General features: G+C 35.3%; 1 pseudogene; it reads left to right on the forward strand.

Moving 5' to 3' along the window:
* The first annotated feature begins 4,510 nt into the window (after positions 1–4,510).
* LOC141507254 (glycylpeptide N-tetradecanoyltransferase 2-like) lies at positions 4,511–113,720 on the forward strand (annotated as a pseudogene).
* The last annotated feature ends 30,459 nt before the right edge of the window (positions 113,721–144,179 follow it).

The raw sequence follows: 144,179 nt of genomic DNA on the forward strand, positions 1-144,179 counted from the left end.
TCATTAAATCAGCTATGTCTGCATCGCTGCACAGAAGAATGCCTAATTTGAGAATCTTATCATCATTGGTTTCACTAATTCACAGGACAATTACTAAATTGTTGTTGGCTCAGCAGGAAATTGATGGATGATTTTAAATTCTTGTGTGAGATGTTGGGGGTGGGAGATGGGAGGATGGGAGAAGACAGAGAGGAGAAGTGGAGGAAAAAGAGAGACAGACAGACAGACAGACAGAGGAGACAGTGACAGACAGAAACAAAGGGATAGAGAGAGACAGAGAGAGAGAGAGAGAGAGAGAGAGAGAGAGAGAGAGAGAGAGAGAGAGAGAGAGAGAGATTAAAACAGGCATGTAATAGGATCTGAGTTCTATACTGTTTTGCTTATTACTATCTAAAGATAATGGATTCCCTATTAAGAACATGAGTGGAAAATGGACATTTTTTTTCCTAGTTGTATTTGTAATCCCCGAATTCAGTACAATGCTCAGCATTGTAATCTCTTAATAAATACTAGTCAAAAGACATTTACCAAATATTTCTCATTAGGGCTATTCTTGATACTTTTCTGGCTTTGTTAAACCTTTAAGACTATTACACTCTTGTGGTATAGCTTTTGTGGACCCAAGGTGACCCTGTAGGCTTAACATTGCAGACCGAAGTACTTAAAAGTGTCTACTTATGATTAACCAGTTTTCTCCTAAAAGGAGAAAGTAACTTTTGAATCAGATTAAAGAAAAAAGAAACAAAAATAAGCAACAACAACTTCACAGTGGACACAGACTTGCCAATTAATTGCAATTTAGACTTTAAAGATTTCGGCACTCAAGGTAAGTGTCCAATACTGCTTCAAGGAAAATAATCCTCCTTAATTAGTTTTCAAGTAACCAAGAAGAAAAAAGCCTCACAGCACATAATACTCACTAATTACTTTGTTTTCCATTTGTTTGAATCTGTTTCCCAAAGACTGAAAATGTGGGTGTTAAAAACATGACCTTCCCTTTTTCTTCAGGTTTTAGAACTGCCTTGAGACCTGGAAATCAGTGATAAGCAGATTAAGTAATACTACCCAGGATGAATTTCAGGTATCTCTGAGATTGGGAAATATATAATCTTAGCATTATAGTTATTGAAATTTAGAGTTTGAAGAACCAATATAGATGATCTAGCCAAGATGCTTCATTTAATAGATAAGGAAGTCAAGGGCCAGAGAGATGGCTGACTTGCACATTGTTACAAATCTAGTCCATGATATTTATATATCTCTTTGCAAAGTATTTTACATACATTATTTCATTTGATCTTCCCAATGACTCTATAACATGAGCACCATTTTATCTCTATTTAATATACGTTAATGGATTGTGAACATGTTCTTACAACTAATAAATTTCTGAGGCACATTTTGAAGCCAAGTTTTCCTGACTCCAAGTTTACCATTCTATCACTGTCAAATACAAAATATTTCATTCGTATCATGATGTGCTAGGGACATGATAGAATCATATCCAACAGGAATTTCAAGAACCCCAAGCTACCTGTCTCATTAATGATTTGAATGGCCTTATCACCCATGATACTCTCATAACAGACAGAATAATAAACTTGGGGTCAGGAAATACTGAATTAAAATCCAGTCTCACATACTTACTAGTTGCATAATCCTGAATGTCTGGATCAATTTCTGCATGTGTAAAATTAGCATAGTAATATCGCCTACCTCTGAAGATTGTTGTGAGGATAAAATTAGATAATATTTGTAAAGCTTGTTATCATCATCAATATCATTATAATTATTATTTGCTGTAGATTCTGTTAAGGAAGAAGAGGAGATAGTAAGATTTTTCTAGAGATGAAGTCTATTTTCATACACCAATGGATGGTATCCCTGCCCTGCTGTCTTGAAATAATTATTATAAACTTATCCCAAGGAAGGAAAAGTATATAGCAATGCTAGTATATACCAGTACCTAATATTAGATCCTTCTCTGTATTAAAAGAAGAGGAGTACTTTCTGTTTATACTAAAGAAGGAGCACAAATAGGAGTTGAGGCATGTGGAAACTTCCCAGGGCTCTGGTGATGTTCAGTTGAGCATCCTCTGAATCCTTTACCAGTCTTTCTGTTTAGTGACTGAAGTATGCATGTAGTGTGATATACGTCATCTTTGCTTGAAGGTACTATGTCAATCATGTAAATTAGTCTCAGATCACATAACCAAAACTTAAAATAAATCAAGTAAAGAACTTATTACTTTCATTCTTTCCACTTTGTCTGGGTTGAGTTTTTAAGATTTCTGATCATAAGGAAGGCAGGTATTTTGGCTCCTTAGTGATATCTATGTCATCTCTATCTAATGGGTTTCTTTGGGGATTCAGTAGTAGTCTAAACTTTCTAGAGTCATTTCTTGTGGAAGAATGAAAAAAATATGTTCTGTTTGGTCTCAAAAGGCAGAATAAGAAACAATGGGTTACACGTTAAAGGGAAGTAGATTTTTAATCAATATAAAGAAGATGTTAACAATGAAAGCTGGACAAAACTGGGATGTCTTACTTTGAGACATAATTGATTCCCTGTCTTGAGGAAAATTGAAATTCATAATTTCATGGTTGGGATCTATTTAATCAATCTCATCTTATCCCTCTTAGAGTACACTGATCTTTATCAGGTGAAAACATCTGAATTCAATCAATCAGAAGTGTGAACAAGGTGTGAACAAACTTTGGACATCTCCCTAGAATCTATCACTCAATCAATGAAAGGCATTTCAACTAGGTGTGACCAGAAGTCTGGACTGATTGAGGAAATTGTTCTCAATCTATGAGGAAGGAAATTAGTTTGGGACTGGACATTTGAGTGGTTTGAAGATTAATAGTTCAAATCTCCGGTCCAGTCCCAGAGAAAGAATCATTTTGGGGATGGGGAAAGGAAAACATCCCTAGTCCCAGCCTTGACCCTTGGCACCATTAGACCTTGTGGCTCAGGTTAGAGCAAAGACTCAGGTTTGAAGATTTACAGAAGATTGATTCTTGGGGAATCTAGTGCAAACATGAGCTTCATCATTATATTAATACAGCAAGCAAAAAATGTATGCATATATACATATTCATAAATAATATATGGAAGCAGAAAATGGATCAACCATAGCCAGATGTGAACAAGACATGTAGAGATCTCATATAATATAATGGTGAGAGTACATGTTCAGAGTAGGATCAGTGTAAGAAAGTTTTATAACTTAAATATAGTCTTGGTTGAGATCAAGTCATTGATGCCTGATATGAGAGGGTATATTCCTAATCAGATTCAGATGTGGTGGGAAAATTCCCTGAGTCACTTATTGATACCAGATTTGTATGAAGGAGCTTCCTAATTGGGACCAGAAATGGATGAGGATCTGAATACATAGTCAGGGATCCCAGAAATGGATATTAGCATGCAGTCACTGGAGTCAGCCAGGAATCTGTTTAGGAGATGCAATTGGTTACATGTTGGCCATAAGATCAAAATGAGTCGGGAGAGTTGAATAGTATAGGCTATCTGTCATTCCTTTTGTGTTTATGGTGATTAGGACCACTTAGCCTAAGTGACATCATATTGGAGTCCTATCACTTACATTAAAACTTCAAATAATATATTTCAAAATTCACAATTATCCCACTCTATCTTAGACCTCAGTTCTTGTCTCTTCTCCTTCTTCTTGACCAGAGGAAGACCATGGGAATTTAGAGGTTTGATATTTTGGGACTTCTCATTGGCTGTTTTTTTCCTAGCAGTATCCCTAAAACAGCTGGTTCACTGTCATATTTTAGAGACTGGTAAATGAGGCACACAATTGAAATTTTATTTTATTTCTCCAATTATGTGGAATGATAGTTTTTTAGCATTCATCCATTTGTAAATTCATGAGTTCCACATTTTTTGACTACCTTCATTTCCCTCCCCTCTCCCCATGGTGGTGAATAGTCTGATAAATTGTATGTGTAAATTCATATTTCATGTTGTGAAAGAGGAATTAGCACTAAGGGGAATGAAAAAACATGAGAAAGGAAGGGAAAATATGAAGAAGTTTTAAAAAATGAACATAGAATGTATTCTGTAGCTTTTTTCTCTGAATGTGGATGGCATTGTTCATAGCAAGTCTCTGGGGTTTGTCCTTGATCTCTGAACTGCTGAGAGGAGCTACATCCATCATCTCACAATGTTGGTGTGAATATGTACAATGTTCTCTTGTTTCTGATCACTTCACTTAGCATCAGTTCATGTAATTCTTTCCATGCTTCTCCAAAGTCCAACTGCTCATGATTTCTTACAGAACAATAATACTCCATAATATTCATTTACCATACTTTGTTCAGCCATTTCCTAAGTTATAGACATACCCTCAATTTCTAATTCTTTGCCACAAAAGAGTTAGAAATGCAATTTTTGGAATCATATAAAAGAAATCCCAGTGAAGGACTGCACTGACAGTATTTTTTTTTCAATTTGAAAAGTCTACAAGCCAAGACCAAAATGAAGGGAGTGTTGGTACATGATTTTCACTTTGCAGATGACTATGCAGCTCTGAAGGTGAGATCTATTCTCTGCTACTTGTGCTAATTTTGACCTAACAATGAACAAAGCACAGGTGCTCTAGCAGCCAGCATCACACCATCCATTTGTGGAACCATTGTTTCCAGCAAATGGAGAAGTTTAGAATAGAAGTTTAAAAGTTTAGAATACCTTGGCAGTGTACTTTCAAGGGAGGTACACATTGATAATGAGGTTGACACAAGTATTGCCAGTTAGCTCAGTGTATGGCAGACTCCATAAGAAAGTGTGGGAGAAAGAAAGGCAAATTAAAATAACTATGATGTACTACCTCACAACTATCAGATTGGTCAACATGATAAAAAGGGAAAATGATCAATGTTGGAAAGACTGTAGGATGATTGTGACATTGATGCATTGCTGGTGGAGTTCTGAACAGGTCCAATCATTCTAGAGAGCAATATGGAACCATGTCCAAAGAGCAATAAAACTGTTCATACCCTTTGACCCAGCAATTCCAATTCTAGGTCTCTATCCAGGAGAAATCATAAAAAAAGGAAAAGTCCTACATTTTCCAAAATATTTGTAGTAGCTCTTTTTGTGTAGCAAAGAATTGGAAATTGAGGGAATGCCCATCAATTGGGGAATGGCCAAAAAAATTATAGTACATGAATACTGTGAAATATTATTGTTCTATAAGAAACCATAATTGGTCAGACTCTAGAGGAGCATAGAATGACTTACAGTATCTGATGCTGAGTGAAGAGAGCATAACCAAGAGAACAATGTACACATTAACAACATTATGAGATGATCAACCTTAATGGAAGCAGCTCCTCTCAGCAGTTCAGAGAGCTAGAACAACCATATTAGACCAGCTATGGACAATGTTGTCTCCATCCAGAGGAAGAAAAACAAACCAAAAAAAAAGAAAGAAAAACAACCCTTCAGAATCTGAATACATTATAAAAACTATCTCTTATGTATCTCTTTCCCTTAATCCTAACTCCTCATACTGAAAATGACTAATTATCCAAAATATGTGTGTACAATGCTAATCTGACTGTTTGCCACTGAAGGGAGGGGAGGAGGGAAGGGAAGGTGGAAGGAAATTTTGTAACTTAAAAATATACATGTGCATATGGATGAAAATAAATAATTTTTTTAAAAAAGGAAGTATGGGAGAGAAGAGGTATTTGATTACTAAACTGAAATCCTACAGAGCTGTTCTGCTGACCTCATTGTTGTACCTCTGAAATCTGGGCAGTATAGCAATAACATGTCAGGAAACTGAACTGTTTCCATTTAAATTGTCTTTAGAAGATTCTGAAGATCACCTGGAAGGAGAAGATATAAGTCACTGATATCCTTTCTCAAAATAAACTGCCAAGCTTTCAAATTTTTCTAGAGAGAGTACAACTCTGATGGGTTGGCTGGTCACATTGTTTGGAAGTTCAACATATTCTTGCCAAATAATCAGTTTTATGGAAATCTCACATAGAGCAAGTGTTTTACAAGGGGGATCAGAAAAAGTGACACAAGAACACTCTAAAGATCTCTATAAGAACTTTGGAATTGATTATGTATTATGGGAGACAGTGCCATAGAATCACCCTGGTGTGCATAGTGTGCCCTCATGAAAGAAGGTGCTGTGCTCTATGAAAAAAGCAGAACTGAAGTAGTTCAAAGGAAATGTGAAATGTGCAAGTTTAAAAAACCCACTCCAAATGTTCACATGGGCTATTTGTGATCTACCTGTGGTAGAGAGTTTCAAAGTCATATTGGTTTGATCAGCCATACTGAAACACACTATAAGACTCTAATATAGTGATGTTGTTTTGATCCCCTTTGAGATTAAAGGACTACAACCAACCAATCAACCATATGCTTGATCTTCCACAAGATAGTATTCTCACTGGTCTTGGACTTAGCTTTCCTCTCAATACATATTGCTTAAATCCAGGTTGTTTCTAGAAGTTTTGGGAGCTGGACCTCAATTTTCTGGGCCAAGAAGAAAGACAAAGTTAAATTTAATGCTAATTTTGAACTCCAATTTGTTCTGTCCCATCTTCTGTTCCAAGGAAACCAATAGAAATGGAAGGACGATGTTCTTGATGGTCAACTTATGAACCCAAACTCCCTATTGGAAAGAATGAAATTAATGCTTTGTAAGACTCAAATTTTCTGAGTCTTACACTGCTGGAAGGCACACTCACCTATGACAATGAACTGCTTTCTACTTTTTCCCCATCTCATCAGCTGTTCTGGCCCTTTTTGTCATTCATAGCATACTTGCAATCAGACACGCACTCAAGTGCTCAAGTAGCTCTTCATCAGAACTTGGCCAGACACATGAACTCTTAACAATTGCACTTGAGGAGATATGAGCAGGTTGATATTCTCAAGCACATTCATTAGGAGTTCATTCTGATGATATTTGATGCCCTTATTGCCACCAATCAATCTGGCCCATCATCTGTCTGGTCATCTGAGACTCTTCCTTTTGGTCTGATGCTTGCTCTTAATGACCTGTTAAAAGGAAAAGGTTTTTAGATCTCTAGAGTGGGTTGTAGGTAGTTGAAATCTAGGCACTCATCCAGAAGCTCATGGATGAATTCAAAATTGTTTTTGATGTTCTCTTCACTATCTTGCCAAAGTTGGTATGCATAACATCTCATCTCAAAGAGGAGTTTTAAGCCCATGGAAGTATTGACATTTTGCTTGGTGATGGCCGCCAGCCAAATGTTGGAGCATTTGACATTGAAGATGTTGTTGCAGGCAATGTTGGTGGTAGAGGGGAGTACAAGCTGTCCAGCACGGATAACATTGACTCAGGGGATGTTCACAGTATTCTGCTCAATAACATCTTAGTAGACATGATTGATGAGCACTTCACACTTGTGATTGTAAATGAAGAGTCGCTTAGCCTCCTCTGCCCATGTTTCTTTTCTGAGGACAGACCAGACACTGCTATATACCTGGCCCTCCATGTCAGCTGGTCAGTTAGTCTAGGTAAGGATTTGACTTCTCTGCTACCTTCTCCTCTTCTCCTCTACTGCCACTAATCCCAAGATCCCTTAGACACTTTCTATAGATGTGTATCACTTAACTTCTGTGTGCCTTGTTTTCCTCAATTGTAAAATGGGTATAATAATGTTAATGCCCACATCTCAGGATTGTTATGAGAATGAAATCAGATATTAGTTAGATCCTACAATAAAGTAGGCATTAATTCTTGTTAATCTCCTTTCCTGATTAAGGAGTCATTTCTATGTCAGTTTTATATATAGAAGTACCCACTTCTTAGGGCAAGATCAAAGTCAATACAACACTAAAGGAACGGCATAAAGGAGAAGACAGGATGGAGCACAATTGAAATAATTAAAATATTAACCATTCAAATGGATTGACTCTTGTTGTGAGAAATAGATTAAAAAGAGACATTAACACATTTACTATCTCCTAAGGAGGTTTAAACATAGTGCATAAATTGTTACAAGGAGTTCAAAGAAGTCTAGAAGCTACCTCACCCAACAAATACTTGATCTTACCAAACAGAGAGAAGACATTCAATGGCAATACTAGTTGAGAATAGTAACTTGTTCATAACAATCTTATGCAGGATGCTGCTACAAGTTTATGAAAAGTATGTTTTTCAGTTGTTCCAGTTGTGCCTGACTCCCTGACCCTATCTGAGGTTTTCTTGGTACAGATACTGGAGTGGTTTGGCATTTCCTTCTCCAGCTCATTTTATATATGAGGAAACTGAGGGAAACAGCATTAATTGACTTGCCCAGTGTCACACAGCTATCTAAGGGTGAATTTGAATTCATGAAGATGAGTCTCCCTACTTCAGTTCCAGTACTTTATCTATTCTGGTTGCTAGTATAATCTTTTAAAAATGGGAAGCAGTGGAAAGATAGTCAAGCTCATCAGAAAGTTAATAAGAGACTTATCTAATCCAAATCATCCCAGTGACTTTAAGGAATGAAACCAGAAGGAAGACAAGAGATGAAAAGGGGACAGGACCCATACAGACTTTTATAACAGATTTCTTTTTTCACCAATAACAAAACATCTACATTTGACTATCCTGTTGCAATCTCCTATCATTCTGTCTGATGAGAGGACATTAAAGAAAACCAAGACGGGAAGACCATCTATATTAGACTAAGCCTAATAACAATAGGAATCTTGTAGGAGGCAACACAATTTTTAAACAATTATGGAATCAAATCTCAAGTTATCTGGAAGAGGGGGAGGGTACCAGATCTTCAGAAAATAAGGACTGTATATCCAAAAATATTGTCTTCAAGGCACTTTTCCCAGAAGTGATATATACATCATCCATACATATACCAATTCTTTATTATTTTTGACAAGTGAAACAATAAAACTAATGATTAACAGATTATTAATACAAAACAATGGGAAAATAGCAAACAAGTTTGCCAAAGGTTACACAGTCATGAATAATGTTCAGTTCAAAGTAGCATTAATATTCTCAGTATATTATACAGCTAGGAATAATGTAATACAATAGTATAGCAATAATTAAATGTGTTGGTCACCCAAAGGGCAATGGAGAAATGCAATGGAGTAGGTTACATCATGTTACCTTTGTATCTTGTTTGAGAAAAATGGCACAAAACACATGAGGGAGTTATATGACTGGGAAAGGATGGCAAAGATTCTCAGGATCAAGCTACACAGAAATCAGTTAAAAGGAACATGCACATATATCCTGGGGGGAAAAAAAGAAACTTAAGAGAATCTTACTTTACTTCAGGTATTTGAAGGGATGCTATGTGGAAGGGGAATTAGGCTTGTTTGCTTTGGAGCACAAAGGAGACTATAAGGAAACATTTCCCCTAAGGTGGAATTGGTCAAAAGTGACATGGACTGGGACAGCTGTGTGTTACAATAATAGAGCACCAATCCTGGAGTCAGAAGAACCTATTATAAAACCTAACCTCAGATACTTATTAATCATGTGACCTTGGGCAAAGCTTAGGTTTGTCTTTCAACAAAAAAGTAAAATGGACTACCCAGGGAAGTAGTAGGTTCTTGCTCATTTGTAATGTTTAAGCAATGCCAATGACTCCTTGTCAGATATGCTTCAGAAGGTGGTTCCTGTTGCAGGTTGGGCTAAGCAAACTCTGAGGTCTCAATTCTCGAGTTCTATGATTCTGTGAACATCAATGATGAGCTAATGACTAACAGACATTTTTAGTAGCAAGGTCAGAGCAGAAGTATCTTCTTCCATTTCAGATTAATCTTCTTATGGATAGATTTTGGCATGTTACTCTTCTGGCCAGATCTCTTGAGTAGTTCCTTTTTGCTAACTCTATTGAGTCTATAAATATCTTAATCTGGCATTGAAGTCCTTTTAAAAAAGAGACATCTCTGAATTTTTAGTCTTATCTCATACTGCTCCTTGTCATATCCACTATGCTGCTGAATTGATCCCATATTTTCAAGGCTTTGTATTCTGGTTGAAATGCCCTTCTCTTCCCTTGTTGCCTCTACCCATTAATTTTTTTCAAGACAATTAGTATTTATTGAGCACTTACTGTATTTCAGCAATTGTCCTGACTGCTGGGGGTATAAATTCAAACAAAAAACAAGACAGACTCAGACCTCAGTGGGGATACATTTAGTAGGTGAAGATAACACATCAAAAGGAACTTTAAAATGGTGGTAGGGAAGTGAAAGTATCTGTATGGAGAAACAATATTGGAGTTCAGAAAGTCTGGAGCACATCTGGGAGAGAAATGAAGGTTGACCAACTTGGGCCTCTCCTCAATGTGGAGGTCCCAGGAGGAGTGCACCCCTGGGAGAAGGGGACCATACAGACCAGGGATGTTCTGGAGCTTGATTGCAGATATGTATTGGTGTTGAAGTTTAGAAAGTCAGAAGAATAGGTTGACCTTGGACACAGAGAGGTTGATTTCCAAGAGATATACAGCAGTATTTAATGATTACAGGTCTTTTTTTACTTTTTTAAATTATTTTTTTGTTTATTTTATTTTTTGTTTTGTTTTGTTTATTTATTTATTCTTATTTTTGTACAAATGATGCTTTTTTTATGCATTACTAACATATTCTTGTTTAAGAGTAAACATAATCCCCTACCCCCCAAAAATATAGACCTTCATGAGTGCTAAAGTAAAGGAAAGAGAGAAAAAATTACAATTAAAATTAATAATAATAATAATAATAATAATAATAATAACAACAATAATAATAATAAATGCAGCCAGGCGGTGCAGTGGACAGAGTGCTGGCCCTGGAGCCAGGAGTACCCAAGCCCAAATCTGGTCCCAGACACTGGACAATCACCGAGCTGTATGACCCCGGACAAGTCATCCCAACCCCATTGCCCTGCAAAAACCAAAAAAAAAGACCCAAAATAAAATAAAATGATAATATAATAATAATAATAATAATAATAATAATAATAATAATAATAATAATAGCAGCCAGGTGGCACAGAGGACAGAGCACCGGCCCTGGAGCCAGGAGCACCCAGGTCCAAATCTGTCTTCAGACACTCAACAATCACCCAGCTGTGCAGCCCCAGGCAAGCCACCCGGCCCCATTTGCCCTGTATACCCCCTAAATAATAATAATAATAACAATAACAATAACAATAATAATAATAATAATGATATGCTACAGTCTGTATTCCAACACCTCCAGCTCTGTCATGGGTGGATTACATTCTTTATGATAAGTCCATCACAAATGCTACTTCCATATTTTTCCACCATTGCCATTTCTAATCCCAACTCCCTCTGTTCGTACTTCCCCACTACCATATACTATATTTTCTCTCTCCTTTCACTCTGTACCTCTTCTTTAATGTGCTGTAGAGTAGCTGAGTGGCACAGCAGACAGATCCCCAGCCCTGGGGCCAAGAGGCCCCAAGCCCACATACTACCACTTATGCCCAGCATCCACCCGGCCCTATGGTCCTGGACAGGCCATCCAATCCCAGCTCTTTGCAAGAAGTAAAAAAGAAAATCTGTTATATCTGACCACTCTCTCCCCAAGGTTTATACACAGTCATGAATAACGTTCAGCTTAAAGTAGCATTAATATTCTTCTCAATATATTATACAGCTATGAATAATGTAATACAATGGTATAGCAATAATTTAATGTGTTGGTCACCCAAAGGGCAATGGAGAAATGCAATGGAGTAGGTTATATGATCTCTCCTCCAACACTCACATCCCCCCTTCCAACCTTGTCTTCCTTCTCTCCTTCTTACTCTAGATGTCTATACCCCATTGAGTATATATGCTGTTTCCACTCCTAGCCACCTCTGATGAGAGCGAAGATTCCCTCATTTCCCCCTTGCCTTCCCCCCCTTCCGTATCATTGCAACAGCTCATTGTAATAAAAAATCTTATTATATGAAATATCTTAGCCTCCTCTACCTCTCCTTTTTCTTTCTCCCATTACATTTACCTTTTAGCCATTGACTCTATTTTTACACTATATTATATCTTCAAATTCATCTCTCTCCTGTGCATCCTCTAAAACAACTCCTTCTAACTGCTCTATTAAATGAGAAGGTTCATATGGGTATTATCTGTATCATTTTTCTATGTAGGAATACAAATAGTTCATCATCATTAAGTCCCTTATATTTTCCCCTTCTCCTCCACTCTCTATGTTTCACCTGAGTCTTGTATTTGAAGATCAAATCTTCTGTTCAGCTCTGACCATTCCAACAGGAACATTTGAAATTCCCCTGGTTCATTGAAAGTCCATATTTTTCCCTGGAAGCAGACATTCGGTTTTTCTGGGGAGTTGATTCTCAGTTGCATTCTGAGATCTTTCGCCTTCCAAAATATTATATTCCAAGTCCTATGAGCTTTTAATGTAGTTGCTACTAAGTCCTGTGTGAAACTGACTGCTGCCCCACTGTATCCTTCTGGCTACTTGTAATATTTTCTCTTTGACTTGGGAGTTCTGGAACTTGGCTATAATATTCCTGGGTGTTGGGTTTTTGGGGGGGATCTCTTTCTCGGGGAGATTGGTAGATTCTCTTAATTTCTATTTTGCCCTCTGCTTCTAGGATATCAGGGCAATTTTCCTGTAGTAATTCTTTGAAAATGATGCCAAGGCTATTTTCCTGATCATGACTTTCATGTATTTCAATAATTCTTAAATTATATTTACTGAATCTGATATTTCACATTTTCTTCTAATTTTTCATTCTTTTGGTTTTGAAGTATTGTGTCCTGATTTCTCATAAAATCAGCAGCCTCCCTCAGTTCCATTCTACACCCGAAGGATTTGTTTTCCTCAGAGAGCTTTCTTATCTCTTTTCCCATCTGGCCAATTCTGCTTTTTAAAGCATTCTTCTCCTCAATAACTTTTTGAACTGTTTTGTCCATTTGACCTATGATGGTTTTTAATATGTTATTTTCTTCAATATTTTTTTGGATCTCCTTGACTAGGCTGCTGACTTCAATTTCATGTTTTTCCTGCATCTCTCTCATTTTTTTCCCATTTTTTCTTTTATCTCCCTCACTTGATTTTCAAAGTGTTTTTGAGCTCTGTCATAGCCTGAGCCCAATTTCTGCTTTTCATGGAGTCTTTAGATGCAGAAGCTTTTACTTCTTCATCTCCAGATTGAGTGTTTTGATTTCTCAATGGTGTTCCTCTTTTTTCTCTGCTTACTCATTTCCCCAGCCTGTGCCTGATTTTGGGGTGCTTACTGAGCTTTTGAGTATTATTGGGACACCTCCCACAAGGATCTCCATGTGTGAGGCTCTGTCTTCCCTCCTGATCTGTGAATGATCATAAGCACACCCCTCTGTCAGGGGGCTGAGGTGGGGGGATGCCCTGATGTTCTATCGGGAAGCCTAGACTGCTATCAGGATTAGAATGTGGTCAGAGCCCCAGAGTCCTGTTCCAGGGACAGAGGGCAGACCTCAGCAGTCTTTCTCCACTCCCCTCCCTAGGCTCAACACTCAGCCTGGGCTCTTTCTTACTAATTCTGCCTGCTTCCAGTTCTTGGATATGGGCTGCCATGGCCACACTGCTTGCTGAGTGCCCTGAGGGTCTGAGCTTCATGAGCTTGCTCTGGCAGAGGTCCCCCTGCTGATCCCCCAAGTTGTGCCAGCGCTCCCTGGGGTGTAGGTCAGGAAACTGCAGCGGCTCCCAGCACCTTGGGGCTGCCTCCAGGAGGCTGAAGTTCCTTTGTTCTGGCAGGCTGCCCTTCTAACCCCATGGAGCAGAGCCTTTCCACTATTTTCCAGGTTACCTTGGGTTGGAAAACTGCCTCACTGGATCCATCTGTGGATTCTGTCTCTCAAAAAATTTAGTTAGATTCTTTAGTTTATAAATCTGGAAATATTGGAGAGAGAGCACCTAAGAGATGATCCTCTCCTGTCGTCATCTTCTACTCATTACTTTTTTAAAATCCATCTCAATATTATAATTTCACTGATTTTCATCAGCAGGTGATTTCACCCTTGGTCCTCACATAGAACTTTTGTTTTCCACTTTATTAATTCTCTCATCAGAGATTACCTTCAATTTCTTTTTTTTTTTTTGTCAAAGCAATGGATTAAATGACTTGTCCAAAGCCACAGAGTTAGGTAATTATTAAGTGTCTGAGGCTGGATTTAAACTCATTTCCTTCTGTCTCCAGGGCAAGTGCTCTATCCACTACACCACCAAGCTGCCCCTGCTTTCAATTTCAATCAATAAAATTTAAATATATGACAATTATGTGCCAGGGACTAGGTTAAAAACTAGAGATATATAAAGATACAAAAGATAGCTCCTGTCCTCAAGGATCTTACATTTAAATTGGGGAGACTTCATGTAAACAAAAATATGCAAAGCAATCTAGTTGGAGAAGAGTTGGAAGGGCATTTCAGCCATAGGGGACAATCAGAACAAAATGCTTATAGACAAAAGATGAAGTGTCTTATTCCTGGAACAGCCAGGAGGCCATTAACACAATACCAAAAAGCATGTATTGAAGAGGGAAGTATAAAAAGACTAGAAAGATAGGATGAGGCACTATATGGTAGCTTATTGTATTTGATCCTGGAGGCAAAAGAAACCACCAGAGTTAGGGGGAAGCTAGGTAGCACAGTGGATAAAGCAGCAGCCCTGGAGTCAGGAGTACCTGAGTTCAAATCTGACCTCAGACACTTAATAATTACCTAGCTGTGTGGCCTTGGGCTAGTCACTTAACCCCATTTCCTTGTGCCTAAAAACAAAACAAAAAGAAACCACTGGAGTTTCTTGTGTAGGGGTAACAAACTCGGGCATGTGCTTTAGGAAAATCACTTTAATGGCTGATAAGAGGATGGATATGAATGTGAACAGACTTGAAATAAGCAGACCCATCAGAGCATATATATATTATGTATATATATTATGTATATATACATATATACACATATAATATATAACATACATACACATAAATGTTTTATTTATAAATGCATATAACCTAGTTGTGAGTCAGTCTTCCTCAAGTCACTCTATACATACTACATATTCATAAGGGTCCAGGTACATTCATGAATATATATATATATATATATATATATATATATATATATATATATGTGTGTGTGTGTGTGTGTGTGTATGTGTGTGTGTGTGCTTTTGTGTGTATGTATGTATATGTATATATATATATATATGTATATACATACATATATATATACACATATACTTATCTGTATATGTATATTTGTTTCTACTGGACTGTAAACTTGCTGAAAGCATGAACTAAATCTATCTTAGCTTTTTTCCCCTTAAAAATCCCTCCATGAGGTATGCTATTTATCTCCATTTTGAAAAAAAGAGGAAATTGAGATTCAAATTTGACTAGGTTCATTCAGCAAGAACTAGATTTGGGACCAAAACTCAGGTTTTTCTGCCTCCACAATCAGTACTTAGAACCTCCAAATTAGGAAGAACTTCAGGGGTCAACTGGCCCAACACAAATCTGAATAAGAGGAGTCCTTTCCATACAAAATATTTCCTATCATACCATAAGAGTATTGGGTTTTTTAAAAAAATATTATTATTAGAAAATACTTAAGATAATATTTCTATTTCAACTTTGACAAAAGATTGGCATTCACAAGATAATGGTTACTTAGAAACATGGAGTTTCCAGGTATTCAAGATCTATATAACAAAAAGATAACAAAGAGGAGGAAGAAAATCTACTAACTGTCCAATTTCGTGCTAATTTAGAACAAATTGCCTAAGTTTGGGTTTTGGAAAGCAAGCAGCTGCAAGTCTTGTGAGGGTGGTTGCTGAGTCTGAAGACCATAAGACATACTTGTCTATACAAGACAGGAGAAGAACAAAGCACAGATGGTTGGAGGGAGGGAGGGGGGAATAAACCATTTTTAAAATAGCTATTTTCCTTGGATGCAAGCACAGTATGCAAATTGTGAGATGAATAGGGTTGCAGGAAAATGGAATTTGCAAGCCCATGAACCTTTTGTGGGTTTCTGCAGCCAGGTAAGATGATCCCAAGTAATGATTAGAGCTTCACTCTGAAAAATAGCACACTGTTTTGTCCTGTTGTGTTTCTTTTTATTTTCTGAAGGAAAGGGGATATTGAATGCCTTTTAGATTGATGTTTGTTAAGCACCTACTATGGGTAAAACATTGTGCTTCATTCATAGGAACTATTTGCTGAATTACTGTGTGAGTAAAATTGTCCAGTTACTTGGACTAAATTATTGCTTTGGCATGATTATAGATGGAATAATTGGGACCACTGGGGCAAAGTTCCTGGATTAAATGTGACATATGGAGTATTAGATTCCCTCTTTATAGGAAGGGAAATTAGAGGGGAAACATATATAATAAGCTTTGCATGAATAGAGTAATTATATTAAAAATAATAAGAAAATTTATTTGAAAGAAGAAAAGTCAAAAGTATAAAAGGAACTAATGAAAAATGTAAAGAAAGGCAGTTTAGCAGTATCAGATCTCAAGCTATAAGGCAATAATTATTAAAACTATCTGATACTGGATAAGAAATGGGCAGATCAATGCAGATCGCTCACAGCAGCAAAATTAAACAAAACAAATAATAACCTTGTAGTTGACAAGCAAAGAGATAAGATTTTGGGATAAGAATTCATCATTGATATGAAAAAAATGAACTATTGGATAAACTGGAAAGCAGTATAGGTAGACATTGGACATAGACCAACCTCTTACCCTGTTCACCTAGCTAAGGTTAAAATGGATTTATGACCCAGATACAAAGAGAGATTACTACAAAATTTGGAGAACACATTATTTATCAGACTTATGCATATCTGAACAATTTATTAATAAACCAGAGATAGAAAAGCAATGTATTAAATGGGTTATTTTGATTATTTATATAAAAAGGAATTATACAAATAAAACATAGCCAAAATCAGAAGAAAAGTAGAAAACTGGGAAAACATGTTTTACAGATGGTATCTCATAGAGTTTTCTCATTTCTCAAAAATATAGAAAACTTTATCAAATCTATAATATATGAGTCATTTCCCAATTGATAAATGGTCAAAGGATATGAACAGGCAGTTTCCAGATAAAACAACTTATAGTCATATGAAAAATATGCTCTAAATCATTACTGATTAGGAGACTCCAAATTCAAACATCTTTGAAATATTATTCCATCATATTGGCTAAAATTATTGAAGGAGAAAGTGACAAATGTTAAAGGGAATGTGAAAAAATATAACACTAATTCATTGTTAGAAGAATTATGAACTGATTCAACCATTTTGAAGAGCAATCTGAAATTATACCCAAAGTGTAATTATATCGTCTATTCCCTTTAACCTAGTGCTTTCAGCTTTATTAAGGGAAAAGGAAAAAAAAACCCCTATATTCTAAAATATTCATTGCATTTCTCTTTGTGGTGACAATGACTTATAAATCGCAGAGATGTCTGTCAACTGGGAAATGACTAAACAAGTTGTAATATATGATTGAGATGAAATTCTACTGTACTATAAGAAATGTTGAGCTCGATGATGTTAGATAAACATCATTAGATGTGCACAAAATAATGAAAAGCAAACTGAGCAGAATTAAGAGAAGGTTGTATATAACAACAGCAATATTGTCAATAAAATCTTTGAGCAATTAAGTTATTTAAACTATTATAAATACCCCAATTAACTTTTTGGGGGGCTTTTGCAAGGCAATGGGGTTAACTGACTTTCCCAAGGTCACACAGCTAGGTGATTATTAAGGGTCTGAGGTTATATTTGAACTCAGGTCCTGCTGTCTCCAGGGCTGGTGCTCTATCTATTGCACCACCTATCTGCTCCCCAATTAACTTTAAAGGACATATGAGAAAAGACACCATCTCCATCCGGTGAAAGAACTGATAAATTAAGATTATATATGGAATGATTTTATACATATATACATATACATATATGTAAATATACATAGATGCATATGTTAAAACACACATATAATCTAATGATAATTATCTTTAGGGAAGGGAGAGGAGAGGGAAGAAGGAGAACAAGGAAAAACAAGGAAAAAATAACAAAGCACATGTTAGAATTGGTGGTCAGAAGCACCAGTTTTCTGTATATATATCTACTGTGAAATTGATATAGCAAATGCTCCTGAATTGAATCATCATAAGTAGCAATGAGACATTTCCCTAACAATGAAAATGTACCTGCTCCCCAAATTATCCTTTTCTCCTCAATTCTCACTTGCCATTTTGTTTTACTTTTTTGTAAATTTAAATTCTAATTTCTGTTATAATCATGCATTTGCACATCTTTCAGTAACTTTGTAATGGTCATCTTTGAATTCCCAGCATACAGAACAGTTCCCTGAACCCTATTTTCTTTACTTAAACTATGATGTCTATCATAGTAAATTCTCTATGAGATCAATTTGATCCAAATCAATAAACATTTATTAAGCACCTACTGGGGACTAAGCATTGTGCTAGGAATTGGAGACAAGATAAATAAAAAGAAAGTCTCTGACCTCAAAGAACTTTTAATCAACTGTGGGGAGACAACACTCAAAATGGTAGAGGCAGGGAGACCTGGGGGCATCTTTTTCTATGGAATTGAAACCTAGGCAGAGCAACAGATCTAAAGTGGTGAGATAGGAGTCTGATTTCTGTCTCAAACATGTCCTTCTGCAATGCTGCTCACACCTTCTCTAGCACCTAGTCTTCTCTAGCTGTTTGATGAAATGAATTGGTCAAACAATAAAGATCTCACTGCCAGGATTTTTCAGGGGCAGTATGATTCCAGATGACATTAACTCTGAAGTCAACTCTCTAGTCACTTAATCTGGGATTCAGTAATACGTCTGTATATATGTATAGATGTATGGTTGTGTAGATGAATATGTAGATTATGGATATATGGCTATGCACATGTACACATATAAATTTATATAATACATGCACATGTATATATATATATATATATATATTTTACATTATCTGCTATCTACATATCTATTTAACTAACAAGTCCATGGATCTTATAAATGTGCATATATGCGTTCACAGATGTAAAATGTAAGTATACATAAACAGACACACATGTGTATTGATACATAGGTAAGAATAGTTGGTTTCCATTGTAACCCTCTATTCTTTATTTTATAAATTAAAAGTGAATCTGAGAAGATCTCCACAGGCTTCAACAACTTTCCAAAGTGCTTCACAACATAGAGAAAAAGGTAAAGAGCCCCTTTAATATATTGTTTCAGTTATACTTCTGTTAAAGGCACTTACCGGGTAGGTAGGTGGTGCAGTGGAAAGAACCCTGACAAAATCTCACCTCAGACACTAGATACTTACTGTGTGACCTTGGGCAAGTCAATTAAGCCCATTTCTTGCAAAAATAAAAAAAATACAATAATCTGATTTGATTTTCTGTGCTAAAGGAGGGGAGGGGAAAGAGAGAGATAAAAATATTTATTGAATGCTTCACTATTTTTCCAGGCTCTGTACTAAGCACTAGGAATACAAATACAAACATAAAGGAAGAATAGTCCAAACTTCAAAGAGCTTAAATTCTAATGGGGGAAGGCAGCACACAAAAGGGAAGTTAGAAAGGATGTGGACAATGTGGATGATATTCACTATAAGCAATATGAAGAGATGGCCTAGATGGTAAAGTTGAAGATAGGATGGTTCAGGTATGATGAAAGTATGATCATTGGAACAATTCTTTCTTCAAATTATGAGTTTGCTAAACAGAGGAAAAGACCATGGTGGTGGAGATGTTGCCAGTATGAAAAGAAGATCCCTCAGGCAAGACTACATAAATGATTTGGGGGAGGGGCAGCTAGATGGAGCAGTGGATAGAGGCCCTCGAGTCAGGGGGACCTGAGTTCAAATGTGGTCTCATATACTTAATAATTATGTGACCTTGAGCAAGTCAGCTACCCCCATTGCCTTGCAAAATCAAATAAATAAATAAAAATAAAAGACATCACATAGAAAAGAAAATTAACAAATGATTTGAGGTGACATGGATTGTCATGTAGAAAACCTGGTGACTGGTATACCACAAAACAACCCAAATACCAAAAATATTGATGATATAGACCATAATCATATACCTTTAGACTTATTTACATGGTCATTCACCCTATCTCTGAAAGTTTGGAGAGTAAATTTCCAAGGATTCCTCAGACTGGTTAATTGAATTGCAGATAATTTACATATGAAGCATGAGAAAAATCATTTCTTCTCTATCAATGTTAGTCACTCTGAGAAAGAATAAAAGACAAGAATCTTTCAAAAAACACAGCTGAACTATAAAGTGGTTGCCAACCCACATGAACACACACACACACACACACACACACACACACACACACACACACACTTAAACACAGTAAATTTGTCTTAATTTTCAATTTCCTAGAATCAGTTTTCAGATGCTCATGAGGGAGATCATAAAGTAATCCTCCATCTAAAATTATCTGTCTTGTTCAGATACAGAGAGTTGATATACTCCAAACATTCCTGGAAAGAGCAGAGGCCAAGAGACATGTATGATTATGCAGAAAGGGAAAGTCCTATTTCATCAGAAAATATTGTATTTGTGTGTGACTGTGTATATATTTGTTGCTAGGCTATTTTGGGCAGTAATGCTTCTAATTCTTTTTCTAAAAATGTGTTTTACATGAAATCTCTCTCTCTCTTTTTAAAAACTTTTTATTTATTTAAGGCAATGGAGTAAATTGCCTTGCCTAAAGTCATCCAGCTAGGCAATTATTAAGTGTCTGAGGCACTCCTGATTCCAGGACCCATTCTCTAACTACTGCATGCCCCTAATGCTTCTCATTCTTATTGAAATAAAATTTTAATTATTCAACAATCATAAATTGATAATGACTGAAAGACAGACATTCATCATTCATTAAACCATTAATAATGATTAATGTGGAAATGTTTTACATGATAGCACATGTTCAACCCTATATCAGATTACTTAGCTTCTTATCAAGGGGAGAGGAAAAAGAGAGGGATAGAATTTGGAACTCAAACTTAAAAGAAATGTCAATGATGATTAATTGCCTTTTAGGCACAATACAAATCACCAAAAATGATGTTATGCTTTATGAATTGCTAGGTTCTTTAATATATTATCTTACTTGAACTTTATAGCAAGCTCTCAAAGTACATACTTAAGGCACTATTTTTCCCTACTTTAAAAATATTCCTTAACTTATGCTTGGAGAAGGTGGTAATTTCTGTATTCACACATCTAGTATGTTTCAGTGGAAGGACCTAAATCCATATTTTCTCAATTTAAATCCCAGTACTATATCACATATAGATACAACAAAAAGTTAAATCAAAGTCCTTAAAAATATTATGATACAGTAAGGGATAAGGGACATTCACAAACAATACCTCAATGAAAATCAGTTCACAACTCCACCAATAGTGCATTAATGTCCCAATCCCCCACCTCATTGGAGGTGAATTTAATCTTTTTATTTTTAATATTGGTAATTTAATATTCTTCCTTTTTTAAAATCAGATTGATCAAACATTTATCTATTTCATTGGGTTTTTTCAAAAAATCAACTTTAAGTTTTATTTACTAAATCAATGGTTTTCTTGCTTTCAATTTTATTAATCTCTCCTTTGATTTTCAAATTTTCTAATTTGATATTTAATTGGAGATCTTTAAATTGTTCCTTTTCTAGCTTTTTTTAGTTACATACTCATTCATTAATCTTCTCTTCATCTATTTTATTCATATAAACATTTAGAGGTACAAAGTTTCACCTAAAAACTGCTTTGGCTGCATCCCATAAATATTGGTATGATTTCTCATTGTTAGCATTATCTTGAATGAAATGATTGCTTCTATGATTTGTTGCTTGATCTATGCATTCTTTAAAATTTTGTTATTCAGTTTCCAATTAATTTTATGGTTTATTTTTCCATGGCCTTTTATTGCATACATTATATCATGATCTGAAAAGTATGTATTTATTTTTTCTGCCTTTTTTGCATTTGATTATAAGATTTCTATGCCCTAATACATGGTCAATTTTGGTATAGGTGCCATATACTGCAGAAAAAAATGGCATATTCTTTTCTATCACCTTACAGTTTTCTCCAGAGATCTATTATATCTAAGATTTTTTAAAGATTTTATTCACATTCTTAACTTCCTTCTGGTTTATTTTGTGATTAGATTTAGCTAGTTCTGAGATAGGAAGTTTGAAGTCTCCCACTATTATAGTTTTGCAGTCTATGTTTCCTTGTAACTCATTCAGCTTCTCCTCTAAGAATTTGTACACTATACCACTAGTATAGTAATGATATAGGCATATACATAAACATGGATATATATATATGTGTGTGTGTGTGTGTGTGTGTGTGTGTGTGTGTGTACATACACATCTATGTCTATAATGATAATTATAAAATGCTTCATTTCCTAAGGAGCCTTTTATGAAGATATAGTTTCCTTCCTAATCCCCTTTAAAGAGATCTATTTTTGTTTTTGCTTTATCTGAGATCAGGAACACTACCCTTGATTTTTCTTTTACTTCTACTGAAGCATAATATATTTTGCTCCACACTTTTACCTTTACCTTGTATTTAGCTCTCTGTTTTAAATTGCTTTATCTATACAACATATTGTAGGATTCTGGTTTTTAATCCATTCTGCTCTCTGCTTCACTTTTATGGGAATTCACATTTACAGTTAAGATGACTAATTCTGCATTTCCCACAATGTTATCTTTCCCTGTTTGGACTTTTCTCTTTCCTTTCCTCTTATTATTCCTTACAAATGTTTTGTTCCCTTTCCCCTTCAAATTTTCTTTTAAATTTTAACTTTAAGTTTACTTCCACTTTTACCTTCTCCTTCCCTTTTATCAGTCCTTTATTCTCTTTTCCTTCCCCTCTCCCCTACTTTCCAGTAGGGCAGGATAGATTTTTAAATCCAATTGTGAATGTCTATTATTCCCTTTCTGGGCCAAATGTATTGAGTGGGACTTAGCTCAGTGTCCACATCCTCCCTTCTCTCCCTCTGCTATAGTGAGTCTTTGTGTTTTTTTTATTTTTTCATCCTTTTAACCCTGTCTTTTACTTGCATCCCCTTGGTCAAAATATACTCCTTTTATCTGACCTGATAAAAGTACCTATACTCAGAGAATTATTGCTTGATAAACAGCATTGCCTTGTAGTTTCTAAATACCCTCCCCTTTTCTATCTCATAAGAAATATCCTTTTCAAGAGCCATGAATCATAGCAAATTATAATTACTTTATACCTTACCCCCTTTTCATAATTATCATGAGTCAAATCATCTGCAAATCCATTATAACCCCCTCCCAACATCTTCCTTCAATTGTAACCAAAGTGTCAAGCACAGCAAAAATCTCTTCATGATATTTTCATGGCCAGTCCTTCAAAATATACTCTCTCCTTCCCTTCCTTAACCTAAGTATATAGCACATTCTTTCCCACTGTCCCTTTAGCACCCAAACCATGGTACTAAAACCCTCATTAACTAAAGTATGGATTAATATAAAATTATTTCTTAATTTCATTATATTCAATCCTTCCTTGTAAATATATTCTTACCCTTTGCCTCTATTATATTATAAATCTCTAAGTATCTGGTAAAGTTACAGCTGATTTAATTATGCACAGAGTCTCTAAGTACTCTAAATATTGGGATACCCTGAAGGTCTCTCTAAAGAACTTCAGAATTGTTTGTAAGACATGGAAAATACTGGCACAGCATCACCCAGCCTAGGATGCCATCATCTGAGAAAGTGCTGAGCTCTATGATCAAGGTAGAATTAAAATAGTTCAAAAAGAACAAGAGATACATAAGTTTAGAGTAACCACCCTCTGTGTATACCTGAACTCTTTGTGTGCATTCTGAGCTCTTATTGGAATGATGCATCACAGTTAGATGCACTGTAATTGTCTCAAACATAGTGATGTTATTTTGGTCTTATTTGATAATGGAGGAAAAGAACCAATCATACCCATATCCTCTTAACAAAATCTTTTCAACAATATTCAACCTTTTAACTATCCTACAAGAAATATAATTCTCAAGAGTTACAAGAATTATCTTCCCTTGTAGAGTTATATACAATTTAATTTTCTTGACTAACATTTTTCCCCTTTCTGTTTACCTTTTTATAATATCTCTTGAGTCTTGTATTTGAAGATTGAATCCTCTGTTCAGTTCTGGTCTATTTATCAGAAAATTTTGGTAGTCCTCTTTTTCATTGAACATTCATCTTTTCCCCTGAGAGGATATGCTGAATTTTTCAGGGTAGTAAATTCTTGCTTATAAAGCAAGGCCCTTTGCCCTCTGAAATATCATATTCCAGACCCTATCATCCTTTAATGTGGATGCAGATAAGTCCTTGGCAATTCTGATTTTATTTTCTTTGAATTTAAATTGCTTCTTTTTGGCTACTTGCAGTATTTCCTCCATTATTTAGCAATTCTGGAATTTGACTATGATAATCCTTGGAGTTTTTATCCTGAGGTCTTTTTCTGGAGGTGTTCTGTGTATTCTTTCAAGGACAATTTTGTCTTCTTGTTCTATTATATTGGAGCAGAGACTCTTTGAGCATTTCATGAAAGATATTTTCCAGGCTTTTTGCTTGCTCAGGACTTCATAAATTACCTCTACTGGATCTATTTCCCAGGTTGTTTGTTCTTCCCAAAGTACTTTGTTTTCTTCAGTTTTTTCAGTCTTCTGATTTTGTTTAATGGAAATTTGGTGTCTTATAGATTCACTGGTTTCCATTTCTCCAGTTCTAAATTTTAGGGTTTTATTTTTTCATTTAGCGTTTGCAATTTGTTTTCTAATTGGCTAATTTTGCCTTTTCGATGGGTTGTATTGCCTTGTTTGTGGATTTTTAAATGAATTGCATTCCTTTTCCAGTCAGAAAATTTTGTTCTTTGAAGAGTTATATCTTTGGGGCAGCTAGATGGCACAGGGGATAGAGTCAGGAGTACCTGAGTTCAAATCTAACCTCAGACACTGAATAATTACCTAGCTGTGTTGTCTTGGGCAAGCCACTTAACACCACTGCCTTGAAAAAAACCTAAAAAAAAGTACAAAGAAAAGAGCTATATCTTTTTCCAGTTATTTTGACTTTAAAGGAGCTAATTTCTCTAGTCAACTTTTCATAATTTTCTTTCATGGCTTTCATTTCTTTTTCTTCTTCCATTTTTCTTCTTCTTCTCTTCTTTGGTTTTAAAATTCTATTTAAGCTTTTCTATGACATTTTGGTTTGAATCCAATTCATATATTCTTTTGAGACGTCCCATGTAGGCAATTTATCACTGCTTTCTTCTTCTGAGTCTACATTTTTATCATCTCCATCTGCCTAGTCACTTTCTAATTTTTCCTAAGCTCTTTTATTGTTTTTTTTTCTTTTGATTGTTGAACTCTGCTCCTGGGGCATTAGGATTGTAGTCCTGATCTTTTTGAGCAGGGCTGGGGTCTGATCTCTGGCTTATTACTGGCAGCCCAGGCAGTGCCTTTTTAGAGGTTTGTTTTCTTCTTTATGTCCAGTCTTTGACTATGTAATAGTTTTTTTTTCTAACACGGTGCTGTCTTTTACTGCAGTGTTCCAAAAGTTCAGACATTTTTCTCCCTACTGGTTTGCTTACTTTCCACTCTCCTACCTGGTTGTGGTTTGCTTCCCCTTACCTCCACCCCCAAGAGACAGACCTTCACTGAAAATCCTCCACAATGATTACAATTGAAGACATATTTGAATATTTTATTTGGGGGTATAATCTGAGGCTATAATGTCTATGTAGAAGCTTCATTTAACCTTGTATAGGGTAAAAACTCCAGAACGATAATAGTTTCAGACTCCCATCTTGGCTCCATCATCAATTTTTGTTTCAATATATCTCATCCCTTGTTTTATATCCTGATACTACTGCTTTTGGCTGATTTTTCCCATTTATATTTTCTCTCCTTCCAACTTATAAGTACTTCTTTAGTCCTACATGGAGATTTCTTTGCTGTTTTCTCAGGGGAAGGGGAATCATCTTCCCCCCCAAAAGTAAGTCTTTTCTTCATAAAAAAATTACTTTTAAGTTACCTCTCTCCTAACATGGCCTTTGAATCTAAAAGTTAACTTATTTATCCTATTGTATTACACCTGTTTAGCTTTAGCTCTACTCTAGTCTGCAGAGATGTTTTAGGGATCATATTCTGTCATTCAAAGAAGAAAGAATTCAAAGTAGGATTTGAAAAGAAACTTGAATATTATCTAGTACAACAATAATTGTAAAGATGAAGAAAATTAGATTTAGTGAGAGGATCATCTTTCAAATCCTGGTTTTATTGCTGTTCATCAATTTGATCACAGGAAGTTCATTTAAGATCTTGGACTTACAATTTTCCCAACTATAAAATCAGGCTGATGGAATGGATATTGTCTATAATTTCCCCTAGCTTTCAATCTCTATTTCTACATAGTCAGTACCACTGAGATGCATTCTTCCTCTCTCTCCCATTAGGAACATACCTGGTGATGCTGCAATTTGGAGGGTTGGGAGTGGATCTGATTTCTGGATGATATATTACTCATTTCTTGATTCAGAATACTATTAAGTAGACATGAATCATGAAGAGAAACTCTGGGAATCGTGCTAAGGTATATTTATTTCTCAATTTTTCCCCACCTTCAAAGCGTGAGAATAACTCTAGGCTGTTTGGAGGTTTGGTCTAGTTAAATGTTGTCCTTACACACACATGCAGCCACATCCAGCAATGAGAATATATTTTGCCTAGAATAAGGGTCATATGTCTGGGATACTACTAATGTTGGTGCCCTTATCAACAGGGGATGGTGACAGGGGAAGTCCCTTCACTGATCATTATGGCCACTGTAGGAGAGTCCTGAAGCAGTAACAAGTGTGGGTTGACACAAAGGGAAGAGTAAGCATTTAGAAGGAAACCACTAAAAAGATCAAGTTCAGCTTCTTGATCAGAAAATGCCCAAAAAGGTGAAATGTAACATGGTTAATTGTTTTGCAAATGATGTGTCCAAATGAGGCTTGAATTTGGGCTTACTGTGTTGATACTAATGTATGAGCTAATATATTCTGATGTGATAGTTTTAATATATACTAGTGCTACTACTAATGTAATAGTGTTAATATACACTAAGTTTTTCTCATGCCTGTCATTGCATTTTTCCTAGTAGTAATTAATCTTTCTTTCCTCTCTTTAGGGAAAACCCTAGACTAGGAACAAAAATAAAACTGTCCCCAGAGTACATAAAGTGAGAGCACATGTGGGAATCAGGAAGCCTCCTACTTTGCCATATTCCATGTTTGTGTAAACTACAAAGTAGATGTCATCTATAAGAAAGGAGATAACTGACAAAACCAGGAACAAAACAAAATAGAAGAGAATAGAACAAGAGCAAATGAAAAGTAATGGTCTGGGAGGAAAAAAGAGACACATCTTTCTCAGTGACAGAAAAAAAAAGAAGATAAAATGGATAATTTTGTAGAGAAATATTGAGGGGGAGGGAAGGGAACTCAAGACAGCTCATGTTATATAACTTCAATTTGCTCTTTAAATTTAGAGACAGAGTTACATGTTGATGGCAAAGACAAAGGATTATGAAGGGTTAAAGTGGATGCAAAGAGCCCCTGTGGGGACTAGGAATGGGAACCAATGAGGTAAATGTCTCTTTAATGATATTGATTTCTATTGCTATTACTGTGTCCAACAGTTAGACCAACAGAATTTTCATTTTTGTATTTAACTTATAAATAAAATCAGTTTTTCATATTAAGATATTGCTGTTGATTTTGATGACTTGTCCTTTTTAGAAATTATGATCTGTTCCATGTATAGCATATAAGCAATAAGAGTTAAAATTTATATAGGACTTTATTTCTTAGTGTTTCACTGGAGATGCACAGCAACCCTACAAGTGAAGTACTATAGTGACTATTATCTTAATTTTGTAGATGAAAAAAATAGAAGTTGGAGGGGGAAGAATTGAAACCTAAGTTTCTCATGATATCTACTCCAGTACTCTTTCCACTGGATAAGTTTCAATTGAGCTAATTCTGTTTAGTAAGAAATAATGTTTCTTAAGATATTTGAACAGAAAAAAAGACATTGAGTAATCATGACATAAAATTAATTATATGATAATGAATTCTTCAAAAACTGGAGATTTTTGGAAGAACACACATAATTTAAGAATGAATCTTATGTTTTCTTATGTCACTGATTTTTAAAAAAATATCAAGTACTGAATAAAGAATTATAGAATTGTGTGGCACCCTCTGGGGCTCCTTAGACTTTTTGCTGAAGTCTGTGAACCTCTTCCCCAAATAATATATAATTGTATGAAATAAGATGTATAGGATTACAAAAGAAATAAATTATAGTGAATAAAATTATCAAATATATGCATTCATTATATAAATGCATACATCATATTTTGTATAATTTTAAGTTCATGCAACCCATGTTAAGGACCTTTGGATTAGAGAATTCACTTCATGTTGACATAAATATTCTTTAACTTCCATTATTCAACCAATCCAATACCTTGTAACAATATACTATCATGTAGTCTACATCCTCCCATATTATTGTGAAATTTTATTGACTATCTTGATGAAATCCAGATATCCTGGGCACATTTTAATAACTAAACCTACAATTAAATTGGTACAGGAAAGTTCTGGTGGGGAATATATCAATACATATCAGGATATTCTCTGCACCTACTCTAGGAATAGTTTTAAAAAGGAAAATAAAACTCTCCCAGTAAGACTTCAACTTAGTAAACCCAGATACCACTTCTTATTTTTATTATTAGCAATATTTTTATAATGTATTCTAGACTGATAACAAGATTGAAGTCCTATAATTTCACTAAACTATAAGCTAAAATGACTTGTTACTTATTTTTAAAATTGAACAGTTTGTCTATTTTCAGTCCTTCTTTACTATTGTCTGAGATTCTTTAGAGATTATTAACAATGGAACAGCAATCATATAGATAAATTCATATATATGCATATATATATATTATATATATAACAAATTAGTCAACATGTGAAGGACTTTGTAAATCTAAGAGTGCTATATGGAAGCTAGATTTATCACTATCATCATCACTAGCACATCTCTTCTTTTTCTTCTCTTTCTTCTTTTTTTCCTTCTTTCTGTCATTGTCCTTCTTCTCCTTCTCCTTCTTCTCTTTTTCCTTCTTCTTCTCCTTCTCCTCCTCCTCCTCCTCCTTTTCCTTCTTGTTTTCTTCTTTTTTCTTCTCCTTCTCCATTGTTCTTGTCTACTTCTTTCCTGTTCTCCTTTTTTCTTCTTATATGACTCAAGACAGTGTCCTACTCATTTTTTCCATCTCTTGATTCTAAGAAAAACTATAATTAATTCCTGTTGGCAGAGTTTTAAATGTTTTTTTCTAATAGATGATTTTAAACCAAGTTTTAAACTATTTTTTAAGAGCTTTCCCTTCTTCTGTGAGCTTCTGTGATTTACTCATTTATGGTTGCTGACTCTCTCTCTTCCATATCCTACATGCCTTTGAAAGATCTTAGTTAATCTATAAGCTTACTATATAGCCATATTGATTCTTAACTTCTTCCTCTTTTTTTTTGGCGGGGCAATGGGGTTAAGTGATTTGCCCAAGATCACATTTCTAGTAAATATCAAGGGTATTAGACCAGATTTAAACTCAGATTCTCTAGACTTTATCTTTAGTGCTCTATTCAACCTAGCTGCCTCAGGCCATATTAATTCTCTTTAGTCAGTGCCTCCTTTTTCTCTTTATTGGAGTCTACTGCAGCTGACTCATCAGAATTTCCTTCTTCAGTTTTCTATCTCTTTTGATTTTTAGACCATGATAGTCTGTCTATCTATTCTTTAAATCTTTGATATATATTCTCTTAATGAGGTAAGCCTTTTGCCCCACATGTAACATGGGGTGTCTTGTGTGCTTTTTAAAGGGAGGCCCAAATAGCCTCTTCTTCCTACTACCCCTTCTCCAAGGGAGACTAATCTTTCCAGGAGGGATTAAGTAAGATAAAAAGTGGAAACTTCTCAAATTGCTCTTCTTAGAAAAAGATAGTACTGGGTTAGAATAATATCTATCTCCTTCCTTAAATATTAATTTAGGTTCCAGGCTAAACTTTAATTTTTAATTTTTAAATTTATTTTTTAACATTTTTTAAAATTTTGAGTTCTAAATTCTCTCCTCCCCTCAATATTTCCATATTAGTCATGTCACAAAAAAATAAGAAAAATAAAGAGAGAAAATTATATTTCAGTTTGCACTTTCATCAACTGAAGGAAAATAGTAATTTTCACCATGAGTCCATTTGAATTGTCTTGAGTCATTGTAATGATCAGAGTAGCATAGGCTTTCACAGTCAATCAGCATTACAATATTGTTGTTATTGTACACAATGCTCTCCTGGTTCTACTCACTTCTCTTTTCATCAGTTTGTACAAGTTTTCCTAGATTTTCCTGAAATTAAAGCTTCATCATTTCTTACAGCATAAAAGAATTCCAACACAATCATATTTAACAACTTGCTTAGCTAATTACCAATTAGTAGGCATCCCCTCAATTTCTAATTCTTTGACACTACAAAAAAGTGTTGTTTACATATTTTTGTAGGAATAAATCTCCCCCCACACACACATTTCTTAATCTACAGACTTAATAATGGTATTATTGGTAAATTATAACCCTCTGGACATAGTTCCAAATTCTTTTCCAGAATGGTTGGACCAGTTTACAATTCCATCAAGAGTTCATTACTGTGGGGGCAGCTAGGTGGCATAGTGGATAAAGCACCTGCCTTAGAGTTAGGAGTACCTAGGTTCAAATCTGGTCTCAGACACTTAATAATTACTTAGCTGTGTGGCCTTGGGCAAGCCACTCAGCTCCATTTGCCTTGCAAAAACCTAAAAAAAAGAGTTCATTAGTGTGCTATTCTTACATCCCTTCTTGCATTTCTCATTAGTGATGGGTGTGGGGTGGTACCCACAATGTTTTAATTTGTGCTTCTTTAGCAAAAGGAATTTAGAACATTTTTCATATGACTATAGATCAATTTGATTTTTTTCTTCTGAAAATTGTCTATTCATATCCCTTGACATTTGTTAATTGGTGAATGGCTCTTATTTTTATAAATTTGACACAGCTCTCTGTGTATTTGAGAAATAAGGACTTTATCTGATAAATTTATAAATAATTTTGATTTTACTTCATTGTTTATGGTACCTTTTATCAAATTGTACTTTTCCTGATTCTTTGCTTTTCATTAGTTCTACTTTTGCTTTTGTTTTGTCTGTCTTTTTTGAACTTTATCTAAAGCTGGGATGGGGAACATCTGACCCACATCCTTATAAAGTTCAGGATCTGGAACTGCCACAGAAACTGCAGGTGGAACTCAAAATTCAATCACTCTAGGAGCTTTTAGGGGTGAATTAATTAAATGTTTGACCAAATATAGTAGGCAAATGCTGCTATTAATATCTAAATTACCCTTGACAAAAAAAAGTTCCCTATCACTGATCTAATGCTCCAGATCTTATTTTAACTCTGGGTGTGTCCTTTTGTTTCAATTGCATTTCTTGTAGACAACATATTGTTGGATTCTGGTTTCTAATGCATTCAACTATCCACTTTCATTTTGTTGGATGAGCTCATTCCATTAACACCTACAGTTATGATGGCTAATTGAATATTTCCCTCGATTCTATTCTTTGTATGCGTATCTCTGTCTCTTATCACCTGTGATAGCTTTGGTGTGCATCCAAACACTGATTGAGAGTCAGATTGAATAAAGACTTACACACAAGGTTGTGATACAAACTCTACTGATTTATTTTTGGAAACTCAGGCTTTTTATAACAAAAACTTATCTCCAGAATGACTGTTAAAGGAGACCCAGTTTCACAATTTCTTGGGTAAATTTACAATATTTGTTCTTAGAAATCTGCATAATTCTTTATTAGAAAAACCTTTTACATCCACCTCTGGAGCCACAGATTGTCCCAGGTCAGGGTTCACTGAAGAGTCAACAAATCCATTTAATGAGCAAGGATACATACATATCTCTGATAGAAAAGCTCACTAAGGATATATGTAAATCACTCCCAGGAGCTGCCCTCAACAGTATCTGTCTATCATTCTCTGTTTCTCTTTGCCTCTCTCTGTCTTTGTGTCTATTTTTCTCCATCTCTCCTTTTCTATTTATTTCTATCTCCATTTCTGACTTTGTTGAAGCTATTGTTGCTACTATGGCTACCTTTTAGGCCTGTGGTTGGCTTTCCAGGTTGGTCTTTCACCTGGTGTCACAGACCTTTCCCGCTAATCTCCTATATTGGACTAGAACAATATCTCACCTTTGTTGACCTTTTGTGGGCTCTAATTATCCAGAATTAATTTAAGGTATTATTTTAAAATTATTTGGGAAGGGAATATTGGGTTCAGCTGGATTGCTACCTTTATTTCATCATCTTAAATCTACCTCCTTCAAGCTAAACTAGTCTTTAATGGCAAAAGAATATCACCAAATTTTGCATTCAGACCTTGAATTCCTTCCCACAAAATACCAGTTTTACAATGAACACACATGATAAGTAGCAAAAGACATTTATTTATCCAAGTCAATTACATAATAGACATCAGAGAAAGTATATATAGAACAGCATATATTGGTTACACGGTGTACGATTTGGAATGAAGTAACTCAGCTCAACCAAAAAGGAGTTTTTAACGAATACATGTAGTTTTCCAACATTCTTTCATATGCATATTATATATTATTAAGTTACAAAATTTCCTTCCACCTTCCCTTCCTACCCTACTCTGCTTAGCGGTGAACACCCAAGTTAAAATTATACATACACATTTGTGATAATCATGTTTATAGATTGAACTTAAGAGATATTTTTCCTAAAGTGTTCATCATATTCTGAAGGGGTTTTATTTTGTTTTGTTTTGTTTTTCTTCCTCTGGATGGGGATAACTTTGTCCATAGTCATTCTAATATAGTTCTCTTAGCTCTCTGAACTGCTGAGAGGAGTTGTTTCCATCAAGGTTGATCATCTTACAATGTTGCTGTTGATATGTACATTGTTCTCCCTTCATTCAGTATCAAATCCCATAAGTCATTCCATGCTTGTCTAGAGTCCAACCATTTATGGTTTCTTATAGAACAATAATATTCCATAGTAGTCATGTACCATGGCTTGCTTAGCCATAAAAAAATTGCAACTCAGAGAAACTAAATGATTGTCTCAAGGTAGCAAAGGTAGGCAATAACAAAGCTATGGTGAAAAACAATGTCCTTTAACTCTAAATCTAGCAATTTTCCTCTCACTCATTACCCAAGACAAGTTTTAAAACCTATATTTGTTTTCTCTTGATTTGTTAAAAACTCAATATTCTATGTCAGTATCTCCCAGGCTTCTTACCATTTATACTCCATGTTCTTCATTATTCAGAATAAAATACAGAAAAGAAGTTAGTCTTCTTTCTAAAAGATGGAGTTATTAAGACAAGCTGGAATGTATCAGTTCCTCTGCTTTTAGCAAAGATTTCTCTCTAGTTAATAAATGTATAGGTGAAGTTTACTATCACCATCTCTCCTACTTTGGTATTGGATGTTTGCCTGAGTCAAGAATTCACTATCCAATTTCTCTAGTTGTCTTGGACATCTACTATTTATATTATATATTTACTATGTTGTCATCTATTTCTTCTTATTTTAATTACTTAGATGCTTTCATTGTGGTTTGATACTCAAATTCCATGGTTTTTAATTGAAGTGAATAATTCCTTCAAATGCAATATTACTAGTGTACACATTAACAGCAACAGTTGTGATGATGAATGATGATAGACTGAGCTCTTCTCAGCAATACAGAGATCACAGACAATTCTAAAAAGACCTGTGATGTAAAAATGTTATCCACATCTAGCAAAAAGTGCTATGGAATTTGAATGCAAATCAAAAAATACTACTTTCATTTTTTAAAATTTGTTTTTTTCTTTTTTCCTTCTTGTGTTTTTCCCCTTTTTGTTCTGATTCTTCTTTCATAACATGAATAATAAGGAAATATATATAAAACACAATTATAAATATATAATCTATATCAGATTACTTGCTATCCTAGGGCTGAGGGGAAAAAAGCATAAGAGGGAGAAAACTTTATAAAAATGAAGGTTGAAAATTATCTTTACATATAATTGGGAAACTAAAATAAATGCAATATTACAGCATTTGAGATTATATTCACACATATATATCCCATACATTGTTTTACTATTCAAATAAATTCAATAAAGGTAAATAAGCACCTACTATAATAAGCTAAATAAAGACTAAAATAAATCATACCTTTCTCCCCAAAAGCTTACATACTATTCAGGTTATATAACACGTAAACATGTTTGAAGACAAGTAAATATGAAATAAAATAGAAATTATACAGAAATTTTAAGAGGGAGGAGAGAATTAACAGTCAGAGGGATTAGGAAGAGCTTCATGAAAAGCATACTATGCTTGACTTTAAACTTAACTAGGGATTCCAAGACACAGATGGGAGAAAGCAGTATATTCTAAACATGGGGGACAATCTTTGCAGAAGCACAAAGAGAGGAGATGAATTATTATATATAGGAAACATATTACCTACAATGGAAGACATTCTCTTTTACAGAAAGAGGTTGATATAGACTTGAAATTCAAGACTGAGGATTTTGTATTTTATATTTCATATTTACAATTTAGGAAACAAAATCAAGGCTTGATTTATTGTTTTGTTGATCTAGATATAGAAAAAGGAGAAAATGTTAATAAATGCTGAATAAACTTAAAAGTGTGTCCATTTTCAGAGAACAGATTGTTAAATATGTATCAGCACAGAAATCTTATCAAGATCTCCCTACCTCTGAAATCTGGTACACTAATACATTGTTGGTGGAGCTGTGAACTCATTCAACTTTTCCTGGAGTGCCATTTGGAATTATGCCCAAAGGGCATTAAAATATGCATAATCCAGAAATACTACTGCTGGGTCTATACCCTGAAGAGATCATGAGAAAGGGTAAAAACATCACTGGTACAAAAATATTCATAACAGCCCTATTTGTGGTGGCAAATAATTGAAAATTCAGTGAATTTCCATCAATTGGGGAATGGCTGAAGAAATTGTGGTATATGTATGTTATGGAACACTATTGTTCTATTAGAAACCAGGAGGGATAGGAAATCAGAGAAACCTGGAAGGATTTTCATGAACTGATGCTGAGTGAAATGAGCAGAACCAGAAGGACATTGTACACCCTAACAGCAACATGAGGGTGATGATCAAACTTAATGGACTTGCACATTTCATCAGTGCAACAATCAGGGACAATTTGAGGATATCTATGATGGAGAATACCATGTGTAGTCAAAGAAAGAACTGTGGAGTTTAAACAAAGACCAAAATGTATTACTTTTAATTTTTTTTGAAAAAAGTAGCATTATATAATTTTCCTATCTCTTATATTTTATTTTTTCCTTAAGGATATAATTTCTCTGTCAACACAGTCAATTTTGATCAATGTATAGCATGGAAACAATGTAAAGACTATCAGATTGCCTTCTATGGGGGGGTATGGGGAGGGAAGTGATATTGGAGGAAAAATTGTCAAATTCAAAAAAACAAAAAATCTATTAGTCTTTAAAAAAGAGAGAGAGATCTCACTATCTCTATAATGAAATCATAGTTCCCAATATTATCATTACCAGTGACTATTATTCTCCACAGTGTCTTCTTCAATGGCTGTGTCTGGACAATTTCTCCTTTCCTTTCTTTTTTTTTAAATTTAGGATAGGTTCAAAGAAAATATTTTAGGATCAGAAGAGAAGGAGATCTCATTCAGCAACCCCACAGTCCTCTTCAGGTACAATGAGATTTAGTGACACCAACCTCTTGCCAGTCCTCAAACGTGACCATTTAAATACCTTACTTCATGCATTTTTCACTGATTTGCCTTCCTTATTTCCTCTTTCTGACTATTCTCTCTCAATTAAAATTCCATCTTCTGACAGAAGCCTTTCGTGATCTTAACACTATTGCCTTTCTTCTGAAACTATCCCAATTTATTCTGTATATATTTAATTCTATATCTATAGGGCATTCCTTCACTGCCCCACTAGACAGTGAACTCCTTGAGGGAAGAGGCTGTTTTTGCCTCTCTCTTTGTATCCCCAGCACTTAGGATTGTGTTTGGCACATAACTGGTTGATTGTTGTCCTTCATTTTTGAAGTGCATACAAATGATACCACTATGTTGAATGAAGGAATGGTGTGTCCAACGGTGACTGATCAGACCAATATGATTTTACAAGGTTCTACCATAGGTCCAACACAAATGGTCCACATGACACAAAATAGCCAACCAATAAATGCTTGTTGATGACTAGCTTTTCTATTATAGTAGCTTATAATGTAATGGATAATGAGAGGCTCCTGAAGTGTAAAATAATATGAGAATGTCTACATAACCCTGATTCAGGGGTAACAAGGATAGAGCAAAGAATCCACTGAGGAGCTGTGCCAACAGATGAAATAAGTCAGAGAGGAGAGGGGAAGTGTGATGCTCCTTCCTTTATCATCACACAAACTCAATTCATGGGTTTGATCTAGAAAAACTATCTTGGCTGTCCATTCATGATCAAAGCTCTTTTTTATTACTAGTGCTTTCTGATCATCAAAATTGTTTAAAGATTGTCTAGCTCTTGGACATACAAATGTTTGGTGATGTCATCCTGATGGCTTTTGGAAATGAAAGGACGTATGAAGACTAGCCTTCAACATGAACTGAGAGAAGAAATGCCTGAAGACTTTCCAGTTTCACCTTAATAATATGGGTTGTATTGAGCTAGTTATACTGCCTTTAATTATACTGCCTTTTTTAACAAAAGAAGTCTCATACTTAGCAATATTTTCTATGCTACAGTGGAAAATCTATCACTGTGACCTCCCGTTTAGCAATACTGGAGGAGGGGGATCAGTCAAAATTGTCTTTGCTTCAAAGGTCTTGAACAAAACCCACTTTCCTGGTATTGGAAAAACCTAGTGTATACAACTCTATTATGAAAATCTCTGGAAAGAATATAGCTACATGAAGCCAAAATATTCAACTATTTTGGTTTCATGTAGATTAAATATGGAAATGATTTTATTTTCAGTCTTTCACTTAACCAGTTATATATTGATTTAGTGCATAATATATTAGTCCTATCTTTTTTCTCCTTAGTTGCTATATATATATATATATTTTCAGAGATATAATTTTCCCTCTAAGGGTTGCTTTAACTGCATTTCATATCTTTTTGACACACTGGCTCATCAATAAAATTCAACATAATTTATATTGCTTCTGTAATATTTTCTTATCCATCATTTTAACATAATTACTTAGTTTCTCTCTAAGTCCATATGTTTGTTCATTTTCCTTTATTGATTCATATTGTTATGTTGATTTCTAAATATTTTTTCCTTTTCAACATTTATAATGTAACAGATGAGAGGCTCCTGAAGGGTTCTCCTCATCCTAGTAATGGAGAGTCATGTATTGGGGAAATTGACAGATATCACAAAGAATAGAAGCAAAATGTATTAGCAAAAATGCATGTCATGAAAATAAGATAAATGGAATGCCAGACTTGTACATGCCAGTGGAATGCCAGGAAAAAAGTAAGGGAACTCTTTTTATCACATTGGGTGGATTTTCTCTGACACACTTATAGGAGGAAAAGGAAAAGATGATGGGCAGACATGAGTGGGCTGTGAACTGTATTTTTGGGATACAAAAATTAGAAATATTAGATTTCTAATCAAAGTGATCATAGATCCATTTGATTCTGTTTGACAATGATTTTGTTTACTAGATAATCAAGCTTTTAGGTTCATCTTTCATAACATCATCAAGTTTTTTCTTTTGTCTTGTCTGAACTCATCGTTTTAGTTTCTGCTTTTTTGTTTTTTTAATCCATCTGAATTTTAATGGATTCTATTCTGGTGCTTGATTTTAACTTTTTTAGATTTACAGGCTTTAAGTTTATTTCTTTAAGGCAGTAAATTGTCACTTTTTAATTTTTTTATTCCTTCATTTCATTTTATGAGCAAGTTTATTCCATAAATATTTGATATCATAATTGTTGTTTGTGTTTTCCTTCATTAAATTTAGTTATATCACTTTATTTTAAATTATTTTTATTCTGAACTTAAACAGTAAAATAGCATTTTAAATTACAAAACAAACTAGAGAACTGTTTTTAAAACCATGAACCACTATTTCAAACTAATTACTTTTTTCCAAAAAGCAATTAGTATTTCCAAACATTACTTTCAAAATTGTCTCACTTGTCTATGCTTCAGTTCTCTTATGTATATGAAAAAAATTCAAAGTTCTTTTTTTGGTCAACATTATTTCTAACCACACTTTCCCTCCATACTATCACTCTTTAATGCCCCAATTAAAGAATCTAGAAAAAAATGAATATTAGTTAAGAAAAATAAATCTATACAATGGTATGTCCAAAAATGAATATCTTTTTCTGCACATGGAATCTATTACCTCTCTGTCAGGAGTTGAGTAATATGATTCATCATACATTCTCTAGGGATATCATAGGTCATTACATTAATCAGAGTTCTTGAGTTGTTTTGTTCATAATTTTTGTTGTCCTTTTTGTAAACATTTCCTCTTCTTCCTTCTTACTTCATTCTATATGAGTTCATATTACCCAAAATTTTTTGAAAATTTCTCTTTAATCATGTCCACTTGCATAATGAATATGAATTACATTCATATACCACTATTTTGTCAGCTATTCCCAAATGAATGGGCAGACACCCTTTAAAATGCTAGTTCTTGTCTCCCTTTTCCCTTTTCCCCTTCTCTTCTCCCTTTTAATTACATTTTCAAGATAATATTTATATAACAAATGACACATGTGTTTGTTTTCTTTTTTCCATTTCAGATAAGAGAGTTCATTTAATAACCACTTCCCCAACCCTCTTTTTCATTTTTAATAATTTTATCAGAAATTCTATCTATGAGAATTTCACTTTCTTCTTCCTCCTTTCTGTACTAGTATCAATCATTTTTACCATCCCTACTCTTTCCATTCTTAAAAACCAGTAATCAGAACCAATCCATCCCCAGGTCCTCTGTCACTATTATTTAAATCCCTCAATAATTTTTTGAAGATAATAGGGTGCATAAGGGACACATTTTTTCTTCTCTTTATTGAATGTTAATTGCTTCATTTTATTCAGTTCTTTGGGATTTCTCAAATAAATTTAACTTTCCTCAGTTTTTCTTGACTTTACTTTGTATTTCAAATTACTTCTCAGTTCTGACTTTTTCGTCAGAAAAATCTTGGAATGGTCCATTTCTTTCCCAGTTTTATTTTTTTAGGTTTTTGCAAGGAAAATGGGGTTAAGTGGCTTGCCCAAGGCCATACAGCTAGGTAATTTAAGTGTCTGAGACTGGATTTGAACTCAGGTACTCCTGACTCCAGGGCTGGTGCTCTATCCACTGTGCCACTTAGCTGCCCTATCTTTCCCAGTTTTAAAGGGTAGTTCATGTTTGTAATCCTATCTGTTTTAGAATGCTTCATTCCATATTCTATTCTCATTAATAATAATAATTATCATAATATATTTTTGTAGTATTTTACATAGTATTTTATTTTATGTAGTATTTTATTTTTTATGTAGCATTTTAATTATGTAGAATTTTTATGTAGTATTTTAAAGTTTACAAAGTAATTTGTTAATTCTGATCCTCACAATAACCCTGTGAAAGCTGCTATTATTATCCACATTTTACATATAAGGAAACTGAGATAAAGAAAAGTTAAGTGAATTGACCAGAGTTACATAGCTAGAATATGTCTAACTGGCAATTTAAAGTAGACACTGCCATGCCATATATGATCCTGATTGGTTTATTAGTGGTTGAAATGTTCGTTGTTGTTTTTTTTCCATTGGTTTATTACAGCATCATTATTATTGTTGCTGCTCCTAAATTATTGCTTTTATTTGATAACAGAGTCCTGGAATTTTGACTACATTATTCCTGGGACTTTTTCTTTTGGACTTCTTTCAGGAATCAATGAATGTATTCTTTCTATCTTCATTCCACCCTCTGGATCTAAGAGACATGCATAGTTTTTCATTTAATATTTCTTTAAATATAGTGCCCTGGGTTTTTTTAGGGAGCCAAATTACCCCTATGTTTCAGTTTTTTTATATTAGATATCAAAAATTTTCTTTTTCTTTTATCTTTCAGTATTTCTTATCCCATCTTTTTGGTCCATTCTAGTTTTCAGAGAACAAATTACTTAGGTAAGGTTTACTACTTTTTCTTTTAAGTCACTTTTCCTCCTGCTAATTCTTTTCTCCAGAGACTTTATTACATTTTAAAATATCCATTTATTCTCCTTTAAATTCTGCTTCTTATCTTTATGTCCTTATGGAGTTGATTTCTCAGTCTTTTTTGTGGATACCAACACACACTTGTATGTATATATGTATGCATACAAATTCTCATTATATTTTTTGATCACTATTTAATCTGGAAAAAAATTTAGTCTGATTCTGTTCAGGTAGTCATATTGGCCATAAATCTATCATATTATTAAAAATAGAACCAGAAAACCAATCAGCACTTGTCTGAGGTTCATTTTTGCTTAGAACATTCTGACTTCAGATTCCTTCCACAAATGCCATATCCTTTAATAGCTAGCACAATACTTAGCACAGCACCCCTTATTTGATTCTATTTTCCTTTTGTTCCTAATATTTTATACTTTCATTCAATTCAACTATGAATGTGGTGTAGGATTTCCACATTCCCCTACTCTTATCAGCCTGTAGACTTTCATCTGTGATACTCATCCAAGATATGTTCATATGGTTCTCCCTTTTCTCTTTCTAGATTTTTATCCCCATTTAGTGTCCACTCCTCAGCAGATTGTTACTAAAGACATGGAAATAAAAATTTCTTCACATCAAAGTACTTGGTCCTAGATCACTTTTTTATATCATAATTTAGTGATAATAATAAATAATATTGTTAATTTATCTGTTATGTGCAACGCACTATCATTTCTTTTTTGGTTTTTACAAGGTAATGGGGTTAAGTGACTTGCCCAAGGCCACAGATGGGTAATTATTAACTGTCTGAGGCCAGATTTGAACTCAGGTAACTCCTGACTTCAGGGCCAGTGCTCTATCCACTGACCACCTAGCTGCCCCTGCAATGCACTATCATTAACCCCATTTTACAGATGAAGAATTGAGGCAAACAGACTAAGTGACTTGCCCAGGGTCACACAACTAATAAGTATCTGAGGACAGATTTAAACTCATGTCTTCCTGACTCCAGACCTAGGTCTCTAATTTAAGCTCCTTGAAGGAAGAGACAGTCATGCTTTTTTTTTTTAGGTTTTTGCAAAGCAAATGGGATTAAGTGGCTTGCCCAGGCCACACAGCTAGGCAATTATTAAGTATCTGAGACCGGATTTGAACCCAGGTACTCCTGACTCAAGGGACATTGCTTTATCTACTGCACCACCTAGCTACCCCATAATCATGCTTTTTCTTTTCAGATTTCCACTATCTAGAACAGTGCATTATACAAAGTCTTTAATAAATGCTTTTCATTCATTCATTTATTATTTCTAGGTGGTTCAGTGGTACAAAAGATAAAACTTGAAGTGAAAGACCTGCTGCAGATATTTACTAGCTGCACAACCTTGAGAAATTCACTTAATCTCTCTCCTAAGCTTGTTGTCAGAATCAAATATGTTAACATGTAAAGCACTTTGCAAACCTTAAAGAATTATTTTTATTTCATTATATAATAGGATATATATTGCTACATATTATATAAATCTTGTATTATATTGTGTTCTATTATGTTATATTATAAAATGACACAACATACTATACTATGCCAATATAGCATTATTACATAATATGCTACAAAACAATAATATAATACAATATTTTAACATATGTTTGTAGTATATCTTATATATGACACATAGCATCTATTCCTATAACAAACATATTATATATTGTGCTATGCTACACTATGCAATTTTATATTACATATAAATATTGTTACTTTTTTATTCTCAGTGATCCACATGAAAATCAATCTTCTCCTTTACCCTGTCCAGATAAAAATATGATTCTAGATTTGTCTCTTCCTTTTTTGTCTTTCTTACCATTTTGTTTAAAAGATTTGAGAATGGAGTTCATTTCCCAGATATCAATTCACCAAGTGAGAATCATGAAGAAGTGTGTGTGAGAAGTGTGCTATGTTGTAGTTTGAAGACTGAATGAATCCATATTCCACCACTCATCATCTTCCTAATCTGGCTCCCAATGCCATGCCTTCATACACACATATTACTTTCCTATGGAACTTTGTACTTTCCTCCTCTCCTCTTTTCTGATCCTTGGAGGTTTTTAAAATTTCTTTGTTATTTTTAATGCTTCACAGATAAGTGAATTTTTTAAAAGATGGTAGCCTTAATCCATCCCAGGTAGGAGAGTGGTTTCAGAATCCTCTGATCCTCCACCCCAATCTCCCTTACATTTTGTTAAAATAAATTTCACATGTGGCTCATATATTAATTTATTTCTCCCTCCCATTCATTCTTTTGGGAACTTTTATGTGTGGAACCCTTAAAAGCAGATTAAATATAAATTCTCTCTTTTTTAATCTTACACACCCTCAGATGAGGTGAGACTGATAAGAAACGCTATATAACTTGTGTTATATGTAATGTTTGTCCTTCATTCCCAAAGAAAACCATGTCATCAGAAGAGTGATGTCAAGACTGTAAATGAACTAGAGTTGAATAAGGGGTACTGTGCTAAGTAACCAAACTCATTTTTTCCCTCCAAGAGTCATCTGAATCCAGTGGCCAAATAGGAATCAGGAGGACTGGATGCAAAGCAATCAGCATTAAGTGGCAGGTGTCTGAGACCAGATCTGAATTCAGCTTCTCTTAACTCCAGGGCTATTTCCCCAGGGAATTTACACCCTCTTTAGGGAGAAATGATAGGATTTGAAGTCATGAAGATGTCTTCTTGATTCCTGATTCCCCTCACTTTAATCATTGCCTCATCTATAACTTTATAACTGACCCACCTGCTACTCTGTTATAAGCCAAGATATATTCTAGGTTTTGAGGAAAACAGTTCCCTGAGTTCAAGGAACTTATATTCAGTTGAATGAATGCAAACTATTATTATTGCCTACCTTACAGTATTATTAAAAATAATAATTGTAAATTGTAAAGTTTAAAGTTTAAATAAATGTCATGCATTATCCACCATTCCCCTATCTATTAAAAAATCAAATCTCAATCATACAAAGCAATGAACATTCTTCAAAGAACTGGGGCTGCCAGGGAGAGGCAAGAGGGAAAATGGTTTTTCACCACTTGTTTGTTCCTCCATCATTACTTCCTAGGTCTGTGTGTGTTCAAGAAAACAAGATAGATGAATTTTTTGGTCCACATTGTCTCAAGCACTAGAGACCATCATTAATAGTTCAAATGTTTCTGGAAAGATGAAATGAATACCTTTTCCTTGAACTAAGCCCGTTGACCTTTCTTTGGTCTTTCAAGTCTAGACTTCTAGGGAATTATAGACCATATTTCTTCATGTATAAGACTCATCTTAATTTTAGGGTCCAATATTTGAAAAATATTACATAAAGTTATTAAACCCAAGTTTTATTCATCATAAAATCCATATGACTCCTCATTGCTTTCAAAACTCCCCTCCATTCACTCATTCTTATCTGTGTTTGATGATGAATCCCTGTCTTAGGAGAGGTTCTGACTGCTCTCCTGCCTGTGCTCTGGTCTGAGGTTGACCATAAGCACTCCTTGGACAAGTCTGGTGCATAGACACATGTTTAGTCCATTCCGTTTCATGAACCTGAAGCACCAATTATGTCTTTTGAAATCAATCACTTCTTTTTCATCAGCAATCCTTCTGGCCTCCTGCTGAACCATCTTTGTGGACATAGGATTCCAGTTGTCCTTTTCTTTTCAATCTGTCTCTTCAGTTCCCTCTCTAACTCAGACCCTTTGGCTGACTTGCCTCTCATGGCCTTCTTCTTCCCCCACATTTTCAGTTGCATTTCTTCTTCCTGTAGCCAGTCTCCAATTGTTTTCTCAATTGGAGGAGGACCAAACTGACATTCAACAGCACAATTTCCATTCACTTTTGCAAATTGTATCACTTTGAATTAGAATTCAGCACTGTATGAAAATCTTATCTGACCCATTTCTGGCCCAAATGTAGCAAAATGTAACCCAATATACTAAAGACAATAAGCTCAAAAAAGGGAAATGCAAGTAAAAAATCTACAACCACTGTATAAGATGCTCCCAGTTTTCAGACCCCAAATTTTTCACAAAAGGATATGTCTTATACATGGGAAAATACAGTAGTTCATAGACTGATAAGGTTCTCATCAGCAGTAGGTAAGAAGGGTGACTCCTTTGGGGCCTGGGAGAAGATGTGTTACTATGAGGTGAATAAAGTGACTCTTCAGATCCATTTGTTGCACAATGTAAGTCATGAGTAATAATTAACATCTCTCTTGACTTTGTCACTTGCACTTTCCTTTCTGACGGCATTGATTAATCAATAGAAATACTCCAGAGCTGGCCTACAATACGTGCTGAAGCTTTGTTTACCATGCCATTTGGGAAAACTATAAATATTTCACTAGTGTAAGACTGTAGTCATGTGTATATGTTTCAAATAGTGGTGTCAGAAACACCTTGAGAAATGCCTTTGGCAATTCCCCCTACTTCTAAATATTTCCTTCTCCAGGGTAACTACACTATAATTTGTAATGAGATCCAACTAGCAGATTTAACTAATCTGAAAAATAAGGGACCTAATGTACATGATGAATATTTAGGATGGGTTTTTATATGTGGAATTTGGTGGTGGTGGTGATGGTGGTGGTAGTGGTAGTAGAGGGGTATGTGTGTGTGTGTGTGTGTGTGTGTGTGTCTTCAAAGGAGAAAAAACTTTAAGGTTCAGAGGGATGACCTAGATTCCAATCAAAACTTCATTCTTTTGCAGGTTGATTTGCATTATTTTTAAAAATCTAGATTCAATTGAAGTAGGAGCAGAAATTAGAAATGAGGCATGAGGCTGAAACTAGAACAGAGAACAGGACAGGCAAACAGACTGATGTTTCTTAGTTTTGTATTAGTGTATATTCTCTACCCTGATTCCATATATCTTCCTTCAGGATACATCCCATATATATCAGAAGGACCATGTCTGAACACTTACCAATCCTATAGGACTTGACCTCAAGTAGACCATTCTCCAGTGTTGTGTTCAAATGATACATTTTTGCTTATCCATGCTGTTTACCCTGTAATAGTTCAGTGGGGTTAAGTTTCACAGGTATCTGGTTTCCAGCTTAAAAATTATGGGATCTGCTTCAAAGGAAGCCCACAAGTTCCTACAAGAATCATGCATGCATCCTTTGCCCAATACATTGATGATCTGATATATCAACAATTGAGTGGGGTAATATATCTCCATATCTCTGAGTGCACATCAGCTTGGTTTATACAACTGATAGAATTAGCATACAACTGGAAAAGTCAAAGAAGGACTAACACCTTCACATATGTGTGCATCTGAGAATACATACACATATATGCACTATTCCATTCTTAGGTCTAAGTAGAATACTTGTAATACTCTTCGGGCAAGACTCTTGGTACATTACCCTGATCATATTGAAGTTCAATTCAAATTTCATGCTCAGAATTTAAATCACATGAAACTTAGCTCAATGAACCTCATAAGGAATACTTCTACAAAGTAATAATGGTCAGAAGCAAGAGAAGGGCAAGGTATTTTACTAAAAAGTTCATGACCCCAACTCTAAATTTCATTGACCTCATCTGGCTAACTTGGACAATGGAAGTAGGTTCGGTGTTAATGTAAGATCAACTCAGAGGTTAAGAGTCAGCTCACAAGGAACAAATTAGTTATAGAACGTATTTCTCTTCCCAATATTTCCTCTTCTACAGTACTAGAAAGTAAAATAGAACTCATATAAATAATTTTGCCAATAGGGTATTCAGATGACATCATGTACAGTATGACCTGTCCAACTCAGTTCAACAAACTATTATTAACAGTAATGGACACTGCCTTCAAGAAGCTTACAATGTAGTGGGAAGGACAAGTACACGAATAATTATGTCTTCCATCATGTGTTGTTAAGTATACACTTTGACCTATATTTTGGACATAACCTAAACCTTGCTCTCCTAATCTGATGCAAGGGAAGCTCCATTCTTCTGATTCAGAAATATCTAGAATGTAGTAAAGATGACACAACTGAGTAGACAAGTCAGGACCCAGTTTTACTTTTGCTTGATAGGAACAGAGATGCCAAAGTAGTTGAGAATAATGTGGAAAAAAGTGTTTGAGCAGTAGAGACTAATTTCTTAACTTTTTTTGGGGGGGGAGCACTTTTGTATAAATTTTTAAGAGTGTTTTCTATAAGAGACAATCAAAGACTTTTGACTCTAGGATATGAGTTTCCACATCGCAGGGCAGAGCTATAACTTGTCCATTAAGGATTTATTGTCTATGAAAAAACCCAGTGATCTGTTGTAAGAGGACCTCTTTATTCTCCCTGATATCAATCTCAAAAGACTATGTCCCCTAAGCATGACATTTCCCTTAGTAATCTTATCAAAATCTTTGAGAAAGGCTATTCATAAGAAAGAGTAGAGTCTAGTGTTGAGTGCTAGATTGGGAGGGAGGAAGATATGGGTTCAAATGCTGCCTCAGAAACTAGCTAGCTATATGAACTTGAGCAAGCTAATTAATTTCTCTGTTTTGTCATTTGTAAAATGGGGATAACAATTGTACTAACCTCAATTGATTTTTATGAAGATCAAATGAGATAATTTATGGAAAGAACTCTTTAATATGGGCTACCATTACTCTTATCATAATCAGTTATTACCATCACCATCTTCACTTCAACCTTCACCTCTTGGTGTAATCACAGGATCATAGTCTCAGACTTGGAAGGATCTCAAAGGTAAACTAATCCAATCCTACCCCAAGTTTTAATTCCTTCCACCATAGTCCTGAGAAGAGGCAACTGAAGATCTTTAAGGACAGTTAAAGGGCATGGGGGACCCATGACTTCCTAAACATGTCACTTCTCTTTTGGACATATGATTATCTGGGAGTTTTTCTATACATTGAGCCTAAACCATCTTCTGTGATTCTCATTCATTACTTCTACTTCTGATTTCTTATTCCCAAACTGACCAAACCTAATAAATGTTGTAAATTATATCTTGAAATACATGAAGACAAATATGACCCCCTAAGTTCAGAAAATCTGATTCAATGAAACCACATCTCATTTTTCATAATTCTTGTCATTATTCTAAATCTACCTTTTAAAAGTAAAAGTTTGTTTCTAATATCTTGGGATTTGGTAAATAAATCCCAGTTGATCTTGATATGAGAAAGTTCAGTCTGTTCCTGAGATGAATCACAAATCATCCAGGAATGCAGGTGTAAAAAAAAAAAAGATTTATTAAGAAGTCATTACAGGGGCAGCTAGGTGGTGCAGTGGATAGAGCACCAGGCATGGAGTCGAGTACCTGAGTTCAAATCTGGTCTCAGGCATTTAATAATTACCTAGCTGTGTGGCCTTGGGCAAGCCACTTAACTCCATTGCCTTGAAAAAACTAAAAAAAAAAAAAGAAGTCATTACAACACAAAGAATCAGATAGAGATAATTAGGAGATCATTAAAGACCAAGTGGGTTTTGGGTATTTCCAATTAACCAAGTAGGCCAGCTGTGGATTAACAGTAGGAGGTCAGAAGGAAAAAAAGAGGCCTCCTTAAATGTCCCCTCAGGGTCCATGGGAAAGGCAGTATTTGGGAGTGTTTGGGGAGTGCTCCAAGTCTTGCACTGGAGAGTTTGTCTTTTGAGAGTGGTCAGGGTTCTTGTATAGGAGGAATTGTTCTCATCAAGGTGATCTAGGTCTTTGTAGGAGGTAGTTTAAGATGGCTGTCAAGCATCTAGCCTTACTCACCAGTGAACTCATGGCCAAGGTCAAAGTAAAAGTCAAGAGGAAGTGTTTTAACAGTGCAGAGGCTACAACAATCAGTAAGATTACAGAATTTTAACAGAGCAAAAAGATAACACAATTTCTTTCCAATTACAATATTCCCTACAAATTCCCCACATTTGTACCTTTGTTGATATTATGGATTCTGATGATAATTTCCACAGTTGTTACATCCTACTGAAGATGTGAAAAAATGGGACTAGGAGAGAGGGAGTTTAAGGATGGAGCCAGGAGAAATAAGCTCTGTGTGTGTGTGTGTGGGGGGGAACTTAAAAGATCTACATGGGTCCATTTTGATTGAGAACTCACCCATTCTGTGACTCAGGAAGGCAAGAAAAGGCTTAAATTTTAATTCACAGGTTACTACAAAGATTTACAAGTTACTTCAGAAAGTTCAAAAGTTGCTACATAAAGTTCCCAGTTAACTACAAAAAGTTCACAGTCAAGCAATAAGATAATGAGTTGAGTAAAGAAGAAATATTACAAGCTGGGTTGGTGAAAACCTCAAGGACAGCTAAGAGGGGAAAAAAGTGTGAGAGATTATTTGGGGGAACATGCTCCCCCAGAGCAGGCCGCCCTTCAAAGGAAGATGAGTAGTTCAATTGAGGAGTGAGTTGAGCTATTAAGGAGGATGTAGGGAGAAGTGTGGCTGGACCTTTCAGAGAGTGAGAGATGAGGTAATGAGAGGTATGTAGATAAGGGGTAGTAGATCAAAGACTTAATCTTTTTAGGCTAAGGCTGGGAGCTATTGTTTTGTTGATAGTGCCTTTTGTACCAGACACAGGGATTTACTGAGTCCTTGCCAGGGAGGAGTAAGATACTTTACTATAAGTTCATTAGTCAGTACAGAGCATACAAATTAATAACTATAAAACATATTTCTCTGTCCAATATTTCTTTTTCTTCACTACTAACTAGCTGTACGCATTTGAGCGATGTACTTTTCCTTTCAGATTCATTTTTCTTTAATATAAAATGAGATTAGACTATAAGATACTTACCATTTATTCCTTCCCACACTAATGTCCTATGATTCCTAAATGGAAAGGTCCTCCCAGACTTTGCCATGCAGATCACAATCCTTTGAAATGGTTTAGATCCTTCTCTGTCCCTGTTTAGTATTTCTTTGCAGGAGGTGACCAAAATAAGACAGAATTCTAGGTGGGTGTATACAAGGACAGAATTGTGTTTTTTACTTTGCTTAATATATATGGTTCTCTCTTTCACTTCATGACAATCTCCATCATGGTTGTGATATATCACAGGTTGACATAAGAAATTTAATTGGAATTTTGGGGGAGGTTTGGGGAAGCTGCAGATGAGACTGGAAGGCCAATAGGGGACACAGAAAAAGTTTAGAAATTTAGTAGTGCAAAAAATATATAACATCAATGCTTTATCTTTTAATGTCAGAATAATCCAGAGTTCTCTGGTGTGATGAATGTGTGTGCTTGTGTGTGTGTGTGGTTGGAGCAGGAGATTGGTTTCCAAAAAAATGCAAAAGGAGATGTTAGTTTACATCACAAAGACTTGGGTCTGCCTATATTGGTGCCTATGGGCAGGTATGTGAATATAAGACAAAAAGAATTGGCTCAAAACTGATCAAAACCTGAGATTAGATAAGGTCTGTCCCATCTAGTGCTGAGTTAATTTAGGGTCCATGTCTGCCTTTGTACCTACTCAAGGAGGTTACTCTTCATTGGGGAAAAACATATGAGAATGAAAGTATCAATTAGACTGTGACCATGGACAATGTTTGGCATGAAGGGGAAGATACAAATCTTTCTTTTTTAAAAAATTTGTTAATTTCTGAATTTTGCAATTTTCTCCCAATCTTCTTTCTCCCACTAACCTCCCCTCCCATGGAAGGCAGTCTGATAGTCTTTACATTGTTTCCATGGTATACATTGCTCAAAATTGACTGTGTTGACAGAGAAAACATATCCTTAAGAAAAAAATAAAATATAAGAGATAGGAAAATTACATAATAAGTTACTTTTTTTTTTAATTAGAGGAAATAGTCTTTGATCTTTGTTTAAACTATACAATTCTTTCTCTGGATACAGATTATATTCTCCATCACAGATACCACCAAATTGTCCCTGATTGTTGCACTGGTGAGAAGAGCAAGTCCATTAAGATTGATCATCAACCCCAAGATGCTGTTAGGGTACATAATGTTCTTCTGTTTCTGTTCATCTCACTCAGCATCAGTTCATGTAAATCCTCCCAGGCATCTCTGAATTCCCATCCCTACTGGTTTCTAGTAGAAAAATAGTATTCCAAACATACATATACCACAATTTGTTCAGCCATTCCCCAATTGATGGACATTCACTCAATTTCCAAATCTTTGCCACCACAAACAGAGCTGCTATGAATATTTTTATACAAGTGATGTTTTTTCCCTTTTTTCATGATCTCTTTGGGGTATGGACACAGTAGTGGTATTGCTGGATCAAAGGGTTTACACATTTTTATTGCCCTTTGGGCATAATTCCAAACTGCTCTCCAGAAAGGTTGGATGAGTTCACAGTTCCACCATCAGTGTATTAATTTCCCAGATTTCACACATTCCTTCCAACATTGATCATTGTCCCTTCTGGTCATATTGGCCAATCTGAGAGGTGTGAGGTGGTACCTCAGAGACACCTTAATTTGCATTTTCCTAATCAGTAAAGATTTAGAGCAGTATTTCATATGACTATGGATCACTTTGATTTCCTCAACTGTAAATTGCCTCTGCATATCCTTTGACCATTTGTCAATTGGAGAATGACTTATTTTTCTATAAATTTGATTCAGTTCTCTATATATTTTAGAAATGAGTCCATCAGGAATATTAACTGTAAACATTGTTTCCCAATTTATTACATTTCTTTTGACCTTAGTTACAGTGGTTTTGTTTGTACAAAACCCTTTTAATATATGTAATCAAAATTATCTAGTTTGTTTTTAATGATGTTCTCCATGTTTTCCTTGGTCATATTGCTTCCCTTTCCATAGATCTGACTATTCCTTGACCTTCTAGTTTGCTTATAATGTCTTTTATGTCTAAATCCTGTACCATTTTGATCTTTTCTTGGTATAGAGTGTGAGATATTGGTCTAATCCAAATCTCTGCCATACGAACTTCCAATTTTCTCAACAGATTTTATTGAAGAGAGAGTTTGTAATCCCCAAATCTAGACTCTTTGGGTTTATCAAACAGAGATTGCTATAATCTTTTCCTGCTATATCTTTTGCACTTAATCAGTTCCACTGATCCACCACTCTATTTTTTTAGCCATTACCAGACAGTTTTGATAACTGATGATTTATAATATAATTTTAGATCTGGTAGGGCTAAGCCACCTTCTTTTGTACTTTTGTTCAATAAGTCCCTGGAAATTCTTGACTTTTCATTTCTCCATATGAGTTTATTTGTAATTTTTTCTAATTCATTAAGTTTTTGGAATTTTGATTGGTAGGGAATTAAATAAATAGTTTAATTTAGGTAGAACTGTCATTTTTATTATATTAGCTCCACCTATCCATGAGCAGTTGATATTTGCCCAGTTATTTAATGTGATTTTATTTGTATAAGAAGTGTTTTGTAGTTGTTTTCTTATAGTTTCTGAGTCTTCCTTGGCAGGTAGACTCCCAAGTATTTTATATTTTCTGAAGTTACTTTGAGTGGGATCTCTCTTTCTAGCTCTTTCTGTTGCATCTTGCTATATATATATATATATATATATATATATATATATATATATATATATATATATAAATGTTGAGGATTTATGAGAATTTATTTTATATCCTGCTACTTTGCTAAAGTTGCTAATTATTTCTAGAAGTTTTTTAGTTGATTTCTGTTGGATTCTCTAGGTATGCCATCATGTCATCTGCAAAGAGTGATTGTTTTGTCCCTTCCTTCCTAATTCTAATTCCTTCAATTTCTTTTTCTTCTCTAATTGCTGAAGCTAACATTTCTAATATGATATTAAATAGTAGTGGTGATAATGAGCACCCTTGTTTCACCCTGATCTTATTGGGAATGCCTCTAACTTACCCATTGCATATAATGATTGCTGATGGTTTCAGATAGATACTTATTATTCTGAGGAAAAATCCATTTATTCCTATGCTCTCTAGTATTTTTTTTAGTTTTTTGTTTAGTATTGAAATTGATTCATTATTTATGGTATCTTTTAGGAGGATATAGCTTCCTTCCTTATCCCTTTTGATGAGATCAATTTTTGCAGCTGCTTTGTCTGAGATAAGGATCATTACCCCTGCTTTTTTCACTTCAGCTGAAGTGAAATTAATTTTGCTCCAACCTTTTACCTTTCCTCTATATGTATCTCTCTGCTTCAAATGAGTTCCTTGTCAGAAGCACATTGTAGGATTGTGGTTTTTAATTCACTTTGCAATTCACTTATGTTTTAAGGGATTGTTCATCCCATTCACATTCAAAGTGACAGTTACTAAGTCTTTATTGCCCTCCATGCTATCTTCCTTCTGTTTATATTTTCCCCCCTTTTTTCACTTTATCCATATTTACCAGTATTTTGTTTCTGAATACTACTACCTTCAGTGTGTTTGCCCCCTTGTATCCAGCACTCTTCCCCTTTCTTTTCCCTTTCCCTTTGCCCCTTCTTCTTTCCCTTCCGTTAGTCCCTCTTTTCCTCCCCCTCCCTCTTTCCCCTTTTAATACTTGAAAGGTATGATAAATTTCTTAACTAAGTGTGTGTGTGTGTGTGTGTGTGTGTGTGTGTGTGTGTGTGTGTGTGTGTGTTAACTTTAAGCTAAATCTGATAAGAGTAAGATTCTGGTGGTTCTCACCTCCTCCCTTTTTGCCCTCTATTGCAATAAGTCCTTTATACCTCTTTATGGAATGTGTTTTACCCCATTCAATCTCCCCTATCCTCCTGTCCTCCTTTTAAAATAGATAATGTTTTTAAATCATTCTATCAGAATCATGGATAAGTCACGAGTGTTCATTACTTTTGGTTAAGTACATTCTGTCTAATAGAGTTATAATTATGAGAATTGTCCTCCAAGGTGAGGATATAGTTTCATCTTATTGGATAGCAGTTTTTTATTTACCCCCTTTTTTTTTTACCTTTTCACATGTCTCTTGAGTCTAATGTTTGAAGTCTGAATTTTCCATTTAGCTTTGGTCTTTCCATCAGGAAATGTTGGAAGTCTCCTATTTCATTAAATGTCCATCTTTTCCCCTGGAAGAGAAGGCTCAGTTTTTCTGGATAGTTAATTCTTGACTGCATTCCAGGATCCCTTGCTCTTTGGAATATTGCATTCTAGGCCCTTCTATCCCTTAATGTTGATGTTTCCAGGTCCTGTGTAATACTTATTGTGGTTCCTTGGTATTTAAATTGTTTCTTTCCAGCTACTTATAGGATTTTCTCTTTTATCTGATAGTTCTGGAATTTGTTACCATATTTCTTGGTGTTTTCATTTTGGGATCCCTTTCTGGAGGATATCGATGCATACTTTCAATAACCATTTTGCCCTCTGGTTCCAGGATATCAAGGCAATTGTCCAGTACTAAATACTGTAATATTGAGTCCAGACTTTTTTTTTTCTCTTGAATGTTCTCAAGGAGCCAAATGATTCTTAAGTTGTTTCTTCTGCATCTATTCTTGAGGTCAATGGTTTTACTGATGAGGTATTTTACATTTTCTTCTATTTTTTTTTATTTTTTGGTTTTGTTTAACAGATTCTTTTTTGTCTCATGAAGTCATTAGTTTCCACACACTCCATTCAATTTTTTTAGAGAAGAATTTTCTTCATTTACCTTTTGCAGCTCCTTTTCCAATTGGTCAATTCTATTTATGAAGTTTTCCATTTGCCCAATTGAGGATTTGAGAGAATTATTTTCTTTTTTCTTTGGTCTAATTGTTTTTTCCAAGGATTTGTTTTCTTGTTGCAAAGTGTTAATTTTCTTTTGTGTTTCTTTTCCCAATTTCTCCAATTGATTTTTAAACTCCTTCCTGACTTCTTCAAGGAAGTCTTTCTGAGTTGGAGACCAAATCATATTCTCCCCTGAAGTTTTAGGTCTGTCTGAGTTAGGGTCTTTTTTTAGTTTCTAGGTAGTTTTCTATGGATCCCCCTTTTTTTCACTGGCTTTTCTTAATTTTCCTAAGATCTTGTTTTGGGGGGAGGGGCTGGTTCACAGAGGTGTGATGTTGAGATCCCTAGAGGCTCTACTCACTGGGTTAGTAACTCCAAGTGGACTGGCCAGTAGGGAGTGCTGGTTGCTTTTTCTGGAGTGTCTGTGACCTTGATTTGAAGTCTTCTCCCCAGACCTGGAGGGGGTGGGTGACACTCTGGATACTGTTATCCTTGAACAATGTGGGCTGTGCCTCGGGGCAAAAATGTTAATCTCTCTATTCAGTTGAGGGAGCTCTGCTTCCCCACCTGGGGAGGAGGAGGGGTGGGAGACTGGACTGTTCCTGTTTTTGTTCTGGGAAGAGGACTGTGATGAAATGAAAGTATGGAGCTTGTGGTCCTCCCATCCAGCTGAGCCCAGCAGATTGAAGTCCAACTGCACTCTACAGTTCTCTGTGCTAAAAATTGGTCTTCAACCCCACTGGAACTCCTCAGATCTCCAGTGCCACAGTCAAAGCCTCCATGGCTGATTTTAGGTCAATCCGGCTCTCACCCTGCCTTTGCTGGCTCTCTGCTCTCTGCCCCCGGCTCACCCACAATCTCTGGAGACCACTTCTTTGAGCTTCTTTCTCTGGGTTTCATTGATAGAATTTCTGTTAAGAAGTTTATTTAATATTATTTCTGTGGGAAAACCAGGCGACCTTACTTCAGTGCCTAGCATCTCTCTGCCATCTTGTCTGGAAGTCCAGGAACAAACCTTTTAAACTGCAGGTAAGACCCCAGCATTGCCATGATTCAGGGCCCCTTTCCTTAAGAGAAGTGATCCTTTTTTTATTAAGATGTTTTAATAAAAACCATTTTAATCACTCTGAACTAAGTATTTACATGACAAGTCATTGATAACATCTGGTATGGAGAGAGGGTCAAAAAATTTTGCACAAATTTTTCAGATTACTGGAATGTCACACCTTTTACCCCCTCAATGTGGAAGGAATAAATATATTTTCTATTGTTTTTGTCCTCAGTAGCATACTGGGTAGGAGAACATAGAAAGTAATGATTTTCATATGCTTTTCTAGAGTTATATTTGGATAATATTTGTCTAAATATATAATCTTACATTCACCACACTGATGTTTTATTGATGTGAATTATAAAAACATCAATATGTCAGACTCCTAGAGGAATATTTCTAGGCAATAATAATGTTAATCATAAAAAATAAACAAATGAAAATAAGATATTAGCCTATGTATACATAGATATTATAACTACTATGATCTTTCACAAGTAATATTGAGCCTTGTGATCTATTTCAAAGGAGAGCATAGTGTAGTTTAGTGGGTATAGTGATAGATTTAGAGTCAGAATTATGAAGACCCAGCAAGAAGTGATGGTTTCTCTGGAAAGTTGGAAATAAATTTCACACATCAACTCTTGATTCAGAGGTAATGAAAGAAAGTTTATAACATACTATGAAGGTTATTAAAGTAAGAAGTTAATAAATCAAACAGTAATAAGGGCTAGATCTCTTAGGGAAATCTAGCAATACTAGGAGGAATGTTAAGTCTTTTAAGGTAAAAGAACAGGTATTTTGCTTTTTCTTGGGTAGAGTTGGGAAAGGGATTGAGGTAATTTCCACCATACATCCCAATGCCCATTTTTTGTAGGATAGTACTGGGTGAATTTGGAAAAGAAACTAAAACATTTATATTTCATAACCTCTTCTGGTGAGTAAGTTTGGAAAGAAAATTAAAACATTTACATTAAGTTGGAGAAAGAAGCTAAGACATTTACATTTCAATGGGAATTGAGGTGATTCCTATTTGGATGAATTTCCAGGTGACCCACAATGGAACTATTTATCTACATAACAAGGGGATAGAAATCAGAAGTCCACAAGATATGCAAGTATAGCAGAGAAGAAAAAAATATTTAGCATAATATATTTTTCTAATATATCCTCTACTTTAAGAAGAGACCTTTTCAATTCTAATTCTGACACTGTATGTTCATGGGCAAACTGTTTAGCCTCTCTGGATCAAGATCAAAATGGGGATAATAATACTGGTATAACTTCCTCAAAGGTTTTTTGAGAATGAAATGGTAGGAGATATGTACAGTCTTTTGTAAACCTTAAAGTACTATGTATTGCATAGACTTAAATGATAATGATTATTATATGCATTTCATATCCAAACTAATTTGTAGGGAAGGAAAATAATTTTTCTTTCTTTCCTTTCAGAAAATGGCAATATTCTAATAAACAAGTGGAAAATATTGCCGAAAACTGTAAACTTGCAGTCCAATAAATAAAATTTTTTAAAAGACCACTTAGGACAGAAATTTAAAGAAAAATGCATTCAGCTAAAAAAGTGGTTCATTCTGTTTAGTAAAATTGAATTTACTGAATGGGTGTCTTATTTTTAATAGGAGTCTTATGGCTTCATCCTCTTTTAAAAAAAAGAGTTTGGAAGAAATAATGGGCACAGTTGGTTTAGATAATCTGTTATTTCATAGCCTGAAGAGAAAGCATGATGTTTTAGAACACTGGGTCAGAGCAGACTTATTTAAGGTGATTTTAAAAACATTGAAAACATAAATATGTTTTACTGTTTTTCCCTATATCTTGACCTTAAAGTAAATCAAGAAAATTCATCTGAAAAGAGGAGCCAAAAAGGATAAATGTGATTTGCCCTTTGTTTTTGAAAAGGATCACTGACATAAAGGAAGTGAAGTCTTGACCTTTGGGAGAATTGGATATAAGTGAGGAAGCATTGCACAAAGTCACCAGTCTCATTCTGTCTTCCAGAATCATCAAAGTTCTATGACAAGACAAAGGTCAAGATGACTAGCAATAGCCTAGGATATAATGGATGACCTTGATATCTTTGGGGTCTGACCAAGTTCTAAGCATTTCACAGAGTCTGTTTCAGTTGTCTTCATGGTCTTTGAAGCATATCATTCACATCCACCCATTCCACTGGGTAAGTCTTCACAGGCTTGGGTAGACATCTCCTAACTCACCAATGGGTTTGAGGCCTGTCAGTTACCCTCAATCTGGTTTAGGCCATCTTCAGAGACTGTTTAACTGAGGTATGAACACTAAGCATGCAATTATCTCTATAAATATACTTTGTATACATATGTAAGTTATAAAGTACTATGTAAAGTTAATTTATTATAATCTTTCTATCTAACCATCCATTCCTCTATCCACCTATCTACTTATATATTTAGAATCTCATTTCATACAACAAGCGTATAAAAAAGATTCTATTATTATCTCTATTTTATACATGGAGAAACTGAAGCTGAGAGAGTTAAGTGATTTGATAAGAGCCATACAGATAGCAAATATTTCAAGCATGATGCAAATTCAAGTTTTCTTGACTCCAAGGGTAGAACAAATGTTACCAGAGAGATTTGGTGTCACCAACAAAAACTGAGGAATTCACAACTAGTCTTGGAGTTGAAATAGCTCAGGATAAATTTCCTAAGCCTGCAAAGTTTACAGATTAAAACTTTTTTTTTTCCTGTAGGGACAGTAAGTGGCTTGAGGACAGGGTGAGTAACAGTTGTAGGCTAGGCTGCCTGAGAGTAAGGGAAGAAGGAAAGAAGGCCACATTTCTTCAGCAGCCTAGGCCTGGAGCTCATTGTTCTAGCTTAGTGAGAGCAAAAGAGAGTGTCCATCCTGACAGAGGAGGATAGAAGGAAGAAAAGCGACTTCTTTTCTGAGTTCCCACATTTAATTGCATTTCCACAGTGGTTGACAAGGGTGACACTAGGGAAGTGGTTTAGCACCTGGCTTCAGTACTCTACAATACCCATGCCACAGGGGTGGTCTTCCAAGGAGGGTCCAAGACAGCACTCAATGTCAATGAGAGACACATGGACACACCAGTCCTTCCTATCCCAAAGAGCATAACCTTTAAGCCCAACACATCATTTCCTGTGAAAATGATTGTCACACCTACATCATCAAGTTTGGCCAGGGTCAGAGTGAAAGTCAAGAGGAAGTGTTTTATAGAAGTTTAACAGTGCAGAAAATTGCAAAAACTTGTTTCCAATTACAATATTTCCTATGACCATAATTACCTGCAGTGCAATCCATTCTGAATATATATTACTAAAAATCATTATGCTTTGGGGAAATCTTGCAATCAAAAACCTCATGACTTAAAGGAGAAAATAAGGATGAGGCCACAATCAAACCATTAGCTTTTTAGAAGACCAAAATTAAAATCATATTTGAAGAATTAAAATTCAGAACAATCCAATTCAACAGGCATTTGTCAAGCAAGCTAGACTTTAGGGATACAAACACTTGAAAAAAATGAATAGACTTTGTGTTCAGGGAGTTTGCATTGTAATGAGGGAAAACAATGGCTTCATATATAAAAAAGTTAAAAATATATTCAAAAAGGAGAACAAAGTGATTTCCCTGTGCAAAAGGAGAACAAACAACCTTGGCAAACAAGAAAGATCTCTAGAGGGAGGTTTGAGATACATCCTTGCAAAGTAATAAAGCCAGGAGATGGAGTTCAATGTACTGAAAAATAAGAAAGTCACATTGGTTCAAAGATAGACTATATGAGGAGTGATGTGAAAACATCCTGGAAACTTAGATGTGAAGGACTTTCATAGCAAATGGAAGAGTTTATATTTTATTCGAAAAGTGATAGCCTTTTGAACAGAAGAGACAATTAAAAGAAAATAGTTTCTTAATTGCAATAGTTCAGTTGACAGGGTGTTCTTGAGTCAACTCTAGCTGGAAGGTCAAGGGCTAAATTTTCATCTTGAGAATTGACACATCAGATATTAGCAAACACTATAAAATAGAACTTTGGACTTGATGTATTATTTTTTTTATTATCAACACCTAAAAAAATGATGGAGAAAATGTGGTGAATGATGCAGATTTAACTTAAAAGTAAAAAAAGAAAAATCCAAATATCTAGAAGAGAAGGAAAAGTCATTATTATAAACCTTCATGTATTCTTTAGGATTAATTACTCTCACTACATATATATGTATATATACATATATATGAATGGCACACATCATGTTATTAACAAGATGGTAGAGTAACTATTCTTGTATTATTCAAATAAAAGTTTCAGAAAATGAGTTTTTGGATCAAATTTTGAATACTTTTATAGGATCAAATCTCTAGAGCTGTAAGAAACTCCAGAGACAATCTAGATTGACCCTCCTGTTTTTACAAATGAGGAGAATGAGTCCCAGGGAAGTTAAGCAACTTGCTCAAAGTCACACAGGTAATGAGTATCAGAAACAAAATCTGGATTTAGGTCATCTTATTCCTAAACCAGTATTCTTTCCACTTTGCCTTTCAGAGAATAAAAAGTTGAATGGAAAAGGAGATAAGGAGTAAGTATTTTTAAGGACATATACTATTCTATACACTTTGCAAATATTATTTCACTTTATCCTTACAACTACTATGGGATATTTGGGAGATAGGCACTGTCATAAACCACATGTTACAGGTGAGGAGATTGAGGCATACCGAGATTATTTGACTTGCCTATGGTAATACATCTTGTGAAAATACGAGGCCAGACTTGAACTCACATCTTCCTGGTTTCAGAACCAGTGCCAGAGATGTTAAAAGGTGTGGGAACACAGACTATTATAATGGACTGCCACCTGGACAGTCTCAGAAGCTGGCAAGTTTCCCTAAGAGATAAGGTGCGCTGGAGTCCTTGGGAGCTGGACATTATGCCCCACAGACCAAGGGCACTAGATACAGCTGTGTTTTACCACCTCCTCTGTAACGTAGCCCTTATCCTGTAACACAAGATGCTGCATGTACTCTGCTTGTTTATTTCCCCAATTAAATTACCTCATTATTCTTTGTTCTTCCCCCGGAAGACATATACATATATATAGATATATAGATATATAGATATATAGATATATATATCTATATGTATATGTATATGTATATGTATATGTATATGTATATGTATATGTATATCTATATCTATATCTATATCTATATATAGCCCCATGGTGAAGCAAGCCACAACAAAAAGGTAAGAAGGAAGGTGGTGGGGGAGGGGCCGATACTTTACAAAGTAAAAACTTCATGAAATATCATCAAATGCTTTAAATATTTAGTGAGGCCAAATACTATCCCTTTCCACAAGAATAGCATCAACAACAAATTTTTCAAGAAGCTAAGAGAAATATATTCATATATGATAGAGAGTTAATTTGAAAAAAAGGGTTGCATAATTTCTTTATTTTGTAATTAAGTTAGGCCACTTTGCTCAAATCAGATAACTCAAACCTAAACAAAAATATATGTTCCCTGTCAACTGAAAAGAACTGAACATTTCTTTTCTTTTTAAATTATATTTATTTAAGGTAATGGAGTTAAGAGTGACTTGCCCAAGGTCATGCAGCTAGGCAATTAAGTGTCTGAAACAGGATTTGAACTCGAGTCCTATGCTCTATCCACCATGCCACCTAGCTGTCCCCAAGCTGAGTATTTCTTTCAAAGTTTTCAACACTGAAACAATTGGAAAATATTTATTTTTCTGAATGAATTTTCTCAAATTAGCCTTAATACAAAGTTATTCCAATTTAAATGTTTTTTAAAAGTCTTTTTTCAGACAGTATAAAAGGGGTCATAAACAAAAATAAGACAGTTAAGCTTCTAGGTCTTCACATTCTAAATGCTCAGTTTACCCTGTTTTTAGAATCCTAATTTTAAGATTTTTGAAAGAAACCTTCTCAATAGTCATCTTTCAAATGGGAAGTTATTTGATATGAATAGAAATAAAACATCATTTGAAAGTTTTTAAGGGGCTATATACTATTTATAAAAGTTTATGGAAATAGGGATGGTTAGATGGTGCAGTAGATAGAAACTAGTTCTGGAGTCAGGAGGTCCTGAGGTCAAATCCAACCTCAGATGCTTAATAATTACCTAGCAGTGACCTCGGGCAAGTCACTTAAAAAATAACAAAAAAAAATAGTATATGGACTTAAGGAAAGACAGTCAACAAAAGCTAACATTTTGTTGTGTGCAAAGTTTGGGAAATGTTTAACTTCCAACTTTATATTCTTTAAGCCAAGTTTACTAATTGTGCGTGAATTCTGGAAAGGTTACAATTTATCATTGCTCTGGCATAATCATTTATGTTACAATAATTTAAATGCTATGTTAAATACAAAGTCCCAGAGTAAATTCCATCTGTTTTAAACACTGGAGTGCTACATCATTCATTCTAGTTTAATCATTCAGATCCTCCTGAAATAAATAAAATTTAGGAAATTAATCTGAGGGTCTTCTCTGGAACAGATAGCTGTTTCAATACATTTAAGGGATGGGATTGAGGAAAGTTGGTAAAGACATTGATCACCAGTTTGTTTTGTTCCTCTCCAGACTAACTTGTCAATGCAATCCATAGCAGATGATTCAGGAAAATGGGTAATGAGAGCATAGTTAATGGCTTACCTGATTCTTTTAACAATAAATATGCAGAAGGAAAAGTGAGAGGATGCAACTGATTTCAGGAAATTTCTCCTTCCATTGGTAGTGGAAGACTTGTTCTGTGAAAGTGAACAGCAGCACTTGTCATGTGAATCACATTGCAGAAGTAACAGTATTCATTGAAGAGTTTTTTCTTAGGGTGGAACCATTATACTTTGAAAATGAATCTTTTTAGATGAACGGAAGACAAAGAGAAGGAAGTCAGCTTTACCACCATAAACTTCCCATATTTATCTTTTTTTTTCCATCAGAGGCCTGCTCTGCCCATTCTTGGTACTATAGCATCTCACTCCAGAACTAGACAATCCAGGCTGGCTAGGTGGTGTAGTGGATAAAGCACTGGCCTTGGAGTCAGAAGTACCTGGGTTCAAATCCAGTCTCAGACACTTTAATAATTACCTAGCTGTGTGGCCTTGGACAAGCCACTTAACCCTATTTGTCTTGCAAAAACCTTATAAAAAAGGACTGGGCACTGATAAATTCAAATTTAGCTAACACTATGAAGATCCTAAACACACAAGAAACTCTACCTGTTCATTTTTTTCATTTCACTTTTCTTTTTAAATAGCATTGTAGCATGGTTACATGGTTAATAATGTGTAAGACCTGGGTTCAAGTCCTTTCTTGGATGAATATGAGTTATGTAATCTCAGGCAAATAATTCAGCCCCATTAGTGTATTGGCAACCACAAGAATGTAAGATACTATGATAAACAAAGAACTAGGGCTTTCCCTTAAAGTGCTCACCTTATATTCCTTTTAAGACATTAGGATCATCAAAAATATTTACCCAATCAAGATGAGCAACCAAAAGTATTCAGTTACTTGAGGGTTTAGTGACATCTTTGAATAACCAGATAATGAAAACTGCTATGTAAAGAAAACTATCCATGGCCTCATGTATATGTGTGGGTGTGTATATACATATATGTAATACATGTATTTACATATATGTATACACACGAATATGTGTATATATAAATATATGTATATATTTCTTGCTAGGTAGAGTAGGTGGTACAGTGGATAGAGCTCTGGACTTGGAAGCAGAAAGATTCATCTTCTTGAGATCAGATCTAGGCTCTGACACTTATTAGCTGTGTGAGCCTGAACAAGTCATTTAACCCTATTTCCCTCAATTTTCTCATGTGTAAAATGATTTGAAGAAGGAAATTACAAACCACTTCAGTGTCTTTGTAAGAAAACCCAAAATGAGGAAAAGTTAGACATGAATAAACCAGCCCACCAGCAACAATGTATTCTCTGAGGATTCGTGTGCAAGTGTAAATTGGGGACACATAATCTCTTATCCTCAGATACTAAGATTGTGTGGAAAGGACTTCAGAACTCATTTATTCCAAACCATACTTGAGCTGGAATCCCCTATATAACTCAGCCAACACCCAGGTGATCAACCCGAGTATGCTTCTTCAAAGAATAGAATAAAAATCAATAATGGAATGTCAAATCTAGGATGCAACCTTGGGAAAAGTTTAGGCCTGAGCCTCAGAACTTCTTGAACTACATCAGCTTTCTGAGTCACCAAGTCTTTCTTTGAATCAGTTTAAGGGATGTTTTCTTTCTGCTCTTGTCTACTGCTAACTTCTCCTCAATGATAGTGTAACCTGAATTAAAGATTTTATAGCTCTTGAAAGTCCTTGGCACTAGAGTTTGTCTGGCTCCTTGAGCTTCAAGATTTAATTCATTAATCTATAATTACCATTATATGATATAAGATACTGTATGCCTGCTTTTATCTAATTCATCTTTCACCTCAATCTTTCCCCTTTCTTTACACAAGCCAGAGAACAGTAGTTCCTAATTCTTGTTCTCAAGGCAAACATATTTACCTGGATCTGGGTCTTCCCTCATGTGAATGTTTGTCTCCTATTATACATATTTCAACCTTTCTGCATGGCCATCTTGTGCTACATTTATCCATGACCAGACAGAAGCTCCATCAATTTGCTAGGGGATTTCATCCCATTTTCTGGACATAACATGTATGTTAGAACACACTGTCATTTATTTACCTCTTACTCTCATCATGTGACAAGTCAATATTCTTTTTCCCCTCATTCGTTTCTTTGAGGAAATTTTTAATTCATTTCTTCTAATGGCTACATTTGTACTTATACACACACAAACCACATACTTTTCATTGCTCTTTGAGAAATGCTCATTTTGAACTTTTTTTTAGGTTTTTGCAAGGCAGATGGGTCAAGTGGCTTGCCCAAGGCCACACAGCTAGGTAATTATTAGGTGTCTGAGACTGAATTTGAACCCAGGTACTCCTGACTCCAAGGCCAGTGCTTTATCCACTACGCCACCTAGCTGCCCCTCATTTTGAATTTTTCTAACCCTGTAGTACTCCATGACTTGTTCCCATTCAACATACCACCAGATGGATATTTGTATTTTAACGGTAGACTCATGCTTCAGGGAAAAGTTTGGGGTCATTAGAACAGCATTGCTACTTTACAAAGGCAAGCAAAGGGATTGTATATATATATATATGTATATATATATACATATATATATATATTACATATATATATATAATATATATATATATATATGAGGAAGGACTATACAAATCAAGACTATACAAATTTATCATATAAAATAATACAAAAGAAAAATATAAGAGAGAAAATATAAATATTAGAAAATTACAGATATCGGAGCAGAGTAATTAGAAGACTAAGTAAAAGGTCCTAGAATAATTCTAGCATAATCAATTGTTATTTAAATTTCTAATCTAACTAGCTATAGTTCCTATTTCTAGACTGAATCATTTTGATTCTTTATAAGCCAAAAAAACAGCTCTCACAGTCATTTGGGATTAACACTACAAATTTAAAACATTATTCTATTCTATAATAATCTCAATTTAATTCTCAGTCAATCATGGTAGTTTCTACATGTCTATAAATATTCTAATTCAATTTAATTCAGCAAAGATTTATTAACACTGTCTGAAAAGCATTTAGTTATGATAGCTATACTATACTAAAAGATAAAATGTTTAGATAGATAAGTAAATACAATATAATTTGAGAAAAGATAAAGCAGCTAGGTGGTGTAGTAGACAGAGTGCTAGGACTGGAGTCAGGAAGAATAATTTTCCTAAATTCAAATCCAGTCTCAGACACTTACTAACTATGATCTGGGCAAGTCACTTAACCATTTGCTCCAGTTTCCTCATCTGTAAAGTCAGCTGGAAAAAAGAACAAGCAGATAACTCCAGCATCTTTGCCAAGAAAATCCCAAAAAGGGTCATGATGAGTCAGACACAAGGGAAAAATGAGTAAACAACAAAAAAGAATCAATGATTAAGGTGATCAGGGACCAGGAGAAACATTGTAATCAGCAGCAGTTGTAGTAGTAGTAGTAGTAGTAGTAGTAGTAGTAGTAGTAGTAGTAGTAGTAGTAGTAGTAATAGTAGTTATCTTTCATGAGCAAAGAGGACACTATATTTGTTTATTTTAATGAGGGGAGTGTTGGGTAAGGGCATCCTTCTCACTGCCTTTTCCAAAGCCATTTCATTTCATGTTCAGAATTGTTAAGAAACAGAACTTCTGGTGATGATTGATTATGATGGCAGTCCTTGGTCTTGTGGATATAATTTTCTCCCTTTTTTACCCTTTAACATGATTTGATATTTGATAGGAAACAGGATTTGTGGTGATAACTGGATGCTGTGGGAATCCTTGTCTTTGTGGATATGATTCCCTTCTGTATCTGCACCACAGTGTTCCAGCAACACTGAGCAAAGGTCCAGTATGTGATTTTTTTCTGGCAACAAACTGGTGATAACCCGGTATATCTAAGCCTGTCTCTTGATGGTTTTAATCATCAGTACAGACTTTTCTCTCAAGCCTGCAACCATACCTCCCCTCCCCTTGCCCCTGAAACTAAAGACTTGGCCTGTTCATGGAAATAACTCAGTTAGAGAGCTATGTTCAGAATTACATCTTTGAACCTCCAACTTTAATTCTTGATTAATGAAAACATTCTTGGCAAATGCTTTGGATCTAGTCCTCTTTGCACTGCCAGCCCAAGAATTTCACCTCTGGTGGCACAATATGAATGCCCCTGGCAATCCCTCTATATCATGGCCTCAGTTCTGAAAATGAGCAAAATTAAAATTGGGGTACTATTCCTCAATGTTGAATGTGAAAGCTATTTTTGGTAATACAATTATATGTGTGTGTGTGTATGTGTGTGTGTGTGTGTGTGTGTGTGTGTGTGTGTGTGTGTGTGTGTGTGTGTAATCTCCAAGATAATTCCAAAGAACTTGTGAAGAAGCTATCTTCCTCCAGAAAAAAATAATTGATGTTTGAAGACAGACTGAAGCATGCTATTTTTTACTTTTTTTTGTTGAAATGTTGAAAATGAATAATATGGAAATGTTTTAACATGATAATCTTAATCTGATTGTCTCAGGGAAGAGGGAGGGGAGAAAAAGAGAAATGACTAGAATTTGGATCTAAAAATTTTAAAAGAAAAAATATAAAAAATTATTTTGTTGTAATTGGGGGAAATAAAATATTAATTTTTTAAAAAATAATTAAGATGAATTGGGAAGACATAGGAGGGAATTGAGAGGGGGAAAAGTTGAGGACTTTTAGAAGTAAGTATGAGGATGAAATACATTATAACCATGTGCAAAGACATGGATAAGGAAAATAAATAAGTAGTCATGAGGTTGGAAAATCAACAACAGCAAACAGATCAATTTGACTTGAATAAGCGAATCAAATAATGAGAATAATGAAAAGTAAATAAGGAAAGAAAGGGTAAAGATAGGACTGTGAGGGAACTTAAACACCAGACTGAAGAGTTTGTATTTTATCACAGAGGTAATAAGGAACCATAACAGCTTCTTGAGCAACAAAGTAACGTGGTCATATCTGTACTATATGAAGATTATTATATATAATTATTATGAAAATAAATGGAAGGACAACAAAACAAGAGACCATTTTTCAATAGGAGACATAAGCTTAAGAAAGATTATGGGGGGCGGCTAGGTGGCGCAGTGGATAGAGCACTAGCCTTGGAGTCAGGAGTACCTGAGTTCAAATCCGGCCTCAGACACTTAATAATTACCTAGCTGTGTGGCCTTGGGCTAGCCACTTAACCCCATTGCCTTGCAAAATCTAAAAAAAAAGATTATGAAGGTCTAAATTAGGATAGTTTGGAAGGTAGGTTCAATAAAACTTTAAATGTTTAAAAGAACCTTTCTGTAATGCCTAGTTTATCATTCAGCATTCCTCATTAAATACATATGGATGTGATTTAGAATTTGTAAGTATTAGGGATATCATTCTTCATTCTGAAAAGTATTACTTGAAATAGAATACATATTGGCATATACACATTTATACATAGGTATATTGATAAGGAAGCCCTTTATCCTCCCTATTATGATGCTTGTATGAAAGGAACTTAACCTGTATCTCCAATGAATTTAAATCAATATTTCACTTATAGGATTTTCCTGACCTTCAGTTTCTTTCTGTTCTACTTTCCAAACTAGGCCTCTAAACATATGACAGCAGAGAACCAAGCCATTCAACTTAGCCCTCTATAAGAATATTCAAAATAATCTTTATCCTCATTTTCTGCTTTGTTGTACCCAGTGAACCCATTATTCCATGGCCTCAACATTTTTTGAAATGTATGTCTTTATTGAAAGACTCCAAATGATTTGGGAAGATTCATTCTTCTTTTTTTAAAGATTTTTCAAGGCAAATGGGGTTAAGTGGCTTGCCCAAGGCCACACAGCTAGGTAATTATCAAGTGTCTGAGGTCGGATTTGAACCCAGGTACTCCTGACTCCAAGGCTGGTGCTCTATTCACTGCGCCACCTAGCCACCCCAGAAGATTCATTCTTAATATCTATCGAGCATACAGCATGAAGATTTTTTTGGAGTATTTATCCACATTATCAATGAAAAAGTTCAGTATAGAACAATATACTTATCTCACCCAATATTAAGTAGTCTTGAAAGGAAGTTGGCCTGGAGTCTTAGAGTACTATGTTATAGTTCAGGTAGCCTAACCACTCTTATTGAACTTTCCTTGAAAATTTTGAACAAAGCAATCATATTTTAGTTTTCTTCTTCATTCATAAGAAACACCTTTTCTTTCCTACCTAAGCTCAGAGATGGAGAGGAAATAAATGATATCTTTGAGTCCTAACTAAAAGTCAATTCCAAAAGGGTGGAGATGGGAAATCTTCAAACCAGAATGAATTTGGGCACAGATTCAGATAATGGTAGCAAAATAATGAGAGCTGACCACAAGTGAAGTGAGTAGCAGATAGTTTTAGAGAGGTAGTGGGTTAGCCTTCAAGAGGTTTTCAAGCATAGGTTGGATGGAGGTATATTGCAAAAGGAGAATCTTGTTCAAGTGTCCATCAGACTGAATGGTCTATGGAGTCACTTCCAACTCTGAGATTCTTAGATTCCTGGAAATACTCAAGTTCTTATCTGGTCCAATTTCAGCTCAAGAGAAGGTTCATTGTAAAACTGATAATTGGGGAAAATACCCATCAAAGTCAACAGGACAATAAAGTTAAGGATGTAGGAATCTTACAGATTATTTTATAGACCTTAAAGTAACTCAGAGAAGCATATATGTGCTACAGTAGATAGAGTGGTAGATCTGGCGTAAGGAAAATTCATCTTTCTGAGTTCACTTCTTGCTTCACTTACTATCTGTGTGACACCAGGCAAGTCACTGAATTTTGTTTGCCTCAATTTCTTCACCTATAAAAATGAATGGAGAAGGAAATGGTAAACCACTCCAGATCTTTGCCTAGGAAACCCCAGATTTGCTCACAAAGAGTTGACCATGATTAAAAAAAACTGACTCAAGAATAAAGTGACTCACATCACAATCCACAGGAAATCCTTAGAAAGAGACCCTAATCTATTAATAAATAGCTGTAATGCTGTAGCACTTTAAAACTATTTGATTCCATAATTTTCACATCTTTAGATGAGCCAAGACTATCTGATCTCACTAGAAAAAGAAAAGCCCAACTATATTTTGTCAAAGGTCAAAGTAATAAAATCTCAAGCATGAGACCTGATATGAACATACCTTCCCATAATTTTTGGGAGGTCAATGAGTGGTTGATTTTAGAGTCAGAGGATCTGGATTCAAATCCTACCTCTGTTAAATTTGCCACCTATGACTTCCCCTGTGTAGAACTCAGTTTCCTCCTCTATAAAAAGAAAAAGATTGAGCCACATCTATGCTTAGGTTCCTTCCTGATCTAAATCTTTGATCTCTTACTATCAATGTAGAGGGCTGTTTTGCTTGATAAGAAAGAGGGAGGATTGAGAGGGAGATTCAAATGCTTAAATGAGAGGATGATTGGATTTATGGATTAGTGAAATGAGGTAAATCAAAGTTTTCCTATGCAAGAACAGCTCAGGCTCTTCAGAGAGATGATTTGGCTCTCATCTTTATAAGCTCAACCTCACATGCTATAGCTTGTCCTTAAGAAGGAAGCAGCAGAGTGAAAACTTCAATCTTGGGCCCCATTCTGGTTTTTATCTCAGATGAGGCATCCTGAATTTGTAAATAAAGAGCAGAGTCCTGGGGAACTTCAGGCACAGACCTTAAACATCAAAGCTATGATACTTTTTAGAGACTGGTTTATCAAGGAATAACTTATTTTCTAATCAAGGCTCATATTCCTGCTTTTAATTAATCACAATTTCATCTTTTTGTCTCTATGTTTCACCTTCATAACCCACTTTCCCATCTTTATTCCCACCTCCTTTTTTCCTAATGTGTGACAAACCAAGAGCATGAATTTGAAACTTTTTAAAAATTCTAAATAATCAATTTTTCATTTGTCATAATTAGTCACCAATCTATCTGGGTCTAAAAGCTTCAACACTTCAATGGTAGCACATAGAAATGGCAAAGGATGATAACTTGTTAGGATATGAGTTGACACAGGTAACCTAGAAGCCTCAAACTAAAGTCAAAGGGCATACTTGTTGTATGACCTCCATTGCATGCTATTAAGCTATCTTAGCTCCATTTCAGTCTTTTTCCACTTTGGTCTATGATCTAATTTTTTTCATTTCTTTGTGAATGGCCATTTTAACAGATATTCTGGAGCACTGACCCTCCAGTAGTAGTCACTTACCTATCTAGACTTATCTAATACTGTCCTAGTTTTCAAAAGCTCTACTACTTTCCACAACTCATATCTTTCATCTTCTGAAACCCTATAGATTCTATGCTTAGAATCCATGACCCCTCTGCCCCATATGTTAATATTTACAAAATTCCTTCCTCTCAGAGCTTAGTTCAGATACCTTCTCCTCCAATAGATGGTATAGTGGCTAGAGTACTAATTTAGGAGGAAGGAATAAGTGGGTTCAAATGTTGAGTCAGAAACTTACTAGCTGCCAAGAAACTTAGTAGTCATTTAATCTCTATTTGTCTCAGTTTCCTCACATATAAGGTAATAATAGTACATATTTCACAGGATTGTTATATCAAATGAGATGATATTTATAAATTGCTTTATAAACCTTATATGCTAAATGTTGATGTTGTTGTCTAAAACATATTCTGATTCTCTGAACTACTGTTTGTTTGTACCCAGAATTATTCAGTACAATTACTTCCCTTACATGTCACTGTTTCTATTTTTGTAGACTCCATTATGAAAGTAAAACTTAGAAAGGAGAAAAAAAACATGCCTTCTTATGTTATCATTCTTAGTTTTTGTTCAGCATCTTCTACCAATTGTACAGGAGCGAGTACCCAATGAAGAGTTTTGGAGGACAGAGAACTTGAAATGTAAAGAGGAAGACATTTAGATACATAATGGACATTCCCCATCAGAGGAAAGGTAGGAGGTTTGAATAATTCAAGAAAACTTGCTTCTAGGACACACTGTAGATGGTATTCATACATTGGTAACTTGGTACTTAGCTACATGAGTTTTTTTTTAATAGAATTTTTTTCTAATTACATGTAAAAACAATTTTGATTTCTTTTGTTTCTCCTTTATTTTCTTTTTCTTTCCTTCTACTTTTACTTTACAGATTAAAACAAGCATTTTTATACTATATAAATATATACTAAAATACAAATATGATTATGCATGTAATGATAAATCTACTATGTACAACTTGCTATTCCTTTTATAAAAACAATAAAATTATCATCAGTTTATTTTTTCTTCCCTCTCCCTCTCCCCTGAACTAGAGATGACTACCTTTGACAAAAATATACTTGTCTATGTATATATACATGTGTGTGTATATGTGTATGAAATTATTCCATACATACTATTATTTCCTGGATTCAGATAGTGGGGTTTTCTACACATGAAGCTGTTTTTTACAGTTAATTTGGATATTTTTAATAGATAAAAAAATTATTTGCTCAAAATCATTCTTAAAACAATGATTATTACTATATACAATGGCTTTGCCTATTTCATTCTGCATTATTTCATGCAAGTCTTCCAACTCTTTTCCCTAAAATCATTGAACTCACCCAAAATGTAATAACCTTGTGTATCTCTTTTAATTATGTCTCTTTTAGCCAAAATTTTTTCTGAAATCATGATTGCTTACCCCTGGCTTTTTAACATTCATTTAAAAAATTTTTGAGTTCCAAATTTTCTCCTTCCTAAAATAGTAAGCAATTTGAAATAGGATATATATGTGTAATCAACTACATAAGATTTTGAAATAAATATGAGAAATGGAACTGACTAAATTAAAAATGATCATCTTGGATAACATGTTTTGTTTGGTCTTTGTCATTTGTTATCAAAGAAGACCAAAGAGATATCACTCTGTTACAGACAAGTAACAGTGTGTCTGACTATGATTGAACCAATATGATCTTGAAATGCTTTACTGCAGGTCAGGCACAAATAGTCCACATTTCCCTTGAGTTGCTTCAATTTTGTCTTGCACATAGAGCACCATACCCTCTCTGATATGGGCATGCCATGCTGGGCAGTCCTATGCTAATGTCTCCTATACTGCGTATTCAATTCCCAAATTCCTAAGAGAAACCTTCAGAGATTCCCTGAATCACTTCTCCTAAGAGAATTTTACCTTGTTTGAGTTCTCCAAAAATAGTCTCTTTGACAAGCATATACTCTTCATTCAAACAATATAGCCAGCCCATCACAGTTTCACTTTCTGTAGTAATGTTTGAATGCTTGGAAGTTTAACTCAAGGAAGGACCTCAGTGTCTGTTATCTTGTCCTGCCAGGTGATCTTCAGAATTTTCCCAAGACAATTTATTTATTTTTTATTTTTTTTTTCTTCTTGAAGATTTTATTTATTTTGAGTTTTACATTTTTTCCCCTAATATTACTTCCCTCCCCCACCCAGAATTTAAAGGGAATTGATTCAATTTCCTAAAATGGTGCCTCTGGGTTTCACAGGCATACAACAATGAGGTCAGCACAACGGCTCTATATGTTGTGGATTTGAGTTTGATAATGCCTGTGAGGAATCATAATTCATACCTGGGAATTTAGATGTGGAAAGAAAATGAAGATTTATTAGAAGTTACAACACATAGGAAAGTGCTGGCAGGCTCAGCTACAGGTTTGGAAAGTGGGGAGAGAGAGAGAGAGAGAGAGAGAGAGAGAGAGAGAGAGAGAGAGAGAGAGAGAGAGAGAGAGAGAGAGAGAGAAGGGGAAAAAAGGGAAGGTAGCCATGAGACTTGGGTTAACCAGGCCACATGGTGAAGTCCATGAAGCTCCATGTGGTTTAAGGAAGAGCCAGAGGAAGGCCCATGCTTCTGGATGGGAGGCTGGAAGAAGAAAGAGGCAGCACTTCCTATTAAATACCCCTCCATTGTAGGCAGGACAGAGGGTGGTGTTTGGGGTGTGGTTTTTTCACCTTGGAGCAGGTAACTTCCAATGGCAATCTACCTACTGATCCTCCCTGTCTCAAGGTACTAGATGTCCAATTGTTAACATGTCATTTCCTGCCTGACAGTGTTCAGGCCAAGGTTAACAGGGTCAAGGTAGAAATACAAAAAATGACCAAGGGAGGCTGAATTTCAAGAGCAGAGACTTCCATCTGCTTGAAAGACTTTGTTTCTGCTAGTTCACAATTCTCTACATCATTTACTTGCATCATTCCTCCCCCCTCAAAATTATTTGGAGCCCCTATTCTTCTGGGCCTTTCAGAGTCCATTTGGAGATGAATGAATTACAGTGAGGAATTCATTAAGGCAGGGTCCAGGGAATGGCTTATTGGAAAGTTGAATGGCATCCTGCAGAAGTTGGTCTTGGAGATATACAGCTAGAGAAATAAAACTGAAGGGGAAAATTTGAGCAAATAAAAAACCAGAGAGATATTTTAACAGAGAAAGCTATTTAATGGAGGATCAATAATTAGGAAAAAACAGAAAGTGGATAAAGAGCAAGAATTAAACTTTAAAATCCTAAGTCAGTATCAAAATACCTTTTATAAGAACATGGGTTCCAATATAACACAGATTCGCCAATGGATGCCACATAAATTGTAAACAAAAGCTCAAAAACAGTATGAACAAGTGTGCCAGAAAAGCACTTTAAAACTGCATGTGTCCAAAATGTAATTTGCAACAAAATTTTCTATTTTGTTTTAGCCATGTTTAGAATGAACAAAAATTCCAGTTGAAAAATGGAACTCTCTTTTAAAGCAGTAAAAAAAGATACCAATTGGCATTATCCTGATATAAATACTGATATTTTGTCATGCTGATATTTCTTTTCCTTAAGGGAACTTGTGGTAAAAAGTCACATGCTATGTTAAAGATCCAAGATAAAATAATCGCCAATTATTTAAAATTTAGAAGATAGAGTTCCAATGGCTCACTCTCATACTTAATTATAATGGAATGAACATGGCAATTTGCTATTACAGAGCAGAGAGGCAAAAGAGCACAGGTACCTTTATAAATAAGATGTCCTTTATAGGCAGAAGTCACAGTCAATCCTTTTCAATGAGCCAGGGGAGTGATTCCTTTAAAAGAATTCTACCCCAGTTGAGGCTAGGGTAACTCTTTCAATGGCCACTCACTCCATCTGTATTTGATATCAAACCCCATAGGGTTAAAGGCTTCATTGGCATATTGTCTTCTATTTTTATACCTGATGGCAGACAGATCAATTATCAATACATTATAATATAGCAATTACCTATAACCAGAACTTCAGGTGGCTTGAGCACTAAGGAAAATCAAGAGTTTGCCAGGCTGTAATTTGGTATAAGAGATCCAGGGAAAAAAATTATAATTCAGTTGTTTCTCATGTATACAAGGACAGTGCTGTAAATGAAATGCAATAAATAGATTTTAAGAGGTCAAAAATGCAATAACCTTAATTCATATTTTTTACAAAATCATTTTTTTTTGCAATGAACCTATTTAGTTATTAACTATGTTTAAAATAACCAAACATCTCCTTTTGGCTAGGAGATTGTCCATCATCTCTAGATTTTTCATACAATAATTAGCTAGAGATTGCCACGAAGAAATCTCAAATTATCACCATTATTTTATCTTCCTCATATGACATAGATGCTTTTCCCTCAAAACAAATAACCACAGTTTAGTCCCACTTTATATATATAGCTAGAAAATTCTATACTTAAACTTTTAACTACTATTCATCTTCAAAATTATTACTTCAGAATTCTTTAAAACCATTAGAATATATCTCAAGTAATCTATTTGTGTTATTTATTTCAATGCAATGAAACAATAGTGAAAACAACCAAGTATTCAAGTCAACATGAGTTATTAAATTTTACAAAATAATTTTCCATCATCATGTTATGCATGGATCTAAAGACTTATCCCAGAAAGAGTCATAATTTGTGATATTTCCCTTACCACCCCTTCAAAGCAATTACATGTTAATTCCAGGCTTTAACATTACAGTATTCAAATAGCTTACATGTTCACAAGAGAGAACTAAATACTGTAAAGATAATTTCTCCGAAGTTACAAATGAACATCACACAGCTAACAAATATATCCTATTCATTAGTAAGTTATCTTACAAATGGATGACACAATTGCTATATTCAGTCATCGGTCAGAGCTCCCCCCACATCAGTGGTCTGCAGTTACCATTCTTGCAGTTACCACATACTTGATTTAGTTTAAATTAAAAATACATTATTAATTTACATTGAACACAAGATTCTTAAACATCTCATTCCCCTTAGAACAAGAGCAAAATGCTATAAATGCTAAGCAATGTTAATAAAGTTTCTTATTTTCAAACAACAGATGGTAAGTAGATTTTATTCTTAGTCATATATATACACATACATATATAGTCTCTTCTATAAACATGTGATAAGAGACAAAAATTATTGCAAACTCACTTCCTTTGCTAACAAAAGACCTTGTGAGATTGTTGACATTGTGTTATCAATATCAATTTAATATCACAACAAATCAGGTTATAAAATTTAGTACACTATTTCTCTTTCCCCAAAGAAATCAGTAAATTTAATTAAATATGATTTAATATTCCCAAATTCCTTGATATACAATTTATTCCAATTATGTTTTCCTTCTTAATAACACATATAAATTCTCAGATTTGCTACAAAACTTTCAAATACTTTGAAAGGTCAAAGGTGACTAAATTAATCTCTGATTTAGTTTTCTTTTTTAAACACAAGGTGGGGATCTTTTTCTATCAAAGGCCTTCCACCCTCTTTTCAGAGGAGCTTCTAGAGAGCAAGAAGTCTACATTGCCTAAACTTTTAGGTTTACCAATTATTTAAAAAACTGAGGCTATAAAATCCCAATTAACATCAGTTGAATGTAGCTGTCAATCAATATTAAGTTAACAAAAGCTTAGCTCACAGTTGAGATCATGTCACAAGCTTTGCAACTTACAAACTTTTTTTTAGGTTTTTTCCAAGGCAATGGGGGGCAATGACTTGCCCAGGGTCACACAGCTAGGTAAATATGAAGTGTCCGAGACTGGATTAAACTCAGGTTCTCCTGACTCCAGGGCCAGTGCTTTATTCACTGTACCACCTAGATCCCCAACTTACAAATTTTCAAATGTACAAGCTGTATAAGGCTCAGATCTCAACTCCATTAATTACTTAATTTTAAATTAGAAATTTTTAAACAATTAAATTCAAAACCCAAACTAAAAAGAGTAACATTTAACTCAGGTAAATGTAACTATTTCAGATCTGAATTACACACACACACACACACAAACACACACACAGGAGTTTAGACACAGATATAGTTTTTTTGTATAAAAATTTCACATTTATCAAAGTGAGTTTTTTGGTCACCCTGGTGAGACCAAAATCTCAAAATATAGAAATATTTTCCCACCTCTCCAGGCCAGTGGAGAGATGTGAAAATGTCTTATTGATGCTTAAATAAACACACACACATACATGCAACACACATTATATTATAATTCTTTTGAATGTTCTAATTAAGATCAGTCAAAAAATATTTTTTTAGACTTAATTAGAATTTCTCGAGGAACCTCTGCAAAACAGCAAGATATAAAATAAACCCATATAAATCTTCAGCATATATATGAAGAATAAAGCCCAAGAACAAGAGATAAAAAGAGAAATTCCATTTAAATAACCATAGACAACATTAAATACTTGAGAATTTACCTCCCAAGACAAACCCAGAAGCTGAATACAATTATAAAGCTCTTTTCACCCAAATAAAGTCAGCTGTAAATAATTGAAAAAAATGTCAAATGCTCATGGTTAGGTTGAGTTAATACAATAAAAATGATAATTCTACCCAAATTAAATTACTTATTCAGTGCCCTACGAATCAAACTACCAAATAACTACTTTACTGAGCTAGGAAAAAAATTAGTGACAAAATTCATCTGGAGCAATAAAAGGGCAAGAATAGCAAGGGAACTGATGGGGAAAAAATGTAAAGGAAGGTGGCCTAGTTCTACCAGATCTAAAGCTATACTATAAAGCAGAAGTCATCAAAACTGTCTGGTACTAGCTAAGAAATAGAGTAATGGATCAGTGGATTAGGATAGGTTCAAAAGAAAACACAGTAAATGACTACAGCAGTCTACTATTTGACAAAGTTAAGGATGTCAGTCTTTGGGATAAGAAGTCATTATTTGACAAACATTGTTGGGAAAACTGAAAAACAGTATGGCAAAAACTAGGCAAAGATCCATATCTCACACCCTATACCAAAATAAGGTCAAAATGGCTACAAGATTTTGACATAAAGAGTGATACCATAGATAAATTAATAGACCAAAAATACTTTATCTATCTGATCTATTGAAAAGGGATAAATTTATGACCAAACAAGAATTAGAGCATAAAATAAACTGCAAAATGAATGATTTTGACTGTATTAAATCTAAAAGTTTTTAACACTAATAAAATCAATGCTGCCAAAATTAGAAGAAAAACAGAAAGCTGGGAACCAATCTTCACAACCAGGAGTTCTGGTAAAGGTCTCATTTCTAAAATATATAGAGAATTGCATCCAATTTATAAATCATGAGTCATTCACAATTGATAAATGATAAAGGATATGAACAGACAGTTTGCAAATAAAGAAATTAAAATTATATATAATTATATATTAAATATTATATTATATATTATATATAATCATATGAAAAAATGCTCCAAATAACTATTGATTAGAGAAATGCAAATTAAAACAACAATGAAGTATCATCTCACATCTATTAGATTAGCCAAGATAAGAAAAAAGGAAGATGATCAATGTTGAAGAGGTTGTGGGAGGATTGGGACATTGATGCATTGCAGGTGGAGTTGTGAATGGATCCAACCTTTCTGGAAAGCAAAATGGAACTGTGCCCAAAAAGCAATAAAACTGTTCATACCCTTTGATCAGCAATTCCAATCCTAGGTCTATATCCAGAAGAAATTATTTTTAAAAATGGGGAAAGTCTCACATGTTCCAAAATATTCATAGCAGCTGTTTTTGTACTGGCAAAGAATTGAAAATCAAGGGGATGCCCATCAATTGGGAAATGGCTAAACACGTTATAGTACATGAATACTATGGAATATTATTGTTCTATAAGAAATCATAAAGGGTTGATCTCCTAGAGAAGTATGGAATGAATAACTTATGGAATCTGATGCTAAATGAAGTGAGTAGAGCCAAGAGAAAAATGTACACATCAGCAACATTATGAGATGAACAGCCTTGAGGGAAGCAGCTCCTCTGGACAATCCAGAGAGCTAAGACAACTGGTCTATACTATTCCCCAACCAAAGGAAGAAAAACAAAAACAAAACAAAGCAAAAAGGAAAGAAAAAAAACCCACCCCTACCAAATCTGATGAACACTTTATAAAAATTATCTCTTATGTATCTCTTTCCCTTAATCCTAATTCCTCATGCCAAAAATGACTAATTTGTAAATATGTTTAACAAAATATGTTTTTAAAAATGCTAATCTGACTGTTCCCTACTGAGGGGAGTGGGGTGGAAAGGAAGGGTGGAGAGAAATTTTGCACCTTGGAAATATGTATGTAAAATGGATACAATTTTTAAAAAAATTTTTTTAAAATAAAAAGAAACACAGGGGAGGCCCACATAAGGGCTGCAACAAAATACCACATGGGATCAGTGTGTACCTGCCTTCAGCCCCCAACACATTTGCTGACTCCCCACAAAACTCAACCCTTTTTCTCCTATCCCAGGATGAAGAAGGGGATGCATACACAGGAGTGCCAAAGAGGTCCAAAGTAATTTTCCTACTTTTCTAGTAATCTTGAATCGAAAAAAAAGCAGTGTGCTTCTCACCTATGGAACTTGATCCAGTTTCCCAGGCCTGGGCAGAGAGTCTCCTGGCCTGATCACCAAAATGTTCCTGTTTTGAGTTTGTTACTGCCTGTGAGGAATCACGATTCAGACCTGGGAATTCAGGTGTGGAAAGAAAATAAAGATTTATTTTAAAAAGTTTGGAAAGGGAGAGAGAGAGAGAGAGAGAGAGAGAGAGAGAGAGAGAGAGAGAGAGAGAGAGAGACAGAGAGAGAGAGAGAGAGAAGGGCAAACAGACATAAGGCTTGAGGTAACCAGGCCACATGGTGAAGACCATGGAGCTCCACAAGGTTTAAGGAAGAACTAAAGGAAGGTCCATCCTTCTGGATGGGAGGCCTGATGAAGCAAGATTGTGAGAGTAGCCCTTTCCTGTCAAATACCCTCCATTGTAGGCTGGGCAGGGTGGTGATTTTCACTTTGGAGCAGATAAATTCCTTTTTTTTTTATCATTTTATTTTTTCAAAATTTTTTCATCCATTTGTATATGTAAATTTCCAAGTTACAAAATTTGCTTCCACCTTTCCTTCCCATCCCCCTCCCCTCAGTTGGGAACAGTCAAGTTAGCATTTTACATATATATTTTATTAAACATATTTACGAATTAGTAATTTTTGGCATGAGGAATTAGGAATAACTGAAAGAGATACATAAGAGATAATTTTTATACAATGTTCATCAGATTTGATAGGGTGTTTTTTTTCTGTGTTTTGTTTTGTGTTGTTTTTCTTCCTTTGGTTGGGGATAATGTAGTCCATAACCAGTCTAATACAATTGTCCTAGCTCTCTGGACTGCCAAGAGGAGTTGCTTTCATCAAGGTTATTCATCTCATAATGTTGTTGAAGTACACATTGTTTTCTTGACTTTGACTCTACTCCCTTCACTCAGTTATGAAATATCACCTCACACCTATCAGATTGACTAAGATGAAAAAGGGGAAAGCATCATTGTTGGAGAGGTTGTGGGAGGATTGGGACATTAAGGCATTACTAGTGGAATTGTGAACTGATCCAGCTATTCTGGAGAGTAATATGAAACTATGCTCAAAGAGCAATAAAACTGTTCACAGCCTTTTACCCAGCAATTCCAATTCTAGGACTATATACAGAAGAAATAATAAAAATGGGAAAAATCCCACATGTTCCAAAATATTCATAGCAGTTCTTTTTGTTGTGGCAAAGCATTGGAAACTGAGGGCATGCATCAACTGGGGAATGCCTAAACAAGTTATGGCACATGAATACTGTGGAATATTATTGTTCTATAAGAAATCATAAATGATCAGACACTAGAAAAGCATGGAATATCTTAAGGAATCTGATGCTGAGTGAAGGGAGTAGAGTCAAGAGAATAATATGCACATCAACAACATTATGAGAGGAAACAGCATATATACTCAATGGGTTATAGACATCTAGAGTAAGAAGAAGGGAAGGGGGAACGGGGGAAGGGGGGAAGGGGGGATGTAAGTGATGGAGGAGAGGGTAGACCATGGGGGAGAGTGGTCAGATATAACACATTTTCTTTTTTACTTCTTGCATGGGGGTGGGATTGGATGGCCTGTCCAGGACCACAGGGCCAGGTGGTTGCTGGGCCTTAGGGGTGGTATGTGGGCTTGGTGCCTCTTGGCCTCAGGGCTGGTGATCAGTCTGTTGCACTACTCAGCTACCCAACAGCATATTTAAGAAGAAGGACAGAGTAAAATTAGAGTAAAAATATAGTATATGGTAGTGGGGAAGTACAAATGGAGGTATTTGCGATCAGCAATGGCAACAGTGGGAAAATATGTAAGTAGCTTTTTCTTATCATAAAGAATGTGATCCACCTATGACAGAGTTGGTGGTATTGGAACACAGACTGAATTGCATGTATCATTATTATTATTATTATTATTATTATTATTATTATTATTATTATTATTATTATTATTATTTGGGGGGGTGTTTGTGGGGCAGGTGGGGTTGGGTGACTTTCCCAGGGCCACACAACTGGGTGGTTGTTGAGTGTCTGAGGCCAGATTTGAGCCACGGTGCTCCTGGCTTGAGGGCCAGTGCTGCTCCAGACACTGCGCCACCTAGCTGTCATTATTATTATTTATTATTATTATTATTATTATTATTTTAACTTTAATTCTAATTTTTTCCTCTTTCCTTTACTGTATTGTTCATGAGTGTCTATATTTTGTGGGTAAGGGGGTATTATGTTTACTCTTTTTTTTAGGGTTTTTTGCAAAGCAAATGGGGTTAAGTGGCTTGTCCAAGGCCACACAGCTAGGTAATTATTAAGTGTCTGAGACTGGATTTGAACCCAGGTACTCCTGACTCCAGGGCCAGTGCTTTATCCACTGTGTCACCTAGCCACCGCTATGTTTACTCTTAAACAAGAATATTTTAGTAATGTATAAAAAAACATCATTTGTACAAAAATAAAAATGAACAAAAAGATTGGGGGAAAAATTGTAACATTCAAAACACAATTAAAAAAACTTCTCTGATTGCTGTAATCGATGGTTCCACATATGAATTGTGCAGTGCTGGTTGATGGAGCACTGATAATATGTGGTAGCTTACTAAGAGAGCCAAAAACTGTGGAATCAGAGAAACAATACCTCTACTATCTCTTGCCTGGAAGTGAAATTACCTCAGAGGGAATCAATGACAAGAAACTTCTAGGTATCTTGAGTTAAGGCACATTTCCCTAACTAAAAGAGTTCTGTGCTATGCAAAATAAAGAGAAATAATAGGGAGGAAAAAGCATAATGACAGGTCAGTTCCACTCAGATAAGCCATTGAAACCATTGGCTACAAGAGAAAACACTATGGTTGACCATTTGAAGATCTAGCCTAGAGAGTGAAGTGGATTGTGCTGTCCAAAAGAAATATCATGAAAAGAGCTCAACTGTAGGCAACCTTCTCAAAGGTGCCCACAGGTGATGTCTAGTGGCTGAGTGACTCTGTCTGCCATTGTTCTATGGGAACTACAGTTGATCTCATCAACAAAGTCTAACAGAATTGCCCTTCCTACTGAAATACCCTACAACAAGAACAAAAACGGATTAACCAACTGCAGTACCTTTGGCAACACTGAAAAGAACATCATCATCATCAGAAGTTGATTATAAACACAAACCAGCAGGGGCAAGAGATAACCAATGAGTCCTTGAACTGACTAGGAACATTTTTTCTATAAACTACACCTTTTCTTCACCATCTTCTTAAAGGGGGGTAGCTGCTTTTCTTGTTTGCTAGTCAATTCTTAACTTTTTCTTTTGCTTTTCCAATTCAAAGGAGAAGAAGGAGAGAAAGAAAGGCTATTTGTCTCTATCTTTGGGTAATCTATTCCCCCAGTGCTTACTTACAACACTTCTTCTGATTAAACTGTTTATATAAAGTTTGATGATTATCAAAGAGATAACTAACTAGAAAAAATATGTATTTAGATAACTAGCAAAATCTAGACTAATCTATTCCTTTTTTTAAACTTATTTAAGGCTATGGGGTTAAGTGACTTGCCCAAGGTCAGATTTGAACTCAGGTGCTCCTGACTCCAGGGTGGATACTCTATCCACTACACCAGCTAGCTGCCCCTAATTTATTAATTTTTTACAAATTTTTAGACTTATTTCTTAAGGTACTTTCTTAAAGCATCTTTTATCCTCAAAAGAACACTGTGAACAAATGTTAAATAAGGATTATGAATTGAGATTTAAATAGCTTTCAGTACATGCCCTTAATAATAGATCTGAGAAGAACAAGACTCTTATGTGACACAATCTAATTCTATTCCCACCATATTGTGTCACATGAATTAATCAATCCTTCCCATCTTCATTGGACAACCCTTCTCCAAGAGATCTTTGTATGAATAACTTAAAATATGAGCCTGAGTGAGATTCTAGTAAGGGAATTCTAAAATTGATCCTACAAGATAATGCTTCCCTCTAGGGTCCTTCTATCCATTACAATACATGTATTCATGCTTCAGTGAATATGAGTATTTCTAGAACATAATACATACCCCACCACATTGCCACAGTACTTCATTCACTCTGTCATTTAAATAGGTGATTCTATTATATTTTTGAGACAGATTGTAGTGTAGTCAAGATGTAAAGATATACTGAGGAATTTGTCACCCCCACTCACAATACATAACCAGTAATGAGGAGAATCCTGTTATTTCTGGTAACAAATCATCAGTTCATATCCATTAAGTTTTTTAAAGATGAATAAAAGACAAAAATAAATCTACACCAAAAATACAACCCAAAACTGCTAATTCAAAATGCCAAGATACTGTGTAACCTTGTAGGCACTGTTTGCAAATTCTATCCATGTGCATTCCATGCCTATTCCTAATAGGAGTAATTTTAAATCGACACTGCAGTAACTGAAGCAGATGGTATTTCCTCACCCAGACTTTTCAATTAATTTCATAAATTCCTCTTTTCTGGGGCATCATCTTTTTCAGTATTATGTTTCAGTTAGGTTTCCTAACAATTCAAGGTATTAAGAGATGAAATACTTGATTGAATTGTCACTCTATCTCACTTAAAGTACATGATAAGATGCTTTGCTCCCTTTTAAGAAGGTGATGGTATCTCATTCATTCAATCAATCAATCCATCAATTACTATTAAATTTTTAGCCAAATGTGAAATTGCTTGGAACTGGAGTGTTGTCCAGGAAGCATGTTGTGATAGGTTGAAGAAACTTGGTTGTACCAAAGGGTTCCTCTGTAAATATACCAATTGATTTGAAAACTGGATTCATTCTAGAGATTGAAGCCAGTAGAACAGTGCAGTTCTTTGGGGAGCCACAAGAAAATTTTTAACCCTAGACACTGGCATAATCTGTTAAGAGGGAAGGAAAGACCTCAGTTTTAGTCTTAGACTAGATATTCTTTCTCATTCCTTTTTGTGCAGAAGAGGAACATGAAAACTTGGAGAATTCGGGGTATTCCATAATCCCAAAGTGTCCCAGGGTAGTGTCTGTGTTGAGATTCAAGGATATTAAAAATGTCACTTGACTATGTAATGGGAGATCCTTGTTCCACTTTTAGCTGCTTGAATTTAGGCAAATCACTTCTCCCCTATATCATTTCCTTACCTTCAAAAGTCAGTCAACAAATTCAAATTAGAGATGGATTCATCTTTGATACTCAAAACTCCCCGGCATCCTCAGTTGTCTCTCCCCTTGGACTGAAGGACTGGAGGACTGAGGAGGGAACTCCCAAAGTCTGCCTTTATTGAGGGCTCAGAATTTTCCAGCTAACTTTTTTCCCTGTCAGTCGCTATGCTTAATTTCTACTCCACAAAGTGCATAAAAAGAATTTTGACTCCTACATTTAGCACCCTCTGGCCCAACTTCTCCCTTTTGCCTTCCTTTTTTTTAATCATCTCCCCCAGTGGAGCATAAGCTTCTTGAGGGCAGGGACTGTCTTTTTTTTAAATTTATATCCTAAGTACTTAGCACAATGCCTAGTATATAGTATATTTATAAATACGTGTTGACTACTACTTTTATTGACTACTAAATTAGATGATTATTCCCCCCCCAGGCCTAAAACTCTTTAGTAATATTTTATAAATAAAAATATTTTTAGTATAAATATTTTATAACTTTTATGAATTGGTCTAAGCTATCAACTCTTCTTAGTTTCCATGAAGAGGAAATATTCATATTGTATCTACTCTAAAACTCACTAATGGTTGGTTCTTGTCCTTCGTTATCAAAGAAGACCAAAATGACATCACTGTGTTGAGACAAATTACAGTGTGTCTGACTGTGGCTGATCAGAACAATATGAACTCTGAATGCTCTACCATAGGTTGGGTACAAATAGTCCATGTGAACACCTAGGGTTGGTCTCTAAACTCACAGATGTCACCATTTCCTTTGAGCTGCTTCAATTATGCCTTCCTCATAGAGTGCAGCCATGCTATGCTGAGCAGTCCTATGCCAGTGTCTCCCATGTTGTACAGTCAATTCTAACATTCTTCAATGAGACCTTCAGGGTGTCCCAGTATCACTTCTCATCCCCTTGTGAGTGCTTGCTCTGTGTGAGTTCTCTGTAAAACATTTTTTTGGGCATGTCAACATCTGACATTCTAACAAGTCCAACTCATTGTAGTATTGCACTCTGTAGTAATGTTGGAATACTAAGCAGTTTAGCCCAAGAAAGGACCTGTGTCTGTTATTTTCTCCTGCCAGGTGACCTTCAGAATCTTTCTAAGGCAAATTAAGCGGAAGTGATTCAATCTCCTAACATGAGGTTACCCGGTTTACCAATGGAATGAAACAAAGATATGTCTTTGCTCCCACATTTTTTAGCATGAATTTTTTCAGCCATATTATAAAATGTCTTCACTGAGAATGAACATGACCTTAAGGTCAACTGCCACACTGATGGTAAATCTTTCAACTTGAAAAGTCTACAAGCCAAGACCAAAGTGGAGGGAATGTTGGTGCATGATCTTTTGTTTGCAATGATTGTGTCCTCAAAGCAGCTTCTGAAGCTGAGATGCAACAAAGTACAGATCGATTCTCTGCTGCCTGTGTTTATTTTGGTCTAACAATTAATGCTAAGAAAACCCAGGTACTCCATCAGCCAGCACCACACATCATCCATTTATGGCACCATTGATTACAGCAAATGCATAAGTTTTGAACACTGCACAAATTCACTTACCTTGGCAGTTTCCTTTCCAGGGAGGTACACATTGACAAAGAGGTTGACACATGCATTGCTAGAACTAGCTCAGTATTTGGGAGGCTCCCAAAGAAAGTATAGCAGAGAAAAGATATTAGACTGACTAGCAAACTGAAGGTCTACAGAGTCATTAGGCTAACCTCATTGCTATATGCTTGTAAAACATGAACAGTCTACCAGCACCATGTCAGGAAACTGAAATGCTTCCATTTAAGAATCACTAATATAATTATATAAATGTAAATACAGGTTAGGGAGACAGCATAGTGCAATAGAAAGTACTTTGGACTGGTTAATAGCAGATCTGAGTTCTAGTCTCACTTCACTGGTGACTAGAGAGGTAATTTTAGGGGTGTAATTTTACTTATTAATCTAATTTTCTTCTATCTGTAAAATGAAGGATCTTACTCAAATTCATACAGCTAACTTTAAAATAGATTTGAGCAGATAAGAATGTCCTGTCATACAATCAAGTTCTATTTCTACCATATTGTATTATATGAATTAATCAGTCCTTTCCAACTCCAATGGGCAGCCTTTCTCCAAGAGATCTTTGACTAAATAACTTAAAATATGAGCTTGGGTGAGGTTCTAACAAGGGAGTATGAAGTTGATAAATTGATCCTACAAGTTGATCTTACAAGATAATGCTTTCTTCTACAGTCCTTCCATTTGTAACAACATGTTCTTTCTTTCCTTACAGTTCTTACTAGGCATGACCATTTGCATTTCCCCATCTCTTTCTATATTTCTGACACCTGTGATTTAGTTCCCTTGCTTATATAAAGCAGATAGGTCAAGGCAGTTTAAAATTACATTAGGAAATTTGTGCAAGTAATATCTCATTTTGACCATGTATCTTATTTTATATACACATGGATCTGTCTAAATGTAACTAACAGGGAGATAAGATTAAGCATCTCTAGTATTTTCTCCCTCTATCCTTCTCCAAGGAAGACTTTGATTCCTGGAAAGAGGAATTGGGGTCAGAGAGGGCTTTTGGGGATAGATCTATATCTATCCACTTCCTTAAATATTGTTAGTTTAAGGGAAGTAATTTTTCAGGTTCAAATTGCACTTCTAATTGCTATTTTTTTTCTGATTGCTATTTTTTTAATGGGAAAAGACTACAAGATTGACTTTTTTGTTGTTCAGTAATGTCCAACTTTATGACCTCATCACCTCATCTGGTTTTCTTGGCAAAGATCCTGGGATTGTTGCTATTTTTCAGTTGAGAAAACTGAGCTTCCTTCTCACCAAATTCCAGTTTAACAGTGATCTCATATAAGTAAATAGTAAATAAACTCATTTATCCAAGGTGATAACAAAACATAAATCAGATAAAGCATATATAGGAAAATATATAGTAGACAATATAGAGTGAATGAGCTCTTCCCTGGTCCTCCTCCAGCCTTAAGAGCAGGGTAATTAAGTAATCAATCTCAGATAGTGAAAAAAGTGCCATACGATTGGCATTCTGAGACAGAAGTTATTGAGTCAGTCTAATAACAGAATATAACAGCATGACCTGAACAAGCTGGTAGCATTATAAGATATTGGCCATTAGATAGAGGCAACAGATTGGGCACAGGGAGCTTCTGTGATTGACAGGCTGAGGAGAATTCATGCCTGCCAGGCCTTTTAAAATCAAGCTGGCAATATTCTGAATCAAGTTTGACAATCAATTTGAGGAGTCAGTTCTAAAGGTAGGACTGAGCTCTTAGGATTCATTCCTTACTTTTTCCCTGGGGGCTCTTGTTTAATGCAGAAAGAGTAAGGAGGTTTTACTTTTCTAGGTTAACAAGGTCCTCCTGGAGCATTCCATTTCACACAACTAGAGAGCAGAATTCAAAGAACTGAAGACCTGTCTATAATGAAAGTTGAAAAGAGAGCTTGGAACCTGGAGCTACTCAGGTGATGAAAAGCCAGAGATTTAGCTCTCAAAGGGAATGGATCTGTAGAGACTTTCAGTTGCTACAAGGTAAAGGATTCTGTGGATTAAACATGAATGATGATGGTTAGATGCTTTAGAATTTAATTTTAAGACTTAAGAATATGCATACCAATGACTAGAAGAAAACTATATTAGTGGGAAGATCATTCAACAGGAGCTTTAAAATATTTAGGTTTAAATCTCAGCTCTGCCTTTGCACTACCTCTATAATGTTGCACCAGTCTCTTTACTTCTCTTGGAATCAGTTTCACCATCTTAAAAGGAGGAAATTTAGTGCTCTCTCTCCCACTTTTAAAAGGAGGAAATTTAGTGCTCTCTCTCCCACTTTTAAATTCTATGATATCAGGATCTATTCTCTAATTATTTGGGTTAAGTTGGCAAGTAGTTGTCCTTCATGTTGTTATATCCATGTTGATATGACTTACACATTACATTTATTATAGTGAGGAGAATGTTGTGCAAAGACATCCTTCTCACTGCCTTTTCCAGTATTGTTTCCCACCTTGGTCTGATTAGATAAGAAACAAGACTTCTGGTGAGGTGTTCATGATATGGGAGTCATTGGTCTTATGGATTTCTATCCCATATCATATTAAGAGATGATTCTATGTGAGAAGTGATGTGAAAAATCAGTAAAAATTTGCATGGGTTTTCCCCCAAATTGGTTCCCTTTAACAAACGGATGAATTTTAATGATTAAGGACCATTAGAATCTTAAAATGTTCTCTTCAGCAATAGAAAGCACTGATCTTAAGTCCTGCTAAACAAGAAAACTTCCTGGGAGCATTTGGTTTTAATATAGAACCAAGGTAATTCTGATTGATGGAAAGAATGAACAATGGTAAAATTTCCAGTATAAATATAGGGATATGCTTGTGTTACAAGGAGGGGAAGGAGATGTTTTTAATTTAGAATGACTCAAAAGTTATAAAAGCATTTAATTATCACAACTCTGACTCTGACTGTGTCTATCTCTGACTCTCTCTCTCTCTCTCAGGTTGTGGGTGTTTCTATCTCTGTATATCTCTTTATCTATCCATTTCTTTTATCTTTCTCCCTCTTTCTCCCTCTTGTCTTCCCCCTGACTATCTCTTTCTGTGTCTTTCTTGTCTCTCCCCTCTCCTTCTCTCTATGTTTTTTCCTGAACTTAATAAATACCAAATAAAATAAACATTTTCATGTACATTGCAGAATAGAAGGAAAGTATTATATATGAGTGTTAAGTAGGGTTTTGAAATAAACTCCTAAGTATTCTCTCCAAGGAATTGGAGTTGTACTTACAGTTGCCAAAATAATCTTCTCAAGGTACAGTTTATTTCTCTGCCCATCACTGACTCTCCATAACCTTTAAGATAAAAGGCTTAAGAAAATCTTTGAATCCTATTGGATATTATTTCCCATCATATATTCTACAGGCTAGTCAAATCAGACTATGACCAGTTCCTCAAACCTGACTTTATATCTATTGCCTCTATGCATCTGCACAAGTTATTTCTCCATACCTGGGCCTCTATTTTTTCCAGTTTTAGTCAATCTAACTTTATAATAAAAATTTAGAACATTCTTTCCACCTTGTGGCAACAGCTTGAAAGTTTAGACAAGCTAAATTGAGAACTACTATAAATAATTCACAGAAAAATCCCAATGAACTAATCAAATTGACTATTTGTCTCCAGAAAAAGAACTGATATTATTTTAATACAGACCAAAGACTGCTATTTTTCACTTTTCTTTCATTATTTTTAATTTTAGTTTTCTTATACAAAATGACTAATATGGAAATGTTTTACATAATTACATTTGTATAACCTATATTTGATTGCTTACTGTCTCAGGGAGCAATGAGGGAAAGGAGAGATAAAATTTGGAACTCAAAAATATAAATAAAAATGTGAAAAAAATCACACAGAAAATATGCCACACAGAATACAGTTATTCATGTCATCAGACTATAGGGTTAACCAAGGCATTGCATTCCTTAACTATGTTAAAGGACAGAAGGTTTCCTGTAGTTTGTAACAGATGGCTTGAATAGTCTTAGATCCCTAAAGAACCTGCATTATGCTTATGAAAATCTCACCTGTAACAATGCTGTCTTTCTTTTTAACAGACAGAAAACTCTTATTAATAGAGAATTAGTATTAGACCATTTGAGAGTACTAGTTTGAATCAAGATAATTTGGGATTTTACTGGTTTTCCTTTCACATATTGTTACTTATTTATTTTTAAAATTAAAGATTATTTTATTTTCTAAACTGCAACTGAGAAAGCAAAACTCTTATTACAAACTTGTATACTGATATTTTGACATTAGTCATGTACAAAATTTTTTTTTAAATGATTCAGACTTACCTATGCGTCCATCACTTCTTTATATGGAGATGAGTAGTGTGTTTCATCTTCAGTCCTTTGGAATTGTATTTGATCATTCTGTTGATCAAAGTTCCTAAGTTGATACACATTATATATAATACTTTATATTCCTCAACAGATAGCTACCCACTTAATTTAAAAATTCTTTTCCACTACAAAAAATAATGCTATAAGTATATGAGGGACATTTACCTTTTTCCTCTTATTAGTAGTGATATCACTGGGTAAAAGACTATCCTCAAATATCTATTAAGCATCAACTATGTCAGTCATTGTCCTAGGGATGAGTATATAAAGAATGACCAAAGACAGTCTCTGCTCTCAAGGAACTTTCTCAAATGATTCTTCTCTAGTTCTGCTCAGTTTAACCTAGAGGCTGCCCACCTCCCCACAGAAAAACTGCCCCTGTTACAACATCTTTTGTCTTCTCCATTTCACTGGTGGAAAGGCCATTGTTGATACCAAGAAATATTTTATATTTACCTAATGAGACTCATCTGCCATGGCTTTTATGAGCTACCTTCTCATTTCCATGATGAAAAATGATAAATTCTCTGGTTACTGGGTGGCAACTTGCTTAGACCTAAGAGTAAAGCAGCTGTAAAATTGTGTACCATTCATTCAATTTAGTAAACATTTATTAATTGATTACTATGGACAAAGTAGGTTGTGGACACAGGGGATCCAGAGTCAGCTGCTCTCAATTTTATTGGGGGCTTGATAAAATGTATATGCAGATAGTAAATACAAAGCAAATGGAAGGCCAGGGAAGGGCCTTGTATAATAGTTAGCACTTGACCTAAAACCTGAGGAGAACTAGGGATTGCAGGGGTTAGAAGTGGGATACTTTATCATCACAGTTCTAATGAGGAACAAAATGAAGTCGAAGTCTAAGATGAATTTTGAGACTGAGCATTGATTAGCAATACTTAAACATGGATTTACAAAATGTTTGTTAAGATCTCAGCAATTCATTTAACATTGTCTCATGCTATTTGAGTATAAATGGACTGGATAGTGTACCTAAGGTTGAAAGGAGATCAACTAGTTTGCCTTTCAATCTCAATCCCACACACATACCACAATTGATAAGGAATCTGAGCTTCATGAAGATTAAGTCACTTGCCTAAAGTCATTTGGTAACCAGCATCAGAGGGGAGATTTGAACTCAAGTTCTCTAGCTCTAACTTTAGGGTTATTACCTTCCTCATGTATGTACCACATGCTAGTACAACTAAGTGGATTCTGAATTGGTTCACTGATGGAAACCAACTAGCTAATGATTGAAACAAAATCACGGGGCAGCTAGGTGGTGCAATGGATGGAGCACTGGCCCTGGAATCAGGAGGACCTGAATTCAAATCCAGCCTCAGACATGTAATAACTGCCTAGCTGTGTGACTTTGGACAAGTCATTTAACCCCATTGCCTTGCAAAAATCACTCTGGAGGGGGATTTGGAGGTTCTCTGGTTGTTGTTTTTTCTCTGTTAAATATTTTTATTTTGAATGGCCAAGATTAACCAATCAATTAAGACTTAATAAGTGTCTACGATATATCAGTCACTATGTAAAATGCTGATGATCCAAAAGCTTATAATCTAATAAGAGGAGTTATACCATGTTTTATCAAATTTAGGGAGAGCCCAATATTGAAAAATAGTAATCACATTATGTAATGTGTTTGGTGAGTGGAAAAATTGAAAAATTGGAAGTTCAAAAATATCTTAATGTCTTAGGAAATTACTGAAATTAATAAAAATTTATGTAAATACACATTACAAATTCTGGAATACAGCATTTAATTTTTAATCAACTAAAGTAGGGAATACTTGTATGGGCTATAAGTTGATAAATCATAAGTGAGCAATATATCTTCACAGTCAAAGAAGAAAATACCATTTTAGACCTCTTTAAAAATATGCTGCCAGTAGAGTACTAAAGCCCCCTCAAAACTAAAATTTTCAGTTGATAGACACTACATATCAGAGCTTACCTTTTTTGTTTGTTGTTTAGATTTAAGAAAATGATGCAGATTAAACTTAAAAGCTCTTATGTGTACATTTTTATTTTTGGAGGCCAATCGGGTTCAGTGACTTACCCAGGGTCAAATGGCTAGTAAGTGTCTGAGGACAGATTTGAAATTGGGTCCTCCAAGAACCTGGAGTGTACATTTTATTTTGAAATATGGTTGTTAAATATTCTTTCCTCACTGGAGTCCCAAGTATATCATCAACGTACCTTCTCCAGAATGTGGTAGAACAGTTTTTTTTTTTCAGGGATGGTTTGAACTAGAATGCTACTGAGGTCTCTTTCAACTCTGAAATTAAATAATTCTGTGTTGGAGATGATCATCTGTTTTCCTTGTGCCACATCTGGAGTTTTAGAGGAGATTCAGAATTGAGATGGGAGGAACTTGGCCTATATGTCTTCTAAAGAAAATCACATTGAGGTCTATTATTTTGTGGATCTTGATTTTATAGGATAATACCCTTTGGTGTAGTTTTGTGTGAAAACAAGTATTCTTTCTCCCTTTATAGCTAACTAACTAACTCAGGCGCAAAGGGGAAGATTAGGTCATGAATTGATTGAATTCTTCAGAAAGGAAAAAAGATGGATGCCTAAGAGTTATAGTCATTGCATGCCTGAGCAGGAAGGGGTCCTTAGATATCATCAAATCCAACCCTTTTGTTGTTTTAGAGGAGAAAACAGAACAAGAGAAGTTAAGAGACTTTAGTATGTTATTATAATGTAAATTCCTTGTGCACAAGGATTGTATTCAGTTTCGTCACTGTGTCCCAGAGAATTTTCTCTGGTTTATAATGAAGTCTTAAGGTCTTAGAGAACTTCTATTGTAGACAGGGAAAGCTTCTTTCTATAAAGGCTGCCTTTCTTTTAGCTGCCAGAAAACTCTAGTAACAAAATCCTACTAATAGAAAAGGACCATTCAATTTCTTAGGAGCATTGGGATTTAACAGAGTACCAAAGGCAATACTGAACATTCTGGAATACAAGAGAAATGGTCAAATGCCCATGATTAAAAGAAGATGATAGTTGTGTGTGTCACCAAAAGTGGGAAAGAGACCATACCAGTTTCTCTGAATTTATACTAGTAATTATTCATCTACCCAAACTCATACCAATAATCTTTTGTTTTCTCTCTTCTACTGAAAAAAATGGTTTCATGGAATTAATCCAGTATCTTTTACATAGTAGCTGCTCATTACATTTTTGGTGTTGTCATTATAAAAAATGTTCATGTCAGAACCGGAATAAATATTCAGGGCTCCTCACTTTCCATTGCTGAGGAATCTTTTCCATTTTTGCCTCCATACATTTCATGTAATAGTTTCAGTGTATTTATTTCAACAATAAAAACACATCTCTCCTTTGTGCTGTATACCTTGCCTCTATCAAAATCCAGTAAGGATGTAAGGAAGAATAGTGTGTATATTCCATCTTCCTATAAAATACATCTCAGCCTGAGATGTTCTGCATGGTCTTGAATTCTTAATGTAAAGGGATATGCAAGCTGGGAACAACAAAGCTGCTCTTTTAATCGGTGTTCTTGGTGCTGCCTCACCTGAAGATTGCATTGCTAAATGTAAGTGAATTATCACCTTGTCTACAGCATCTTCCTAGCAGTCCTGCTGTCAGCTCCTCTAATCTCTTTCATCTGTTTCTTTTATTGATTCTCCTACCCCTGAGAATCAGTGCACAACTCGATTCATATCAATATTAATCCCTTTGTTCCTAAAAAACTCCCAAGACTGATTTGGCTGCTTTTCTTTGAAAGCTGTTCCCTGTTTAAAGTGATAAAATGTTGCTTCTTTTCTTTCATTCTATTTTATCCATCCATCTACATATGTATAGAGGAAACTCATTGAATTTCAGCATTGGAAGGGTCCTGAGAGGTCATCTAATTTAGACTACAATCTGATTTATTTTTTTAAAACATAGATATATGGATAGATGAACTTTTCTGAACATGTTATTTCCCAATATATTTCTGTCTTTATTTCTCCAAGAGCATACTCTCTTATATTAAGCAATAAAAGAAAAAGATAATTCAGCAAAACGAATCAACATGTTGAAAAAGTTTGACGTATTTAAAGTTTAACTGCCATAGTCCCTCAGTTCTCTAAAGAAGAGTAAGAGATCCCCATCATACCCTTTTTTAGTCCAAACTTGGTCATTATAAATTCAGATTCAGTTATTATTATTATTATTCTTTTTATTTTTCTTATTGGTTTGGTTGGTTAATTCTTGTCCTTTGTTATTGAAGAAGACCATCTTTGTCTTATTATAAAAATTATGTATATTGATTTCCTGGTTCTTCTTCTTTTACTATGAATAGTTCCAATGTCTTCACATATTATATCATATATATGCATATATAATATATCATATATATATATATATATATATATATATATATATATAAAATTTCTTACAGAATAATAATGTTCCAATACATTAGCTCACCACAACTTTTTAACCACATCCCAATTGCTGGGAATAATATTTTGTTTCTGTGTCTTTACTAAGACAAAAACAATGGCTAAAGTTTTTTGGTATACATTGACATTTTCTTTTTATAATTGATCTCCTTGGGATTTAAATGCCTAACAGTGGAAACTCTGTGTCTAAGGATATGAATATTTTAGTCATTTTTTTGCATAATTCCAAATTGTATTCCATAATATTTGGATCAATTCACAGATTCACCAAGAAAGCATCATTGTACTTTTCTTTCTGTACTTCTCTCTGACATCTACTGTCACTTTGTCCAATATGCTAGGTGTAAAGGTGAAACCTTTTCTTAATTATTGAAGTTATTCTGAGTTATATGTAAGAAACCTGAAATTTTGAGAGACTCTTCAATTGCTCTTCTTCCTAATCTTGGATCCTTAACTTGTTTTCCAGGTTTTGTCTTTGGAATATCTTGTTTGCTCTTTCCACATTCTCACCCACAACTCCATCTTGACATGTCTTAAATAATACTTATAGTCTTCTCCTCAACACCAAAAGCACTTGTGTCACTGTTAATAATTAAATTCACATCCTTGGCTCTAAGCTTGACTCTTTTGTCTTACATTCAATCAATTATCAAATCCTAACAATTCTCTATTCAACATTTCTTATAAACAATCTGTTCTACCTATATGCTATCTATATGCAATCTGCCTTATTCTTCCCTGAAAACCAATTCCTCATTATCACTTTCCTGAAATACTGGAATTGCTTTCCAACAGGTCTTCCAAGTTTATTCCCCCTCACTGATTCCTCAACTACTGACAGAAATCATCCTTATGCCTAGATCTTGGCATGTCACATCTCGGCTCAAAACCCTTTATTGGTTTTCTGTTACCTAGAATTAGGTTCATTTTTGTGGTTTGGCAATCTATCATCTATCCTTTCTAACCTCATTTTCCTGTCCCAAATTTAATGCTTCAGCCAAACTGACAAGTTACCATTTCTTGTATTTTTCTATTTGTACAATCATTTTTACAAGGTCTCATTGAAGAACTTTAGAACTGATTATGCAGCATGGGAGACACTGGCACAGGACTGCCCAGCCTGGTGTGCTCTCATCAATGAGGGTGTGGCACTTTATGAGAAAGGCTGAATTGGAGCTGTTCAAAAGAAATGTGACATGCATAAATAAGCTTAGAATTCCTTCCACAGGTGTTCTCATGGACTATTTGTGACCAAAATGTGGGAGAACATTTTGAGCTCATATTGGTCTGATCAGCCACAGTCAGACATGTTGTAATTTGTCTCAAACATAATGATGTCATTTTGGTCTTCTTCGATAACAAAGGACAAAAGCCAACCAACCAACATGTGTTCTACCCTCCTACCAAACTTTAAGTGCTATAAGAGAAGGGGTCATATCTTCTTTCCACTTGTTATAACCCCTAGTATCTAATTCAGTGCTCTACATACAGTAGGGATTAAATAAAAGAGAGTTGAATTGAATTGAATAACAAAACTGTAATATGTAATGTAAGAGCTTTGATTTTAATTAAGTGAATCTGAGTTCAAACACTACTTATCTCCTTAGGACCTCAGTTTCATCATTTGTAAGATGCATAGGTTAGACTAGGGAATCTTTTTTTTATAATGTTTGTCCTTTATTTTTTTTGTTTTTTTAGGTTTTTGCAAGGCAAATGGGGTTAAGTGGCTTGCCCAAGGCCACACAGCTAGGTAATTATTATGTGTCTGAGACTGGATTTGAACCCAGGTACTCCTGACTCCAGGGCCAGTGCTTTATCCACTGCACCACCTAGCCGCCCCTTAGACTAGGTAATCTTATAGTCCTGATCCCTCTATATGATGCTATGAACAACGTAGCTACTGATATAATGGAACAGGGTCATCAACATACAAACCTTTTTGTCTTTTCTGGATAAAATCCTTGAATACTTCTCATCATAGCCCAACAGGGGCCAAAGAGAAACTAGATTTAAGGCAAAAATAACAAAACAATGGGAAAGATCATTAGATTTGTAGAGGACCTGGGTTTCATTCCCAGTTGTGCCACTTACAAATTGTATGACTTTGGACAAATCATCTGAATACTCTGGGCCTCAATTTCTCCATTATAAAAATGAATAGTAGTATGGCAGTAGCTGGAAGTCAAGAAGACCTGGGTTCAAATTCTGTTCCTGATCATCCTAAGTGTAACCATGGGCAAAAAACACTATACAACTAAACTTTAAAGAATCTGTTTTCTCATTTATAAAAGGAGAAGGTTGAACTAGATGACCTCTGAGGTCTCCTTCAGTCCCAAATCTATGATCCTGTGAGCCCTGTAGCACTGTTTAGTGTAGAGAAATCATCTGACTTTTTCTTATGCCAAGGCAATCAGTTCTACAAACACATTTTACTGGATCAGGCTATTTACAAAACCCAAGTTTCTGTTTCTCTCTATTCTTATTTTTTTGCTTCTCAATAACCCTAGAGGAAGAGTGGCTAGGGGCAATTTAGAGGACTATTGCCCAATTATGATGTTACGAAGATTAGTGAAATGGATTTGTATTGCAACCTTCACTTTGAGAACACAGAAATACAGTTATCACCATCATCATCATCATTGTACTTTATTTGTTTTTGTTTTTAGGTTTTTGCAAGGCAATGGGGTTAAGTGGCTTGCCCAAGGCCACACAGCTAGGTAATTATTAAGTATCTGAGGTCGGTTTTGAACTCAGGAGTACCTGAGTACTCCTGGCCCCAAGGACCGGTGCTCTATCCACTGCGCCACCTGGCTGCCCCAATTTATTTACTTTATACCATCGCATTTGACCCTCATAAAACTCTATGAAGTGTCAAAAGTTTGTTCAGATGTTTCAATCATGTTTGTTTCTTCATGAGGCCATTTGGGGTTTTCTTCGCAAGGATATTACAATGGTTTGCTTCTCCAGCTCATTTTACAGATGAGGAAACTAAAGAAAGCAGGGGCAAGTGACTTGCTCAAGGTCACATAGCTAGTATCTGAATATTTACACAAGTTCACACAACTAATAAATCAAGAGTCAAACATAGGGGATGGTTAGGTGGTGCAGTGGATAGAGCACTGGCCCTGGAGTCAGGAGTACTTGAGTTTAAATTCAGCCTCAGATGCTTAATAATTACTTAGGTGTGTGGCCTTGGTGCCTTGCAAAAAAAAAAACAACCTAAAAAAAAGAGCCAAACATAGATCTTCTGATGTCTAGTCTATCTCTAAGTCCAATAGTAATAGTAATGCCTCCACAAGGTCAATCTTGATGTCTCTTGTCCTTAAAGTCTTATATAGTATAAGTAGGTTATTCAGCCCAGAGTCCAACCATAAAGAAACTGGTAAAGTATTATTATGAACAGATAGATATATAGTAATGCTTTTCTATAACAGAATTTATCTGTGCTACTGTTGTCTCTCTCCCCACCCCTTTTCTTAATTTTGTTCATACAATGGAAATATTATTTTTTTTATTTTCAGGTATAACATGTTGCCTGAAATCAATTAAAGAAAATACTTTACCTAAATTACTAGGAATTAATCTCTATCTTACAAGGTAATGTCTCTTTTGTTCTTGCTATTCTTCTTCAGACTCTCTATAAAGGTGATAATTGCAAAGCACGAATTCTCAGAAAAACACACATTTCTCTTTGCTTGTTTCATGCCAGGACTGTGGGCAGCAATGAATCACAAAGACAGCATGTTAGCAGCTGCAGAGGATAGTGAAAGGGGGTGTAGCCTCTTCTTTGGAAGAACCATTTTATTATCAAAGTGTGAGAAAATGCAGTGGGACATGGAATTGAGAGAAACATCCAATATTTTCTTGGTAGTGGATGCTTGTTAGCAGCATGTATATTTAAATTGAAGAGGTGAAACAAGTCTCATCAATATAAGGGAGAATGATTCAGAGACTACCAACTCACCAACTTACATTATAAAATGAGATGTATGGAGAAAGACTTGGATTGTATTGAATTATCAAATCAGCATGGTCATAGACGTCTTTGTTGTGGAAGGAAGAAGGAAGTAGTACCAGAACCCTACTTTCTTTGGGGATTGGGCAAACCAGTTCTGATGATTAGGGTCAATCAAGGGCCCCAGAAAAATGTTCTTCTGAAAGGAAAATAGTAGGGTACAAGACAAGTCTTGATGTAAGGCATAAAGGGTGGTAAATACAATGTAGTTCCAAATCTAGACAAGGTCCATAAAATAAACATAACCAGAGGGTCAGGTAGGAATTGTGTAGAGGTTGTAATAATCAAGGAAACTAGTCTATATGTGCAAATTTATTAATCTAACTATATTTATTGTTATATTAAGGGTCAGGCAGGTGTTAGATATAGTAAATAAAGGTTCCATTATCAAGGAAATTACAATCTAATGGCAAAGGCATCATGTAAAAACCTATATACAAACAAGATAAACTCTCAGAGGGAAGACTTAGTTTAAGGAAGACCTGGAAAAGCCAAAGGCGAATCTCTAACTGGGAAAGGAAAGGAGTTGGGGAAACCAGTAGGTGGATATAAGAAGGAAACATGCAGGGCAGCTATTGAATTGAGAGAGATGGAGAGTTAAACAATAATGAGGCCAATAATACTGGATCTTAGGTACTTTGCGAGGAATAAGGTGTAAGAAGACTAGAAAGCGAGGGAAGGGCCAGATGTGAAGCATCTTAAAAAACTTATGGAATACATTACATTTAATCATGGGAGAAATAGAAGAAACTACTGGAGTTTATTGAATAGAGGGATGACATAGTAAGAACTGTCTACATTTTAAGATTAGTTTAACAGTTGAGTAGAGGATAGATTGGGTGGAGAGAAACTTGAGGAAGGAGGATCATCCAATAGATTATTGTAATGGTTCAGGCATAAAGTGATGAGGGTGGTGGCAGTGTCAGAGGAGGGAAGTGGATCTATCAGGGAGATGCTAACTAGGTGGAAACAACAATTGAATTTGATAGTTGATTGGAAATGGACAGGGGACTGATAAAGAGTGAGAAATCCAGGCTGACATCTAGATTGTAAGCTTGGGGGACTGCATGGATGGGAGCAAGAGAGATGGATTTGGACATTCACTTGACTGTGGTAAAAATATAAAGCAAAGCACACTCAATGCAAGTCATTTCAAAATTCTTCCTGTTGACTGACATTCTTACCCTTATATTTTTAGTTTTGGGGTGTTTACATCTCACTTGCTAAATGCCTTTTATTACCCTTATTTTTATTTTATTACCCTTAACTTGAGAACTACATTGAACTTTCTTTTCTCTCAATACCTTTGTAATTACATCCTTCTTCCTTTCTATATTTTCATTAACCTCTTATGTGTTTAATTATATTGTTTTATTGTCCAATTTATTTTTCTTATCTTTTAAAAAACCTTATCTTGCCAACTACCTTCTCTTCATCCCTTTTTTTCCCTCCTTCAGAATGAGTGGGAATTTCCTTCAGAATAAATCCTTCATTTCTCCATTTGAATTCTTAAATTCTCCAAATTTCTCCAGATTTTTCTTCCACTAATCTCTTCCCCTCATTTTCTAATTTTCTTCATGAATACACACCCTACCAAATCACTTTCAAAAATTCTCCTTATTCAGCTGAGTTTTCTCTTTTCTTGCTCCTTCTACACAACTTCTGTTTCCTTTTTTGCCTTTGCATTCTCATTGTCTTTGCACATGATAGGGATTTAGCAAAAAATAAGAAAGTTTCATTTTTTTTCTTTACCATTTTTAAGACTTTGTGTTAGAAGCTCTTGGTGGATACGTTGATATGAAAGGCATGATCCCAGATTTTAAGGGGGATTACAATCTAGTCAGGGAGATGATAGGTATACAAAATAACCACATTACAAGTTAGAATGTGATCCATGTAATTAGAGAGGTATAAACAAGAAACAATATGAAGTCAGAGGAATGAGATATCTTTTCAGAAAGCAGTGATTGTATTATGGCACCCTGACCCTCTCTTCTTTTTTGTGCCATTATCCAAAGGAAGTCTGGGGTGACCTTTTTTAATAGTGTGATGTAGTGGAAGGAGCACTGGGCTTAAGAACAGGAACTGATTCAAATCCTGGTTCTTTCATTGATTTCATCCCCAAATTTTCCTGGGCAAGATATTTTACCTCTCTGGGTCATGCTTTCTTCATTTGTAAAATAAATTAGAATACCTAACTTCTAAAGCCTTTTCCAACTATCAATTTCATAAGAAGCAAGCAAAACCACCCTTGCCCACAGTAGTAAAGTCCACAGGGGTATGAGGGAAAGAGGACAACCAATCAATCAGTAAGTGATGATTTAACATCTACTATGCAACCAGCATTGTATTAAGTCTGGGGGTGGGGGTAGGGGGATGCAAAAGAGACAAGTCCTTCTCCTCAAGGCACCTATAATCCAATGGAGCAGAGACACAGTACCAAACATAGGGAATAGCTGAATAGGTTAAGGTCACAACCACTCTGAGCCTCAATTTCCTCATCAGCAAAAGTAGAGGTAAGAAACCTCATGGGACTGTTGTGAAACTCAGATGGAATAATTCATATAAATATTTTAAAATCCTTTAAATATTATATCATGTCAGTTATTATGAGACAGATGGAAAAACAGGGGAAGAGATTAGGGGGAAATGTAGAACTAAGGAAAATGTTATTGTTGTTATTGTTGTTGTTGAATCCTTTCAGTTGTATCCAAATCTCCATGACCCTATTTGGGGTTTTCTTGGCAATGATACTGAACTGGTTTGCCATTTCTTTTTCCAGTTCATTTTTGCAGATGAGGAAAGTGAGACAAACAGAGCTGAGTGAATCCCCCAATGTCATAGTTCGTAAGTTTCTGAGACCAAAATTGAACACCTAAACATGAATCTTCGTGCCACCTAAATGGGAAAATTTCTATGTGTTTACTACTATTTCATTTCCTTCATTCAGGGATAGATATTTTTGGTTAGACAAGAGAAAATCTTACAATGGACTCTGAGGATATTTTTTCATGAAAGATTACAACTGATAATCCTCCCCATCTTTTCTGCTCTAAGGACTATGTTACTTTTGCCAATCTACTTAATTACTTTCTACTAGATGGATATAAATTGAACCAAGCCCCATATCCTTTATTGTTTTCTACAGATTCAACTTATCATGTGTGCCCCCATGATGAATTAAACCTGTGCTTAAGAGCAAAAGGAATAAAGAAATTATTTTTAAGTTTGAACATCAGCATGTCAGAATGTTTTGAAAATGCCTTGCTGGTTCATGAACATATTCTCTGGGAAACAAAGAAAAGTCTATTACCTTCGATGAATGATACATCTTTTCAGAGGTGATGTTTATACTTATGGTATTCTCACCCTCTCTTTTCTTTTGTGCAGATTCCTAGAGAAAGTCAAGGATAGTCAACTTGCCTTTATTAAGTAAATTAAGCACTACTTGTCCAGTCCTTGAACCACCATCCCAAAACATTCCCCCCTCCCCCCATATTGGAAATACACACACACACATGCACACATACACACAAACACACACACACACACACACACACTTGTGCATACTTTCACACACACACATACACTCAGAAACACACATGTACATGCCCACAGTCCAGTCCCTTGAATCCTCAATATTATTTAGCCTATTATAATAGATTCATTAATGTTAATAGGTCAAGTTCAATTGACTCAATTTAAAAACAAAGAAAAGGAAGGAAATAAGTAATTATTTATTCTCACTTCTGATTCCTATCTTTCTTGGCTTCCTTCAAGATTCACCTCATATAACATCTTCTTCAGGCAACCTTTCATAGCTCCTTACACTCTCCCCCATATTCTAAGATTTTCTTTTTGTATGTACTGTTTATAGTATGTCCACAGTTATTTTCATGGTTCCTTTGCTCCTATCAGAAAGCAAACTTCATGAAACCAGGGACTTATTTATCCCCAGAACTTACTACACATGTGGTACATAGCAAGTTCTTAATGAACATTCAAAAACTGATTGACCCTTCAATTTTACTGATAAAGGAATTGAGGTCATATTGGTAAGGCATATCGTCTGGAGACAATTAGTGGCAAACTTGACTGTAGAGCCTGAGTCCCCTGATCATTTATACTGTTTTATCTATCCAGTCAAATTTCATTTGCACCACAGATGACAGAATAAGTAAGGCGATTTTACCAATACTACCTCCACCAAAGTTATCTACAGTGATACTAACCATTTCAATTTTTATCAGTTCAATTTTCTTATCTCTAGTGGAATGCTGGCATTATAAAGCCCAGTGGTATCCAGGAGATCCTTAATCATAACTATTACAATAAGATTCTCCATAATAGAAATATCCAGTCCCACTTTACATAGCAGAAAATAGATGTTAGGGCTCTGGGTCATATCTATGATGGGGCAGACAAAGAATAAGACCTCAGATTTGGACTTCCAAAGTCACCTAGTAATATATTTTTAAAAGATTTTGCTCCCTTCTCCCTATTTGTTTTCCTTTCTCTTGCCACAGATTCTTTTTCTATGAATCTATAGGAAATTGATGGAGAGTTTCAAAATGTAATGGAGAGAGACAATAGAAATGTGAGAATGAACAAGATATACAAGGATAAACAAAACATGATACTTACCAGGTAGGAATGGATTGTCTAATGAGATTGATGTCATATACATAAAACTATCTATCAAAGGCCATTTCTATTAGAAATAATTGTGGGAAAACTCTTATTAAGTCGTATGATTAAAAAAAGAAAAAAATGAAGTTCCAAGCAGTTTTAGCAAATAACATTCAACTCATGTTAAACCAAAAAAGAGTTGAACTAGGAAGAAAACCCAGGTTAGGGTGCTGGCTGTGTGACCTTGAAAAAGTAATTTTCTTTCTAGGGGCTTCAGTTTCTTCATCTGGAAAACAAAGGTATTGCATTATGTAATTTCTAAGATCATTTCCAACTCTGAAATTCTAGTTTCTGGTTATTTAAGCATTTTCTTCCCAATGAATTTAAATGAGTAATGTTACAATGGGTGACTGTCTTATCTTTTGTGAAAATTTGTTAGCTCAAGGTTGGAGAAAGAGATGATGATCTACAAAAAGTTGACCAGACCTAAAGGAACTTGCATTAAAAGAGCAGGCAAATGATAGGCCAATAACATTAACAAGTTGTATTTTATAACAATAAATAAGCAAAACTCTTTGGCTGCTCTTCAACTGGGGCCCCATGGGACATATGACCCAAGAGAGGGCCATTCATCATTCTCAAAGAATGCATCTCTGTCTTCCCCTAGTCTTGATATATTCCTTCTATAACCCCTATCCTTAGTATCCTGGCTGATCTTTTTTGTACCATACCAAAACAATAGCCACTAATACCATTCCTGTTCTTATTTCTCTGTCTCATCAGATAAGGTTAATCTCATGCCTATAGAGTTATGGGCTCAAACATTGGAGAAATCTTTTAAAATTAGTTTGTATGTGGAAGTATATTGGCTTCTTTTCCCATTTGTGAATATGCTTCCCATTTAATTGTAAACATAGGCTAATAAAAAGCAGCTTTCAGCATTCCTTGTTCAAAAGAAATTGACTTTTTAATTTTATTTTTATTGGTGGATTAGTCTCCTAAGGTGGAGTTTATTTGACTTCACAGTTCTCTGTATCTTTGCCTTAGCTGAAGCAACATATATATATATATATATATATATATATATATATATATATATATATATATATATATATATATATGTACACACACTCACACACACACACATATATATTATAGACCACCATGGTATATACATGTTTTACAAAGCAGAAAGGTGCTCTGTTGAAGTTGGTTCATTGCATCAATTAGAAGAACAATTTTGTTAATTCCTAGATTGGCTTGAGAAGAAGTCAAGAAGTATTTTAGGTTCTATGCCAAACATTAGGGTCACAAGGAAAAGAAAAAAAACAAGCAAAATAAAAACAGTTCCTGCTCTCAAGAAGTTCTCATCAAATCAGGAAAACAAAATTCAAACAACTATTTACAAAGAAACTATATACAGTATAAATTGAAGATGCACTTGAATAGAAGGTATTAAAATTGAGAAGAACTAGGAAAGGCCATTTTTAGAAGATGGAACTGGCTGACACTTAGAGGAAGGAAAAGGAATCAGGAATTCCATACAAAGGATTCAAGGCAAGATGGAAAGGCTTTCTCTCTACATGAAAAATGTTTCAATATATAGTTTCATTAATGGAAACATTAGGAATCACAGAGAAACCAAGATTTAAATTCCAGCTAGCATGAGGAGCAAGGGGAATTTTTTAGTGAACTACCTGAAGATTCTATAATATAGGCCTACTGATATGTTCCAGTGTCAAGTAAATGGTGTTGTTCCCATGGGCAAGTCACAACTTCCGTAGATCTCAGTTTATGCAATTGTAAAGTAGGCATAATATTTTCAGTACTTACTTCATTGGAATGCAATGTATTTTAAACAAGATTATAGATTCCTTATATATATTCTACTGATGATGATAATGGTAATTTTTTTGATAATAAGAATGAAGTTAAGTTAGCTTCCCTTCTAAAGGAGGTGGAAGAGTTATGCATTTCTATTTTCCTAATTATAATGGAGAACACATTATTTGAAGAACAATACTTTAAGGTAAAAGATATGAAGGAAGGGGTGGCTAGGTGGTGCAATGGATAGAGCACTGGCCCTGGAGTCAGGAGTACCTGGGTTCAAATCTGGCCTCAGACACTTAATAATTACCTAGCTGTGTGGCCTTGGGCAAGTCACTTAAGCCCATTTGCCTTTCAAAAACCTAAAAAAAAAAGATAAAAAGGAAAAGGCTCTGAAAATGCAGAGGAGAAATCCAGACATGTGTCGGGAGGTTGGTGGGTAGAAAAATGTGACAGAGGAACAAGGAAGCATCACATTGGAGTTAGCTGATAGACAAAAGTCTTCTCATGAATGGGAGGGGAGCTGAACCTCATGTTTACCTTCAAAAATAAATAGCTTTGGGGAAACTAGGTGACACAGTAGGTAAAACAAGAATACCAGTCCTGGAGTCAAAACTGAGTTCAAACCTGGCCTCAGAGACACTTACTAACTGTGTGACCTTGGGCAAGTCCCTTAACCTCATTGTCTTGTAAAAGCAAAAATTAAATAAATGAATGAATGAATGAATAAACAAACAAAACGAATAGTTTCTTGTGCTCTGAGGAGGATGGATATGGATGCTCAAATTGAGGGTCAAGAAAGAACTCATCTCGGGGTGGTTAGGTGGCACAGTGGATAGAGCACCAACCTTGGAGTCAAGAGTCAGGAGTACCTGAGTTCAAATGCAGCCTCAGACACCTAGTAATTACCTAACTGTGTGGCCTTGGGCAAGCCACTTAAGCCCATTTGCCTTGCAAAAAAAAAAAGAAAAGAAAAGAAAAGAAAAGAAAAGAAAAGAAAAGAAAAGAAAAGAAAAGAAAAGAAAAGAAAAGGAAAGGAAAGGAAAGAAAAGAAAAGAAAAGAAAAGAAAAGAAAAGAAAAGAAGAAAAGAAAAGAAAGAACTCATCCAACAAGAGATAGAGAAAGAAGGGGCATGGTAGAAAGCAAAGAGTAGTAAACTTAGAATACTAAATTTATAGATATGGAATATGAGTTCAATTAGGATGCGTAATATGCTACTTTTGTGAAGTTGGATAATTGTCTTAATCTCTATGAACTTTGGTTTCCTCATATTTAGATATGAGGGTCTACACTAGATGACCTCCAAGGTCCTTTCCATTGGCAATAGTAATTGTTGACTCCCTACAGAAAGGGGAGTGATTTGTGAAACATACATCAGCAACAAAGGGGATAGCTGTCTTCCTGGAGCAGGAATTGTGAATATGATGGAGAATCCCCCAAAACTTGTTAAAACTGAAAATCATAAACTGCTTTTTTGTGCTTCAAGGTAACAAAGGTTCCTTGATTCCCCCCACCTACACACACACACACACACACACACACACACACACACACACACACACACACACAAACCTTCACATAGACACACAGATTTCTCAAATGACCTTATTATAAATTTATTTTTCAATATGCTATAATTCCCCAGTAAATCATAAATACTTGAAGGCAAAAATACTTTCATTTTTGTCTTCCTTTGCCCAGCAATTGGTGATGTATTTTGCATATAGTAGACAGCTAAAAATGCTTTTTAATTTAATAACAGGGATTATGAAGTCTGTGCAAAAAGTTAGAAAGTTCAGGAACATAGCATTTTCATTATGTTGCCAATTGAAAATAGAGACTTCAGAAGAAAATGGCGAATTTGGAATATAAATATATGGTTAAGAAGATGGTGTCAGAGAATAAGAGTCATATGACCAGATCACAGGTAAAAAATATTCAATCAATGGAACCTTGGTCAGGGTTGGAGAGCACCTAAGAAGGGCTAATAAAATCCATTCTCTTGTAATCTTATTAATATGATCAAGAGTATTTTAAACTGAAAATGAAGAAGAGGAAGAAAACAGAAAACTTATAAATGTTAAACAAGAAACCATAAAGGGAGCATCTATAACCTAGGAAGAAAGTTCCATTGATTCATGGAAGATAAAAATCCAAGAAGGGGGCCAGAAACAAAACCTGTGACAAAGGTATAAAGTATGGATAATATTTAGTGTGACTTTGAAATCCTAAAGCAAGGAAAGAAATTTGACCTCATAACTTCTAAGACTTAGTTACATGACCTATGACTGAACTAAATCTCTAAAATAATCTTATTCAAAAGGAAAAATAAAGATTAAAGTGCTGAAATGGTAACATTTTATGAAGAAGACAAGTGCAAGTGAGAAAATTCAGGAGTGAGAGGGACCAACATGTCAGAATTTTTTTGGTTATTGATCAATGGAAGGATAAGAGAAGGATCATAGAACTGGAGAAGGGCAAATGTTATCTTGTTATTCAAAAAATTATTTCCTACTTTCAAGAAGTAATATTCTCTTTCTATTTGAGATTCAAAATGAAATAGTTTTTTCTTTTTAATCACTTGCTATGCACTTAGGTCTGTGTTATGTAAATCAAGGTAGCATATTGAATAGCAGACTCAAAGGAGTCTTTATTTTTTTTTGATATTTTATTTTTCCAAATACATGTGATGAAAGTTTTTCAACATCATCACCATCCATATATACAAGTATATTTTTAAGTTACAAAATTTCCTTCCAACCTCCCTTCCCACCCTCCACCCCTCTGTGGCAATCAGGTTAATATTGTACATAGACATTTGTGTAAAACATGTTTATAGATTAGTCATTTTCATTATGAGGAATTAGAATTAAGGGAAAGAAATATTTTTCAAAAACTGAATGTAGGGGGCAGCTAGGTGGTGTAGTGGATAAAGCACTGGCCCTGAAGTCAGGAGTACCTGGATTCAAATCTGGTTTCAGAAACTTAATAATTACCTAGCTGTGTGGTCTTGGGCAAGCCACTTAACCCCATTGCCTAGAAAAAACTTTAAAAAAGTGAATGTAGTGTTCTTCAGATTCTAAAAGGTTGTTGTTTTATTTTTTTTTGTTTGTTTTTCTTCCTCTAGATGGGGATAACATTGTTCATAGCCAATCTAGCTCTGAAATTCTGAGAGAAGCTGCATCCACCAAGGTTGATCATCTCACAATGTTGCTGTTAATGTGCATAATGTTCTCTTGGTTCTGCTCCCTTTATTCAGCATCAGATCCTCTAATTCCTTCCATGCTTCTCTAGAGTACAATCATTTATGGTTTCTTATAGAACAATTGTATTCCATAATATTAATGTACCATCATGTCTTCAACCATTCCCCAATTGATGGGCATCCCTTCAATTTCCAATTCTTTGCCACTAAAAAAAGCTGCTATGAAAATTTTGGAACATGTGAAACTTTTCACATTTTTTAATGATTTCTTTTGTATATATAGGTCTAGAGTTGGAATTGCTATGTCAAAGGGGATGAACAGTTTTATTGCTCTTTGAGCATAGTTTCATATTGCTCTCCAGAATAGTTGGATCAGTTCACAATTCCACCGATAATGCCTTAATGTCCTAATCCTCCCACAACCTCCCCAACATTGATGTTTTCCCCCTTTTTCATCTTAGTCAACCTGATAGGTGTGAGGTGATATTTCATAGTTGTTTTAATTTGAATTTCTTCATAGCAGTCTTTAAACAGAGTTGGAAATACATGTAACACATATCAGTTCAATTTAAAAATAAAACTGAAGTTGGTTTCTGATTAGATTTCCTAATAAAAATTGGTGCATTCTCAGCCCTTGACAGTAGTCTGACACAGTCTTCTCCAGACTTCAAATATCATTTGCTGTGTTGTGTTTCCTCCAGAAGGCAACCTTTTCCCATTTCATTAGCTCATTGTCTTCACTCTCCAAATAAGAACTGCAATTATTCATTCTTTAGTTTCTTCAAGAATCACATTGCAATAGATGACCATCTCTTTCTCGTAGTTCTGACCTCTGAACTAGCAAATCTTTTAGTTATCTATGAGGAAATCCCCAAGCTGCTGCAGTTTCCAGAATCATTCTAACTTTATTCTGTTCACACTTTTATGTGTTCTTGTTACCTTCTCTAACTAGAATGCAAGTTCCTTCACACATTGTTATTGTTGACCAGTAATTTTTCAGTCAATTCCAACTCTCTGTGATAACACTTGGAGTTCATTTGCCAAGAAAATACTGGAAGAGCTTGCCTTTTCCTTATTTTACAGGTGAGGACACTGAGGCAAACTTCTACAGAATCATTCAACAAGTGAGTGCCTAAAGTCAGGATCACCCAAGTCAATGTCACACAACTTGTACAGAATCACCCAATTAGTAAGTGTCTAAAGTCAGGAAGGTGAGTGTTACTAACTGAGACCTGGCCAGGCACTCTATCCATGCACCATCTAACTACCTGTTCTTTTTCTATAGCAGGCACATAATAAATATTTTTGATTGACTGATAGATAAGGAATTCAATTCTCCTTACCTATACACAGGAGTTTACAACTCATGAGCATTTTAGAACATAGGGAGCTAGATAGAATAGAACTAAGAGATAAGTTCACCCATGCCCTTCCTTTTAGAGGCAGTAATAATTCACACACTCTTTGTTGTTGGTTTTTTTTTGTTTTTTTAGGTTTTTGCAAGTCAAATGGGCTTAAGTGGCTTGCCTAAGGCTACACAGCTAGGTAATTATTAAGTGTCTGAGACTGGATTTGAACCCAGGTACTCCTGACTCCAGGCCATGCTTTATCCACTACACTACCTAGCTGCCCCTATTTATAACAATTTGTAGATTTGGAAGTACTTTCCTCTGAGGAGTTTGTGATATAGGTCATCATTTCACATGGACAGAGATCTTGATATAGGTTTTGATTGATTGTCAAGGTCTTGATCAACATCTGTATCAGGATACAGATACATCTATAATCTTAATATCTACCTGAAGATTTCTATAAAAGATGGCTATCATTTCCTAATAACTATACTACCTATATCACAAGCTTCTTGTTTCTAAATAGATAGAATTTATGTCAGAGCAATGGGTTACATACAGTGCAGGAAACAGTATTGACTCTAGGTCTTTGCTAACTGAGTAATCTTGGGAAAGTTACTTAATTTCTCTGGGTCTCAGTTTCCTAATTAGTAAAATGAGTGGGTTGGGATAGAAGACCTTTGACATACCCTAAAGCTCTAGACTCATGATCTCTTGAATCAAACTTTTTTCTTTCTCTTTATTTCCTTCTTGCAAATTATGGAAGACAATTAAACTTGTGGCTAGCAAGAGGCTCTGATATTTTCTCTTACCATGCACAAGTAGCACAATTTATTTTTTGCAAAATGAACATTTAAATGTGTTCTAGACTTCATTCAGATCAAGATGGTGGAGAAAAGCTAGGTAATGTTCTTACCTCTCCTGACTTTCCATCAAAACCAACATGAACCAAGCCTCTTAACAAATTTTGGAACCACAGAACCCAGAGAAGAACTGAGGAAAACATTTCAAAGCAAGGTCTGTCACAAGATAGCTAGGGCCTGCCAGGGAACATTGTGGTCAAACTCCAGAACTATCAGATCAAGGAGAAAATCTTGTAAGCAAGAAACAATTTAGATATCAAGGAGCCACATTAAGGATTACACAGGACTTGGCTGCATCAACATTAAGGGTTTGAAGGGTCTAGAATATGATATAGAGATTAAGGACGATTAGATTATAGTCAAGAATTCACTATCCAGCAAAACTGAGCTTTCTCTTCCAGAGGAAAAGAAGGACATATAATGAAATAGAAGACTTCCAATTTTTCCTGGTGAAAAGACAGAGCTAAACAGAAAATTTCTTCAAATGACAGACTCAAGAGATACATGAAAAGGTAAACAGGGGAAAAGAAAAAAAAACTTGTTATCCAGTTAAATTAAACTGACTATATCCCTACCTGGGAGAAAGATTCTCATAGCTCTTGAGAATTTTAGCTCTATTAGAAGGAATATACTTAGCCAGAACTAATGGACACTAATGACTTGACCATGACTCTGATGGCATGATTTAAAAATAATATCTCCTTGAAAAGAGGTGACAGTAAGAGAAGGGAGGATGGAGGAGATTGAAGGTAGTAAATCATATCACATTAAGAGGTACAAAGGGAAGAAGACAGGAGTTGAGACCACCTGAATCCTTAGGCTCATCATATTTGGCTCAGTTAACACACACACTCAGTTGAGTTTAGAAACTTATCTTACCTTTCAAGTATTAAGAGGGGAAGTGGGGAGGAAAGGAGGGAATGACAGAAGAAAGAGAAGGAAGAAGAGGTAAAGGGAAAGAGGAAAATGGGGAGGAGGGCTGGATAGAAGGGGTGAACACACTGAAGGAGAGGGTATTCAGAAGCAAAATACTGGGGAATAGGGATAAGGGGAATAAAGGGGGGAAATGCAAATGGAGGGAAGATAGCATGGAGGACAATAGTTAGTAAATATAACTTTGAGTGTGAATGGGATGAACTCTCCCACAAATTGGAAGTGGGTAGCAGAGTGAATTAAGAATCAGAATCCTACAATTTTCTGCTTAAATAAATGCATTTGAAACAGAAAGATACATACAGAGTAAAGGTAAAAGACTAGAGCAGAATCTATTATGCTTCAGCTGAAGTGAAAAAGATGGGAATAGCAATTCTTGTCTCAATCAAAGCAGCTGCAAAAATAGATGTCATTAAAAGAGATAAGGAAAGAAACTATATCCTCCTAAAAGGTACCATAGATAGTGAAGCAATTTCAATATTAAATATGTATGCACCAAGTGGCATAGCATCCAAATTCTATGAGGTGAAGCTAAATAAGTTATGGGAAGACATAGGCAGGAAATCTCTACTGGTGGGAGACCTCAACCTTCCTCCCTCAGAATTAGATAAATCTAACCATAAAATAAACAAGAAGGAAGTTAAGGAGGTAATTAGAATGTTAGAAAACTTAGACATTATAGACTTTTGGAGAAAATTGAACAGGGATAGAAAGGAATTTACCTTTTTTTCTGAAGTAGGTGGCACCAACACAAAAATTTGGCATATACTAGGGCATAAATACCTTATAATCAAATGCAGAAAGACAGAAATAGTGAATACTTCCTTCTCAGACCATAATTCAATACAAATTACATGCAATAAAGGGTTATGTAGAGATAGATGTGAAACTATTTGGAAACAAAAGAATCTCATTTTTAAGAATGAGTGATGATGGGTGGTGTTCCTGTGGATGGCACTGGGTTCACTCGCTTTGGCCAGGCTGCCTCTTCACTCCTCTGGCCTTTTGCAGTGATGGTGGAGAACAGTGAATTGGCGCCAGCCAGCAGAATCTGGAGCTGGATGACCTACCTGGGAGAAAGATTCTCATAGCTCTTGAGAATTTTAGCTCTATTAGAAGGAATATACTTAGCCAGAACTAATGGACACTCATGACTTGACCATGACTTTGATGGAATGATTTAAAAATCATTGCGACATTGACAGAGACAATGAAGAGGAGAAGGAGCACACCCACGGAGGGGGTTTAGGAGCCAAAAAGAAAAAGAAGAAACAGAAGAGAAAAAAAAAAGGAGAAACTGAATCCTGGAGGCACAAAATCAGATTCAGCATCTGATTCCCAGGAGATTAAAATTCAACAGACTTCCAAAAATCCGGCCATTTTGATGCAGAAACTGCAAGATATTCAAAGGGTGATGGAACTTCTCTCTGCATGTCAGGGCCCTACCAAAAACATCGATGATGCTAACAAACGGAAACCTGTACCCAAACTTCATGAAGTAGTTAAGTTTCATGGTGCAGTTGAACCAGATAAGGACAATATTGGTCAAGAACCTTATCCTTTACCCCAGGGTTTCACATGGGACAGCTTAGACTTGAGTAATGCTGAAGTACTCAAGGAATTATATACGTTGTTAAATGAAAATTATGTAGAAGATGATGACATGTTCAGGTTTGATTATTCCCCTGAGTTCCTCTTATGGGCTCTTTGTCCTCCAGGCTGGCTACCTCAGTGGCACTGTGGAGTTAGGGTTTCTTCAAACAAAAAACAAGTGGAGTTCATAAATGCCATCCCAACTAATATTTGGATTTATGACAGTGGGAAGAAGATGGTAGAAATAAATTTTCTCTGTGTTCATAAGAAGTTGACATCAAAACAGGTAGCACCAGTGCTGATTAGAGAAATAACTAGAAAAGTCAACTTGGAGGGGATTTTTCAAGCCGTTTATACAGCAGGAGTGGTATTTTCTAAGCCAGTGGCTACTTGCTGCTACTGGCATCAATCACTAAATCCCAGAAAATTGGTAGAAGTGAAATTTTCTCACTTTAGTAGCAATATGACTTTACAGAGAACAATGATGCTATACAGACTTCCTCATGTCACAAAGACTTCGGGCTTGAGACCAATGGAGTCGAAAGATATCAAAACTGTGCAAGAATTAATAACTTTCTGAAGCAGTTTCATCTTGCCCCATGATGAATGAAGAGGAAATGGCCCATTGGTTTCTGCCTCAGGATCATATTATCGACAGATTTGTACTAGAGTGTTCAAATAGAGTGTTAATTGACTTCCTGAGCTTCTACAAGTTACTTTTCACTGTCATGCATCACCCAATTCATAAAAGAGACTCCACTACTGGACCTAATGCATGATGCACTCATTATAGCTAAATTGAAAGGATCTGATGGTTCAGTGCACTAGATTTAATGGAAAAATAAAACATTCCTAGAAAAACTCAAATTTGGTATAGGAGATGGTAATTTGCAGTATTATTTGTACAACTGGCAGTGTCCAGAATCTGAAAAGGTTGGTCTTGTTTTACCAGTAGAATGTTTTCATTTGTGGAACTCTGCAGTCTTCATTTGAGTTTATGTTCTAATTAACAAATACAAAGAATAAAAGCACAACTTAAGTGAAATCAAAGTGACCTAAAAATCTAAACATATGAAGAAAATCCATACCTGACCAATTTTACTTTTTTTTGGTTATTTTCAAATTCACCCAATTTTTACAGTCTATTTCCAGGAGGTGGTACAGAAAGAAAGGTACAAAGAGCACATTCCTTTTATTTTCAGAGCTTTGATTACTTCTTGTCAAAATGAAGGTATTTTTTCACTGTAGAAATTGAACTTTTTATACAAACTGAACTGCAATGATGGATTAATGTAAGAAAATCTTTGCTAATACAGATAAACTTTTGCATTTTTATTTATTAACTGGTAATGTTTGTCAATGATACAGAATGAGGGATTCATTCTGAATGATTTTGCTTATTCATTTCACATGGATATTATTTGGGCAGATTTATAGAGGTCAATACTTTTGTAGCTCAAGTGAGAAGTCTGGGTAATTTAGGTATGGAGGAGTATAGAATGCTCTGGGTTGGCCAATAAGCAATGTTGCCAAGTCAATAAAAACACAGATTTGTACTTTACTCTTTGAAAGACCAGTGGATTGAATCAGTAGCTCTGAACTGTTTGGTGCAATCATTATGTATGCTGTCTGAAAGATTATGCATTCATTACTATATGTTGCAGTTGCTGTCCAATTTTAGATTTTTCCTCAAGGCAATGTGAGGAAGGGATCCTAAATTAAAAGAAAATACCCAGTGGAATTTATTAATGCTATCAGGACATTGATAGTTTGAATGTTTCCATTGCTTATGCAAAATTGCACAAGTTCCTTTATACCAATTTTATCATGACATCTGTCATTCTAATGAAAATATCATACTTGTAAATAAGTATTAATAATTTTGTTACTGGTGGTATTTTTATCCAGAGTTTGAATCAAGGTTTCAGTGTATAATATGCATATATATATATATATATCTATATATATAGAGAGAGATATATATATATATATAGATATAGATATATATAGCCAATATTTCAAAAAGAGAGAGAGCTGCTAAATGAGGCCTTGTCATTGGCCTTGATTTAAACGCCACAAAAATCCATTCTTTCACCTTTCTTGTCAATAAGTGTAATTTCTCAATTTCTTCATTTCACATTTATTTACAATTGTGTTGGTATGTCTCTTGATAAAGAAGTAAGAGAAATTAAAATAATTTCCCCATTTGGTAAGGTATGAAAACAAGCTGAGGGGCCTGAAGCTCTTATTCTGGTTGAAATCTGGCCAGAGAAACATGTGATGTGTAAACCTACCACTAGAGGGATTTACTGGATCCATACAGGCAGTAGTGTCAAACACCACTGACACCTACAAACTCCTGCCAGTGGCCAGAAATGAATTACAGTTTAATTGGGAAACATTTATCAAAATAAATAAAAATACAATAGAGTATAGCTAATGTTAATGAAGTTTTCCAGGTCAACGAGATGCCTATAGGGACCTTTACATACAGTTTAGTAGCTCATAGAGTATTCCAAAAGTTTGTATCATTTTAAACTATTTAAGTTTATTACACAGGCTGTCTCAAAAGACTTTGAAATAATCTATATCACTGGAAATACATATCTCTCAAACACTACCCCTAAGGGATTTCTTTTATACAGAGGCAATATATCCTTTTTCACAGCAGGGAGGAAGGTGTTCTAAATCATGCTGGAGAGAAGGTTTCAAAAAAGTCAAAGAGAATCAACCAACTACTTGGACCTTAAAATATTTTAATTTAGAGAAAGGATTTTTATTAGAGATCTTAAAAGTAAAATATGAGGGGGAGAAAGTTATTTTTGAGGACTTAAAAATTCTGACATTCTGAAATTTTGGCATTAACCTATTTTAATGTAAAACTATTCCACTTTTACTGACTCACAGTATTTAAACCCCCTTCAACTTTATCCAGTTGCTGCTATTTCAAAATCAGAAATAAATCACTATCTACTCTTTTCAATAGGAAAAAAAGACTGAGTGGGGTGACTTCTAACCTGGGGTGACTTCTAACCAAGATGGCAGAGAGAAACCAAGCACCATTTTAAGTTCTCTTGGCTTTCCCTCAGAACCAATATGAACTAAGCCTATTAACAGAATTTGGATCTACAGAACCCAGAGAACAACTGAGGAGAAGAACCTCTACCAACAAGTTCTGTCCCAGGGAAGAGTGGGTGAGCTGGGAGCAGAGAGTCGATAGCCAGAACAAGGGCAATGGGGTTAGGCTGGAGGACTAACCTGAGAACAGTGGCAGAAGCATTTGTACAGCAGCAAGGAGAGCTCTGGCACAGAAGTGTCTATTGTGTGGGGTCAGAGAGCTCCAGCATGGTAGTTAGACAATGATCTGTTCAGCTCTGCTGGTCTGGAAGATCAGGGCCATGAGCCCCTGTGTTTTCAGCATAGTCCCTGAGTTTCTAGTTAAGTCCTGTGGGAGAAAGTGATTCTTCCCAGAACAAGCACAGTAATGGGCCCCCCCACACAAACACACATAGGTTCAGGTGTGGGAAGCAGGTCTCCCATAGTGCTGAGTGAGGACTAAGGATATTAACTCTATAACCCAAAGGCCAGGAGCTCCTCCCCCAACAGAAAAGCCTAGGAAAATGAAGAAAACCCATTGGAAAGCAGGGTCTATTGAATGTTTCCTCAAAGCCAAGAATCCTAATTCAGAGAGAACTAGAGCTTCAGAGGAGAATATGAATTGGTCAAAAGCCCAGAAAGATTTCTTAGAAGAGATCAGGAAGGAGTTTAAAAATCAATTGGAAAAACTGGGAAGAGAAAGGCAGGAGAAAATTAATACTTTGCAAGAGAAAAATTTATCTTGCGACAAGAAAAGGCAAATACAATTGGACAAGTACAAAAAGAAAATAATTCTCTCAAAACTACCTTTGGTCAAATGGAAAACTTCAAAAATAGACTTGACTAGTTGGAAAAGGAGTTGCAAAAGGCAAATGAAGACAATTCTCCTCTAAAAAAAAGATTGGAACCTGTGGAAACTAATGACTTCACAAGACAACAAGAATCTGTCACACAAAACCCCCCAAAAATGAAAAAGTAGAAGAAAATGTAAAATATATCATTACAAAACAACTGACCAGGAGAGATAAATTAAGAATAATTGGGCTTCTTGAAAACATTGAGGATAAAAAAATTCTGGATTCTATACTTCAGGATATAGCGAAGGATAATTGCCCCAATATCATGGAATCAGCGGGCAAAATAGTTATTGAAAGACTACATCAATCCCCTCCTGAAAGGGATCCATAATGAAAACACCAAGGAATTTTGTGACCAAACTCCAGAACTATCAGATAAAAGAGAAAATACTGTAAACAGCCAGAAAGAAACAATTTAAATACCAAGGGGCCACAAAAAGATTACACAGGTCTAGCTGCATCAACATTAAGGGATCGAAGGGTCTGGAATTTGACATTCTGAAGAGCAAAGGAGCTTGGAATTCAGTCAAGAATTCACTGTCTGACAAAACTGAGCCTTCTCTTCCAGGAGAAAAGATGTAGATTGAATGAAATAGGAAACTCCCAACTTTTCCTGATGAAAAGACTAAATCCAAATAGAAAATTTGGACTTCAAACAGAACATTAAAGAAATACATACATGTAAAGGTAAAAAAAGGAAAAGAAAAAATGCCCTGTTATTCAAAAAAGCTGAAACTGGCTATATCCCCTGCTGGGAGAAAGATTCTCATAACTCTTGAGAATTGTACCTCTATTAGAAAGAATATACTTAGCTGTTAGGAACTGTTGTGTATGGGATCATTATAAATTATCTTCACCTGGTGTCCTTGAACATCAGAGTCTTTTATCTTACTAAGTGCCATGGGATGGGGAGTGTATTAGAGACTGGAAAGGTATTTAAGCACTGGTGTTTTGGTGAATAAACAGAACACTGGGAGATCTTGATGGAGTAACTGTATCCCTTGTTTTCCTTGTCTCCCACTCCTCCCACACTTGCCTGGGGAAGATTGAGGGAGTTCAGAAATAGAACTCAACATAATGGGGTCTGAACTGGTTCAATAAAGGCTTGGTTATCTGAGTAAAGTCCAGAATGACATAGCAGGTACAAGTAAGAGAGTCAGGTGACATCCCAGAGTGTAGGACTCTGAGGAAAGTTACAAGTTGATTTGTTACTTAGGGGGGTGATTTTAAACAAAGAGGAACCAGTGAAAGTGAGAAAACAAATAAGTATTTAACATTGAGGAGTCAGTGGGAAGTAGTCTCTGAGGCAATCCCCCAGATGGAGCTTCTTTTCTAAACAGCAGTCAGCCAAACAGGACACAGAGAACCTGCTTGCTGTTCTTTTGGCTGTGGCTGCCTGCCTGACCATGTTGTGGTCATGACCTGGGCCCCTGGATTTGTGATGGGCTGTAGAGACCTTTTGTAGCTGACATAGACTCGGATGCAGACTCTGATTGATGTGGACCTTGATGCCTACAATGAGTTTAGCTCTGATAGCCACAGTGAGTTTCACTTTTCAGCCTACAGCCAGGTGGGCAGCAGAGGGCTATGAATGGAACACTAGCTATGCTGCCAGTATGGAGAGGGAAGGTATCACATTCTATTGGACAGTTCATATTGGTATTGACTACAGTTTACAAAATGCAACAACTCCAGATTGTACTGTCAACATCTTAAGTAATTTCTGTTTCTGTTTTAGGTTTTTTGCAAGGCAAATGGGGTTAAGTGGCTTGCCCAAGGCCACACAGCTAGGTAATTATTAAATGTTTGAGAACAGATTTGAACCCAGGTACTCCTGACTCCAGGGCTGGTGCTTTATCCACTGTGCCACCTAGCTGCCCCTTCTTTCTTTTTTTTCAAGATTTTGCTTAATTTGAGTTTTACAATTTATCCCCTAATGTTACTTCCTTCCCTACCCCCCCCAGAAGGCAATTTGCCAGTCTTTACATTGTTTCCATGGCATACATTAATCCAAATTGAGTGTGATGAGAGAGAAATCATATCCTTAAGGAAGAAACATAAAGTACAAGAGATAGCAAGATCAGACAATAAGATTTCAGGTGTTTTTTTTTTATAAAGATTTTATTTATTTGAGTTTTACAGTTTTTCCCCTGATCTTACTTCCCCCCCCCATTCCCCCACAGAAGCCAATTTGTCAGTCTTTACATTGTTTCCATGGCATACATTGATCCAAACTGAATGTGATGAGAGAGAGATCATATCCTTAAGGAAGAAACATAAAGTATAATAGATAGCAAGATCAGACAATGAGACATCAGGTTTTTTTCTAAATTAAAGGTAATAGTCCTTGCTCTTTGTTCAAACTCCACAGTTGTTTCTCTGGATACAGATAGTATTCTCCATTGCAGACAGCCACAAATTGTCCCTGATTGTTGCACTGATGGAATGAGCAAGTCAATCAAGGTTGATCATCACCCTTATATTGCTGTTAGGGTGTACAAAATTTTTCTGGTTCTGCTCATCTCACTCAGCATCAGTTCATGAAAATCCCTCCAGGCTTCCCTGAATTCCCATCCCTCCTGGTTTCCAATAGAACAATAGTGTTCCATGACATACATATACCACAATTTGCTAAGCCATTGCCCAATTGAAGGACATTTACTTGATTTCCAATTTTTTGCCACCACAAACAGGGCTTGCTATGAATATTTTTGTACAAGTGGTGTTTTTACACTTTTTCATCATCTCTTCAGGGTATAGACCCAATAGTGGTATTGCTGGATCAAAGGGTATGCACATTTTTGTTGCTCTTTGTTTCCCTTTTTACACGCTTTGGACATAGTTCCAAATTTTTCTCCAGAAAGGTTGGATGAGTTCACAGCTCCACCAACAATGTATTAATGTCCCAAATTTCCCACAACCTTTTGAACAATGATCATTTTCATTTCTGGTCATATTGGGCAGTCTGAGAGGTGTAAGATGGTACCTCAGAGAAGCTTTAATTTGCATTTCTCTAATAAGTAATGATTTAGAGCAATTTTTCATATGACTAAAGATGACTTTGATCTCCTCATATGTAAATTGTCTTTGCATATTCTTTGACCATTTGTCAATTGGGGAATGCCTTTTTTTAAAAATTGACTCAGTTCTCTGTATATTTTAGAATGAGTCCTTTGTCAGAAACATTAGTTGTAATGATTGTTTCTCAGTTTACTACATTTTTTTTTATCTTGATTACAGTTGGTTTTGTCTGTGCAAAAGCTTTTTAATTTAATGTAATTGAAATCATCTAGTTTGTTTTTAGTGATGTTCTCCATCTCTTCCTTAGTCATAAACTACTTTCCTTTCTATAGATCTGACAGGTAAACTAGGCCTTGATCTTCTGGTTTACTTATAGTATTGTTTTTTTCTGTCTAAATCCTGTATCCAATTGGATCTTATCTTGGTATAGGGTGTGAGGTGTGGGTCTAATCTAAGTTTCTTCAATTCTAACTTCCAATTTTCCCCATCAGTTTTTATTGAAGAGAGAGTTTTTATCCCAATAGCTGGACTCTTTGGGTTTATCAAACAGCAGATTACTATAATTGTTTCCTGCTTTTGCACCTAGTCTATTCCACTGATCCACAACTCTGTTTCTTAGCCAACACCAGGCAGCTTTGAGGACTGATGCTTTATAATATAATTTTAGATCAGGTAGGGCTAAGGGGTCAAACACACTGAAGGAGGTGGTATTCAGAAGCAAAATACTGGGACATAGGATTAAATGAAAAAAGCAGAAAGAATAAAAACAGAGGGAAGATATAGAGGGTAATAAAGAGTTAACAATTATAACTTTGAATGTGAATGTAATGAACTCTCATAAAGTGGAAGTGTATAGCAGAGTGAATTAAGAACCAGAATCCTACAGTATCCTGCTTACAAGAAACTCATTTGAACAAAGTGATACATATAGAATAAAGGTAAAATGTTGAGCAGAATCTATTATACTTCAAATGAAATGGAAAAGGTAAGGGTAACAATCCTTATCTCATACTAAAGCAACTTCAAAAATAGATCTCCTTAAAAGAGATAAGGAAGAAAACTATATCCTCCTAAAAGGTACCATAGACAATGAAGCAATTTCAACACTAAATATGTATGTACCAAGTGGTGTAGCATCTAAATCCTATGAGGAGAAGTTATATGAGTTATAAGAAGACAGAAACAGCCAAACTCTACCGATGGGAGACTGCACCCTCCCACTCTCAGAATTAGATAAATCTAACCATAAAATGAACAAGAAGAAAGTTAAGGTGACAAATAGTTAGAAAACCTAGAAATGATAGAGCTTTGGAGAAAATTGAATAGAGATAGAAAGGAATATAGCTTTTTTCTGTAGTACATGGCATATATACAAAAATTGATCATATACTAGAGTATTAAGACCTCATAAACAAATGCAGAAAGGCAGAAATAGTGAATACTTTCTTCTCAGACCATAATGCAATAAAAATCACATGCAATAGTTGGCCATAGAGACAGATCTAAAACTATTTGGAAGCTAAACAACACCATTTCAAAGAATAGAATTAGTGATTTCATTCTAGACAAAATGACAATTCTGAGAAAACATACCAAAACTTATTGGATTAGGGGATTGTTATTAGGGGATATATTATATCTCTAAATGCTCACATGAGTAAAATGGAGAAAGAAGAAATCAATGAACTGAGCATGAAATGAAAAAAGTTAGAGAAAGAACAAATTCAAAACACCCAATTAAATACCAAATTAGATATTCTAAAAATTAAAGAAGAAATCAAGAAAATTGAAAAACAAGAAAAAACTATTGAACTAATAAATAAAACCAAGAGTTGGTTTTATGAGAAACCAATAAAATAGATAAACTTTGGTCAATTTAGTTTAAAAAAAGAAAGAAAAAACCAAATTGCTAGCAACATAAATGAAAAAGGTGAATTCATCACCAATGAAGAGGAAATTAAAGTAATAATTTGGAATTATTTTGCCCACCTGAATGAAAATAAATTTGATAATCCAAGTGAAATGGATAAATATTGACAAAAATAGAAGTTACCCAGGTTAAATGAAGAAGAAATTAACTACCTAAGTAATCTTATCTCAGAAAAATAAATTCAACAAGCCATTAATTAACTCCCTAAGAAAAAAAATCTCAGGGCCAGATGGATTCACAAGCAAATTCTATCAAACATTTAAGAAATAATTGGTTCCAATTCTATATAAACTCTTTGGAAAAATAGGTGAAGATGGAACTCTGCCTAATTCCTTCTATGGTAGCAATGTGGTTTTGATACCTAAACCAGGAAGATTCAAAACAGAGAAAGAAAATTATAGATCAATTTCCTTAATGAATATGGATGTAAATATCTTAAATAAAATCTTAGCAAAGCTATTACAGCAAGTTATGACTACAATAATACATTATGACCAAGCAGGATTTATTCCAGGAATGCAGGGTTGGTTCAATGAAGAAAACTGTCAGTATAATTGACTATATTAATAAAAGAAATCATATGATTCTCTCAATAGATGGTGAAAAAGCCTTTGGCAAATTATGGCATCCATTTCTACTAAAAACATTAGAGAATGCAGGAATAAATGGATGGTTCCTTAGAATGACAAACAATATCTATCTGAAACTATGAACAAGCATTCTATGCAATGAGGATAAGCTAGAGGTATTCTCAATAAGATGAAAGGTGAAACAAGGATGCCCATTATCGCCATACTATTCAATATTGTATTAGAAATGTAAACTTCAGCAATTAGAGAAGAAAAAGGAATTGAAGGAATTAGAATTGGGAAAGCAGAGACAAAACTCTCACTCTTTTCAGATTGCATGATGATATATGCAGAGAACCCTAAAAAATCATCCAAAAACTATCGGAAACAATTAACAAATTTAGCAAAGTTTCAGGATATAAACTAAATCCACATAAATCCTCAGAATTTTTATATATTACTAGCAAGATACAGCAACAAGAGCTAGAAAGACAAATCACATTTAAAATAACTCCAGACAATATGATTTACTTGGGAGTCTACTTGCCAAGGCAGACTCAGGTACTCTATGAAAATAACTATAAAAACACTTTTCACACAAATAAGAACAGATTTAAGTAAATGGAAAAATATTCTCATGGATAGGCTGAGCTAATATAATAAAAATGACAATGGTACCTAACTATACTACTTATTTAATTCCATACCAATCAAACTTACAAAAAATACTTTAATCAGCTAAAAAAATTCATATAGAGATGCAAAATCCATATAGCTAAAGCAAAATTCATATAGGCTAAATTCATATAGAGAAACAAAAATTCAAGAATATCCAGTGATTTAATGAAAAAAAAAGTGCAAAAGAAGGTGGCTTAGCCTTACCAGATCCAAAATTATATTATAAAGCATTAGTCATCAAAGCTGTTTGGTACTGGCTAAGAAATAGAGAGGTGGGTCAGTGGAATAGACTAGGTGCAAAAGAGACAGCAGGAAATGATTATAGTAATCTGCTGTTTGATTAAACCCAAAGGGTCTAGCTTCTGGGATAAAAATTCACTCTTTGATAAAAGCTGTTGGGAAAATTAGAAGACAGTATTGCAGAAACTTGAATTAGACTAACATCTCACACACTATAGCAAGATTAGATCAAAATGGGTGAAGGATTTAGACATAAAAGACAATATTATAAGCAAACAAGGACAACAAGGAATAGTTTACCTGTCAGATGTATGGAAAGGGGAGCAGTTTATTACCAAGGAAGGAGTGATGGAGAACATCATAAAAAACAAACTGGATAATTTTGATTACATTAAATTAAAAGGCTTTTCCACAAACAAAATCACTGTAACCAAGATCAAAAGAAATGTAATGCAATTTTTACACTTAGTGTTTCTGACAAGGACTCATTTCTAAAATATAAAGAGAACTGAGTCAAATTCATAAGAAAACAAGCTATTCCCCAATTGACAAATGGTCAAAGGATATGCAAAGGAAATTTTCATATGAAGAAATCAAAGCTATCAATAGTCATATGAAAAAATGCTCTAAATCAATATTGATTAGAGAAATGCAAATTAAAGCATCTCCCAGGTACCACCTCACATCTATCAAATTGGCCAATATGCCCAGAAAGAGCAATGATCAGTGTTGGAAGGGATGTGGGAAACCTGGGTGACTAATGCCTTATTTATGGAACTGTGAACTGATCCAGCCTTTCTGGAGAGCAATTTGGAATTATGCCCCAAAGGCAATAAAAATGTGCATACCCTTTGATCCAGCAATGCCACTACTGGGTCTGTAGCTTGAAGAGATCATGAAAAAGGGTAAAAATATCACATGTATAGAAAGATAAATAGATAGTTGGTAGAAAGATGGTGGATAGAAAGATAATAGATGATAGATAGATGGATAGATAGATTTAGTAAGAATTTACCAAGTTTGGTATGTAACTACATGCTTCTCACATTTAACAGTTTCTATTTTCAATTAATTTATATTCTAATCATAGCAGCCCTTTTTATATGGACAAAAAATTGGAAATTGAGGGACTGTCCATCAATTGGGGAATGGTTGAACAAATTGTGGTATATGTATGTGGTGGAACATTATTGTTCTATTAGAAATAAATAGGGATGGCATTTTAGGGAAGCCTAGAAAAACTTGCATGAATTGATGCTTGAGCAAAATTAGCAGAATTAGAACATTTTATACCTTAACAACAGATTGGGGTGGTAATCAACCTTGATGGACCTGCTTACTTCTTCAGTGCAATCAGGACAATTTTAGGTAATCCCTGTTAGATAATACCATCTGTATCCAGAAAAGGGAAGATGTAGTTTAAATGAAGACCAAAGTTTTTCTTCAATTTCTAAAAAATTGTCTTATGTGTTACATAATTTTGTTATCTCTATTATTTTCTTTCTTTATGGATTATTTTTTCTCTCAACACATTCAATTTTGATCTATGTATATCATGGAAACAAATGTTAAGATAATATCAAACTAGGGGCAGCTAGGTGGTGCAGTGGATAAAGTGCTAACCCTGGAGTCTGGAGGACCTAAGTTTAAATCCAGTCTTAGACACTTAATAATTACTTAGTTGTATAATCTTCAGCAAGTCACCTTTATTAACTGCATTGCTTTGCAAAAATTAAAACCAACCAACCAAAATAAACCCTATATAAGTTTGCCTTCTTTTGGGGGGATGGAGAAAAGAGGAGGGGGGGAAATTGTAAAATTCAAAATAAAGTGTTCTATTATCTTAAAATGCTATATAAGTGGGAACTGTCATTGGAATAGGTCCAGAGGTGTATCAACACATTTGAAACTATGAAGAATCAGGCAGCAGATTATTTAGAAAGACAGAAAGGTAGAAAGATGGGAGATATAAAGATAAATAATAGGTAGATGATAGATAGAGAGATTTATTAAGAATTTACTGTGTGCTTGGTGTAAAAAACATACCTCTCATGTATTATTATATAACAGTTTCTATTTTCAAGTACCATATCCTAATATGGGAAGATAACACATATAGGACTGAGAAAGGGAGCAGGTACCTGAGAGGGAAGTCTGAAGAATGAATCATGAAGTCAGAAGTTAAATGACCATGGCCTCTGTACCTCATGAAATGGTAATCTGGATTGTGTAACTCAGGATGGAAGCATCTCCAGGGTAGAAAAGTTGTGGGCTAGGGAATGGAAAAGTCTTTAGAAGGAGAGGTGGAGCTGAGAGTGAAGTGAGCATGGCCTGGGTCCCATGGTGGTCTGGCATTGATTATGAATTAGATTAAATCACCCAAGAGATATTTTTCCCCTTTGCTACTCTTTTTTTCATGTGTGGTTATAGATAAACCAGCAAGCCCTCTTGTTCTCTGGAAGGTTCAGTTCAAAATAAATTTTACTACAGACTTTCCCAGTAGAGTTCACTTTTAAGTTCTATTCTTCTCTTCAATTATTCAGAACACTGACTGCAGGATTAGTCTCCTTCCAAATTCATCTCTATTTAAAACCTTTATGAGTGCCACCACTCAGAAGTTTCAAAGAGCCAAGGCTATCATCTGAAAATTCCCTATTTGAAAAAATCTCTTCTTTCAGGAATTGGCTGAGGCCTCTATGGATAAAAAGTTGGTATAGAGAGATAAACAGCATGGGATTATGTTCAAGGGAGGGAGAATTTGCTTCATATCTTTTTTAAGATGGTTTGTAGCATCTTTTGTCCTCTAGATAGTTAAAAATAGATTGGAAGTGACCTCAAAGGCCAGCCTAATACTTTAAAGAAGAAAATAGACTAGGTTATCAGAAAATTATTCTCTTTTTGACTCAGTGAATTGCTATATGTTCTTGTGGGAAAACATTCAAACATGCATCAGTTTCTCTACCTGTAAAATGATACTTGCCTCTAATTTGCATCCCTGCAATATAAGAATTATAAATTTGTCAACAAAAAACTGATTTTCTCCCCCCAGACTCATTAATTTAAAAAGATAGGCAATGAAATACAGATGTGGTAGGAAAAGGTATTCAGAATAGGGAAACTAAATGATGATTGAGAGATGATAATTTAGCTGTTTATCTTTTTATCTTGCAGGGAGCAATATTCTGTTTCTGTCATTTTTTGAGATTCACATTGAAAGGTTTTTCCTTTTCTTTGAAATTACTCCCTTTACACTCAGGTCTGTGCTATATGAAGCAAGAAAGTATGATAGATTGAAGTCAGAAATACTGGAATCCAAATTATACCTCTGAGGCTCACTAGCTATGTGAATCTGAGCAAGTCATATAAACTTTAAGCCTTATTTTTTCATTTGTAAAATGGACACAATAATAAACCCTCCATGATAAGGGTTCTTGTAAGGCACAAATGGGATAATGGGTATTACACAATTTGCAAACCTTAAAGTGTAATATAAATGTTAGCTATTGAATGCAGAATGGAAAGTAGGACAAATAGGAAGTAGGATTAAGATATAGTTTCTCATAACCTGGAATTTATAATATAATTGAGTAAACAATTCCAAATCATCTCAATTATTATCTCTTCTTTTAAAGAAGTAGTATGGGAGGGGCTGAGTCAAGATGGCAGAGTGAAGGTAGGATTTCCCAGAAACTTGTTCCCCCCAAAACTCCAAAAGCTGTCAGATTATAACTCTAGCCAAACTCTAGAGGGTAGAATGCATAGAAAGACTGAGTGATACAATTTACCAGTCCAAGACAATTTAGAAGTTCTGCAGGACAGTTCTATTCCATTGGACAGGAGAGGTGGAAAAAGTCTTAGCACAGTCACAGAACATCACAGCCAGACTGGATACCTGGATCCCTGGCAGAGGAAGCAGTTTCCAGACCTCTTGGTCCAGAGATTATCAGGAATAGCTGGAAGGGGTGGTGAGAAACCTCGACCACAGCAGAGTTAGTGTGAAGTGAAGCTCTACCTCAGAGCAACCCTGCAGTAAGAACGAGCCTGCAACTCCAGAGTGCAGTCCACAGGCAGTAAGTGGGTTGGGGAGACTGCAGAGTTCTCTCTGCTCTCCCTGGAGCAGGACTCAGCTGTTTGCCAACACTCAGATCCAGGTTGCAGTTTGGGCCCCCACCATTGCCAAACTGGGACTATACTCACAGGCAAGAGAGCAGTCAGAGCCTCTCATAAGACCTTGGAGGAATTAAGGCCCCTGTGGGTTGTCCAAAAAAATCCTAAAGCTTTGGAAGTGTGCTAAATAAGTTGTAGATTGAAGAAATGAGTAGACAACAGAAAAAGAATTATCTGATGATAGAAAATTACTTTGGTCACATGGAGGATCAAAATACATACTCAGATGATGACAAAATCAATGCTTCTGTACCCTAAACCTCCAAGAGAAATAGAAAATGCACTCAGACTATGAATGAGCTCAAAAAAGACTTTGAAAAACAATTAAGGGAGGTAGAGGAAAAATTGGGAAGAGAAATGAGAGTGATACAGATAAATCATGAAAACAAAGTCAGCAACTTGGTGAAAGAAATACAAAAAAAAACTGAAGAAAGTAACATATAAAAAACCAGTTTAGATCAAATGGAAATAGCAACACAAAAGGCAAATGAGGAGAAGAATGCTGTAATAAAGCAGAATTGACCAACTGGAAAAGGAGTAAAAAAAAAACTCTGAAGAAAATAACTCCTTCAAATGAATAAGGGAAGTAAGAGAAGCTGATTACTTTGTGAGAAGTCAGAAAGAAATAAAACTATACCAAAAAAGATTAGAAGAAAATGTGAAATATCTCATTGCCGAAACAACTGACTTTGAAAATAGATCCAAAAGAAATAATTTAAAAATTATTGGGCTACCTGAAAGTCATGACCAGGAAAAGAGCCTAGACTTCATTTTTCAAGAAATAATGCAGCAAAATTGCCCTGAGATCCTAGAAGCAGAGGATAAAATAAATAGAAATTGAGGGAATTCACCAATCACCTCCTGAAAGAGATCCCAAAAGAAAAACTTCCAGGAATATTGTAGCCAAACTCCCAAGTCAAAGAGAAAATACTAAAACATCAGGAACAAACAATTCAACTACTGTGGCTCTATAGTCAGGATTACACAGAATTTGGCAGCATCTGCATTAAGGACCCATAGGGCTTGGAATATGATATTCTGGAAGGCAAAAGATCTTAGTTTACAACCGAGAATCAAATACCCAGTAAAACTGAACATCCTCTTTCAGGGAAAAAGATGGACTTTCAATAAAACAGGGGAGTTTCAAACTTTCCTATTGAAACAACCATAGCCAAACAGAAAGTTTGTTCTCCAGGCACAGGACTCGGAAGAACCATAGAGGGGTTGGATGAGAAGGACTAACTGTGATGAACTCAGTGATGATGAACTGTTTCTATTCCTGCATGGGAAGAAGATACTGATAATTCATATGAACTTTCTCATTTATAAAAGCAATTAGAAGGAGCATATATAGACAGGGCACCAGAAAGAGCTGAATATAATGGTATAATATAGTATAAAGATGGAGTCAATGGGTGATAAAGGAAAGTACTAGGAGAAAGAGAAATGAGGGGAAGAAGGGGCTAAGATATTTCACATGAGTCAAGAAAAAGCTTTTACAATGGAGTGGAATGGGGAAAGATGAGGTGGAAATAAGGAGCTTTCATTCTCATCAGAAATGACTCAGATGGGAAATAATATACACACCTAATAGGGTATAGAAATCTATTTCACCCTAGAGAAAAATGAGAGGAAAGGGATGGATAAAGGGAAAGAGTGAAGGGGGGGAATAGGTGATGGAAGAGAGGGAAGATTGTGGGAAAGGGTACTCAGATACAACATACTTCTGGACAGGGACAGGATGAAAGAAGAGAGACAATGGAAGAGATGAGAGTGGGGAGAAATAGAGTAGAGGGAAAAACAGCTAGTGATAGCTAATATGGGAAAAATAATGAAGCAACTTCTCTGGTGGCTATGATAGGGAAAGCAACTCATCCCAGAGACCTAGAGCCATTGGAATCTGAACACAGACTGAAGTACACTTTTTTCTCTCTCACTATTCTTGAGGTTTTGCATCTTTTTGGGGGGAGTTATGATTACTCTCACAAGAAGATTATTATAATAATATAAAAGAAAGTAATAAAAAAGAAAAAAATAATATGGCTGGGGCATCTAGGTGGCACAGTGGATAGAGGGCTAGGCCTGGACTCAGAAAGACTCACCTTTGAGTTCAAATCTGGTCTTAGGATTTATCAATTGTATGACCCTGAGAAAGCTACTTAACTCTGCTTTAGTTACTAATCTGTAAAATGAGCTGGAGAAGGAAGTGGCAAACTACTACACTATCTTTACTAAAAAGATCTCAAATGAACTCATAGAAAAATGGCTTTACAGCTATGTCACAGAGGAAAGAACACTTGAATTGTTACCAGATAAGATCTAACTTGGAATTCCATTACTTGATGGACAACCACAAGCCTGTCACCTCACCATTTTGAGGTTCATCCTGAAGGAAAAAGTCTTTGAATTGGGCCAAGAAGGATGACCAAGAATAAGTGGCAAATGAGACTATTCCAAAAGAGAGAAATGACAAGACCTGGGATAAATAGAGAAAGGATTCAGTAGATACTAGTGGGAAATAAAGTTGGACAGGGATGCATGGCCACAAAAGATGAAGGAAGTCACAGAGAAGATATTAGATTAGAGATGGTAGGCAATAATGAACTCAAATCAATCAAAGAACATTAAAGAAAGGCAAATACAATCTGGATGTAAACATTCCAAGAATGAGAACTATTCCAAAGGAAAATAGGTTGCACTAAAATGACAACAAGCAGCACTACATAACTAATTCCAGATATCAAATGTAGGATATAGACAATAAAGGGAGTGACAAAGGGGATTCTGAAGCTAATTGATAGACTTGAGGCTATCAATCAAAATCAGGACTTGATTTTTTGTTTATTGATTGTCTAGGCTTAAGAAAATGTTAATAATAGAGATTAAACATAAAAGTGTAAGTACATCCATTTTTTTCCAGAATAGGTTGTTAAATACTTGCTAGCACAATTCTGTCTTGATCTATAAATGTTACATGAGGTCAAAAAGTATTTACTAGAAGATTCAGAAGGTTCATTGCCAGAATGGAAGTAACTGGAGGTTAATAATAAAAATAATAATAATAATAATAAATATATTTAGTGCTTTGAGACTGTCAATGTGCTTTACAATCTTTATTTTGCTTGAGCCTCACAACACCCTTAGCTAGTGGCCCTTAACAGAAGGAGAAATCCCCACTAAGTCTCATCCCCTTATTTCAGAGGAAACTGAGACCTAGAAAAATGAATTCAACTTCACCAAGATCATAAATATATTGCAATGTAGGTCTCCCAAATCTTAATCTAGAACTACTTTTACTATCTCACTATAAAAATCCTGATTCCTGTCCTTCACCCTTCCAAATTCCTTTACTGATCAGTAGAATATCAAAAAGGCTCAATCTATCTAAGCCATTGCACTCATTTTATCAAAGAAAAAAATTGACTTCAGTGTCAAGGTGTCTTGACCCATAGCATAGAGTCATTGATCACAGCATCTCAAAGTTAGAAGACACCTCCAAATTCACCTAATAACATTCCTGAACTGGAATCCTATCTGAAACATTGGTCATAAGCTGTTATCCCATTCAACTGTAGTTTAAAGAATTTTAGAGATGGTGAAATCACTACCTGTTAAGGCATCCCACTCGAGTCTCATGGTTAAAAAGTAATTTTTGTTTTTCTTTTTTTCCTCTTATAACTTAAGATCTGTCTCTAACTATGATGCTTTGCTCCAAATTATATTTTCCAAGGCTAATTTAAATAAGTTTAATCCCTTTTCCTCAAGATAGTCCCTCAAATGTCATACATTTACCATGTACATTCAAGACTTCTTTTCTCCTGGCTACACCCCCTCCCAGTTCCTTTAACTGATCTTCCTATAACATGGCCTCAAGTCTTAACCCCATTTCAGTCATCATCTTCTTGAACTCTCCAGTGTGTCAGTGTCATCCTTAGAAAGCAATACTCAAAACAGAAGGTAAGTATAAAGGGTAGAACTATATAGTAAGAATAGTTTCAGGAGTACTAATGTCCAGAATGAGCTATTGGACAAAAAGAGGTAAAGATAATCAAAGAGATTATTTTATCTGTGATGAGGAAAAGGGAATGATCCAAGAGGGATAGAACCTTTGCATAAGATGAAAATACGTGATGGAGAGAAAGCAGAACTTTTCAACTAGGCAATTTAGAATCACATGAGAATTAGAAAAGACTTCATGTTGCTTATTTCAGGAAAAAAAATGCTCAGTCTAATGAGTGATCAATCAACCTCTGCTTGAAGAAACCCAAGGAGAGGGAATGAACTGCCTATTAAAGCTCTGAATAGCTCGAATTTTTAGGAAAGCTGAATTTACCTTCCTAAAATGTTCATCCATTGTTACTGGTTCTACCCCTTTGAAAATAAATAGAAAAAAATTTAAATTTTATGCCCTGAGACAGTCCTTCAAATATTTGAAGATAATTACGATGTTAATTATTATTTCTATAGCAAGAATATCTTTAGTCTGTAAAGGACTAACTAAAATGTTAATAGGGAATTGAAACTGAAGATAAATATAGAAATCAGAAGATAACATCTAGTTTGTGTTAATGAGTTCAAGTCCACAAAGTAGGAAACAATTGAGAGAACCACCAAAAAGATGAAGAGACCTTGAGACTGTGGAATAGTAGAATCAATTGAAAGAATAGGGGATGTTTAGTTTGAATGCACAGCATCATTGAGTTGTCCATATTTTATCTTGACCTTATTGATCATTAAAATTCTCCAATGGCAGAGAAAGATCTCCTAATGTATTCTCCCTCTAACACTTTACTTCCTTCAATGAAATATATTACGTGTGTATAAAATAGAAATTATTTTCTATTGCATAAGTATAAGATTATCAATCAATGACAGACCCTCAGATATTGTAGACCATTATCACATTCACCTAATTGCTCTCTTCTCTGAGATAAACATCCCCCATTTTCTTCACATATCCACTTCATACTGATGCAATCACAGTTCTAAAACAAGCTTAAAAGTTATGTTAATGACAGGGTCAGATCAGGTGATCTTTCCTGCACATTTAGCTCTTATCATTCTATAATTTGATATAGTGAAGGATATTTAGGAAACACTGCATCTATCTCCATTGGTTGCTCATGGCTATTTAATCTCAGTTTTATTCCTTTCCCTCTATATCATTTCTCTATACTTCTCACTTTCCTAGAACCCCATGTAAAATATTTGTACTTTTCCCTTCTCTCTCTCTCTCTCTCTCTCTCTCTCTCTCTCTCTCTCTCTCTCTCTCTCTCTCTCTCTCCCTCTCTCCCTCTCTCTCCTCTTGGTTTGTCTTTACTTAGATTCATTGCCTCTCACTCTCATTTATCTTCTGTCCCCTGCTCCATGTTTCCAATTGGCTGCAGTATAATAAGGTTGCTGATGAGGAACAGCCACTGGCTTTACGTGCAGCCTGAACATCAACTATCCCAGCAGCAGAGATGATAGACATAGTGATAACCATGTTTACACAACCAATAAAAGAGTTCAATGTAGTAATGTAGTATTCAGACTTGGCAAGGACTCAGAAGATGCTTATACATTAACTTTTGATTATCCTACATAAATCTTATTTATATATAGTTATTCACATTCTATCCTCCCTATTCCTTGAGAGCAGGGATTGCTCCCCCTCTTCATATCCCTTGCACATTGCATATAGTAAGTGCTTAAGAAATACTTGACTTGGATTATCACAAAAACTTAGAACCAGAAAGATCAACAGTAACAACTTATATTTATATTGTACTTTAAAGTCTATAAAGCATCTTGCATACCTAATCTTATTTAAGCTTTTATTTTTGAAAATCTATTATTTTATTTCTTATGTGCAGACAAGTCTACTGGGAATCATAGTATTCAATGATTTGGCTGAGTATCTCATATTTGAAGCAGGATTCAAAGCCAGGTCCTTCTGACTGCAAGTTGACCATTCTACTTCCTGTATTATGCTAGAGTCTCTCTCTCTTCATCTCATCCACAAAATATTCACTTTTTTTTTACATGGACCCTCTTTGGCAGTTCAGTGAAGCTCATGGACCCTCTTTCAGTTGTCTAAAATAAGATAATATATGAAACCAGTTGTAGTGATAAAAATGGGTTATCAAATATTAAAAAAAAGCAAATAAAAAAATCCCCTACCTTAAGAACATCTGCTCTAATACAACCTCCAAATTGACAGTAATTCCCTGAGCAACATCCCTTCCACATTTAGGTGATTAGGTGACATGGATAAGTCTCTGGGCTTGGCATCAGGAAGACTTATTTACAAATTTAATTAATTGTGTGACCCTTCTAGTTGGTCATCCAACCTATACTTAAACATCTCCAGGACATTTTGAGGCATTCACCCCATTCTAGGAAAATTCTGGTCATTTTATCCATAAATAATCTACTGTTTGTGCTTCTGTAATCCTCACAAAGTTAGGGATGGTGAAGGCACTTTCAATAGATACAAAAACTAAGATAGACATAATGGAGGTCAAGAATTGTACAGAAAGGGGGTGGCTAGGTGGTGCAGTGGTTAGAGCACTGGCCCTGGAGTCAGGAGTACCTGAGTTCAAATCCAGCCTCAGACATTTAATAATTACCTAGCTGTGTAGCCTTGGGCAAGCCACTTAACCCTATTTGCCCTGCAAAAACGTAAAAAAAAAGAATTGTACAGAAAGATGGTGAGGGAAAATTGAGAATTATTATTGTTCAGGATTATCTGTTCCCTGTGTTGCATGGGGGAAACCCTCACTAAGCCTCAGTTTTCTCATCTTAAAATTTAAGTACTTAAGTTAGACTATGACTAAAATCATTTTCAATTCTGAAAATCAATAACTCTGCCTGGGAAATATTTATGATTTGGGGGCATGCCTTACACATAATAGTTACTTTTAAAAATATGCTCTCAGTGACCTTCCTTTCCACAGGTGCCTGCTCTCCAATGAGCTATAATGGGACACAACTGATATAGCAATTGGATGATACTAAAAGGTGTGTGAGGCTTTCCTGGGATTTCATCCAGCTTTGAAATTTTTCTTTACCTCCCCCTGCTTTTGGATCCAGACTGAAAAACTGGTAAGGAAGAAGCATTGTGCCAGCAAACAAAGGGTTTAGGTCGTTTTTTTTAATCACATGATCTTCTTGGGCCAAACTAAAGAATATGATTAATTGTAGGCTATGAGATGACAGGTTATGATTATGATTCCACCTCTCTCCCCTTTTGCTTCAGCACTAGAGCAGGCCAAGGTAACACTGAGAGAAAACAATCTCCCATCTATCTCCTAACAATCTCCTGCAAGCATTCTCTGGAAATTATCCCTGTGGGGAGTGCTTAATTATCATAGTCTAGCTCTCTCTCTTTGTCTGACATCTTGGAGGTTGCTGCTGTTGCTATTGCTGCTGCCATATCTTCTGCTCTCCTAGGTGCCCACAGAAGTTTGGAGGCAGAGAAGACTGCAGAGAGGATCAAACCCAAGTCTGATGTGAAGCATGACTGTCCTTTATAGTACAGGATCCTAGATTTTGGGTTGGATTGAAAGATGTCTTGGAGGGCAGGTTGTACACCCCTTCATTTGATAATGACAGAAACTGAAACCTTAAAGAAGTCAAAGATTGTCCAACATCACACAGATAAATGCAGTAGAGGTCATCCTGGTTTTGCTTGAAGATCTCCGCTGAAGAGGAATTCATCACCTCATGAAGCAGTCTATTTCACATTTAGGTAACTAAGTGATATAGTAGATAGGGCTCTGGGCTTGGCATCAGGAAGGCCTGAGTTCAAATCTTGCCTCAGATACTTATTAGTTGTGTGTTTGTTGGAAAATCATTTGACCTTTGTCTCAGTTTCTTAATTCTGCAAAATGTTGGGGGTTGAACTAAATGATATTTATCTAATCATAACTTTAATTATTAGTTCTCTAAAATGTTAATCTACTTCATGTAAACTTCTAATCTCTGGTTTTAGTTATAATCCTGTGAGAGGAATGGATCTCATTCTTTCCACATGACAGCCCATCAAGTATTTATAGTTATTATGTTTCCCTCCTAGGACTTTCTTTCTCTGTCTATCTCTCCTCTTATCTCTCTCTCTCTCTCTCTCTCTCTCTCTCTCTCTCTCTCTCTCTCTCTCCCTCTCTCTCTGTTTCTGTCTGTATCACTCTTTCTTTGTTTCTCTGTCTCCTTCTGTCTCTGTCTTTTTTGCCGTCAACATTTTCAGGGTCTGAAGTACACTCACAATCCAGTTACTCGTCTGTGGATATACTAGCAATTGTTCTAGAATGTAGTATTTATGATTACATCTATACGACTCTCTCTATGTTGTCTGATCCAAGCAGAGTACAAAGAGACTAGAACTTCACCTGTTAATTAAGCTCTTTTAATGAAATCTAAGATTATAGGAGTTATTTTTTGACTACCTTGTCACACTTTCAGTCTTTCTAATCAGTCAACTAGACAATAAAAATCTTTTTATACTGTGTTAAACACTGAGAATCATTTTCAAGACTTAGTTCAATGACTACAATCACTTTATCCCTGTGAGTAATCTCTTTATATCCTGACATTGTAACAGTTCCATTCACTATTACATATAGACAGCATTTTTTTTTATCAAATTTGCATATTACACAAAGCTAAGAGAGAGAGTTGACATACTAGGTAATGAGTCAAGATCCTAAAAGAAAGTGACAGGCTGAATTTAACCTACAAAGATGATATTTAATAGGGATAAAAAGTCATATCTTGCATATGAGAAATCTGCTCCACAAGGACAAAATGGTCAGAAAACATTTTGTATGAAAAAGCTCTGGAGATATTAGTTGACTGAAACTCAATGTGAGTTATGTGATCTGGAAGTCAAAAAAGTTAATGAAATTTTGCACTACTAAGCATTGCTTTTCAGGAAAATGGAAGTGATATCTTTGCCCCCAACACTGAGTAGACCACAAATTCCAGTCCAGGCTCCACATGTTACAATGGGTATTGATAGGATGGAGAATCTCAGCTGGAGGGTACTTAGTCAACCAATTCAAATAAGTATTTATTAAGTGCCTATAATATGGAAAGCACTGTGCTTAATACTAGAGATTTAAATCCAAAAATTGAAATCATTCATATTCTCAAGGAGCTAACTTTTAACAGGGAAATAAGTATATATATATATATATATATGTATATATATATATATATACATATATATATATATATCAGTCATTAAACCTTTATTAAGCATCTACTATATATAAGATACTGGCTTGAGCAATGCTGTTTCAAAGAAACATAAAAGACAATCCCTGCCCTCAAGGAAGTACCAGTCAATTTGGGGAAGCAATATACAAGCAGCTATGTACTGACAAACTATTTATGGATTAAATTAGAAGTAATCAAGGGAGGGAAGAAACTAAAATTAAGGGGTATTGGGAAAAGCTTCCTGTAGAAGGAAGTTTTGTTTTATCAGGGACTTGAAAGAAACCAGGTAAGTCAGAAGGCAGAGAAGAGAAGGAAAAACATTCTATTTATGGGAGAAAGTTAGTGAAAAAACTTAGGGATGGGAGAGAGAGTTTAAGTATTCATACATAACTATCACTGAATACAAAATAGTTAAATACGATTAGTTTGGAAGGCAGGGTACTGATGGTCTGGGAGAGCAGGAAAGACTTCATCTAGAAGATGGTACTTGAGTTATGTATTAAAGCAAAAGAAGGATTTCATGAGGTAGGGGAGAGGAGGACTTATTCAAGGGAAGAAGTGTGATCAAGAAAAAGGCACCAAATGGTAAATGGATTGCCATATGTGAGGAACAAAGAAGGAAGTCATTGTGGCTCTATCAAAGCATGTAAGAGGGGAAAAATATATAGTGAGAATGGAAAAATAGGTTGAGTAAAGTTATAAAGTAATGTAAATGATTAACTGAGGGCTTTCTATTTTGTTTTAGAGACAACATGGAACCACTGAAGCTTATTGAGTAGAGGAGTCACATGTTTAGATATGTGCTTTAGGAAAATTACTTTGGCAGTTGTGTGAAGGATAGACTGAAAGGAGAAAGACTTGAGGCAAAAAGATCAATTAGAAACCTGCTGCAACCATCTAATTGAGATGTGATGAGGGCCTGAACTAAAATGATAGCTGTGTTGGCAGAAAAAAAAGAATTTGGATGCAGGAAGTCAAAGGACAAGATTTGGCAACTGATTGGCTATGTGGGGGTGAGGGAAAGTCAAAAGTGAGGATGACACTGAAATTATGAATTTGGGAGACTGGGGGAATGATCTTACATTTAACAGAAATAATTTAGTTTGGAAATGTGGGGGGAAGATAACATTCTGTTTTGGACATTCATACATAGTTTATTGTTAAGTTGTTTCAGGCACATCTGATTCATTGTGATTCAAGATAGGATTTTCTGGGCAAGTTGTTTTGTCATTTCCTTCTCTAGTTCACTTTAAGATGAGGAAACTGAGGTAGACAGGACTAAGTGACTTGCCCAGAGTAACATAAGCTAGTAAATGTCTGAAACTAGATGTGAACTCGTGTAGGTAAATCTTCCTGATTTCAAAATATGCCAACTAGCTGCCCCATCTTTATGGACACCTGGAAATGATAATTAAACTAATGCAAGTGAGAGAAATGGGAGAGGGAGAGGGAGAGAGAGAGAGAGAGAGAGAGAGAGAGAGAGAGAGGCATTCAGAGATACAGACAGAGAGAGATAAAGGGGCAAAGGGAATGGAAAGGAAAAGGAAAGGAAGGGAAGGAAAGCTGAAAAGGGAAGGGAAGAAGTTAATGAAGGGCAAGTGTAGGGGAGGGAAGAAAGGGGGGGAGGGAAAGGGTTATAAATAGGATTGGGTCCAAGTACCAAGTTTTGGAGAAAACTCAGAAGAAAAAATAATTAGGAGAATGATTTGGCTAGCAAATTAGACAAGAAGGGGTGACTTGACAGGTACAGCAGGAGAAAATGATGCCATGAAATTCCAGAGAGTAGAGTGTAACCAGAGGAGAAGCTGATCAATATTATCAAATGCAAGAGAAGCCAAGATAAGAACTGAGAAAAATCTTCATATTTGGCAGTTTTTAGATCATTGTTGACTTTGAAAGGAACAATTTCAGTTGAATGTTGAGTTCATGGGTCAGATTTCAAGAAGTTGAGTAAAAGGGAACAATGGAAGTAGAGACAATGCATAAAAGACTGCTTTTCCTAGGAATTTGACTAAGAAGGATATAGAACATATCTGATATTGACTTGTTGGGATAGCATGATCTAGAGAAGAATGGAAAAGATTTGGTCATGTTTAAATATCGTAGGAAGTATCTAGTAGATAAGAAAAGGTTGAAATTTAGAGAATGGGGATATTTTGGGGAAGTTCTGAAGAAGAGAGGAGAGAATGGTACCTAGAGGACAAATGCAAAGGAGTTACCTTTGGTAAGGAACAAGGCCACATCATTTTAAAAATATTTAGAAAAGTAACAATAGAATGTGATATTATCAAGTTTTGAGATTCAGAGAACTAGAGAAGTGGGAGCTCATGTGGAATGATCTCAATTTTCTCAGAAAAGTAAGAAGCAAGATCTTTTGCTGAAAAAAACAGAGACTAGACATGAAAAGAAGCAAATATTTTCCGTGGGAAACAATATAAAGGATAATTATATAGGAAGAGGAATAAAAATAATTAGGGAGGAAAAAATGAGGACCCAATTGAAATGGAATTGCAAATTTATAGTATATTCAAGTAGAAGTTATGTGACTTCCTCTAGATCCATTCAGTAGCACATGAGTATGAGCAGAGAAAGTAGATGATAGAAGTAATTTAGAGTTAGGATTTGGTAAAGGAAGAGTTGGCAACAGAATAAGAAAGAGGAGGAATTCAAAAGCTGCTGACAGTGTGAAATTAATTGATTAGGTAAAGGACTAATATTCAAGGAAACTGAGAATTTGGAAAATTTTGGAATATGAAGGAGCAGTGTGGATGCTGAATTCTTCTAATATAAGAGCAGGAGATGGGAAGGAGAGGGAAACCATAATTCAGGTACTAAGTTCCTTGATAAAGGAGGAAGAATAATCTGGGGTCATTAGACCCCAACCACAATTTAAAAAGGGAAGAAAATTTTGACAACGTGAACTTCAAAGGAGAATAGATTGCTTAAAATGGGAGGAGGCATAAGACTGACTTCAGAAGTAGTAATGGGGAAAAAACAGTCTTCCAAGTTCCTTTCCAATATCAGCATGTTAAAGGGTAAGGACAAATACAGTAGGTGCTGGAAAGGATGAAAAATGATATATAGTTATCTGGGGGAAAATGTCTCAATTAAAAAAAGGAGGTGGAAGGAATGTGAAAGAAGTCCAGGATGAAGAGGTTTGTTCTCTATGGATTAGGAATTCCAAGAAGGTATAGGAAGAGTTGGGATAGAATGTGGGCAAGAAGGCTGCTGGGTCTGAAGCCTGGCTTCAAGAGATTTGATGAGATAATTCTCACCTTCTATCCTTAGGAGAAAAAGAAAGTGGAGTTAGACTTCATTTTTTCCTGGGTATTTGATGATTGGGTAATACAGGCAAGGAAGAAAGTCTGGTGGTAGAAGTTTTGTTTCAGTTTTAGTTTTTGTTTTTTAACCAATTGAGGCTGTGTTTTGTCCTTCAATCTCAAAGAACAGAGAGATGTTGGATGACATGCACGTGAATTGGATATTAGTTAAGGGATGCTGTGCAAAATCAGTCTCATTTTCTTTTCTGGAGCCTTCTGGGTCCAATGCCCAGATATAATTTTGCTCAGGTGAATCTTGATGTTTCATAAAGTCTTTAACTTCCATTTGCCCAATTTTAGTTTTTAAAGGATTATTTTCCTTAGTTAACTTTTGTATCTCCTTTTTTCCATTTGGACAATTGCATTTTAAAGGAGTTGTTTCATTCATTGTATTTTTTTCCATTTGATTAATTCTATTTTTTTTAAAGAGTTGTTTTCTTTTTCCATTTGCCCAGTTGTATTTTTAAAGGAATTGTTTACTTCAGTCAATTTTTGCACTTCCTTTTGCAAGATGTTGAATTTCTCTTGCATTTCTTTTCTCAATTTTTCTACTTGATTTTTAAAAATATTTTTTGAGTTCTTGCAAGAGGTCTTTTTTGAGATGAAGACCAAGTACTATTCTCCTTTGGGGCTTCACTTGTAGTAATTTTTTTGCCATCCTCTTCTGAGACAGTGCTGTGATCTTCCTAACTGCCCTTGTAGCTTTCTTTCTTCACTGTTTTTTCTCTGACGTTTCTAACTTATTTTGAACTCTGCTCCTGACCTCAGGCTGTCTCAAGCTTCATAGGTTGGGAGAGAGACCCACTCAGACTTTCTCAGTTGGCACTAGAACATGCTCATTGATCTTGGCCTAGTTGTGCCAACTGCACAGGGGGTCTGAGGTTCTCAATTTGCTGTCTGCACTCATGCTTGAATCCTCATAGCTAACCTGATGTGATGTCGGCCTGCTGACCTAGGATCCACGGGTCTAGGCTACTAATCTTTGCTGTGATCAAGAGCCTTTCTCTGACTTCCTCTGTACCGAATCTACAATGGGCTCTGCTCCTAGCTCTGGACAAGGTTCCCACTCCACCTGAGTGACAGACCTTTTCTGAAGTCCTTCCAAGATTTCCCAAGCTAGGAAAAAAAGCTCCACTGTCTCTTTTTTATTTCTGTCACTTCAGAATCTCTTTAGAAGCTTGAGAAATGTTTCTTAAGGAAACTGGGGAAGTTGAAAGAGATCCATTTTTAAATTTAATATTTGATTCACAACCATTTTTAAGTACATTACTCACCTGTCCAGTGGCCCTTCTCTTATAACGAAGAAGTAAAAACCAACAGATACAGCAACTGCATCTGACAATGCAAATAGTGCCCTACATCCATCTCCACACTTCTCAAGGGATAGGAAAAAAGTTTGTTGGAGGATTAACCTATAATGAAGTAGTGAGTTGATTGAATGTTGTAGTACAGATCAAGGATGCTGCATTTCATGAAAGATTGGAGTGGATAAGACTTTCAACTTTTATGAATAAATGCATAGTAAAATAAGGAAAACCAGAAAAACAGATAAATCAAATGAATTCAATTATATAAATGGAAAAATGTCAAAATTAAAGTGAATTCTATACATTTATATTGGAAAAAGATAAAGCAATAAGCCTTTTTTCCTATCCCAGGAGAAGGGTATAGGGCACCCTATGCATTTTCAGATGCAGTCACTGTGTCTATGGATTTTTTACTTCTTTGTTATAAAGAGAAGGGTCATTGGACAGGTAAGTATTGTGCTTAGAAATGATTGTGATAAAAATAAAAGGCTTCAATAAAATATTAATTTTAAAAAGTGCCCTCATAACTCTGAAATCCTATGGTTTCAACATATGAACTCACTAAGACCTATTAATACGATCGAATTCTCAGATTATCTGGAAGTCACCAAATAAAGAGCAGGACAGTAGTTTAAGCAATTTGAAATTATCTTTTCACTGCTTTTCCTTACTCATAGATAGTAAAGCATACAAAAGTAGCCTTGATATTGTTCATCTTAAGGCATTACATTTTGTGAAATCCCAAAGATTTCTTTTTTAATTAGATCTGTCCTAAGCATTGACAGCATGAATTAACAAATTCATAATTAGATGTCATATTGCAATTAAAAGAAAAATCCCAAGAATTATGGACAACCATTCACTTTCTAACAATATGAGATATTCTAAGATATAACTTCCAGAAAATTCATGGAATTATAAAGTCTTTGTTTTGGAAGTGAGCTCAGAAGTCATCTCCTAGAGCTTATACTTAGCAGAAAATCTCTCTATGACAGCCCTGAGGAAGGCAGTATCTACTCTCTGCAAGAAGATCTCTAGAGAGAGAGAATTGGAGTCAGTTCCTACTATGGCAATACTGAAATATGTAATGCTGGAAGCTTCCACTCAGTGCTACTAGTACTCTCCCCTGGTGCCAAGTATTTTAAATATTGTGCCCCAAAGTGGATCCAGTACTCTGGATTTGGTCTGAACAAATAGATTATAGTCATGAAATATTCTTGCATTACCCTTTTGGAGGGAGGGGGTGTTTGCAAGGCAATGGAGTTAAGTGACTTGCCCAAGGTCTCACGGTTAAGTAAGTATTAAGTGTCTGGGGCCAGATTTTAACTTGGGTCCTCTTGACTTCAGGACCAGTGCTCTATATCCTGTACCACCTAGTTTTCCCCTACAGTATTCTTTTTCTAAATGAGTATTGTTCTAAGATTAATCATCTTGGAATATTGTACACTTATCTCATTGATGCTTCCATTGCACAAGAAACATCTGGGATTCTTTCTTTGCAATGGTCATCAGAGGTAGTGATTACTTACATAAAAAAGCTCTCCTTACTTATGTTTTGATCCAAAACCACATTTCTCAGCTTGATTAGACTGATTAAATTAGATTTTTTCAAAAACTTTTTGAATTGTTTACAAAAATTAAATTCATACTTATGTGGTAACAGTTCACCATTACCGAGTGATTTAAAAATAAAGTAACACTGAAAATCATCTCCTCAAAAAAGAAGCTCTAGAAATTTTTAGTGTAATGAAAATTTTTTCTGGAATTAGTGTACCACTTCCAAAAGGAACTACTTTGAAACAAAGAATATTCATCTTGACATATTCATCTTCACTAAAGAGCACTAAGACGTAAATAGTATTATTTTACTTTCACAGATGCAGGGAACAGCACAGCAGGTAAAGGATAGGTAGATGGCATAGTAGAAAGATTTTCCTGGTCTAGCATCAAGAAGACTGATATTCATGAGTTTTAATGTAACCTCAGACACTTACTAGCTGTGTGACCCTGGGTAAGCTACTTAACTGTTTCCTCATATATAAAACAAGTTGGAGAAGTAAATGGCAAACTATTCCAACCTCTTTGCTAAAAAAACTTCAAATAGTGTCATAGAGAGTTGGACATGAACAATTACAAGAATAACTTTGCAAGTCCAAAAGGGCATTTTACAGGATAACAACTATATGTTGTTTGAAAGTAATATGTCCCACAGGAGTACGTAGGAGAAAGAGGTCATTTTAGGACAAGAAAGACTTCATTTTTTTTGTTTTGTTTTTATTTGGGGGGGAGGGGGAAATTGGGTTAAGTGACTTGCCCAAAGATTTGAACTCAGGTTCTCCTAACTCCAGGGACAGTGCTCTATTCATTATGCCATCTAGTTACCCCAAGGAAAGACTTTATTGAAGATGTGGCATTTGATCTGGGTCTTGAAGAATTGATAGGACTTTGCTAGGTAGAGATAGTGAAGAAGAAAATTCCAGGTTGAGGGATCACACAAAAGCAAAGTATTTTCTGTGAGTAGCAAGTTGACTAGTTTAGCTAGATTTGGGAATTTGTATAGAAAAACAGTGGAAGACAAGTGAACTCACTTTTATAAATATGTAAATATGGACACATCACTTAAGGACTTATTACTTACTATGTGTCAGGCACTTTGGTAAGTACTGGGAATACAAAGAGGCAAAAACACAGTTTCTACTGTCAAATTGCTCACATTCCAATGAGACAGACAGCCTAGAAAATTTGTCCTTATAAGGTACGTACAGTGTAAAGAGAAGGTATTCTCAAAAGACAAGATACCGACATTGCCCTGTGGATAACAGAAAGTTGTTGAAGGTGGAAAGAAGGGGAGTGATGTGATTAAAATCTGACAGACAGGTTGGTTATAGTAAGTAGTCTTTGCATATGAGTTGTATTAACTGACTTCTAAGATCCTTTAAATTCTAAAATTCCATGATTCTGTAACTAGATGGTATATAAGGGCACTAAATTAGGGTTATTCATTATTGCAATAAGAATGATTGCTCTCTGTGTAATTTCAAGAAGTTTTAAAATTAAGAGCCTTAACCA

The sequence above is a fragment of the Macrotis lagotis genome, chromosome 1, assembly GCF_037893015.1.
Source record: "Macrotis lagotis isolate mMagLag1 chromosome 1, bilby.v1.9.chrom.fasta, whole genome shotgun sequence".
Classification (NCBI taxonomy): domain Eukaryota; kingdom Metazoa; phylum Chordata; class Mammalia; order Peramelemorphia; family Peramelidae; genus Macrotis; species Macrotis lagotis.